This window comes from Erpetoichthys calabaricus, chromosome 3, assembly GCF_900747795.2.
Source record: "Erpetoichthys calabaricus chromosome 3, fErpCal1.3, whole genome shotgun sequence".
Classification (NCBI taxonomy): domain Eukaryota; kingdom Metazoa; phylum Chordata; class Cladistia; order Polypteriformes; family Polypteridae; genus Erpetoichthys; species Erpetoichthys calabaricus.
Window position 1 is genome coordinate 79,303,408 of NC_041396.2, and position 144,179 is coordinate 79,447,586.

General features: G+C 37.5%; 3 protein-coding genes across 13 annotated transcripts in view; all 3 read left to right on the forward strand.

The window, feature by feature from the left end:
- Positions 1 to 8,250: 8,250 nt before the first annotated feature.
- Positions 8,251 to 57,242, forward strand: LOC114648129 (nucleolar RNA helicase 2-like). Of its 5 annotated transcripts, none has more exons than XM_051924593.1 (4): positions 8,251 to 9,133; positions 17,604 to 17,643; positions 50,954 to 51,086; positions 57,092 to 57,242. In XM_051924593.1, exons 1-4 carry the CDS (start codon positions 9,087 to 9,089, stop codon positions 57,208 to 57,210), a joined length of 339 nt encoding a protein of 112 aa, XP_051780553.1. In that variant the 5' UTR covers positions 8,251 to 9,086; the 3' UTR covers positions 57,211 to 57,242. The 5 variants fall into 5 exon arrangements, 4 of the variants coding, with proteins under 4 accessions (XP_051780553.1, XP_051780554.1, XP_051780555.1 ...); XM_051924594.1 differs by having other exon boundaries at positions 8,256 to 9,133; positions 50,957 to 51,086; XM_051924595.1 differs by lacking the exons at positions 8,251 to 9,133; positions 17,604 to 17,643 and adding an exon at positions 29,009 to 29,195.
- Positions 57,243 to 57,522: 280 nt separating this feature from the next.
- tulp1a (TUB like protein 1a) lies at positions 57,523 to 73,878 on the forward strand. The gene is made up of 10 exons (XM_051924691.1): positions 57,523 to 57,642; positions 61,300 to 61,413; positions 61,712 to 61,846; positions 64,629 to 64,724; positions 67,462 to 67,631; positions 67,767 to 67,879; positions 70,749 to 70,857; positions 71,257 to 71,355; positions 72,539 to 72,710; positions 73,603 to 73,878. Exons 2-10 carry the CDS (start codon positions 61,365 to 61,367, stop codon positions 73,734 to 73,736), a joined length of 1,077 nt encoding a protein of 358 aa, XP_051780651.1. The 5' UTR covers positions 57,523 to 57,642; positions 61,300 to 61,364; the 3' UTR covers positions 73,737 to 73,878.
- A 35,968-nt stretch (positions 73,879 to 109,846) lies between these two features.
- tead3a (TEA domain family member 3 a) overlaps positions 109,847 to 144,179 on the forward strand; it is a 176,058-nt gene continuing 141,725 nt past the window's right edge. For 3 of the 7 annotated variants that reach the window (XM_051924590.1, XM_051924588.1, XM_051924589.1), the window contains exon 1: positions 109,850 to 110,298. The gene's annotated coding sequence lies outside the window, so the exon portion shown is untranslated. Of the gene's footprint in view, positions 110,299 to 110,382; positions 110,809 to 144,179 lie in introns of those variants that run through there. The other 4 variants (XM_051924585.1, XM_051924587.1, XM_051924591.1 and 1 more) reach the window with 4 other exon arrangements.

Consider the following 144,179-nt stretch of genomic DNA (forward strand, 5'->3'; position numbering starts at 1 on the left):
TTCATTAAAAAAATGTTCTAACAATTCAGATTTTTTTTCAGCAGTGCAGTTTGTAATTTGCTATATCATTCTAACCATTTGACAACTGTATGCATCTAAAAATTTACCCCGTGCTCCATTGAATTTTGCTGGTCTTCACTTATATCCCAGAATTTTGAGTTTTTGTAGACTTACAGGAGCTTTTAACAGTTATCCTTAATTACAGCTTCCTTCCTTTGCATATGTTGCTGCTTGATTATGTGTAAGTCTAATATATATATATATATATATTTTGTTTTGGGCTTGGCTGTTGTTATGATATAGATCACCAAAACAGAGACTCAGATATCAGATGATGTAAAACTGGAGAGGATATAATGCCTGATAGTGGATGACTAATGAAGCTCAAGGATGTGACTCCTGTGAGGTCTTTGAGCTCAGATATTGTGTTCCATTTACTTAAACCCTTAAAATGAGTATCTTCATTCTTCACATATTTTGTCCTCCTGGATTATATACTTTATTCCCTCTGTGGTGCTCATAGCTGACTATCAGGCATACGTTTGGAAGGTAAGTGAACTGCCCTTTATCTCTCTTAATCTACTTTTATATCCTTCAAGAGGAGATTAACTGGAAGGGTTAGTTCTCATTCTTTTCTCATGGTGTTTTGGACACTCTGCTTCCAGTAGCCCTCCATGTGTATGTCCCGGTATTCATAATTTTGTGGCCTACCTGCGACAAGAGAACAGGTCCGAAGGTATTACCCTTTTCTTAGTGGTCTACCCAGTAAAGGGGAGGGGGGTGTTTATGGGGTTGATGCTTCAAGAACTCTGCTTATCTTGTTGCGTGAACACGTGGTGAAATGTGATAATAAACAAATGCTTTTACAAATAATGATAATCTAGCAAAAATTAAAAGGAGAAAAGTAGATTGGAAGAACAATGTATAAACCACCCTACTTTTTTTGTCTGTGCCTAATCATACTGATTCAAAAGTCACCAGCAGTTTACAAATGTACAAAATATTCAATTTCTAGCCACAAAATGCTAGTGACTACAAAACCATTGTCAACGGGATCGAATGTCAAACTCCATTACCAGTGGCACAGGATAGCTTTACAAACTCCAAGATGTAGTCACTGCTGAAGTTCAGGCAACAGCCCACTCTGAGAATTATTCATTAATTCTTGAACTCTTCACACATGTGATATAAGAGGCTGGGATCCCACTTGCCCAAAAATAAAATGGAGAGGGTCCCAGCACTTCCTGGGTGAATATTTCTACAGAAACCAACTGAGTGCTTGATAAAATCCAGTCAGCTGCACATCAAAATGTTAGCTGCTGAATGCAAGAAGTGTACACTGGAGTTTCATGCCCAATTCCTAGGGGCTGCACTTTACTCTGTCTTTCCCTCATTGTAATAATGGTAAAATCTTCCTGCCTTGAGTTACTCTAACAGTAAAATAAAACAGAGGCTATAGTTAGAATGCTCAACATGCCTACTTGTTTCATGAAGAAAACACCCCATAGCAGTTACAGTCCTAAATCTTCAAGTGAGTAAGACAAAACAAGGAACATCAAATGGCTCGACTGCTACAGCAGTTGTTCAACTTATTCAGAAACAGGTAATGCAATCAGCCACATTAATTATACTTCCTCCAATTGTCTTCAGAGGTGAACTGGATAGATGCCAGTATAGTTCTTCTAGCTCTTGCTGTCCGGATATGACAAGTCTTGTAGTCTGGTGATGAGCTGTTCTTTCTTGTGTTTCTGCATTATCAAACACTTTTGCTTCTCTGTTATTGCTCTATGCTTTTTTTCAAAGCGATAACATTTCCTCTTCCTGCATTCTTTTTCATAAAGCAGTTTGGTTTTAATTATTGCCAGGAAAACACTGTAGTGTCCCGTTCTAAGTCATTCAGCTAACTTATAAGTATTTCTGCTTTTGATTTGTAATTGTCACTCATTCTTGGAATGTGAAAGCAGTGATTTATCTAAAGTAGTGTGTTTTCATGCATGCTGTACAATATATGTCTGTGTTTGTTAAAGTTTGCTCTTAAAGACTAGAAGGTGGCAACCTGTATTATCAGTTGAAAAGAATGAGTTTAGAGTTCAGGTTCAGGTGCAGTTGATGTTATTCCCTTGTAATCAAATGTTCTCTGCCTCAATATGCAAATGTTTGTTCTCTTCAATTGGAAGCAATTCTCAATATATTTTCATGAGCAACTTCTTCCATTACAGGTATAGCAGACCTTTGTTAATTTGATGACTTGAAGTGGACCTGTTCAAGCTATACTTCATATGCTGCCATTTCCTGTCTGGCATTCTCCCATGAAAGTTACAGACCAAGTTGCCAAAATGTAGCATATTTTTTCCAATTATTGTGCAGCTGGGTAGGAGAGGTATTTTAACCCGTGCTCTGCAGTAGCTCATCTTAGCACCTAGTCAATATACAATGGCTGACTCTTGAATTCTTAACTTGACAATTCTCATCCTTAGCCAACATCGTTCCAATTGACAGCACATTTATAATTTCCTACAGTGTTAGTACCTGTTTATAGAGGATTCAGAGTATTCAGACGTCTTCACTTGCGTCACATATTAGTGTGAAAGTACTGTATGTTTTCAGAATGGTTTGCAAATTTATTAAAAATCAAAAACTGAAATTTCTCATTCATGTAAGATTTCAGAACCTTAATTCTGTACTTTGTAGAGGCCCCTTTGGTAGATATTACAGCTTCACATTTTCTTGGCTATGTCTCTACAAGCTTTGCACAATTGTACCCCTCTTTCAAGCTCCATTAGATTGAATGGGAAGCGCCTGTAAAGCGCCTGCCTTCACTGGGTCTCCCCACACATGTTCTAAGGGTTTTAAATCTGGGCTTTGCTTGGCCTGGCCACCCAAGGACAGTCAGAGACTTGTCCCAGAGCCATTCCAGCATTGTCTTGGCTGTAATCTTTGGTTTATTGAGAGGCTGAAAGGTGAACTATCATCCCAGTCTAAGGTTGCATGTACTCTAGAGCAGGCTTTCTTCAAGGACCTATATGTATTTGGCTGCTTTCATCCTTCCCTCAGTTTTGACTAGCCTCTCTGTCCCTGCTGCTAAGAAGCACTTCCATAGTATGTTGCTACCACAAATTTTTTTTTACTATAGGGATGGTATTAGGCAGGTAATGAGCAGTGCCTGGTCTTTGCCAGGCATAGTACTTGAAGTTCTGCCCAAAGAATCCAGTGTTTGTCTCATCAGACCAGAGAATTTTTTTCCTCATGTTGTCAGTATCGTCTTGGGCTGTAATACATCTTTTTACTTATATACTTTTTACTTTTAAATTCCTAATTGAAGGAGTGCTGCTGAGATGTTCCCACATCTCAGCAGAGGACTTCTGAAACTCTTTTAGAATGTCCATCCCCTGACTGCCCATCTAGCACTCACTGCCACTACCAACTCCACAGCTCCTACCAGCTTCCCGATAGCAATCAGACTGTATCTTCTTCTCCCTCTGATGCTTCTACTGCTTTGCAGGTCAACATTACTAATCATAGATTTCCGTCACCTGGTTGTCAAGATTGTCTTTCAGAGATGATCCCACATTTACGGTGCCTGTAATAACTCACTCAAGCACAACAAAACTCTTCCTTGGTCTCTGAACCTTTTATTCATTCTGAGATTATGTTCCACCTCCAAGGCCTTTCAGTACCAGAATTTGCATAGAGCAGCCTGCTATTTCTTGCCTTTACCTGATTGGATGATTTGAGTGACAAAGGCTCCACCTCCTGTAGCTTAGAGCTGCTGTAATTTGTATCCCTTTCAGGCTGTTAGCACAACAGTTGACCATTCTCATCTGAGACTAAAACACTTATATGTAAATTGATTTTACGAGTACTCAGCCAGGTGACTGCCAAGTCATTACAGCATTGTAAATTTGCTTGTTTTACAAAATGGGAAAAGACTGAGTTTGGGACATACAGCAATAATTTAGTCAATAAAACATTCAATGTAGCCACTTGTCTTAGGATTTCCTGGCAGGAGCTAAAAATGTAAGTTTCATAAAATATTAGGAGAAAAGCCAAGCAAAATGACACCTTTTATTGGCTAACTAGAAAGATTACAATATGCAAGCTTTCGAGGCAACTCAGGCCCCTTCTTCAGGCAAGATTCTGCCTGAAGAAGGGGCCTGAGTTGCCTCGAAAGCTTGCATATTGTAATCTTTCTAGTTAGCCAATAAAAGGTGTCATTTTGCTTGGCTTTTCTCTACATTCATAATGGCTAACACGGTACAACACCCTAGTACTATAAAATATTAGGTGAATACAGGAGTATATTGAATTGTGAAAAACAGACATTCACTTTTACAGCCTATTAATACCATTCATTCTCGCAGTTCAATATACAATTGCAGGGAGTCAGAGCTTACAGAGCTTAGGAGAGCAATACTTTTTATCTCATTACTTTTTGGGTGTTTCATTGGATATAATAAGGATGATTATAAAATAAAAGGAGTAGCTTGGAGTGTTTTAATATTAAGTAAAACAGTACAATAAAGGAGAAAGGTACGCTAAATAATTACTATCATTTATACATCAGTAGAGACAGTAGAGACTCTTGCGTGCAATAATGTTTCCTTCTGATATAACATGTCAACTGAAAAAATTTGCATGCCATCCATTTTTTTCTTTATGACTAAATAGCTGCAACTAAACCAACTTAACAAGATACAGACATGCAAACGTAAAGTAATGTATACTATTTTCCTTACCCGTGCTTCATCACTTTTTTGATATTACAGGACATGGTTGATTTCATGACGTAAAAACACTGGTTAGATTTTTGACATTGGGGTATGGATATTTGCAGTTTGTGCAGCAGAATGTACTCAAGAAATGTGTCATTTTTCACATTAAACACTTTTTCACATTAAACACATGTATGTTTTCTATATATAGGGCGTTTTCATACAAATCAAATGTGCAGCTTACAGTTCTTTACAAAAGAAAAAAATACATATATAGTGTCACACACAAGTGCTTAAGGGTCACCTTCAGGACTTTGTCAAGTTAAGTGATTCCACCCCAGGACGAGAGGGAGTGCTGACACTAACTTCTTTTCCATCTACATTTCTGAGGGGCAAAGTCAAGATAACACATGACCTCACTTCTGCCCTGTCTTGGTAGCTTCTCCTTTCCAGAAGAACTTCTATAAATTTCAGCCCCTCACAGTACTGGAAATGGTGTTCATTTAAAAGACCAACAACAGATGGAGACATTGCTCATGTGCTTTAGCCAGTATCAGGTAAATTTATTTTTGTCCTCAAGATGAGGTGCCCCATCACTTTTGAAAAGTTATTCCTCTTTTCATTTACAACAGTACAAAGACAAATAAAAGTCATAAAAATAATATATGGTTAATACAAATAAATTACAATTTAGAAAAACCAAACTATTGAAGTGCAGATTTAATTAAATATATTTTAGAAACAGATGGCACGATGGCGCAGGGGTAGCACTGCTGCATTACAGTTAGGAGACCCAGGTTCGCTTCCTGGGTCATCCCTGCATGGAGTTTGCATGTTCTCTCTGTGTCTGCGTGGGTTTCCTCCGGGTGCTCTGGTTTCTTCCCACAGTCCAAAGACATACAGGTTAGATGCATTGGCGATCTTAAATTGTTCCTGGTGTGTGTGTGTTTGTGTGCCCTGCGGTGGGCTGGCGCTCTGCCCGGGGATTTGTTCCTTTCCCATCCGCACTGTGCTGGCTGGGATTCGCTCCAGCAGACCCCTGTGTTAGGATATAGCGGGTTGGATAATGGATGGATGGATATTTGTTTTTTAGTATTAGGAACATGAATTATTACTATTATTGTTTTCATATTTGCCTAATTTTATTAATATTTAATATATTGCTCTCTCATATTTCCAGGAACCTTGTTTTGATTTCTGTATGCAGATTGCACATTCTATATGTGAGTGTTTCTCTGGATACTTTTGTCTATGTGCATCCAGCAGTTCTACATGCTATGTTAGAGACTTTAAATTCATCTTGAATGGCAATGTGAGGGTGTTTGATGGACTAAGCATAGTCCAGGTTCAGTTCCGGCCTTGTGCCTGATACAACCAGCCACTGTGATCATAAAACTGGATTAAGCAGGTTCAGTAAATGCCAAAATCTATTTTATTACTGATCCAATCCAGAGTTTTCAGGAACTAGAACATCACTGCAGGGTCCACTCATGCACACACCCACTCTTGGTGTCCTATTTAAAGTCCTCATTTAGCCAGTCATGCACATGTTTGAAAGCACTCAGGAGAATTTGGAAACTCCACACAGGTAAGTGCCTTGATTTAAACCCATTACTCTTGACCCTTAAGATAATAAGGGAAATGTTTTGATAAGCACAACTCATGAAGTGATTCTAGTTAACTCACACTGATTGTGCCTTTTAATTGGATTAATTACTTTTGAAAACAAAGGTGGCAATTATTCTTGGCATGATGAGTCTGCTCCGTTATAGAGGCAAAGTTTACTATTGATTTGGTCTTCATATTGTGAGGCAGTCATGGCTGTTTAATGAAGAACATTCAATGTTGTTTGCTTAATGTTATTTTCTTTGTGCCCAGTGCTAGGAGCATTGAGTCACAGTGTTGGCCCTCATGATGATGATTATGTTATGTACATAAAGTAGGTCCAGCAGAATTCTTTTAACTTAATGGTGAATACTCATATACTTCAAGGACACCAGCAGAAATTAAGGGGAAGTTCATGTAATGCTGAAGCCAAGAAGATGTTTTTTGGGAATCTGGATCAAACAACTAAGCTATATGGTTCAAGCAGAAACCTTGACTACCTTTAAAAAGTATCAGGATGAGATATTGGGAAGCTATACTACAGTATAATGTGTCAGTAAATGGTATATAGTGTATGTAGCGTATTTTCAAGGTAGAAAAATACTGCTTTTACAGAACTTGGCTATAAAAAATAATGAAATGTATTGTTTAAGGTATACAGGTAATTTACAGAAGAATATGAGGTAACTCCTTTTTTTCAGAAAAGGTATTTTACTTTCACCATTTAAAGTATTTTTAGTCTTAAAATTACTGACATTTTTTACAGTGTAAACAAACAAGCTTGATATACTGAACAGTCTGCTCTCTTTTGTCAAATTGTGTTTCTATGTTTAATGATGTCAAAAAAGTAAAGCAAAATTGAAGGAGAGGAATACGAAATGGAAAGCTGCTTTGGAAGTGTAAGGTCTCAAGGTAAATGCAAAACAGAACAAGATGATGGCTAGAGGCAAAGGGCTTGGAGGCATGGAAGAAGGTAGCCTTGCAGCATGTGTGGTAAAGGTATTGGGAGAAACTCAGTCCAGTGCACAGGTTGTTGGAAGTGAGTGCATAAATCACATGGTAGAGTGTAAACTGCAGGAGGCAAATGGGATCTCTGTAGAAAGTGTGTGAGAGGCGTTTAGAATGTTGACTTAGTAAGTATAGATTTTGGTATGGGGAGTGGAGCTGCCATGAACCAAGCAAAGAAGTTCCACTACTTGGGTGAGTTGTTGAGGGGAGACAGAGCCAAAGAAGATGCCTGAAATAGTTTCAGACATAAGAAAACAATGGGTCTCACTTCAGAGAGAGTGGATTTGAGAGAAAAAGATTTGAGGGCAACTGGCTAACGTGTAAACCCCAGGAAAATTGCCTTTGAATGGATGATGATGCTCATAGAAGGAGTGCCCACATTATGAGACTGAATTCACAGTTCTTTGGCTAATTTCACATTACCAGGCTGAAGTGTCTCAAATCCTATTTTTTTGCCTTAATATGACACAGATCTGAAGTTTTCAGGGCTGTTTGGACACAGGAATCTGATCTTTTCAAGTCAGATTTGAGTTGCATTCATATGTGTCCTAGATCAGATATGTATCTGATTTATGGCCATACCATGAGTGAGAACAGTCAGATGGGAATTCATGTGGTTTTTTGCCTATACACACAGGTTGAGTGCTGCTGTCATCAGCCAGCATAGGCAGCGCAGAAAAACAACAATTGAGGAGAGCTACATCTGTGACAGCAGACATGGCCCCAGCATTGCAGGCTCCTTTCTTGTACCCACACATCTCTTGGTGCACCAGTGCCAGCAATACCTTTGAAAACAGCAAATGCTCACTGTTTTGACCTAATCATGTACAGCTAACAAACTGTTTGCTACTAGCAAATTCATTTTGTCCATTTTAATACCACGAGCTGTTTCACAAATACAAAGGTTTTTGTTGTTGGTGCCTCAGATGTGCACAGTGTATCAATGTGTGCATATGTGCCTTTTCTGAGGACAAAAGTATTAACATTAGAGTTATATACAGGTCACTTGTACACATGAATGTGTACCGCCAACAAGGCAAGTCTGATCTGAGCAGAAAATTGAAATTGAGGCTTGTAATGTGAATATGGCCTTAATCTCTGTAAGGCAAGGTAAGTGGAACAGGAAAATATAGCTTCCAGGGGCTGAACAGTTTACACCAAGCTCACTCTCTGCTGGTGTTTAGCTCACACAATGGACGAGTCAGAGAGACAGATTGGCACCTTTACTTTTTGACCCTGCTTCCTGAAAGTTTTTCACAAGATGAGAGTGTAAGACAATAGCAGTGAATGAACTCATTTCTGTCTTGCTGCTATAAAGGCGATTATGAAAGATGAGCTGCCCCATCTGTTGTTTCTTTCCAGGGGATGTTTTTTTTTTCATTCACTTTCAGTTCTGCAATGTGTGTGACAGCTAAATGTAATTGCAGTCACTCAGTTAAGAGCTTTGCCTCTCTACTTTAAAAATTGCGGGGCAGTGTGCGCCCGTAGTGCTCTTCTGTAATGTGTGTGCCACATTGTCTCATTCTGCAGCTTAAGTCTGCCCTTCAAGGGTTAACCTCGTCAGGCCTCAAATCCTCTTAGAAAATGGTCTAAGATGTAATACCCAGCAAAGACAGCATTGTAAGAGAGATAAGGGCACTGCTGAGACATACTGTGGAAATTTTGCAGTGAGGCTTCTTGAACACTTTATAATTTTATTTTATTTTTGTTTGGTGGCAGAATTGCACACGATAAGGCAGACTTTCCATCTCCAGGAAAGCCATGCCACTTCAGTCTCATATTTTGAGAGAAGTCTGGACTGCTGACAAGTAAGTACTCATTCTATTTGCAATAGGTAAATGTCGGCACTTTCTTTGAGCTTTCTGTAGCTGTGACTCTTTCTTAGCATGTTTTAGGGCTTAGTTGGTGAGCTCAAGTCAACCAGAATGGCAGCAAGTAGAAGAAAATGGAGACTGGTGAGAGATGCCCTCTGGGCAGCTGGACTCCCCCAAATTTGTACCGCATGTCAAACACATAGACAGTTTCATTGTAACTCACTCCTGTTTTCCCATACACCCAACTTATCTGCTTGTGGGTGTCTATATGAGTTACTGGCCGTGCCCACAAGCAAGCAAAGTAATAGAAATGCAAATCTCCCGTACCCCGATGTATTTCCTTGGTGACATTTAGAAGACTTTATGCTTTTCTCCATGGGGCCTTTGGGTTCACAGGCAGCCAGAACCCCAAATAAACTCTTCCTCAGTCTCTGGAAGGGCACAGTGGGCTCTGCGGCCATTGTAAATTAGCAGAAAAAGCTGTGGTAAACATTTTAAGTGACAAAAGGATGAGGCTGAGAAATTTGAACTTGCAGCTCAGCTTTCATCAGTTAATTAAACAAGCAACGGGCATGTTGGATAGGCAGTAACAATCATGGCAATTTCTCTTCATGCCTACAACGTGTTCTGGTCGCAAAATATTGAGAAGCCCAGGTCAGCGATACACGACATTCATAGGTAATTTACCTGACCGTGGTCTGTCAACTGTGCTGTGGTACTTTATGTTTTATGTGAATTCTTATCTTATTTGTATTTGAGCATTGATCTCACACCAGTGGGACAAAACTGGGTGTTTGTGTAAAGATGGATGGTACAATATGTTTGCATGGTGTTTGTGTATATGAGTGTAGGAGATCGTTTTTTTTACATGCATATGCACATCTGTGCAAATGGGTCTGTTTATGTATGTGTGTGTAGCAGTTAGCAATATGGGGCAAACTGAGCCCATCTGTATAGAGGTAAACATATGTACATTCGGATAGGAGTATGTACAAGTCTGTATATTTGTAGTATGTCCATCTAAATAATTGCATACATATTGTTGTATAAATGTGTGTGTGTGTGTGTGGCACATCAGTGTACTTTTGCTCTTAGACATGCATGTGCAAATATAGGAGTGTTTAGGTGAATGTATATGTTTGCTTATGTGTGTCTGTTTAATATGTGTGTCAGTATCTGTATCTGTAGTTTAAAGCTGAACATATAAACATGTTAAGGGAATATGTGTACATGTATAAGTAAATCTTTATATTACTGTACATATGTCCAAATAAGTGTTTGTATAGAAGAAGAAAAGGCAAAAAACAAGTCCCAGAGAGTTGTTGTGGTTTTAGGTTTCATTTTTTGCAAATGTGAAGATCATAATTTAGATTAGGCATATACATAAAGGTCTTTACACATATAGACCATTTATTTTAATGTATGTTTTGTTTTTGTACAGTATATCTGCATAGGTTTTCTGTCTTCAGATCACCACTCTTTTTTCCAGTCACATTCTCATGAGTTAATCCTTATTTCTGAAATGTTTATATAAAGCAGAGAGACTGTTATAAGCAGTCAACAATGAAAATGATAAAGAATTAATTCTTGTCATACGCACTTCACCAGTGACTAGCCTTTTTAGCAAATATGTGACCTGGAAGAACAGGACAAGGACATTGATGCAATTTTGTAATTTTCTCCCTGTGTACCACCACAATGGATTTGAAATTAAGCAATCAAGCTGTGATTGAAATATAGACTTTCAGCTTTAATTTATGGGAGTTTAACAAAGTCTTTGCATTAAGCTTTCAGAAATTATAGCCATTTTTCAAAGACTCCTTCCATTTTCAGAGGCTCAGAAGTAAAAAGTAATTGGACATACAGTATCCTTGACAAGCAGTTTCATGGCCAGGTGTTCTCCATTCCCTTGTTATTCCATAACAAATTAAATTCATAAAACGTCTGTATGATGGTACAAGTTAGTTTCCTGGTACCGATTGCATCCCGGGAGCTTCTTGAACCTGCTACCGCCAATAGTGTACCCGAGGGATGAGCCAGCAGATGAGGGAACTCACATAAAGCAAGGGTTTGGTGCATAAAAGTGCTTTTATTAAAAACAGGCAAAATCCAAAAGTGCAGTAGAAAAATTTTCAATAAATAAATATTCCAATAAAAAAAACTGATAATGGAGGTTAAAAACAATTCCATAAGTAATCCATTAAAATGAAGTTAAAACACAGGCAGATATCCATCCTTTAAAAATACAGTTCCCGGTGCATCACCTAAAAATGCCCGTCTCCTCAGCTTACCCCAGGCAGGTCTTGCAGCTGAAGGGATGCCCAACAGGCTCATATTCCTATAGCCGTCTCTGGCTGCTGGCAGGGCAACAACCCGAGCCTACAACTCCTGCTGCCAGGCTCATGTCCCTGCGGTCCATTGCACCACCTGGAGCCTTCAGTTACCCCTGCAGCTCCTGCCCCCTTTCCCCCTAACCAGATGCGGAGTCAGTCCAGTCAAGCAATGCATGAGTCACTCCAGCTTCCAGGTCACTTCCTCCCTGCTACCTGCCTTCTCTCGTGCTCTGTCTGCCGTCCACTTGCTCACACGCACCAGCTCCCTTTGCCTCCTGCATTCTTCTCTCCCATCTTTAAACTTTCTTTCTTTCTTTCTGTGCCAGCTCTCTTTTATTTGCCTATTTGGATGCAGCACTTCAATCACACACTGCAGAAAGCTATTGAAGCAACTGAGACAGACTGTACCCTCACATACATGTGCGTCTTGCCCAATTACTCCACCATCCTCCCATAGCTGTGTGAGCACACACACCCATGGAGATCAAGCCGGCCAATTAATTATTTATTTATTAAAACAGGCTGTTGACTTTTAAGCCAAGGGCCTGCCATTCTACCACAGTCTGAAGTTAATTCAAAACACTGCATTTGCATTTGGTATGAGGCCCAAAGAGGTGTTACTGCAAGTGAAGGAGGCTATCATTAGGCTGAAAAAACAAAATAAACACGTCAGAGAGAATGCTAAAACTTTAGAAGTTCCCAAATCAATAATTTGGTACATTATTAAAAAGAAGGAATGCGCTGGTGAGCTCTTCAACACCAAAAGGCCTGGGAGACCATGGAAGACAACTACAGTGGATGATCGCAGAATTCTTTCCTTGGTGAGGAAAAACCCCTTCATAACATCTGGCCAGGTCAAGAGCTCTCTTAAGGAAGTAGGTGTATCTTTCTCAAAGTCTACAATCAAGAGACGCCTTCATGAATATAAATACAGAGGGTTTACCTCTAGATGCAAACCACTGGTAACATTGAAGAACAGAAAGGCCAGTTAGATTTTGGCAGAAAACATCTCAAAAAGCTTACCCAGTCCTGGAATAAGGTTCTTTGTACAGATGAAACCAACATCAACAGAATGATTGGAAGAGAAAAATATGGAGAAAGAAAGGAACAGCTCATGATCCAAAATCATTTGCCAATGGTGGAGTCAGTGTTATGGCATGTATGGCTGTCAATGGAACTGGGCCACTGGAGTTTATTGATTATGTGACTGCTGACATAAGTAGCAGGATGAATTCTGAAATGTATAAGGCTATGTGCTCATATTCAGGCAAATGCTGCAAAACTGATTGGAAGGCACTTTATGGTGCAAATGGATAATGATCAAAACCCAAGAGTTTCTCAAGGTAAAGAAATGTTATATTCTTCAATGGCCAAGTCAATCACCTGATCTCAACACAATAGAGCATGCTTTTCAACAGCAGTAAAGGCATGGCAAAGCATCTCAAGGATGGAAACTCAGCATTTGGTGATGTCCATGTGTTCCAGACTTCAGGCAGTTGTTGACTGCAAAGGATTTTAATCCAAGTATTAAAGCAATACATATATTTTATATTACTTTGTCTAATTACTTTTGAGCTTCTGAAAGTGGAGAGACTTGGTAAAAAAGGTAATTTCTGAAAGCTTAATGCAATACCTTTGTTAAGCCCTTTAAATTAAAGCTGAAAGTCTATACTTCTGTCACATATTGATTGCTTAATTTCAAATCCATTGTGATTATATACAGAGAGAAACTTACAAAAATTGCATCAACATCCCGCAATTCTTGTGGACCTAACTGTGCATATTAGTGGAAGGGCACTTTGTTAATTTGGAATGTAATAATGCCCTTTTCAGGACATGGAACTCCTACGCACATCACATTGTACTTAATGTTCAACTCATTTCTGTTTAGTCTTCTGCTTTTTGAGCAACCAATAGAAACACAGTGATTTATGTGTAGTATTCAATAACAGCTCAAGAGAAGTTTCATGTTATCTCATGTGTCTACATGCTGCACTGCCTCCTGGAGATCCTGATTTTACACTGTCTCACATGTGTAGTATTCTTCACTTTAATGTCCAGATTTCCAGTATTCTCATTCTTGTTGTAATCAAGTACATGTGATAAACAAGCAGTCATCCTAGTGTGCTACACATTAAGTTACCTCCAAAAGACTTAACTTTCTTAGAATTCCTGGCACAGTCAAATCTGGACAACCCAAATTAACTGTTTTGTCATCCATTTTGTCACCCAAAGATACAGATGAGTGAAGCTGTATGCATAATTGATTGCAAGCTACATCATCAAGTAATGTCTTTCATTTTTTTATTTTAAGTAAGTATCATAGTATACAGTAAAGCAGGTAAAATGGTAGAATGATGTGCTAGAGAGTTCACTGGAAAAAGTACACTTTTATCCAAATTGATTTTGAGTGCACATGTCTTTTTAAATTTTGCTAATGCGTTAAGGACTAATGGTAAAGATGTTTATGGGTCTGATGTGTACTATATCAGCTGCGTATGGTGATATTTTCTGTTTAAATCATTCCCCAATAATACCCTTTATCTCTGATGTATTTTGAAAATGAATAGCCAGTGGCTTATGGTAGCATGTCTGAATCGGTATTGCTAATATGAACTGAGGCTTCTGGACTATCATTAAGTAATTTTATTGATGCAGATATATTTGGGCCAAATTCAGATTTGTGCAATGTGGTGAATAGATAATTCAACAAAGGCTTTTTCTGCACAAAAAGATAATAAGATCTCTGGTGTGTTAGATTTTGTGGGTGAGTATATTACATTAAACAGACGGTGAAGGTTTGAAGCTAAGTGTCAGACTTTAATGAATCCAGTTTGGTTTGTGATATTTCAAAAGGAAGCAGAATCTCAATCCTTATAGCTAGAACTTTGGAGAGTATCTTAACATCATTATTCGGAAGTGAAATTGGTCTGTATAAATCCTTATTTATTTATTTTGGAAAACTGTAATGATTGGTAAAAAGTTTGAGGTAAAATATTGTTTTCTGTACTTTCTATGAATAATGACAGAACTAACTTAATTTTTTTTATAATATTCCACTGGGCAGCCATCAGGACCTGCTGGTTTCCAACTTTGGAGTGGTTTGTCAAGTTCTTCTACACTAAGAGTATTGAACTGTGGTATTTATATTATATCAAAATACTCCTTAGATTGGGTTTCATCTTCCTTAAACTGAGTGGAGTATACAGACTTATAGTACTCTTTAAATTTTTAAGTTATATTTTTATGGTCCATGATTTTTATCTGCAGTTGCATTGATAATTTCTGTTCTTGCATTGCGAACGTCCTGCTTGTGAATTTGTTTAACTAAAATCTTATTAGCTTTCTCTTCATTTTCATACTAATGATGTTTCGATTTTAAAATAAGTTATTAAGTTTCTTTTGTTGTCACAGGATTAAATTCTGATTGTAGAAGGTGTCTTTTCCTGTATAGTGCCTCATTTGAAAATATGGCTTCTCATTATCTGTTCTGGAAATCTCACTGAATAACTCTGACATCTTCTTCGTGTCCATTTTATTTGTATGTGACAAATATGAAATAATCTGACCTCTTAAAAAGGCCTTCAAAGTTTCCCAAAGTATTCCTTCGGAAACCTCTGAGGATGTATTAGTCTCTAAAAAATAATTAATTTCAAATGGTATTGACAGGAGGTTAAGACGCCAATTATGAAATGAGAGTGTACGGCATAATGTTCAAGCTCCAGTGTAAGAGGAGGATGATCAGAGATAACAATAGGGTTATATTTACAAGATTTGTAGGAAGTAAATTATTATTGATGAAGAAGTAATCAGTTCTTGAGTAGCTGTGATTTACTGGGGAGAATAAGGAATATAATCTTGAATTTAGATTTAAAAATCTCCATTGGTACAATAAGTTGTAATCCATTTCAAACTGTGCGATTAGGAAGTTACTTTTAAAATAAATAAATTACCCATCACGATGGTATAGTGCCCTTCAGGGTCATATAATATGATTCTACGAATGGGATTGCCTTGTGTATTAAAATCCCCACACGTCTGATTTTTCTTTACATAGGAGGAATGAAAAAATTGGCCAGTCCAATCTCTTTGCAGTCAAAACTGGTCCTTACTTATTAAGTAAGTCTCCTGTAAAAATACTGTCTTAGCTTTTAGGCCTCCGAGAATATGTTTTTCTCTTTAGATCATGATTGAGGCCTTTGACATTCCAGCTTACAAAGTGCAATGTTTGTTCACATAAATACAGCTTCTTAACATTTGGAAACATTTTGTTATCTTGGTTTTAGGTTGGTTTTCAGAAAATTGTTAAATTCTGATGTTGTTCTTTCTATATCTGTCACAAAGTACTTTGCATTCTGATTCTATGGCAGTGTTTTTTTGTTTTGTTTTTTTTTTTTATCAGTGGCGAATGTCAATTGTTCTCCTTCTTTAATGCAAGTTGTAAACATTTACTTAAATTCTTCTAGCTGTGTTGCAAATACTTTGAATTTATTCTCAGTTTTGCTGTTTCCTTTATATTTCTTTTTAAACAAGCTTTTAATCCGTGCTGAATAGTTCCAGTTTGTTTATTTATTGTTTTTATTGGTTTTGTTTTAACTGTTGTATTTGTACTGTATTTGCTGTTCAGCGCTATGTGACCTTTTATCTGTGAAGGGCGCTATATAAATAAACTACTACTACTACTACTACTACTACTACTATTTCCATCCACTTTTGCTAGATTTTCTTTTAACTGCCCACACATACCTCCTGATCATTCATTCATTTCCTGGATCAGCTTATCTATTCTACTGTGTGTTTTATTTTTTTCTATTGTGCGTTCCCTTTATATTCTCCTTTATATACCTTAATATTAAACCCGAAGGCAGTTAGCAATATCTTCAGCTTAGGCAACCTCCATGTTTGGAAGGTAGAGTTGTGTATCCAGAAAGAGTTAATGCTTTTGACTTGCAGGAGATGTTGTTAATTTTTGACAGTGGGGATGAGTTTCTGCCCAATTTGAAACCAGCCTGCCTCAGTCTAGTTTTTGTTCTCACATTCGCTGTTGGCCAGAGCAGATGTTGCATTGTAAGGCTCTGGCTGATCTATTCTTTCTCCTATCTCCTCAAGCTCAGTATGTGGTAGGCCGTATTGTGAATATGAACTTGATACAGGCTATGACTTCAGCAGATCTTTAGCTGCTTTTTCTCTCTTTTTCTCCCTTGAAATGGGGAAATACGGCTTTTTACAGAAGCTCTTTAAATAAACAAATACATAAACAGATAGATGACTACATAAGTAAGCAAGTAAATAAATAAACAAACGCAAACACTTTGGTCTGAATACACACTGGAATGACTATGAAGCCAGAAAATGAAAAAGAAAGAAAAGTTCTGACGTGGCTGTTCCAGTCGCAGTGAGGCATTATGTAGACGTATTGCCGTTTGTATAAAGGAGCCCCAGTAGTGTTTCTTGACACAAATCTGCTGAATAATTCATTGGAAAATTCATTGAAAGTCCTCAGTGTTATTGTGTCAGATAGAGGATGTGCAGCATTGTTAATTATGGCACTCAGTTTTAATTCCCTCCTTTGCTACTACCTCCAGGGGGTCCAGAGTTATTCCTTTAACTGAACATGCCCTTTTAATTAGCCTGTTGATTAGGTGGGCCTCTCTTGAAATGATGTTGCCAGCCCAGCTCACCACAGAGTAGAAAGTCGTACTGGTCATCACAGAGTTATAGAATATATGAAAGATGTCACTTCTCACATTAAAGGAACATAGTCTCCTATGGAAAAAGAACCTGCTCTGCCCCTTCTTATGTAGTTCTTCTGTGTTCCCAGACCGGTCCAACCTGTTATTAATGTAGATCTCCAAGTACTTGTAAGAGTGGACCACCTCCAGATCCACTGCTTGACTAGTTGATGAAATGCAGGAGATATCAAATAGATATAAAAAGGGAGCAAAGTGTACACCACTGCCTACGGACCACCATCTCAAACAACCATCTCTCCCAGTGAATGGAATCTACTCTCAAACAAGACGTGTCTTTCATTGTTGTTTTCAATTTTGTCTTATCTTTATGATTATCATTGTGTTGCTTTTCTTTCCCACATTTATTTTACCTGATTTTCTTCCTTTTTTCTGTTTTAGTCAACAAAATGGGAATGACCTTGTTCCAAAGCTTCTAAAGGTAAGAACTTTCTGAGAATTCTTATAAGGCCACATAACTTGGGCAGAAAAATAGACTTTAAGCTATTGGTTAGACTTTAGTTAACATTTAGTATAGAGCGTCTTCTAAGGCAGTTCTCTCATTTCATGCAATAGAAATCAAAATAGTCAAATACAAGCTGGATGTACTGTTAGATGTAGGGTCACTTCTATTGATACCATTGATTTTGGCTTTCTTTTTAAGTAATGTTACAAAGAGTTGTAAAAGCCATCAAGGGAACTATTCCTGGAATAATGAGTTCAGTAACCGCTGAAGGTAAGAAACTAGGCAAATGTGGGCAGTATAGTAGACTGGCATGACAGAAGATGTAAAAATGATAAGGACAACTGTGGATGAAATTATTTAACAAGCATAGAATAGTGTGAGCAGCAGTCTACCTGTGCAGGTAGCACACCAGCAAGTCAAAAGATCCTTAACCAGAGAGGCAGCAAGAAGTTTATTATGGAGAAACTAATGCAGGTGTACACAGAACAGGGGTGGAAGGTAAATAGGGTGTAGGGTTATGGATGGCAGGGGGTGAAGGGTATGGCTAAGCTACATCTCACACACACACAGAGTCTAGTGCAGCAGAATAAGCGGTGATGTGTGAATCAAGCCTCTTTAAATTTGTGTTCCTAAAAATTTCCATAACACATTGTCAGTCAGATAATATTTCTGCTCCCTATATCCTGGCTCACCATGACACATGAGAGAATTGGTCACTTTTAGTTTTTTCTTCAATAATTAAAGTAAAGGGTCTTCTATCTAATAATATGGTACTATACTTAATTTTAGGAAGTGCATATGAAAATGTTAAAAGAAAAAAAATCTATTCAGACAAAAAAAATTGCTATCAGCAATGATACCTGTCTGTGGCAAGGTGAATTTAGTATTAAAATGCATTGTAAGATAACTGGAAATGTATTTTACATATTTTAAAAAATTACAGATATCCTAAAATACATCTATTTCAAGAGATTCTAAAGGCGTTTCTAAGATATCTAAAACAAATTTTAAGATATCTTGAAATGTTATGCTGATTATTTTCAGATATCTGAAATGCAATTAAGTAAGTTCTTGTACATTTGTAAGATCTTAAATACATTTTGAGATTTTTTTTAAATAAGTGTGTAGGAATTGTGAGATATCTGCAGTGAATTTCAAGATATTTAAAAATGCCTTGCTGTACAATTGCCTATTTTTTATTGGGACCTTTTATTTTGTGATGTCTTTGAAATACATTGGAGATATCTGATATCCGATGATGTATTTGAGATATTGTATCCTAAAAAGCATTTCATATATCTTGAAATGGTCTGAATATTATTTTAAGATATCTAGAATTATAATCACAGTATCTTAAAATATACTTTTAGATATCATGAATTTATTATATCTTAAAGTGTCTGTTAAGAATGATTTGAATTGTATTTCAAGATGTGCAGATGATGCCAAACTAGTTGGAAAGGCAGATAACCTTGAATCCATTGAATCATTACAGAGCGACTTGGCCATCATACAGACTTGGGCAGATGAAATCTGATATATGTAAATGTAAAGTACTGCGTAAATAGACATGTTAAATTTGAATACACAATGGGATGGCCAAAACTTGAAAGTGCCCCTTATGAGAAGAATTTAGGAGTTGTAGAGGACTCATCATTATCTACATCCAGGCAGAAGTGATCAAGAAGGCTAATTGGATGTCAGGTTATATATCACAATATATAGAGTACAAATTGAAGGACATTATTTTTAAGACATATGACACACTCGTGAGGCCTCAGTTGGAGTACTCTGTGCAGTTTTAGTCTCAATATTATAGAAAACATGTAGCAACTTTAGAGGACGTTTAGAGAAGTGTGACTAGGTTCATTCTGGAACTGAGAGGCATGCACTATGAGGAGAGATTAAAGGAGCTGAAACTTTTTAGTTTAAGCAAACAGATTAAGAGGTGACACAATTGAATTGAAGTTTAGAATTATGAAGGGCGTTAGAATAGTAGATCCTAGCTTTTACTTTAAAATAAATTATTTAACAAGAACAGGGGCAGACTTTATACAAATGTTATAAAGTTTTCCTTTAGACAAAGAACTATAAACACATGGAATAAATTACCAAGTAAGGTGGTGCTGTTATTGATTTTGATGTTACTCTGGAGAATCTATGTGATTAGGATAGACAAGCTTGTAGGACTCAATGGCCAGTTCTCTTCACAATTGTTGTAATGTTTTACTTAGAAACATATTCTGAAACATCTGAAAATAAGTTTCAGATATCTTAAACCGCATTATCAGGATTTTAAGATATCTAAAGTTAATTTTGAGAAATCTCTAAATGTTAATTCAGCTTGCCATACCAATCTTCTGGCAGTAAAAGAATTGATACATGCTGCCCCCTTGTGTATAAGATTGGAAACTACATATTGTTTATACTACCTTCATTTACACAGTTGGTTACTTGTCTAACATTTTTATTATATTTACTTTTATTTTTCCATTCACTTTACAGTATATGAATACTATTGGTAATTAAGGGGCATTTCATTTTTCTTATGGAATGAATAACACAATAGACATTTGCAATTATTAAATATGAAACATTATCTCTGTTTGATCTTATTTTTTTGTTCACAGTTAAATTAACCTTACAGTGAGGGAGGATTTTTCTGGGCCACAGCACCATACAGTTGGCCTGTTAGTAAAATCCATGTTTCCCTAAGTTGCAAGCAAGAATTTCTTGTCAGTAAGCCAATGGGGGACATGTACTTTTATATATACAGTAGAGAACAGCACACTTGGTAGGTATGAAATGTCTCTAATTCTACACAGTGTGCACAAATGACTTTCTGGAAAGCACTTACAAGCATGACTGTTTATTGATTAATGATATTCATTCTTCATTCATCTAAGCAGCTTATTTAGTTTATGGATATGGGAACCCGATTTCCTATCCCACCAGCTGTGAGTGCAGAGTGGGAACCACCCCTGAAAAAGGAGCTGGCCCATCACATGGCACTGTTTTATGTTAACTCACTTGTTACTGCAAACAGACTGCTCCCTTAGAATGGGGGGGGGGGGGGGGTAATAAAAACATCCAATGATTGGCACTGCTGGGGACGAAAACAACTTGTTACTGAAAGAAGTAAAATGAAAATGACCAGTCTGAAAAGTTACCAGAACAGTGAAACATTCAGATATCAACTCTGTACAACAATAGTGTACAAAACAGCATCTGAATGCCCACTATGAGGGAACTCTTGGCAGATAACTGACAGCAGAGGAAAACGAGACAGCAGTGGGTATGAAATCACCTAAACTGAATTGTTAAATATTGGAATAAAGTTGTTACATCTGGTGAATGTTGATTCCTGATCCAGTGTGAGGGCTAAAATTTTGACATAAACAGCATAAATCCGTTAATAATTCATCCTGCCTTGTTTCAACAGTACTGACTAGAGGCGATAGTGGGGAAGGTTTTCTAGGCAAATAATTTGGCCTATTAATACGAGATGTTTATGTATTTCCTTTTGTGATCAAATTTATATTAAGACCCAGGAAATTATTTTAGCATCTGTAATAAAAACGGAATGGAACCTTGTGATATCCTCCCCAGAATGCCTCAAACACGGCCCTGTGTTGAAAAGCCCTGTGACTGTGCTATAGCTCTGTGATGTCATGCTGGCCTTGCAAAGCATCATGGGGCACTGGGAAATTTCATCTAAGCCAGCTATACTGCGAAATTCCAGAAAAATATTCAGTGAACAAGGTCATGGGTGTATAGGGGATTTTTGCTGCAAAAAAACACTTTGTGGAATTTCACCGATCAACATTATTACTGTTTGCTCATTTTTAACGGATTTTTGACCATGTGGTTTCTTACCGTTTTTCATCAGACTGGTTTACTCACCTTTTTTTGTTTTGTGTCTCCTTATCTTCTGCTGTTTAGATTCAAACTTTTGAATCCAATCTTGAAAAATATAGCCAGGTACTCCACTTCTCTCCAAAGCCCTACGTGTTCAAGGACATCTGTCCAATGAGCTGTCAGTCATGAGAGCCAGGTAGAGCGTGAAGATCAGTCACTAATTGAGCAAGGGGCAAAGTAATACCATCCAGACAGTGCTGAATGCAAAAACGTGTGAGTCTTTTAAGAGCCTCATGACCCTGTATCCTGGTTTTATTGATCAAGCTGAATTAATATATTGCAGTTAGTTTGGATGCAATGTCATCAAGTATTGCTAGGAAGCAGCATGGACATTTAACAACAGTTTCCATGCCTTGAAAGAAATACTGTGTTTTATCGTGGAGGTCTACACAGAGTTCCTTGGACTTGCTAACACATTTAGGGGTTGCATAAAAAAATAATCATAGAAATTTTTAATGCGTTAATCACGTACATTACCAGCATTTAATCAGCAGCTCTGAAAATATGATTGAACTTTTTAAACAATTCCCAAATGCTCATGAACATTACGACATGCATGCATTTACTAACTTGTTTGAAGTTGTACTGTGTTCACTAAGTTGTATTGTAAAATCAGCAGAAAGGTTCTGTCTTATTTAATCCAAGTCATTGGCACTAGCATCCACCATTGTACATCCATTTGTGTCCTTCTTTCATTATACGGGTCCTTCGGGTTGACAAGGAATCTTTTAACCCTGTCGGGAAGCCAGTCCATCACTGCATTTCTTTTCAATATTTTTATATACTATACAGTGATTACCTATTGACCAGTAACGGCAGTTACAATAACGTGCAATGAATACACTTAACTTACAGTTTTCATACTCTTTCTCTGTACATTAATCATTAGTTTGCTCAGAGGTTGATGCGCTTGTTGCTTCCTGAGCAGCTCTTCTTTTCTCCACCCTAGCAGCCCGCTTCTTCTCTTCTCCTGTCGGCATCTTTTCACATTAAAACTGATTAAGTCAGTTTTTGTATTGCAATTACTTAGTACGTTTTTCTTAATTTTTCATTTAAGCTGGCACTTAACTCTTCAATCTGCCTCAAGAATGATTTAAGATATGAAGAGATAGAGGAAGTGACGGTGAAGGTGGTAGGGATGAGAATGGCGCCCATATGCATGTGTCGCATGGCCACCCTGCTGCCCACTACCGAGAGTTGAATCTACAATAAAAAAATAAAAAGAGTAATAAAAGTCATCACCTTGAAAGCGAACACTAGAGGTCATGTAGTATATGTGTACCAAATTTCTGGTCAATAGTTCAAACGGTTTGCGAGCTACAGGTGATTTAAAATCCTGGACAGACAAATGAACAGCCATGGTAGCATATTATATAAGAAAGATAGTGGTAGCGGGTCACTGGGGTCAGCTTTGCTTTATTGTTTCCTGTGTTGTTTCTTGATAATGTTTAACTCACATAAGAAAAAACACCCCAAAATAAAATGCAATAGCACAACTGTTATCAGACTCTGAAGATGAGACATTGATAGTTCACTTTTCCTCCACAGAATATTGTTAAATGATACAGACTTGAGCAACAAATTGACATTGACTTAGTCCCATTGCAGTGGTGAAAGCTACAGGTGGACAAATGCCTAGTCCTGGCTAAATTTGCTAGAAACCCTGGCCACTACGGTCCTTGGAGTGTTGGGGGATGCCACTTTAAAATTTACATTTACATAGTCAGATTAATTTCTGAAGTAACAAGTAACTTAATGCAATACTTATTTTACTGAAGGAAAAAAAAACATACATGTTACTGTGTTACTACAGAGGCTTATTCCTGCCACTCAATAAAAAAATAACTGCATTATTTTGCAGAAATATTGCCTCTTTTCTCAAAGACATCACCTTCTGGAGTTATAACATTGTGCACTCAGGTGCTCTAGCTGTTTGGTGACAACTAGTAAGGACACCGTTAAAACACGCAGGCTTTGTGCAATATAGTGAAACAAACTAAAGAAAGGTTATATGAATGCATTTAATCCTGCATGTGGTGTTGAGGGGTATATTTAACCCACCCAGTTTTGGCTCACAGGAAGCCAGTGATCATTGCAGCAACACTGGGTAAATGGCAAGAGGCAAATGTGTTGGATTGTATGCCTTTGCAGGGCTCAGTCACACAGCCAATTAGAAAAGAGTATGCCGTTCACTAACACAAAACCTATTAATAAAGAGTCAGTATACTTTTTTTAATTCAGTTATTTTCTATAGATATGTTGAAACAGTGTTATCTGGTGGCGCAGAAGCTAGTGCTTGGGTTGAGGATGGAAAAAGGGGATGGATGTTATTTATTTCACATATTCTTAACTGAGAAGTGGTTGACCACTACAATTAAATTTAAAATGAGCTTTGTTGAAATTTATGTTCCACTGTAACCAATACTAGAAATGACATGCTAGAAAGCAACAAAGTCTTAAATAAGGAGCAGCAAAAGCTGCATAATAAAATGAATAGCATTGATTCCAGCTTTATGTTGTCATTTTGAGCTGAAATGGAGTAGTAGTGAATATTGCAATATTCTTTTTTTCTCTTTTTCAAGCAAATTTATTTTGATTACAAGTATGGGTTTCATATCTCTACTAGAAGGAAAAGTAACAAAGTTAATGTAATGTACGATTTGTAACATATTAAACTTTATAATTAAGTAATTATATAACATATTTACTTTTTTGTAAGTAATGAATAATGCAACTAAGTTAACTTTAAAAGTATCATTTCCCAACACTGCTTCATATTATTCTTCCAATGTGCAATATAGACCTTAAGTCAACAAGTGCAATTTGTATATTCATTACTATTCGGTTTGTTATTATTTTCTCTCTTCTTGTCTCTTTGTCTTTTTAACTCTTATTCCTCACACTGAGTCGATTGCACCTTCAATTTCGTTGTTCCTTTGTAAAAGTGACAATGACAATAAAGATCTATCTATCTATCTATCTATCTATCTATCTATCTATCTATCTATCTATCTATCTATCTATCTATCTATCTATCTATCTATCTATCTATCTATCTATCTATCTATCATAAACATTTCCTTCCTGTACCTGGATATGATGTTAATAAGATAAGGGCATCACTTGAACAACCAGTGTAAATAAACTAATGTTCTTAAGCAACTGATTGAATAAATCCTCAGAACATCAATAATGTCTTATTTATCTTCATATACTGTAAATTTAAACACAAAATTATTGACAGAACTGTCAAAGTGATAGACTGATTTGTTTCATAATGTGGCACAAAAAAACTTATTATTATTCAGTTGTTTCTGTTACAAGAAACTGTTCAATAAACTAGATGGAATAATTGAATAGGCACAGGCAAGTAAATATTAACTGTTTTATATTAGAAATTTATAACCCACAAATTTTAGTACCAGTAGTTGATGCACTAGAAGAAATTCAAAAGACTTATAATTAACTTGAAAAAAAGTGTGCTTTTCCTAGTGAACTCTCTTGCACACAATATTAGACTGGATACCTTTCCATTTATTTTAGCAGATCAGTTTAAAAATGAGGGGCAAACATCACAAGTAAATATAATGATCTTTTTCAAAACAATTTTGCTATCAGCATAAAAAAATTAAATAAGATGTGAACAGATGGTCTGCCCTCCATCTCACATGAGCAGAGAGAATCAGTACTGCCAAGATGCACAACCTTTCCAAGCTTCTTTTTCTATTTTAGAGCATCCCTATATACATTAAGAAATCATTCTCTGAGAAATTATTCAATTATAATTTAATTTATTTGGAATTCGAAACATCCACGTATACATAGAGTGGCTCTATAATGGCCTAAAGCAGAAGGGGACATGGCACTACCTAACTTTCAATTTTATTACTGGGCAGCAAATATACAAGCTATAAAGACCTGGAAATTGACACAAATTGATGAATACACAAGTCTGGTCTGCAACAGAAATACAGTTTTGCTGTACTTCTTTATATGCCCTGCTTTGTGCCCCAGTAAATACAAATTATTGTCAGTATACTAATAATCCAACTGTGCATCAGTCACTCAGAATATGGAACCAATGCACTTTAAGACAGAGAAGCTTTATTCTGTTACACCTTTACATGATAATCAACTTTTTCTACCCTTTCAAATCTACACAGTATTTAATGTTTGGAAATCATCCGGGATTAAAACACTTAAGAGATTTGTATATAGATAGTGTCTTTGCATTGTATGAACAATTATGCTTCAAATTTAACTTCCAATCAACACAATTTTCTCCTACTTTCAAATCAGAAACCCACCCACCTATTTCTATTCCAGAATAAATACTGATCAGTCATGAAGACTCAGACAGCATCTCAATAATATATAAAAACATTTTAAAGTATCTTCCTTTCAAAGATGCCAGAGTACAATGGGGAAATGACCTTAAATCTAATATATCAGTTAAGGAGTGGAAATCAGCCATACATAGAATACACTCTACAAAGCATTCAATCGTTCAGCTCAAAATCTTTCAACCATCACATTTATCTCACTTAAAATTGTCCAAAATGTTTCCAGGGAAAGATTCAACCTATGAATGTTGCAATTTAGCTCCAGGCTCACTAGCCACATGTTTTGAGTGTGCACCAAATTAACATCATATCTTTAAATGCCTATCAGGCAGTGTTGGTGTCACAATCACTCCTAGCCCATTAATATCTGTGTTTGGTGTACTCCCAGATGGGCTTAAAGTGGAGACGGACAAATTGATTGTAATTGCCTTAACTTCACTACTAGCACGAAGACTTATCTTGCTCAACTGGAAGAATCCCAGCTCACCTGTTATAAGTCAGTGGGTAACTGATGTCCTATACTGATTGAAATTGGAAAAAAAAATCTCAAATAAAGTATCTGTTCAAAACTTTTTTTAAAATATGGCAAGATCTAATTACTGGTAATACAAATTTTGAATAAGCATTTATATTGGAGAAAAGGACATTCTCCCTTCTTTGTTGTTTTAAAGATTTCCTCTTGCAGGGAATTTTTTTAATACATTTTTATATTATATTTACATTTTTATATTATCTATATATACATATATATATACTGTATACATTTGAAATATGTGTATGTGTGTGTTTGTGTATGGTCCAGTTCACTCACTTTATATTAATGTTATGGAGTTACTGTATCATCATTACCATCTAACACTGCCAAAATGTGTTACAAGTTCTTCGTATATTGAAAAAAGCTGGCTGATGATCCATTTTGAATGTACCTTACCATCCAGTTTAACAAAGTACAGTATGATATAACCCTGATCCAGACTTAGGGAACAGGGGCTGTGGAATGGTTCCACCTTGTTAAAAAGGTAAGAAAGGACACAAAATATGCCTTCTCTTTGGATTATTATACATCATCTGGTAAAACTGCAAAACAAACAATGAAGGGATTTTACTCAATATAGATGTGAAAGATATGGAAACAAGTTTCAAAAATTGCCATCCAAAATTGTAATATTTTATCCCAAGATCAGAGCATGTGTTCCAATGAGCCTGGGGTGTTTCTACACTGGTCACATAAATAGTCTACTTTTACCAATGTAGGCTTGCACATACTGTATGCAGGTGATGCACTTCTTTAATCTAAATCACTGAGTATCATGAGAAAATACAGGACTTGTGCATTTTAAATACAGGCATTTTATTGTATCTTTGAATTAGAGATTTTTGAACATTTTCCTTGATGGTTAATTGAATGTCAGTTTAGTATGTCTGTAAATGGCCAAATTAACTGAAAATTGACTTGCTCCTATTATTTTGTCCTCCACCTTCAACTTTATTCTATTGATTCCAGTGCATCGTCCAGTTTTATGAAATAATAACTTAGAAATATTGTTTTTTTTATATACAGTTCAGAAGGTGATATATGGGTGCCAGGTCTTCTGCTTCTTTTTTACATTCAGAAAGGAATCAGTTTCTCAAAACAGTCCATGCCAAAATGGAAACACACACACACACCTTGACCACAAAGTTAAACATAAGAAAACAAATTTAAATTCTCTAAATTTCAAAAGTACAAAATTCAAAAAACAAAATAAAAAAGCAAAACAAATATGCAAACAAATTTTAAAGTTAAAAAAATATAAAAATAAAATAAAATAAATTTAGGAAATGCTCCTGCGGATGGCTAGCGCCCTGCCTGGGGTTTGTTTCATGCCTTGCACCCTGTCTTGGCTGTTAGGATATAGCGGGTTGGATAATGGATGAATGGATGGATGGAAATACTCAGTACTAGAAAATAAATGACAAAACCAAAAATCCAATAACAAAATCCAAAGAACAAACTGAAATTAAAAAACAAACAAACAAAAGCCTTAATTCAGTGGTCAAAAAAGAGACCAGCTTAAAGATGGAGCAGAAGAACACAAGGTTAATGTTACAGCAAAATGCTGTGGCAGCAGGTGCTTCTCACGGTTGTTAGGTATTGCTGAAAACCCTAAGAGAAACATCTGAAGGCAGTTGCCTAATTTGGGCTCTCAGCCCACAATTTAATTATTAACAAATTATTTAAATTAAAGCACAGAAAAGAGGGCATAAAAATATTGGAAGGAATAGCATACGCATAATAGGAAATTAAGAAGAAATTAGCAGAAATCAAGTTAAACATAACTATTTAACAAAAACAAGAAAACCTCAATTAAAACAAGTCAAAACCAAAGCATCAGAGCGAGACCTGCGACGGACCAAAACAGTCTACATTTAATAATGCAATAATGAAGTCAATTTGTTTGAGTGGAGTTGCATTTCCAGTCTTTCAGTCACATATGGCTGCTCTGCTGTATAATTGTGCCGAAAGAGCACAGATAATGACACTGAAGGGCAACTGAAGAAGTTGCTTAAACTATATTAATTGTTTTGTCATTAATTACCTTTGTACTCTGTCTTATGCACAGCACATTCTTTATTTTACTTGCTATGTAGCTGGGCTGTGCACCTCTGAGGCGGCCATATAAGTTTGAAGTGAAGCTTAATTATTACAGGATTTTGGATTGTTAAACCAAGGGCTGCATTTTTAATAAGTTTTGTTGGGCACATACATATTTTTTTCTCTTAGCTGGTTAATGGAAAATGCCATATACAAATTTGACTTTCTTAAAGTATAAAATGCATGATGTAATCATCCACTTAGACCTGGTGCTTTAAGCACTACTTTAGGTCACCTCATGTACACGTAATAAAATAATTTTTATTTGCATTTGTTTAAAATCTTTTCATCCATATTACAAAGTACACAGACAATCTTAACAGACCCCGGCTGCAGACTGCCAGCCCCTTTAGTAAATTTGCTGGATTAGGACTCTGAGAATGACCACAAGTGGTATGGCTAAAGCAGCAGACCATCCTGTAGGAGAATGGTTTCTTCCAAGTACTGGCGTGCTATTCCACTGACAGATGGATCTCCCGGAAATCCTATTACATCTAACTTTCTGCCAAGGGCCTTCTTCTTCTATAGCTTAACTATCGACGTCTTTTCCATTCTTTGCCTTCATTTTTCTTTTTTTGTGTTGTAATGGATGCTTGATGGCAGGAGGTGAAGAGAAGATGTCAGCTGAAAAGGTAATTATTATTTCTCCTTGCTCTGTATAAGTTGTGCTACAGCAGATCATTTCATGTAAACCACACAGGCTGCTGCACACTTAATATCAATGCCCTTAATCTCATCTGTCGAGCTGACAGTAGGTGCTTACTATCCAGCCAGGCTTTTTTCTAGATTCTGGGGACACATTTGGCATATTCGGTCCTGTTGTATCTGATAAAGAGATGACCTTGGACTTTGTTTTCCTGTGGAACAGGCATCTAGGGATCTGCCTTACCAAGAGAAAAAACTCCCAACTACTTGTCATCAGTAAGACGGGAACTTGTGGCATTGTTTCTCCTTTAGCCTGAAGGAGAATCTCAGTGTATTCTTAGTGCATCTTGAAAGGCACACCTGGGGGCATCATAATAATGTTGAGCCTTAACATGTGATTGTGGTGTTGTCAGTAGAAGGCACCTTTATCTGCCACCTCAGTTTGACATGAAGAGGAAGACAAATGGGAAACAGAAATACTGTGAGACAAGTTATCTGGCTGTTAGTGCTGTTTGAACTGACACTTTTTCACTTGTTTGGCTCCTTGGCCTCTACAATGAGGTCAAATGCACTGGACTAAGATTTGATTAGTGAGAGTCTGAGTGAATAGTTATGCAATAAGCAGCATAATGCAGATTATCTGACTGAGTCAACAAACAAAACAATCACCTGACTGCCAAAGACATCCCTCAACCAGAGTACCAACTGAGTGTCAGTGAAAACAAGGCTGGTCCAGAGCTTTGGGAGTCCTTGGCAGAGAAGGCCACTTTATGGCACCCTTGCACAAGCTTTAAAGAATTGTGAAGTCTTTTGTCAAGCCTTGTGAGGCAGTGGAGGCCAATTACGCAAGAGCTCTCTGTAGATCAAAAGGCCGTCAGTTGTTAAGTGTTTCATATTGTTTAGTCATCCAGTTAAATAAAGACTGCATTATCAGCAGATTCAATGCAAAGCAGGTTACGCTGGCTGTTCAAATGACAAATTCAGTCAGTGCTTTGCTTCATAACTACAAAGTGTCACGAAACTCCACCTTTCATTTTTGTTCCTCTTTCCTTATTGTGCCTGTGGAGCCCATCCTCCTCTTTAAGTTGTGTCATTATCAGGAGAGTTTGACTGTGAGCTGAAGTAAGCGAAGATGTTTCAGATAAAGTTGTCCTTCATTTGAGTGGTATACCGGTTAGCACTGCTCACTGACAGCCCCTGGGTCCTTGCTTCTTTGCCTGGCCTGGCCTGTTTTGGAGGCCATACGTTCTTGCTGTTCCTGAGCATGTTGCCTTCATTTACAGATATTAAATGTGGTCATTTAAGTTAATCAGCAATTCAGCTTTGTTTATAAGAAAATGTTATTTATTTCAAGAGGTATGCATTATAGAATTTACAGTAATTGCAGATTCTAGTTTAGCCCAGTGTGTGTACATGTGAATACAAGAGCATTTATGAGAGTGTTAAATGATTCATGTTCACCTACATTTTTGTTAACATTTAACTTGCATTACGTGCAAATGCATTAATTTACAATTATTATTTTGTAAGATTGTCTTCCGAGAGTTTTATGGGGAACAGGATTTGCTTCTGTTTTGTATAACAGTTTAAAAGCCCCAATAATGTGCAATTTCACTGAAAAAAAATTGAAAACGTCCAAATATGTTAAGTTATAGATATTTATATCTTACTAGGGGGGCCAAGCCCCAGTTGCGACCAGAATATTAGTAAAATCTGTAAATGTACAAAAGAAAAATTATTATTTATTGGAGTCAAAATCACGAAATTCTATACATATGTAAAAGAAAAATTTATTATTTAGCAGAGTAAAAATCATGAAATGAGAATAAAATATTTACTCTCTTACTGATTGGAGTATTCCCATTAAACTGAGGTCCACTATGCTCAATGAGTATTTATATGAGACTAAATAAATAATCCATTCATTTTAACTGACATTTTTATAGATAACAAAACTCTTTTTAAGAAAAATACAGGAAAAAATCAAGTGGTTTGCAATGGGTCATCGTAACTCGACCTTCAGCTAACTAAATCACCTAAATAGAAACATTGGCTTTATGAATAGATCTTTTTTTTTTAATAGTGTGTTCCTGTGAAAGAAAGTTTACTTGATCAAAAATAAAAAGCATGACTTTCTTGATATTAAAAGCCACGACTTTCTTGATGTTTTAGTTTATAATTTAAAAACGGAATAAGAATCTGAAAATCTTAACAACATCACATTAAAGTTCGATAAATTCTGAAAAGAATGATGCCAAACATATATATGTAGGTTTTAAAATAAGCCCGATTTAAAGTGTGACAAAAACGTCACATAAAAATTGTTGCACAAAACTGTTGCACTTTTAGGCTTAGGATTTTATATATAGAGAGTAGATTTTAGTTTGTAGTATGCCATCCAGTGCAAATGCACAATCCTCATAGCAGAGTGCACTGAACACAGAGAAATGATAGTATGGCAGCTTAATTACTCTGAATTATACTTTCTGATTGGAAGCAATGAAGGTACTTCATGTGTATAATGAATAAACTGAGAGATTTTTATAATGTTAAAATAATTTTATAACTTTTTTTGTGAAAAAGTGAAAAATTCTATTCCGTTTAAATATTATTTAGTTGCTTGATTGCCTTATTGTCACAACAACAATGTAAATTGTTTTTGCACCTGTCCTCAATACAGCAAGCAATCATATATACAATATATACAGTGGTGTGAAAAACTATTTGCCCCCTTCCTGATTTCTTATTCTTTTGCATGTTTGTCACACATAATGTTTCTGATCATCAAACACATTTAACCATTAGTCAAATATAACACAAGTAAACACAAAATGCAGTTTTTAAATGATGGTTTTTATTATTTAGGGAGAAAAAAAATCCAAACCTACATGGCCTTGTGTGAAAAAGTAATTGCCCCCTTGTTAAAAAATAACCTAACTGTGGTGTATCACACCTGAGTTCAATTTCCGTAGCCACCCCCATGCCTGATTACTGCCACACCTGTTTCAATCAAGAAATCACTTAAATAGGAGCTGCCTGACACAGAGAAGTAGACCAAAAGCACCTCAAAAGCTAGACATCATGCCAAGATCCAAAGAAATTCAGGAACAAATGAGAACAGAAGTAATTGAGATTTATCAGTCTGGTAAAGGTTATAAAGCCATTTCTAAAGCTTTGGGACTCCAGCGAACCACAGTGAGAGCCATTATCCACAAATGGCAAAAACATGGAACAGTGGTGAACCTTCCCAGGAGTGGCCGGCCGACCAAAATTACCCCAAGAACGCAGAGACGACTCATCCGAGAGGTCACAAAAGACCCCAGGACAACGTCTAAAGAACTGCAGGCCTCACTTGCCTCAATTAAGGTCAGTGTTCATGACTCCACCATAAGAAAGAGACTGGGCAAAAACGGCCTGCATGGCAGATTTCCAAGACGCAAACCACTGTTAAGCAAAAAGAACATTAGGGCTCGTCTCAATTTTGCTAAGAAACATCTCAATGATTGCCAAGACTTTTGGGAAAATACCTTGTGGACTGATGAGACAAAAGTTGAACTTTTTGGAAGGCAAATGTCCCGTTACATCTGGCGTAAAAGGAACACAACATTTCAGAAAAAGAACATCATACCAACAGTAAAATATGGTGGTGGTAGTGTGATGGTCTGGGGTTGTTTTGCTGCTTCAGGACCTGGAAGGCTTGCTGTGATAGATGGAACCATGAATTCTACTGTCTACCAAAAAATCCTGAAGGAGAATGTCCGGCCATCTGTTCGTCAACTCAAGCTGAAGCGATCTTGGGTGCTGCAACAGGACAATGACCCAAAACACACCAGCAAATCCACCTCTGAATGGCTGAAGAAAAACAAAATGAAGACTTTGGAGTGGCCTAGTCAAAGTCCTGACCTGAATCCAATTGAGATGCTATGGCATGACCTTAAAAAGGCGGTTCATGCTAGAAAACCCTCAAATAAAGCTGAATTACAACAATTTTGCAAAGATGAGTGGGCCAAAATTCCTCCAGAGTGCTGTAAAAGACTCATTGCAAGTTATCGCAAACGCTTGATTGCAGTTATTGCTGCTAAGGGTGGCCCAACCAGTTATTAGGTTCAGGGGGCAATTACTTTTTCACACAGGGCCATGTAGGTTTGGATTTTTTTTTCTCTCTAAATAATAAAAACCATCATTTACAAACTGCATTTTGTGTTTACTTGTGTTATATTTGACTAATGGTTAAATGTGTTTGATGATCAGAAACATTTTGTGTGACAAACATGCAAAAGAATAAGAAATCAGGAAGGGGGCAAATAGTTTTTCACACCACTGTATAATACTTCTAAAATATATAATACTGTATATATATATATATATATATATATATATATATATATATATATATATATATATATATATATATATATATATATATATATAAAACTTTCCACAATATACATTAAAAAACAAAGGTGTAAATTACTCAAAGCAGTAATGAATAAATTGCATGTTATTTGGATGAGCGGGCACGCCACTTTCCTAATGTTCTTAATGTATGGTGCAAGTCTTAATCTCTATATTGCAGGACTGAGCATTTAAATTTTTTCGAAGTATATACACACACCTGAAAACCATAAGTGTAGCCATTTTTATATTACAAATTTGTTTTTTCCTAAGATATTTGCTGTGCATGTCCCCCTACCAGAATGTGCCTGCTTGCTTTCTGTCTGTTAATGGATAACTTGGAGCATTAATGATCTGCTCTGAGTGACATGAAGTCAGTGGACCAATAAGGGCTTGTTACTGGTAAAGACTGATGTCCAAGCTACTAGCATTGTGCTGTTTTACTGGCTCAACTCCTAAAGTATATCCTAATAAATGGCCTGTGGATATTTGCCACCTTCAGTATGTCAATCTTATCCTAGCAGAAAACCAGAAAGTGCTTGTTAGCCTAGTGGACTGAATTTTAAGGAAGGGAAAACATCTCCGGCATGGAATCACTGCTTACGGATGCTGCCCAGAATTTTCTAAATGGAAGGCAAAAGGAGTGTCTGAGGTGACTCTACAAATAGATTCCTGGTAATGAGATTAGAAGCTGAGACACTAAGTCCTTTCCTCAACATTAGGCTGGCCTAATTTCTCTGCAGTCTGAATGCAAAGTTTATTGTGGGAAGATCTTGCATTCAAATTTAGCACACTTACAAAAACTGGAATCCCGTTTTAAGTAGTTTTGTTTTGTCTTTGTTTTTATTATGTAACACCTGTTATGGTATTTCAGGTGTCTCTGTGAACGTTTTCTCTTCCTGTCTGTCAAAAAGACTTTATCCATTGTCTTTTTCTCCATTGCCTTTAACAAATGATGCAACATTTAAGACTATGTTTTGGAATGGACCTGTGGTGGACTAACACTGTGGTGAGGACTGATTCCTGCCTTGCACCAGGTTCTGCTGGGACAGACTCTGCCCCCTTGTATCCATGAATTAGATTAAGCAGCTGTGATGATGTTATGTATTACATGTAAATCTCTGCAGCCTCCTGCATGTATCTCTTAATGCTGTCTTATTTCCATTTATTTAATCTTTTGCTTAGTGATTGAACTTCCTGTGAATGTCTTGTTGTTAACATCATTTTGTTTACCCTTCCCATTTGGACTCATGTAAGACTGTAAAATTTGTTTTTAAGAGCTTTGAAATATTTTTCATTAGTCTGGAAACACCATTTTCTTTCTTACGGTTAGTTCCCTTTTGTGTTAGCTTTACATTGCCTTGGCCAAGTTACTATATTGATGGTCATATGTTGCAGAAGTCATTTCTTTTTTGTCCTGCCTATATAAAGTGGATGCATAGAGATTCTTCCATTAGTGATGGCCATTTTGATTCACTGTACTGATTTGATTCTATTGAACTACCTGTTTAAGTGAATCAGTTCTTTTGATTAACTTTCAGTCTGGCATATAAGGGGAGTCCAGGGAATAGGGGGAAGAATTTAGATTTGAGTGGGCCCACTCGTATTGCATCACAGTTTGTGGATAACCATTTTTTCTTAATTTATATATAACTAATTATATATAATTATACATAACTTGTAAATTTAACATGATAATTCATTTGTTATTGGCCTGTTTCCATATGTAAAGCATAACACATTTAATTAAAATAAGTTGTTTTATTACATAATCACAAGTGAATGGGAATTGTAAATTCATAATGATTCATTCATGAATCATATGAACAAGAATCATTAAACCTATTTTCGGGTATTAACTCAGTTGCAAATCAGATGAATCAGGAGTTTTGATTCAGGCTTTTCATTCACATGTGCTTTAAACATCTACAAGCAAAATGAAAGACACTGACAACATCACGCAGGAAGGACACACATGTGCTTTAGCTCTTTTGGTGACCTGCACTGAATCACTCCGTTTGTGTTCACTGAAAAGAGATGTTCAAAAAGTACAAACCATTGGTGAATCAACCATTTAAATCTTGTATACCTTGATGTGACATCTAGACTGGCTACAGCTGGAGTACACCTTGAACCTGGATCCTTTGACAATCATGAACCAAGATGCACTAGGGCAAAGGAGGGCACTTGACAATAGGTACGATGCACAAAGGATTTTATTCCAAACAAAGTGCAAATTGCACAGTGCTCCATCCATTGTAATAATTAAAAATTCTAGCTTAAAAACAATGTCATTGATGGAAGTTAAAATGTCCAATGAATAACAATAAATATATCCCTAAAAACGAGGTTAAAATCTCAGGGAGAATCCTGTTCTTTAGAACCATCCCGAGCCACAGTGCTTCCTTCTAAAAACTGATGTACCTTTTTGGACTCCTCAGCACAAGGAGATGACAACCGATAGATAGATAGATAGATAGATAGATAGATAGATAGATAGATAGATAGATAGATAGATAGATAGATAGATAGATAGATAGATAGATACTTTATTAATCCCAAGGGGAAATTCACATACTCCAGCAGCAGCATACTGATACAAAAAAAAAAAACAATATTAATTTAAAGATTGATATCAATGCAGGTAAAAACAGAGAATAACTTTGTATAATGTTAACGTTTACCCCCCCGGGTGGAACTGAAGAGTCGCATAGTTTGGGGGAGGAACGGTCTCCTCAGTCTGCTAGTGGAGCAGGACATTGACAGCAGTCTGTTGCTGAAGCTGCTCTTCTGTCTGGAGATGACACTGTTTAGTGGATGCAGTGGATTCTCCATAATTGATAGGAGCCTGCTGAGCGCCCGTCACTCTGCCACAGATGTCAAACTGTCTAGCTCTGTGCCTACAATACAGCCTACCTTCCTCACCAGTTTGTCCAGGCATGAGGCATCCTTCTTCTTTATGCACATCACCGCGTAGAAGAGGGCACTCACCACAACCGTCTGATAGAACATCTGCAGCATCTTATTGCAGATGTTGAAGGACACCAGCCTTCTAAGGAAGTATAACCGGCTCTGTCCTTTCTTACACAGAGCATCAGTATTGGCAGTCCAGTCTAATTTATCATCCAGCTGCACTCCCAGGTATTTATAGGTCTGCACCATCTGCACACAGTCACCTCTGATGATCACGGGGTCCATGAGGGGTCTGGGCCTCCTAAAATCCACCACCAGCTCCTTGGTTTGCAATCTACCATTAATTCTGGTCCATTAACCCCCCCACCATACCAGGCATCCAGCGGGCTGCCATGCTGAGCCTTGCTCCTTTGTCCCGCCACGAATCTTTGGCCTTCAGCCTACAGATGTCCAGAGCAGTTGTACTTCAGCCCCTTCTAGCACAGCCTACATGCTTCCCTAAGTTCATTTCTTTCAACAGCTTCCTGTCCACTAATAATAATATTAATACATTTTATTTATATAGTACCTTTCCAATGCCCAAGGCACTTCACATAGTCTCAGAAAGTACAGCAGTGTATATGTAACATTGGATACAAATATTTCCTGCACAGAAAACAATAAAAGACAAAAACAGTCTAAATAGACTAAATTCAATACTAGAAGAAAATCCAGAAACAAATAACATCATTTGTGATATAAGATACACACACACAAATTATCCTGAGCATCTGGTCAGAGTTGTAAACTGAAAGAAGGGGCAGAATGTTAGAGCTTTCCAGATGAATTATAAGTTGTATTTTAAAAGAATGAATGTAGTCACCTTATCTAATTAATTATAGGGAGATCATTCCAAAGTCTGGCTGCTATACAGCTAACTATTGTGGGGCACAACAAAATTGCCAGAATTAGAAGACCTTAGTGAGTAAGCAGGAGCAGAGTGATGGAGAAGGTCTCTGGTGTAATTCTGTGCAAGGCCATTTAAAGCTCTGTAGGTTATTAATATAATTTTAAATGCAATCCTGTAAGACACAGGGGGCCAGTGGAGCTGAAGCAGGATGGGTGTGATGTGCTTGCTGTTGTTGGTTTGTGTAAGGACTCTTACAGCAGAGTTTTGAATCAACTGGAGCTGTGATATAAGATTAGAAGGGGCACCTACCAGCAGCGAGTTACAATAATCAATGCTGGATGGGATAAAAGCATGGGCAACTTACTCAGCATTTGAAAAGGAGAGGAATGAGTGAACGTGGGATATGTTACAGAGGTGAAAGTAAGAAGGTTTCTTAATGTGGTTTGTGTGGGTGGAATAAGAAAGGGAGCAATCAAAAAAATCAGCAACAGCACCATCACAATTATCTTGTCTCCCTTATTTCACCCATTTTACCTCCCGTCTCTGTTTTTTCTCTTTTATGCTGTTCATCTCACATGCTTTGGCTCTCATACCTCTGCGGGTGCAGTGTCCTAATAACAACCCACAGAGAGTAAATGAAGGAATTGGAACCAACAGCACCCTCATATACAAGTGTGATCAGCCCCAATCCCCCCATTAAACATCTCAGGGCTGCACAAACACACACACCCACAGAGCCCACGTTTCGCTGTTCTTTTTTAAAAACCTGCCTACAGCCCTGGAGCCTAACGTGCATCACCACACTTAGTCTTATTCATTTTCAGACCTATTGGAGATGTCTAATAACCTAAGAATAACATGGTATCTTTGTGAAACTTGCACTTTTCAAGCTGTGTGTAGAGTGTACTTCGTCCGAGAATCATGCTTCTTCGTGTAATTTGAAAATATCATAAAACCATAATTCCCAATAAGTCACAAAGAATTATTTTGACAAAGCTTTGAAAACCAAGGATGTCTTGGCCAGCCCATTATTGCATTACTTTGAACTCGCAACGGCCAGAAGTGGTGTTAAACATCGTCTTCCACTCATCCCCCTCTCACATTCTGACTGAATTGTAAGCACTGCAAAGGTCCAGTTTCATGGAACATGTGACTTGATTCAGTGCAAAAATGATGAGCTGCAGAGAGCTGCTTTAACATCGATCTTGTTATAGTCAATACATGAACAAGACCTCCATTTTTCTTTTCAATGGATAAGACTTCTAACCCCAAAGGACTATGAGATATCCATCACATGCCCCTCAGGTCTGGACAGTGTGTAAGTGATCCTCTTAGGCAAAGGATAACCTGGCAACAATTCTAAAGAATAGTAATGGGGCAATAGAGGGTAAGCTCTACTGTGAACTGCTTATTAAAGACACCTTCATAATCCTCATAAACTCTGGGTAAGAGATTGATTGAATATCAGATTAGTGGTGGGGGACCACCCTTTTCAGTACCAGGAATTTGACACTTAAGAGTCCATTTAGTAATTTATTTCAGCTACCAATCAATAATTCTAACCAGGGAAATTCCAATATGACATATAGGCAAAGATTTGGCACAACAAAACAAGTGGGCTGCAAGTTGCAAATTCCGAGTGTATAATGTTTTCTATGATGTTAATAGCAGCAGACCAGGAGATGTGTATTTCATTCAAGAATGAAATCAGAAACAGCAAGAAAAATGCTGCAAGAGTTAAACCACAATCATAGTCGGACAAGGATTTTAACAGATCACTTACCAGACTCCTATTATTTAACCAGAGCCAACTTTAAGACAAAAAACAAGTTGAGACAGAAAAGCTATGAGTCATAATCTAGAGTGCCAGAATCACGATTATCAAGTTTTACTCAAAGTAGTCAAATCTGGATTTCAGTCAAAGAGCTTCTGTCGCTATGCTGGAATTTTCTGACAAGTCTTCATGACGTAGGCCATAGAGGCGGTCCATAGTAACCAGGTAATGTCCTCTAGCAAGCCATTACCCACTCAAAAGGTCTTCTAAAATGGTGATGTGATGCACGTAACAAATTAAATGAAGGAGAGAAGTAATTTTTAATTGTGATCGTTATTTCAAAAGAAGCACAAAGGACTATTTCTTCCAAGAAAAAGTTAGGGCAAAAGGGGATTTCCAGTGCCGTGCTATGACCAGTCTAGATGCAAATAATGTTTGTAAGATTAGAAGTGTGTCATTTTGGTTGAGATTTGTCCAAAATCTCTAGGTCAAACAAAGCCAACTGAGCAGTTAATTTAACATTCAGTTTTAAAGAGAATGAGAGAAGTTTTTAAATCACCAACCAATAATGATAAAGTAACTTACAGGACCACTACATAAGTAAGAGAGTACCATTTCTGCCACGTTGCCTGCAGCATATAGGAAAGCGATTTGCGTAAGCTTCAACTGTTTTCAAAGGACTGAGATGCCATCTATAGATCAGCTTTAATCTAAGCTCTATGTGTTTAATATTGTGTGTAGATGTGTATTATGTAGCCAAAGCCAAAAGCCATTCTCAAGGGAAAAGAACCCTTTCCCAACTTAAGAGAGGTGCAAACTTGAAAAAATTAGTTCTGTTATTTACTAATGAGTAAAATATTTTAATTCTTTTAATATTAGAAGAAAGATCTATAAACCATCATGCAAAACATATAGAGCTTTCAGTAGGAATAAAATGGCGTAACATAATGCAGTTGTGTATGGCAATTGTCAGAATCAAATTCACTGACTCAAAAACGGTGTCAGATTAGCAGAGCTGATACAGAAAAAGCTTTTTAAAAATCAGAAAAAAGAAAAATAATCCTAACAGAGGCCAGGTCAAAAAAAAACAAAAAAGTGTTTTATTAATGAAGAAAAAATACAAGCCTGACTCTCTGTTAAGCTCTCTTGTTTAACAAATGGAGTGTCTGACACACTCAGCCACCACAGCACTGACAGGAAGGACTCCCTTCTCACCTGCTATACCTTTGCTGTACAAACTCTGGCTTCTTCTCATCCTTGTCAGCACCAATTCTCCCGACTCCATGCTCACTGACCTTATGACAAGAAGAGGCCTTTTAAACCCCTGTCTGGAACCACTTCTGGGATCATTTTCAGGTACATTCTGGTCACAGTCTGGTCTCCATTTGGATTAGGGACACCAGGTTAGAATTTGACTTAATAGCTCCTGGTGTCCCTGCAACCCCCATACTTCATATTACCAGAATGAGGAACATCTAGGCAGCCTCTTATCTGACTTCCTTTAAGGTACATCATGGTCTCACTTGAACACATTTAGAATCATGTGTTCCCTAGCATCTAAAAGGTACATAGAATGTTTCCTCCAATACTCAGTAGAGCTTGAAGATGTGCCGTATGAGAAGGACCTACTGTAGGAGTCATAGTGGACTCATCTCTTATCTACAGCAAGACAGTGTACAGGAGAAACGATCAAGACTGCTACCAGAGATTTAGGTTATATATCACAATGCACAGAATAAAAGTTACGAGAGGTTATGCTTAAGCTTTATAATGCACTAGTAAGGCCTCACCTGGAGTACTGTGTTCAGTTTTGGTCTCCATATTCCAAACATAAAGTCACAGCAATGACAGAGTAGGTTCACAGAGGAGTAACTCGCCCGATTCCAGGACTAAGAGGTAAGAGCTATGAGGAAAGATTGAAGGACTTGAACCTTTTCATCTTGCGTAAACAGAAATGAAATTGGATTGCACATCTACACTCTTCAAAATACTGGTTCTTTAATGGTACTGTATGGTTCTTAATGGGTTATGTGGTTTTTCATAGAACTATTGCTTGATAAGGCACCATTTTTTTCTGGGAGGGTTTTTTCTATGTGAATCTGGTTCTTCGTGCCTTGAAAAGCTTCCTTATATAAAAAAAAAAGTCTTCGTTGTATGGTAGGCTACTTATCAGGACACTAACAGATTAAAAAAACCTGAACTTAGCTCATGTTATAGTATGCAGCAGGAGTCCTTTGACAATCATGAACCATAGGTATTTCACAAATCTGTTACTGTATGTTTCTGGTTATTTACTGTTATTGATCTAAATAAATTAAAGTTCTTTCTGGAACCTTCATGTGGATGGGTCTTTTGGGAGGCAAAAATGGTCCCCTATGTCATTGGTCTGAATGTATTTTTAAGAGTGTAGTTTGTTTGGTGTTTTTTTTTCAAATTCTGGTGGGTTTCCCCTGAACGTCTGGTTCATTTAAGTAGACGTGAACATGCCATTCGCACTCGTGAGTGGACCAAAAGGACCGAACCAAGACCCTTTAGAAAGGATGGTCTCAGTACGTTACCAACAAACCCAGGAGTGGTTCTCATGAGATATGAATGTGATCTGACAAGGGACAGATCTAACTACAAGAAATAAGGTGCGTTATAGGTGAAAATGCATGCCGTAGTAGTTATGCTAAGTGTATGCTGTTGGTAATTATCAAATTGCACTCACAACACAGTAGAGGCTTAACATGGAGCATTACAAAAAACTAGGAGGTAAAAATAAATACATACAAAGGTACAAATGTGACACAATTTGCATAAAACAACTCGCACAATTACCAGTCAATTGGAGCAGGCCGAGCACCTAATACATGCCCTTCAAATGCGCAAAAAAAATAAAAAGGTGTAAATTCACTTGTGATCAGGTCAATCGACACACATACAGAGGTGGTGAGAAACTAACAGCAGTGTCCTGTGAGCCAAACCCCATAATCTTACACCAAAAAGGTAGGGCGTCCTCTCAATTTTATTTGAGATGGCCTATCTTGAGGTCAGGTTTACAGTCATATGAAAAAGTTTGGGAACCCCTCTCAGCCTGCATAATAATTTACTTTCAACAAAAAAGATAACAGTGGTATGTCTTTCATTTCCTACGAACATCTGAGTACTGGGGTGTTTTCCGAACTAAGGTTTTTAGTGAAGCAGTATTTAGTTGTATGAAATTAAATCAAATGTGAAAAACTGGCTGTGCAAAAATTTGGGTCCCCTTATAATTTTGCTGATTTGAATGCATGTAACTGCTCAGTACTGATTACTGGCAACACCAAATTGGTTGGATGAGCTCGTTAAGCCTTGAACTTCATAGACAGGTGTGTCCAATCATGAGAAAAGGTATTTAAGGTGGTCAATTGCAAGTTGTGCTTCCCTTTGACTCTCCTCTGAAGAGTGACAGCATGGGACCTTCAAAGCAACTCTCAAAAGATCTGAAAACAAAGATTGTTCAGTATCATAGTTTAGGGGAAGGCTACAAAAAGCTATCTCAGAGGTTTAAACTGTCAGTTTCAACTGTATGGAATATAATCAGGAAATGGAAGGCCACAGGCACAGTTGCTGTTAAACCCAGCAGGTCTGGCAGGCCAAGAAAAATACAGGAGCAGTATATGCGCAGGATTGTGAGAATGGTTACAGACAACCCACAGATCACCTCCAAAGACCTGCAAGAACATCTTGCTGCAGATGGTGTATCTGTACATCGTTCTACAATTCGGCACAGTTTGCACAAAGAACATCTATATGGCAGGGTGATGAGAAAAAAGCCCTTTCTGCACTCACACCACAAACAGAGTCGCTTGTTATATGCAAATGCTCATTTAGACAAGCCAGATTCATTCTGGAACCAAGTGCTTTGGGCTGATGAGACAGTAATTGAGTTATTTGGTCATAACAAAAAGCACTTTGCATGGCAGATGAAGAACACCACATTCCACGAAAAACACCTGCTACCTACTGTCAAATTTGGTGGAGGTTCCATCATGCTGTGGGGCTGTGTGGCTATTTCAGGGACTGGGGCCCTTGTTAAAGTCGAGGGTCGGATGAATTAAACCCAGTATCAACAAATTCTTCAGAATAATGTTCAAGCATCAGTCACAAAGTTGAAGTTACGCAGGGGTTGGACATTCCAACAAGACAATGACCCAAAACACAGTTTAAAATCTACAAAGCCATTCATGCAGAGGGAGAAGTACAATGTTCTGGAATGACCGTCACAGTCCCCTGACTTGAATATCATCGAAAATCTATGGGATGATTTGAAGCAGGCTGTCCATGCTCGGCAGCCATGAAATTTAACTGAACTGGAAAGATTTTGTATGGAAGAATGGTCAAAAATACCTCCATCCAGAATCCAGACACTCATCAAAGGCTATAGGAGGTGTCTATAGGCTGTTAGATTTGTAAAAGGAACTAAGCATTGATGTAATATCTCTGTTGGGGTGCCCAAATGTATGCACCTGTCTAATTTTGTTATAATGCATATTTTGTGTTAATCCAATAAATTTAATGTCACTGCTGAAATACTACTGTTTCCATAAGGCATGTCATATATTAAAAGGAAGTTGCTACTTTGAAAGGTCAGCCAATGACAAACAAAAATCCAAAGAATTAAGAGGGGTTCCCAAACTTGTTCATATGACTGTATATGGTGGCTACTAAGCAGTATATACCTAACATTATACAGTTACGTGTGTGACACTCATCTGACATGTCTGCTGTCATAAAGTGAAGCACCTCTGTGAGCACCCTCAGCAGAACTTGCCTTCTTTTGTACACTCCGCTCTTTGAAACATGGCCTTCTATAGTGTGGACAAGATTTTAGAGGCCTTCAGATCTTGACTCGATGTTATTTTTGACAATCTAGACCAGGGGTTCTTAACCTTTTGATGACTCCAGACCCCCAATGGATTGTCCAGTATGGTCCCATACCCCGTTTACTTGACTGTCGAAATAATCATCACCATTCCTCATATTAGTTGCCAGTATGATTTCCAAATATGTCAACAGCTTGAATTTACTGTACTATAGATATGGATAGCTAGGAAAAGAACATGAAATAAAATCATAAGCAACTTTGTCATATTTATTTACAAAAAGCAAAATTAAAAAATGACAAATATACAAACAGCTACAACTATTTTACAATATAACTTTAATTCACCTGTTTCAGATTATAAACCAATAATTTTACTTCTTACAGTTGAGTATAACACAAAAGAAGAAAACAAACTTAAATGTGCACGTTTTTTCAATATCTCGACCACATAACACAGACTTTCACTAATCTAGTGAGATATTTGCTGTTGTTTTTGTGCAATTAAAGCATGGAATCAGGGTACAGTTACAGACAAAGCTACTCGCATGTCATCTGACACATCAAGTTGATTTCTCCACTTTGATTTCAGATTTAATAATGCAGAGAATCCTGTTACACAGAGATACGCAGTTGTGAAGGGAACCAAAACATTCATTGCCCTCATTGCCAAGCTTGGGTAAGCTGGGATTTTACACACGTGTAAAATTTAATAGAAGCATTTGCAGGAAATGTCGAATGTTCTTGAAGATTCTATCGCGTTCCATTCACGTACTACCCAAGTATAAATTAACACATTAAATAAATACCAGTACCCAGAGATCGAGTCCCATACCCCCAGCATTTGGTTTCCATACCCCGGTGCGATGGCCTGTTCTCATGACAGCTTTTCTAATGTTCTAATGTTGCTCCTCAATCTCAAGGAGTTGATTATGTTGAATTTTGATTATTTTGTTGTTCTGCAGCACCCCTTAAGCTGGTTGCCCATTTATACTTAATTTTTGCTTTGAATGCATTAGAGGTGTCAAAACATGACCCTGGGCCCTGTCTGTAGCTCCTGGAATTTTGCACCATTCAGTGTCTTTATTAGAATTTGTCATTTTCTGAGCTGCTCTGTCTCTGTTTCATTTTGCAATTCTAACATTTTCTAATCGTAAGTACTGAACTTTTCTATAAAGTTTATAACTGCCTTGCCTATTATTACATACTGTAAAAAGCTATTCATTGAATTTTCTTTGTATTTGATAAGTTTGCTTGTTAACCCTTAATTTTTTAACTCTGTTATCTGTACTTACTTTAAAAAGCTCATTCAGTGTCACTTGCCCCAGTGCCAGCTCACTATAAAGTGGCCACTTTGATAATAATTTGAAAACACAATTTGAATGATAAAAAGTTAAAAGCACAGAAGAGGTTCTGATCTACTGCTGTCTACACTTTTTAGATAAGTAAAGCAAACATTTCTAGGACATACTTATACTGTGAAATGAGAGAAATTACCTAATTAGTAAAAACAAATTCCTTGTTTTCTCATTGAGAAATCACTTAAAACAAAAAATAGCAGCTACAAAGAGGCTCCCCAGACCAAGGTTGAAGTACAAAAACAGCACTTTGGTTATCACGAAGGGTATGGAACTGGGTTGCCTGATATGTTGTGTTATAAATACTCCAATCTGTTTAACAAAAAAAGTGGAGTCCATGGAAAACACATCGACACAGAATAAACACACACAAACTGCACACACTGACCAAGTTAGAAACTGCCACAGAGTTTTCTCCCGAGGGCTGTTATTATTATTATTATTATTATTATTATTATATATTTGGTTGATATATCTACCCAGAATGACTTGCAAGAATTTTTAACAGAAGGAGCAGAGGTAGGAAATTAACAAGCAACTTTGTGGTTTAAAGTCCAGTGCCATAGCTCTTATTGTTGATTGCTTTCATTTTGCTCATTAAACAGGTAACTTAAGTAGTGACAGGACCATCTGTTATTTCTCTGTTAGTGGCCGATGCTCAGTTATATATTGTGGGAACCAGCCCGGACACAGATAGGTAGACATTTTGTTTATCACCACACACACGTTTATTTACACTAATTATTTACAATAATGAGCACACCCCAGTGCCTCAGCACCAATCACCCCTTCAAGTCCTGGCCAACACGCACAATGCCTTCACTCTTCAGACCGCCTCCACTCCTCTCCTCCGAGCTCCGTCCACTTCCATCCGACTCCAGCCATGAATGGAGGGAGGCGACCCCTTTTATTCACCCCCAGATGGGCTCCAAGTGCTTCCTGATAAGCCTCCGCCGACACACCCCGTGTGGTGGAAGCACCGGCTGTGTACCTGGAAGCCCTCATGGTGTCCCTGATTCTCTTCCCCCCAGCACTTCCGGGTGTGGCGGAAGTGCTGAGGTCCAGGGCTCCCAAGACATCGGGGCGCCCCCTGGCGGTGACAGCTCCCAGCTCTGTACCTGTGGCCCCCAACACAACCAGGGCGGTCGCCCCCTCGTGGTCTGGAGGAGGCACAAGCCCTCCTCCGGTCCTCCTGGACTTCCCGGCTGGGTACCACCCCCAGCCGCATGCCACAATATATATATCACTCAAAAATGATTCGACAACAAAGGCATCCTCATTGGATGATTCACATGTCTGTACTCCTGTATTCATTCATTCATTTTCTTGCCCCATAATTCCTAAACAGGATTTTATCTAGGCAGCATTTTGCTCAAAACAAGCATTAAGACTGGTTATGGCATAAATCCATTATAGGGCAAAGACTCTCACATGCTCATACAGGAGGACAAAACAACCCAAAATGTATGTCTTTGGTTTGAAGAAGGAAAAAAGTACCAAGGAAAACACACACTAATACTAATATGTAGACTCAAAGACATAAAATTTTGTTTTTTATTCAAGTCTGTAACCCAAAGAAATGCTGAGAAAAAGGCAGATGGCTTGTAAACAAATACATAAACAGGAGAAGGCAAAAGTATGGAAAGACATGAGAAGTTCATAATTCAGTAACCGAGCAAAAGATCAAAAACACAACGAGACCTTGTCTTGAGGCTTTTTAAAGGCACTTACTGTAAGTACAATCCCAAAGCACAGAGCCTCTCCCACACACCCTCTTTGATTTCTTTGACCCTCCTCTCACATGACTGCCACCTGGTTAATGTTACACAACAACAAACCTTGACAGGGGTGGAGCTGCAGCTCTGGAGATGTGTATGGCCCAACATAAGAAGACAATACCAGCTAATCTAGACATGAATCATTAAACACATGGAATTTGTTTTGGCTACCTTTAGTCCAGGGGTCCTCAATCTCTGTCCTGGAGGGCCGCAGTAGCTGCAGGTTTTTGTTCTAACCCAGTTGCTTTATTAGAAAGCAATTCTTGCCAATAATTGAATTTCATGGCTTGTCAGTGCTTTAACTCTGCTACGTCAGGTCATTCTCATATCCTAGTTTATTTTCCCCTTTCTAAAGATATCATCCAAATGATTTGAAGGGTAAAATGGAGGAGTAATTCTCAGTCCTTCACTTTTTTCTCCTCACTTTCCTTCCAAGTATTTAAATAGACCCAATAGTACACAATAAATACACACAGATGTAAATGGTAGCAAGCTAAATGGAGAACTGCTGGTCTCTTTTGTCATTAGCATGTTATTGCTAATTAGGAGCAATTAAAAACCAAAAAAAAGCTGTTTAAGATTAAAATAAGCAATAAGGGTTCAAAATCTTAACAAGTGAGACAACTAAAGTGAAGCAGAAGTGTTACTTGAGCAATAAGTGCTTCTTATTAAGAAATTGGGTTGGAGCAAAAACCTGCAGCCACTGCGGCCCTCCAGGACTGCCTCTACTGTAAAAAATCTTGGTGTCATTTTTGATTCCTCCCTCACTTATTCCGCCCATATAAATCACATTAAGAAACTTTCTTACTTTCACCTCCGTAACATATCCCGTGTTCGCTCCTTCCTCTCCTTCTCTAATGCTGAGAAACTTGTCCATGCTTTTATCACATCCCGCATCGATTATTGTAATTCCCTACTGGCAGGTGCCCCTTCTAATCTTATATCACAGCTCCAGCTTATTCAAAACTCAGCTGCAAGAGTCCTTACTCGAACCAGCAGCAGCGAGCACATCACACCCATCCTGCTCCGTCTTCACTGGCTCCCTATGTCCTACAGAATCGAATATAAAATCCTACTAATAACCTACAAAGCTTTAAATAACCTCGCACCAAACTACATCAGTGACCTTCTCCATCACTATGTGCCTGCCCGCCCACTAAGGTCCTCTGATTCTGGTAATCTTGTTGTGCCCCTCACTAATCTACACTCCATGGGTGACAGGGCCTTCAGCTGTATAGCGCCCAGACTCTGGAATGACCTACCAAAATTAATCAGGTCAGCTGACTCCACGAATTCTTTTAAAAAACAACTCAAAACTCATCTGTTCAGGAAGGCTTTTAGCTCTACTTGACTTTATTACCTTTCTCTCAGTTTACTTCTCTGTCAAGTTGCTAATGTAACCTGTATGTGTGTGCTAGACCATCAATTATGTTGTCTGTTTTTTTCTCAGAATTTACTGTCTTAATCTTCTTTATTTATTTATCTGGTTTGTACAATGCTATATACTGTATATTCTGCCGTTCTTTATTTATTCTGTAAGTGCCTTGAGCATGGGAAAGGCGCTATATAAATAAAATGTATTATTATTATTATTATTATTGAGGACCTCTGCTTTAGTCTGATAGAAACCCTCTGAAATCCTATTTGACATAAGAGTTATATGGGACAAACGAATTGCGAGCAACTTAATTTTAATAAAATATTTTTAATTGTTTCAATCTGGTGAAGAAAATGCCTCAAGAGAAAGCTACAGCAGTTTCTTGCTTACTCATAGTGAAGTCCAAGGTGGGCATCTGACACTATTGTTGGGATGCTTTTCACTGCATGTGTATGACACACTGAACTGTGGGGATCCTTAGTCAATGGCATCCTGTTAGTGACAGCAGACAAGTAATAACATTAATCTGAAACTTTCATCTCTCTTTGTAACTGTGTCCATTTTCTTACATTCCTGTTGCTGCCTGATGATCATCAACACGGTAAGCCACTTATTCTACCTCCTCTCTGACTAATGGGATTCTCTTGAGATTGTAGCTGTACATATGTCAATAGCCACAGAGGGATCTTAAATTATATAAAACAATTTGTAGATTATTGACAGAGGTATATTGCAAGGACCAAGGATCTATAAATAAGTAACTTTTTTAGGCAGCAGGGTGAAATTACATAGCAATGCCCAGCCATGTCCCTTCCAATTTAGAAAAAGGTAGTTCAAAATGGTAACAACTCAAGTCAGAAAATGGTCATATATTTCCATTTGGACAGCAAACTGCCAATAATCAAGTAGTTAAATAAAATATTGTGTCTGCTCAGAGTACTCCCTGAGACAGCAGCAAGGGGATGTGAACTTGGGATCTTAGATTATACAGCAACCTCCGCGCCAGCAAGAGGTCTCCTTTTATTGAAGCTGGATAATCATTAACAAGGGTTTGTGGCCTGCTTTTCGATGTGAGAATGTAGTACTAGGGTGTTGTACCGTGTTAGCCATTATGAATGTAGAGAAAAGCCAAGCAAAATGACACCTTTTATTGGCTAACTAAAAAGATTACAATATGCAAGCTTTCGAGGCAACTTAGGCCCCTTCTTCAGGCAAGATGTGAGAATGTGAAATGGAGAGGCGCAAGACTCTGAGTGGTTCCTTGCCGACTTTTGGAGATCTTGTCAGGCAGCATTCAGGAAAGGGGCAGTGCAGCTGAGAGACTTCTACACTGTGTAGAAGTCAAAAGGCATGTTTGCTCAGCTGTGTAAGGAAGGTTCTTTTAGCTCAATTGGATGACCTGAGTTGAAGATGCTGTGTTCATGGTCAGTCTCCCAGTGTGAATGAAATGGAGAGAGGCAGGAACCCGAGCGATTCCTTGCTGGTGACGATTAGATAGATAGATAGATAGATAGATAGATAGATAGATAGATAGATAGATAGATAGATAGATAGATAGATAGATAGATAGATAGATAGATAGATAGATAGATAGATACTAGTGCTTTCACTTAGAAGCAGCCATACCACCTGCACCTCAGAACAGGTCTTCCACCTGAAGCGAAGCATGTTTGGACCTGAAAAGTACCAAAGAGACCATCTAGGAAAAGCTTGGGTTGCTGCTGGAAGAGGTGTTTGTGAGGCCGTCAGGGGGGACTAACCCTGAGGCCTGTGTGTGCAGTTACACTGTGCTGTAAAAATTGACATAATACAGAGGTCCTGACATTCTGTAGTCATAAAAGATCCCTGAGCATCTTTTGAAAGTAATCGGGTCTTTCTTGAAGTCCTGGATAAACTGCCCATTCTGCCCCCCTGATCATCCCCCGTTCCTTATTGGCTAACTATCTCTCTCTCTCTCCCCTTCCCCACTTAACAGTTAACGTGTAGTGAGCATACTGGTGCATAAGTAGCTACTGCCACATCCTCCAGGTGGATGCTACATACTGTATTTGTGGTTGTTGAAGTGGATCCCCACCTGTTTATGCAAAGTACTTTCAGTAGTGCTATAAAAATGTGCTATATAAATATAATTAATTAGAGTAATTCATCAAAATCATACACATGCTTGTCCCGGAATTAAAGACAAAAGAGACCATGTTCATTTGCTTTCACCATCTTAAATTTGGGTGGAGAAGTAAAATCTATGGAAACTTAAAACTTACATGACAGGTAAATAGCAGTGATGCCATCATTTATATTGCTTATTTAAACAGTATGTTTAGGTGTCGCAGCCTCTGTGGTCTTTTATATGCGTTTACTGTAGCATCTGATATAATTGCAGTAATAATGTCTGTATCTTCAGGGATGTGATGAAGCAGAAGCCAAAGAAAAAGAGACAGGAGGCCAGTGAAGGGCAGAGCAATGGAGCTGAGGCCAAACCCAAAAAAACCAAAGCTAAGAAGAGTGATGAGCAGCTCCCAGAAGACCAACAAGGTTCATCTGTAGAGAGTAAGAGCTGCACTGTGTAGAGCAGGAGTGTTATTAGAGGGTAGGGGGACGTGGGACAAAATTCACCTTGGTCTCTTTTCATCCATCCATCCATCTTCCAACCTGCTGAATCCAAACACAGGGTCACGGGGGTCTGCTGGAGCCAATCCCAGCCAACACAGGGCACAAGGCAGGAACCAATCCCAGGCAGGGCGCCAACCCACCGCAGGACACACACACCAAGCACACACTAGGGCCAATTTATAATCGCCAATCCATCTAACCTGCATGTCTTTGGACTGTGGGAGGAAACCGGAGCACCCGGAAGAAACCCATGCAGACACGGGGAGAACATGCAAATCTCCACTGTGCCACCCATGGTCTCTTTTCACTTTTGAAGAATAAATGTGTATTTTCTCAATTAAAGGACTAGTTAAAGAGTATTCCATGTGAAGAACAGATGAAAAGTAATAAAGTACCTAATCTATTACATTTTGAACTAATACTACAAGCATTTGGATATGGCTTTCACTCTTCCAGTTCACTTTCATTATAGACTAAAAAAAGCATCATGCATAAAATAGCAACATTAGAAATTTCGTGTTATTAATAATAAACTTAAATATGTGTTGTCCAGAAATCCTTGGTGGAACCCAAAATATTTAAATATGTTTTAGATCAAACTTGGGGAGAGTGATTGAGGCACAAACCATTACATTAATTCAGAATATTTTTGAAGGTTGAATGTTTTTGTTTTTCAGTTTTCATAAGTCAATTTTGTAATCTAGTGCTTTGTAACATTATATTCTGATTCATACAAAAACTTTGCAATTAATTTTTATTTTGAACATATGAAATAAACCTTTTGTTTGGTCACTATTTTGGAAGTTATGAAAGACACCATTTTGTTTTGTCATAGTTACCCACTTTTTTTTTTTTCAATGTGATCAATTTGCTGCAGTGCATGATGTCATCAGAGCATAAAATGGCAGTGCCTGGCGTTAGTAGACATCCCACGGGCTTCAGCGGGTTCAGAAAAAGGAAATTCAGTTAACGTTTGCTCATTTTCAGCACTAAATCCTTGCTTTTTGTTCAAACTAAAAGCTTTGTCTTGCCCCTTAGAAATACTGATGTTCCTTGCTACAATTTTGTCTGTTCCTTTTGCTGCTTCATCTCCTGGTTATTTTTCTTCCTCATAATAACAGATGGGCTCTTTTCTCATGCACCCATGACAGTTAAAGGATAAGTTCTGTATTTTTCAAGTCAAAGTTATTTCTTCATAATCATGATATATAATGTTTTGCCACATAAAATTGTGTTATGTGAATGAAAAAGCCTTAAAACTTACCAAACATCTCAATTTCTCAAGCCAAAAATGTTATTGAGTATTGATCCATGCCTTGAGGTTGCACACATATTGCAAAAACAGCGTATCCCTGTTGTTATAAGAAGGAAAAAAAGCAAAAAGCAGGACATGTTTGTGACTTTCAGCCATTTTAAAAGGTGAATAGACTTTATACCGTCAACCGTTTTCTTCTACCGCATGTTTTAGGGCCAGGATTGCAAAATTCACCAAGTGCTGTTATTGACGCTGGATGTTGATGCCTAGATTTGAATTGCTGTCTGTGCCCTATAGACAACTAGGCAATAATAACTGAAAAAGGCACACTTAGCGATTGTTAATATTCTTTCAATATACAGAAGCTTGTTTCATTATTTCAGTGGCCTCTTCCACCATGCAGTGACACCTGCTACTACCTCACCCTGCTCACCCCTTCATATGCTGCTCTTTCCCAAAGGCTCCTCGTCAGTGGCAGCGCATCACAAGCATAATCATAATCGGCATTTTTATACCAAACATGCAAACTGTAGTAGCAATCTGTCATGCAAGGTACGGGTCATAGAGCCTCCAAAGAAGGTGATGTTTCACATGCTCAGAACGTTCACTGTCTGTGGTCTGCGCCCTCAACCTGCAGCCTTCGGTGCTGCCACTGCTCACAGAGCTCCTTTTATACCGGCTTGTTTAGGTGGCACAGAACTGTCATTCCTAACTCGCAGCACCTGAGTCTGCATGAGTTTTACATGTTCTCCCCGTGTATTTTTGGACTGATTGTTATTTGTACAAAGTCCATTGAAACTCTTATGTGCTGTTTTCACTATGCTGCCACTCATTGTGAATCTCACACTGTAGGCTACAGTATGTAAAAGAACAACACAGAATCAGAATGTAATGGGTGAAAAGTAAGTGCTGTTTAGTAAAAAATAGTTATATGATGTGTGCATGCATCTGTTTGTTATTACTAGTCATGGCAGAACAGAACTGTTGAAAAAATACAATTACAAAACAGAAGAAGGATAATAAGCAGAATATCGCTTAGCAAAGGGGGGCATGTCAGGCTGCCATATCTCCACCCACGATGGATGCTGTGAGTGGACAAGCAAACAGGAAATGTATTCTTACCTCAAGAATATTAGGACCAGGCATCTGTGATAAAATAACTATTTCTAGTTTCTTTTGTTATCACAAAGATTCCTCATAAATGCAGATGGCATATTTTCTTAAAACTTTCTGCTTCAAAGTGGACAGATTTTGCAAGTTTTGAGGCATTTTCATTCACCTATGGTCTCATGTATCCATTAGTCTCGTTGTAAGCTGCAAGAACAGACAAGGTATTTTAAAATTTATAAAAAATGTTTCACTTTAAAACATATTGGCAAATTAGCATGTACCATGCTTGTGAAGAAATACCCTTAACTTGAAAAATAGTGAACTTTAAGCATTTGACTTCTGTTTGAAAATATATCAGTATATTTTAAAACAGCATCATTTAAGAAATGGGCTGAGTTTTAGAAATGTGCTCATCAAAGAGCTCTTCTAATGGATACAATAACTATTTGGGCAGCTTGTTTGTCTCAAAGTTGTCTCATATAATAATCTCTAAGAAGCAACTACTTATGGCCTACATTATTAGACAAACAGAAATGCATATCTTGACACAGAATCACATCTTATAAAGCAGAACAATGACTTTCCCTACAGCAAGTATCTTATAAAGATGTCCAGTATGGCAAAAATACTGAAAATTCTGCCATAGAATGAAGAAAATTATCACAATGTGTCTGCATATGAGGACTGACAGAATATTCTGTATCAAGGGTTTTTAAGTTTTATTCTAGAGACCAGTATGGCTGCTGATTTTAGTTAAAACCTCTTTCTTGTTTAGTTGTCAATTCCTCTCATTAATTCATGGCTTTATCTAGTTAAAAACCTAATTTATGCTACCATTCTGTAGCATCAGAAATTCACAAAATTTAGAACTCTGAACCTTGCTGTCATTCCACTTTATTTTTGCATTTCCTTTTTATTTCTTATTAGAAGTTTGATCCCTTAAGTACTTTAGTATTTAACAAATATTGCTCAGATAACATTGTGAATTAAATTTAAGCTCTCATTCTGTTTCATTTACATTTACAGTATATGCCTTCTTTATTAGTATTGCTTTTTTGGGTCAGTCTATCGCCACGTGTACAGAGTACAGTGAAATTCTTATTTACATGTGCTAATCAACATGCAACACATCATTTCTCCCCAGTGTCATGACTAGTGAGTATAACGTCTTTATCTCAAAAGTTTTGTCTTCTTTATTTAAATAAATACTACACCTCGAAACTTCTGTCTTCCTTACCTGAAAAATCTCTGAGAAGTAATGTCATGACATAAATAAAAATTGAAATGGGTTTTCTTTTTAAATGTTACAAGGGGGTTACTCCCTGCTCGCTTCGCTCGCCAACCCCCCTGGCCTATGCTACCCGCCAGCCACTTGTGAGGAGGGGGGCTGAACGCACCCCAAGGAGACGCGGTCGCTCCTCCGAAACCCCCTCTTAAACGGTGATACAATGGGAAACAAATGCAGTTTTTTTTACCTCCTCTTTGCTCGATCAGCTGCTGGCTTGCTGCTGTGTTGCATGATCTCCATCTCGCGTGCCGCTTTGGACATTTAAAAGCCTGTACAGCAGCTGTCCTACTCTTTGTCTTTTATTTCTGGCCCCGAGCGTGGTTAAATCCTTTGGCACAAAGTCTTGTCTCGCGGGATGTGAGTTCGTGATATTTTTTAGTTTATAATTTAAAAACGGAATAAGAATCTGAAAATCTAACAGCATCACATTAAAGTTCAATAAATACTGAAAAGAATGATACCAAACATATGTAGGTTTTAAAATAAGACTGATTTAAAGCATGACAAAAAACGTCACATAAAATCGTTGCACAAAATCGTCGCACTTTTAGGCTTAGGATTTTATATATAGAGAGTAGATTTGTGCTGGTTGTTTAAAAGTTCTACAGATTACGCCAGCCACTTCATAGTTAATTTTTGAGCCCATCAGCAGACTTCCATTTACATGGAAGTAAAAACCCACTTCAATAAGATTTTCAAGAAAAGGAGCACTCCATAGTTGATCCTAAAAGATTTTGAAGTGTGACACCTCATCTTGTACATTACATTACTATGAACATCTCTATTCTAGTTAGTGTGTGATTTTTACTTGATTGATACAATTATAGAAATGCAAGTTTAACAAGATCTGGAAAACATATTTTTTACTGTGAATAAAACATGGAGCTTTATGTTATCTTTAAGAAAAGTAAAACAAACTCTTTTTAGAAGTTTCTAGATTTAGCCAACATCTCAAACTGCACAAGTTCTACCCTTCCAGAATTTTCCGTGCATTTAGTTGATCTCTGGGTTTTTACTTCCATGTAAATGGAAGTCTGCTGATGGGCTCAAAAATTAACTATGAAGTTAAGTTCTGTTTCAGACTCTGTTCAAAATGTCAAGAAAAGTTGACTGTAGCATGATATGTACAAGTATATGTGTGCGTGTCTGTGGAAAATCAAAACTGATTTTCTTTCTTAAAATTAAATCTTCTTCAGAAGAGTGTGCAATCTTTTGTGTTGTATAGAACTCCTGGATAATTGCATCCTATATAAAGATACAACATTTTTTGAATGAGCAGTGTCCAAGATATCTGCCCTGAACACAGAGACCAATGTATAGTGATAATCTATAGTGATAAATGGCCCTGTCCTCTTCAGACAAGTGGCATCATGTTTGTCTTGTTACAGTCTTCAGGCCTACTGATTTTTTTTCCCAGTTTGCTTCAGTACTTCTCTCCATATCCTTCAGAAACTGTCCAATGACAACTTCCATAGAAATTGATTTATTATGCCAGGAGTTTTGGAGACTGCTCTGTTTAGTCATGGGACCAGGCCTATTGAATTACAAAATTTTACACAAGTAGTTTTTTGATAAAGTATAATTTACACAGAAGTACTGTATGGACCATTCACAGCAATTCTTTTTTTCTTGCAGTCCCATTTAACCTCTCCCTCCAGTGCAGACTGTTTCTTTTATTGAAATTGGATAAAGAGTCAACACTGAATAACAGTTTTGTTGCCAGAGAGGCCTTGCTATATGGGCCTACATTTATAAAATGTTACTAAATTTATCATGGACAAAACAAAGATAACTCTGTGGTGAACAATAGTTCATGGTTTTAAAAAAAATAAGATGCCAAAACTGAACTTGAAACGTTACCAGCAATTGTTTATCGTGATCTTTATTAAATATAATTGGCAATCAAGAGAGGGCATTGAACAGATAGACATGTGTCTGTTTGCTGTCAGTGCTGAACATTGGACCACCAGACAATGATAGCCCGAGTTAGGATTTCTAATAAAAATCAGTAGCCATAGTGGCACTGAGTCTGTAAACTCCTGCTTTAACTCCCAGGATCAGGTGGGAGAATTCTACCAGTAAACAGAAAGCCTGTGGTCTCCGCTGAAGTCTCATCCAGCATATTAAAAACAGTCCAGCTATGCAGGACATGGTGACAGTATCTATGAAGAAGCCTGCCTGTGCAGTTCCATTTTGTTAATAAGTTATATTAATGTAAGCATAAATAAGGAGCTCCATGTCTGTAAACTGATTTGCCTTTTTTAAAATTCTTGTACAAACAACACACAGATGTCAAGAAAGTAAAGAAAAAGAAAACTGACAAAGAAAAGGAAGAAACAACAGAGAAAGAACACAAGAAGAAGTTGAAACTGACGTCAAGGAAGAAGAAAGGCAAGTACTGCATGTGAAAGAAAAACCTTCCTTCAGAGAGTGCAATGGTGTCAGATATCTAACTGGAACACCTCTGATGAAGAAGACATCATATTAGTAGGCCATGCACATATTCTTTGTAAAGATTATTTTTTTTTATCTCATTTGCTAAATATATGCCCATGTCTGACATCTGTCTATGTCCATTTGATTGTGCTGACTTTAACTGATCTGCTATACAGTATCTTGTTTAGTGTTGTTAGCAAACTTAACCAGCTTGTTATATTTTTATTTACATAGTTCAATATCATTCATTTTAATTTTTTTATGATATTCTTTACATTCAGATTCTGAAGAGGATGAAGAAGAGCATGAAGACAACACCCCAACAAAGAAAACAAAGAAGAAAATAGCCAAAGATGCAAGTGGTACATCGGGAGAAGCCAAAGAAAAAAAGTCAAAGCTAAAAGGTGGCGTATTCCATGCAAAACCCACAAGGCACAAGATCACCAATACATAGCACAACATAATAATATTCTCTCACCTGTTTAAACTATTAGAATTAGAAAAGCTGTTTGTAAATGTACGTTATCCAATTATGATATGTGGAGACTTCAATTCTCATAATGTACTGTGGGGTAGTAAAAATACAGATAAAAATGGAGAGAGTCTACAACAGCTGCTAGATGATGTAAATCTTGTATGCCTAAATGATAGTAGAGGGACCTGATATGATAGCCATAGAAATGTGTATAGTTGTTTGGATTTGATGTTTGTGTCTAGTAGGTGGTCTGTGTGGTGTGCTTGGGAGATAGATTAGGGCAACAATGGGGAGTGATCACTTCCTGATAATAATTAAAATAGATAAAATAAGTAAAACTCATAATATGGATAGGATAACAAGGTTTAATTTTAATAAAGCTAAGTGGAAAACATTAAGAAATTTTGTGATGAATTAGCTGAACAATCGATCATTTCAGATAATATCAATGAATTTTAATGTTCAGTTAGTTTGTATAATAAATGAGGCGACTGTTAAATGTATTCCAAGTAACAAAATAAAGCATGTATGGTCAAAAATGGTGGACTCGTGAGTGTAATAAGATAATTCACAAAAGAAATAGAGCACTCAGAAGGTTAAGGAAAGCTAGTTTAATACATTATAAACGGCAAGTAGCAAAGAGCAGGAAAACCACTAAATAAACAAAAAAAGAGTATTGTAGAAATTATTGTTCAACACTAAACAAAGTTACTCTAATTAAAGAGGTACAGGACAAAATAAAAAGAATGAATGGTAAATACCCATGTAAGAAAGCAAATTGCCTAAAAACTGAATTTGGGTATATAGATAGGGATTTGAATAAAGCAAATATACTAGCAGAAACTTTTAGAAAAGCTGCTGGAGATGAAAATTTGAATGATCAGTTTAAAGAGGTTAGAAATCAGTAGACTATGAAGTTTAATTGGATTTTGAAGGATTAGTCTGAAGATGATAATTATGTGAAAGACAAGTATACTTTAGTAGAATTAAAATTGGCAATTTCTAAAGGAAAAAATTACAGCTTCTGGATTAGATAATACTGTACTTATAACATATATTTCAAAATTTTAAGTGCCAAGGTAGTTGAAATAGTGTTAGATTTGTTTAATATGATTTGGATAAGAGGTCAGATACCAAAAATCAGTAGTATTACCGATACAGAAACCAGGGAAGGATCCAAATTCTCCTGATTCATATAGAGCTATAGCACTTCTGTCATATTTTAGTAAACTGACAGAAAGAATGATTAATAAGAGATTACAGTATTTTTTTTTTGGAGAAACAGGCATTGATTACAGTGGATTGAAAGAAGGCAACAGTACAACTGATCATGTTTTAAGACTGGAAACTGAAATAGAGAAGGCCTTAAGTAATAAAGAGACAGTTGTTGAAGTATTTTCAAATATAGAAAAGGCATATGACATGTTATGGAGAGATGAGTTATTAATTAAAATATACAAATTATGATCGAAGGGGAGAATATACTGGTAGTTAAGGGACTTTTTATCTTAATGGAGCTTTCAAGTAAGGGTAGGCAATGAAACATCAGTCGAAATGAGAATAGAAAATGGCACACCACAAGGTAATGTTGTTAGTCCAATTTTATTTAATTTAATGATAAATAATCTACCTAGTATGATATCAGATGTAAATATATCTCTGTTTGCAGATGATGGGGCTATTTGAAAGAGAGGAAGAAACTTTGAATACCTCCTTCAGAACGTACAAAGTGCAGTCTCAAATGCTGAATTACGGGCCAATTATTGGGTTTTAAATTTTCAGTTGCAAAAACAGTGGAAGTTTGTTTCTCATTAAGAAAAATTAATAAAAGTAAATCCTTGCTTCTGTATAACTTTCCAATAGAACGGAAGAATGAATTTAGACTTTTGGGAATGATATTTGATAATAAATTTAATTGGAAAATACATATTCAAGAGATTATAAGCAAATGTAGCATTAAACTTAATCTTATGAGATGTGTGTCTGGACAGTTATGGGGGGCTGATAGACCAGTACTATTTAAAATGTGTACTTCCATAACTAGACCTATATTGGATTATGGAGGTCAAGCAGCCTCAGATTTGTTGTCACAATCAGGGCACTTAGAATCTGTTTAGCCGCATTTCCATCTACTGCTACTAATACACTGCTGGTAGAGGTAGGAGAAATGCCATTAAACCTTTGAAGATGTTTTTTATGACCTGAACTATTGGGTTTATTTAAAGCAAAACAGTAATCATCTAATTGCTGAAATTTTGAAATACTGCTGGGAATATCAGTATGGGAAAACAAAGCATGAGTCTTGTAATAAAAGGGTGATATCATTAGTACTACAGGAATACTCGCTAACAAATAACACAATTTCAGTGTGGCCACCATGGTATTTAGTTATGCCAGATATTAAATTTAATTTAACTCAAGAAGTAAAACATACAAATTGAATAATAAGTCAAAAATATATCATACTTGAATATTTAGACAGGCACCATAAGGAGTACTGTACATTCAAATATATACAGATGGTTCTAGGAACCTGGAAAAAATCGAGTAGCATCGGCATTTTAGATGAAACATTTTAAGAAATTAATATCAGGGTATCAGATAAATTATTTTTTTCAGCTGAAATGACAGAAATGTATTTGGCTCTTGATTGAATAATTGAAATAAAATTTCAGAAAAGTAGCTATTTTAACTGATTCGTTACATCCTTGTTTGCTTTAGAGTCTGGGAAATTAGCTAAAAGAGATAACTCGATACTAGAAGTACAATATAAATTGAGTGAATTATTATTATTTATTTGAATAAGGTGTAAGTATAATTAATATGGGTTTCAGGGCATAAAGGGATACAGGGAAATTAAATTACTGATAATTTGGCACAAAGGGTGCTGAATAAAGCTAAAGTAGATTTAGAATTACCTTTAGGAAAAAAGAAATTAAATATGTGTTTAAAAAAACTAATTTTAAATGAGTGGTAAGTAATATGACAATACAGTAATAAGGGAAAATACATATCAATTCAAACCAGCAGTTAAGACCACAATTAAGCTTAATAGCCAGTCAAGAAGAGAAAAGGAGATAATTAATAGACTTACAAATCATATGGGGATAAAGAAGCATTACAGCACTTTACAAGATGATAAAGATAAAGAAGAAGAAGAAGATTGCATGAAATATTTTAAAATGTATATAACTGAAATATGTTTGGGGTTATGTTAAATATAGTGATTATAGAAATGTCTATTTACTTATCAGTGCTGTATAGAATATAAGGAAAGGTTAAGTTTAAGCAATGTAGAATTTTTTTGTAAAGGTAAAAGGTCAAGGACGAGATATAAGTGGAAATTGCAGGAGACTGCATCAGACAAGTTTTAGATTAAATGAGATGAGATTGAGACCAATAACCAGGAGCTGTGGGGTTTCTTTTGTTTGTGGAATGTCCAATTCTTGTTCATGTTATATTGAATAAAAGAAGATGACACCTGCTTTTAACCATCTGAATTTGTGCAAAGACACAACACCGAAGAGTATCATTGTAAGTAGCTGCGGTGCCACTCATGGTTTTCTTACTTTGCTTTCTCTTATAGGTGACTCAAATGACACAGAGGCAAAAACAAAGGCACCAAAGGGCAAAAAGAAAGAACCTGCTTCCATGTTTCAGGTCAATGGAAATAAAGCTGATGGGAAAGTGAAAAAAAAAGGTGAGTTTGAAAGAAAAAGTGGTACATTCCACTTGAAAGAAGACTATTGCAGTCACAAGACAAAGAGCCTTTGGAGCAAAGCTAGTGAGAGGGCATCGCAAACAGAAAAAAAATGGTCTTTTTATAGGGGAACTGTGATTTGTAGCTTGCTAGATGAACACAGTAAATTGTACAATGTTGTCCCATATTCCTCCTCCTCTCCTATTCTTCCCACTGCTTGCAGGCTTCTTGACAATTCCTTGTATTTTCACTGACTAACACAAGTTGAAACTGACTCATATATACTCCACATCTCTAGAAGAACGCCAGACCGATGAGGAGGACAGTGAAAGTGAATCCAAAAAGGACAAATCCAAAAAGAAATGCACAGCCAAATCAGCATCCATGTTCCAGACGGCAGGTGAAAGCAAGGAAAAGAAAGGCAAAAAGAAAGGTTTGTCATCTCATACTGCTATTGTGAAACTAGGTAGATGATCCCTGGTGGGGTGTGGATTAGAATCCAGCTAAACCTGACATTTAAAAGCAAGTGCGTGCATCATTACTGAATTCTTATTTTCCTTCTTAATCCTAAAGACATGTGTAATTTGAAATTGAGTTGGTTGATGCCTAGAGCTAACAGAATAAGCTCCACTTCCCTGCAACGCTGAACTGGATTTAATGGATTGAAAATGTCATGTTATGTTACATTATGTTAAATTTGGTATTTTTCAAGTCAAAGTTATTTCTTCATAAATATGGTGTATATGCATTTGTCAGGCGAAATTGGTGCTTTACAATGAAGAGTATTGGGTACAGAGCAAAAGCTTAAAAACGTAGCAAATACGTTAGTTTTTCAAGCCAGGACAGTTGTTGAGTATTGATCTGCACTTTCCAGGTCTCCAGTGCATGTTTGTGACAACAAAAGGGGTCCAGAAATAATCGTTTTATCGCATATCCCTGGTACTATTTTTCTCATGGTAAGGAGTACTAGGGTGTTGTACCGTGTTAGCCATTATGGATGTAGTGAGAAGTCAAGCAAAATGACACCTTTTATTTGCTAACTAAAAAGATTACAATATGCAAGCTTTCGAGGCAACTCAGGGCCCTTCTTCAGGCAAGATTGTATATTGCATATTGTGATCTTTTTCCAACTTCTCACTACATCTCATGGTAAAGATAATTTTTGTACTTGCTTGTGTGAGTTCTCACGTAAATATAGAAGTGAATCAAAATAAAATAAACCACGTGGTACAAAGGGTTTACTGTGACTTGGTCTATCAAGATGAAACCATTCCCCAAGGTTGTTGAAAAGTTTTTGCAGAAGACTTAAGTGCTGAGCTATTGAACACAGCTGCTCTTCTTTCATAATATTGGTGTTTTGTTGTTAAAAATAACAGTCTATTATGCAATGTGTTTGTAGTCACAAGACAACTATCTTGGCTTGAAAAATGGACGTATTTGGTAATTTTTTAAGCTTTTACACCGTGCCACTTAGCCTACAATATAATGCGCCAGTGTGGGCAAGATATTTAATTTTATCACAGATTCTTTGCACTTTAAAGATAAAGGTAAGTTTCTTGCACGCCTCTTTGCTTGCCACCTGCATGGCACTTTCATCAGTGTGTTGTGCACACATACAATAAAAAAAATATATATATATATATATAGTGTGGTCCAGATCTAACTATGCAACTTTTAATGCAATGCAATAATTGCATTGTTAGATCTGGACCACCCTGTATATGGAAATGAATGGGGCAAAGTGTGAGAACAGATCGAAGCACTACATACCAATTACCAATTTTTTTCATGCATGATGAATTGCTGTGGATACAGTAATAAAAGGACAACATTTTTGAGTGAGTAAATTCACTGAAACTAACTGATAACCAATCTACCTGGAAATACATGAGGAGACCATGCAAACTCAATGCAGATCCTGATGCTGTGAGGAAAGAATAACCTGCATTACCGCTCTGCCTAAGTTAAAACATTGGTACTAAACATATTGATCTTCAACCTAATGAAACTTATGTGAATTTGCATTGCTAATTTTGTGTGTGTATGTGGAACTGGCAGTCTAAACAGCCTTGTACCCGATGCTCGCTGCCCTGTGACCCTGCCCTGGATAAGCGGGTTAGGAAGACAGATGGATGGATGAATGGATGGATTCCTGTAACCTCTGTTCAGTTCAATCACTTCACTTGATTGCATGGTACGCACATGCTCAATATACCTCTTACTGATGCACACACACGCATTATCAGTCCTGTGGCAGCAGGCAATATCTTTGTGAAATAATTAAATAAGCTTCCGCTCAAAGAAAGAATATAAGTGATCAAAAGTATTGCTTTTTTGGTTGTTATTGTCTAGTTGTTTATGGAACAGGTACAACAAATCACATCTGGTTATCAATATTCAGTGTCAATAACGACATCTGACAGTGACTTTCAAAGGTGAATCTACACTTCTGGCCCAGAAGGGTGCTGCAGAAGAAGATGAGCAGTGAAGTGAAGTGCACAGCCAGTCTCCTTTGAAAATGGCTGAATCTCACAACAATGTTTTGCCTTTTCATTTTTCTGAAAACAACATAGACCTAACACTCTGTCCATCTATTAGTGTATAGACATACACTGTTTTGCAATATGTGTGTAACTTCAAGACACAGATCAATACACAACAACATTTTTGGCTTGAAAAATGGATGTAAGTGGTAAAATATGTTTCACTTTAGAATGCATGTTCATTTGGCAAATTATTATATACCATGCTTGTGAAGAAATAACTTTGACTTGAAAAATACCACTTATCAGTTAAGTCTCTAAGGAAGAATCATAAGAAATCTCCAAAAATTATATTATTGTTGGTGTTACTAATATAATGTTGCTAATAATATATTATGTCTCTTTTTGGTTTAATAGCTAAGAGAATGCACAAGATTTTCTAAACAGTTTGAAAGTATAGTTCAAATTTGGTCTCTTTCAGGACATTAATAGTTCAGGACATTAATAACTTGTCACTGCAGAATACACTTGACTATAAGAGAATTATTTCAGTCCACTTCGAGGTATGAGTTAACTACCATTCCAGAAAATATTCAGGTTGACTATGAACCTGTGTGTCTGTTTTCCCAAAAAGCTGCTCTTAATCTTTGTGTCTAGAGACTGTTTCTTTTCACTTTGGGTGCACACGGTCACATCAGATCATTCATTTTCCACTTTTTTTAATTGCAACAGGTTCTGCCAAAGCTGAAGAGGAGAAAAGTGATGATGAGAATTCTGAAGCTACCCACAAAACTGCAAAGAAAAAAGGCAAAGGAAAAAAAAGGAAAAAAAGTAATTTGTGTTCATATTTCTTGGAAGACATGAGCTTTACCAGACATGAGCTAGGGAAATGCAGTGGAGTTCAATGTATCTACCCATTGTGATAGACAGATGAAAAGAAAGAAAGAAAGAAGAAAGAAAGAAAGAAAGAAAGAGAAGAAAGAAAGAAAGAAAGAAAGAAGAAGAAAGAAAGAAAGAAAAGAAAGAAAGAAACTTTATTTGTCCCAGGGGGAAAATTTGACTTTTCACAGAAGCTCTTTAAAGAAATAAATACATAAATAGATAGATAGATAGACAGATAAATAAATATATACGTATACACACACCATTGTCTGAACACACCAAAATGACTAAAAAGGATGACAATTTAGAAAAGAAAGAAATGAATACTTCTGACCAGTTTGTAAAGAATGTTAGTACCCACATTAAAAGAACACAGTCTCCTAAGGAAAAAGAGAAGGTCTGCCCATTGTTATATAGTTCCTCTGTGTTCCGAGACTAGTCCAACTTGACGTTGATGTGAACCAATCTACATCCACTCCTTGAAAAGTGACCGAACATAGAGGCTGTTTGGTATGGCGAAAGTCTATAACTAGTTTCTTGGTTTTGCCGATGTTAACAGACAATTCTCTTTGCACCAAGAAACAGAGTAATAGTAGTAATACATGGAGTTTATTCACAAAATCAGTTATTCATTCGCAGCACATGATCTTTAAAGGCCTGCTGCCTAGATTTCTACTCTCACTTACCACATGTATGCACACTCTACACCTGGCTGACTGATACTACGTGATTACCCAAATATTCCCATCTGACTGGTAGAACTACAAATGAATGTTCATGTTCCATTGAAGAGAAAAAGATAAAATAAAGATTTATTGAAGTGCTGAGAAAACATTTTCAGCGACACTTTCGCTTCACTAAGACCAGAAGGGGCAACTGAACAAGCTAGATGTTCACTTGGGAATTTTGTTTACTCTTGCCAATAAACTAAGTGTGCTGTTGGCATTCAAATGCTGTGGGTCAGCGCTGTTACAAGGTTAGAATGTCTTGTCTCAGTATCTGTAATTAAAGTTAACCCATCACTTTGCACATACGTACACCACAGAAACATACAGATACAAGGTATAATTAATGATGTGAGCTAGCAATAACAATAAAACATGCATATTTCCGCCCAACTTCTACTAAGATATCAAACAATTATTAGTTTAATAGATTATCTCATCTGTTTGTCTCACCTGAAACTAAAATTCTGCACACACCCAAATAGTAGACTTTGTTGTTCTCCAGCCTATAGAATCCATTGGATCTGGGCAACATTCATGTAGGGTTCTATTATCTCCCGCAGAAAGTCACTGTCCGCTGCCTTGCCACCTTTCAGCTACTAAAACACCCTGAAGAGTCCAATTTCTACAGGATCCCTTCTTGCCTCTTGATGTAACGCAGCACATGAATGATAAGCAGCAGGAATGTCAGTCTCAGTTGCAGCCTGCCCAAAGGGTAGATATCTGAGGGGTACAGAGACCATTCAACTACTTTCATACAGAAAGGAACATATTAGTGTGTATGTCAGAATTGAATATCTGTCCTGACTTTATATTGAACTTCTGACCCCATGACTGTTTTGAAACCCCTTGTGTGCTAAAAGAGACTTCCTTTCCTGGATGGTTGGATGTGTCACATGTGATACTTCTTCCGGGCTTGCATCACAACTTGAAGGAGATTCATATTCTCTGGTAGGCAGTGTTCTGGGCTGTAAGTGTATTGGAATAAACAATACTGATGTCTTTTGGTTAGATTTCCTCTACAGCAGGGGTGTTAAACTCAATTTTATTGAGGGCCAAAAAACACAATATATACCCAATGCAGGCAGGGATCAGTGGCATACCTTTATTTAGAGATCATTGTGCTCTATGTCTCAGACCCTACTATTTTACCAAAAAATAGATCTGGTTTTAACAGACTCAAAAAAGGACACTGTAAGCTAACAATGTTACTTTAGATTTCAAATGCAGTTCTCGATTTACATTTTGTAGTCCAGTGGTTCTCAAACTCAGTCTTAGGGAGGTCCTGTGGCTGCAGGTTTTTGTTTCAGACAAGTTCTGTTTTTTAATTGAACTCCAAGCCTAATGAAGCAAGCGGTTATTTCCCAGTTTTTTATCTTCTGGAGTCAATGTGGAAATAATTAAGCTAAATTTGGTCATTTTTAAATTAGAATGTACCAAGCATTTATGTATGATATTTATGTATGTTGCATGGGAATCCTTTAATGTTCTTTTACAGTTTTCTTTTTCCATTAATTACTAAGGAGCACGTTAGTGTGGCTGACACAGTGCCATTTTCGATCTCTGTGGCACCTCCATGTTTTGAATATTTTGTTAGCAGCTGCCGTGATAGATGATTAAAAGTGCATAATTTGAGATATCACGTGTGTGACAGTATAAACTTTAGAGTTATAAACTTCAAAATTATGGATACATCCAAAACAAAGTGTAAATGCATTATACTGTATGGATCATTGGTGGTAGATTTAGGTTGGAATTCTTGATTTGGAATTTCAATTTCTATGTTGGGTTTTGATGCTAGGTTTTTTGCTTTTTGGGTAATACCTTTGGACTAATTTTTTGACAAATGCTTATCTCCTGATTCCTTCTGAAATTGCCTTTGTTGTCTGCCTATTTTCTATTTGCTGACAGATGATAACAGTAAAGAATAAAATATAAACAAATGTTTTTCTCATAACAGGAGGAACGTCCTCCTTCTCCTGTTATTGAAGTGGAGAACCTGGAAGAGTTTGTGCTGCAGCCTGCACCCCAGGGAGTTACCATCAAGTGCCGAGTCACCCGTGATAAGAAAGGCATGGACAGAGGGCTTTATCCTACATACTATCTGCACCTTGACAATGACAAAAAGGTAGTGATCAGAATTTAATAGGGAAAGCCTCTGTGTGATCTAAGAATGAGGCTCATGTTTTGGATACAAAGTGACCCCAAGAGGCTAAGTCAAGAATAAATCACCCATTCAGAATTCCTCTTTTATACTTGCAAGGTGTTTCTACTGGCTGGGAGAAAACGGAAAAAGAGTACAACATCCAATTACCTGATTTCAATTGATCCAACTGACTTATCCAGGGATGGGCATAATTTTATTGGCAAGTTAAGGTAAGTCTGTGACCTGCCAGTGTAGATGCAGTAAAGGGAAAGAGAGTACAGGACATAAGGAGTGAAATGTTTCACCTTAGTATTTCAATATCAGCATTAAATGTTTTGTAATGAACAGTAGTCACTAGGACCATGTTTATACATTGTGTGAAAAAAATGTAAAACATTGTATTCAGTTTGCATGAACAGTAGCATACAGAACTACTCAAAGAACCAATGATGCAGCATAACATTCTGAAACCTCCTTAATCAAAGGAAACAAGGTTACCATGCCTCTTGACCACTGACAAGTGACATGTTAGTCCAAAGCTGTTGAAAGTTTCAGAACAGGGTCAGACGTCAGGTTTCAATAACAAGTAAAACAACAGCATCTGCATTATTTGTTGTTTCATTCAGACAAACAAAATGCTGAGTTATGTCCTGTGGCCCATACAGATCACACACATTCTCTTCAAGGTAGTGGTGACTATATCTAGCTTCTCAGACATATCCAAGCATTCTCTGTTGGAGACCGTTCCCAAGATACCACTGAGCAGTTGAACATTATCTGTCCTTTAGGAAAATTGAACCAGATAACCCTGTTCTGAAAGGCTGTGCATGGAACAAAAGGATATACTCGATGTAACATCACATGATCTTGTCCCTTTACTGTGTACGTAGTACTAAGGACACAACTCCTCATTCTGCAAGGTAGAAGCCTTGTGCAGTTATGCACTTTCCTGTTGGAAACATCAGAAAGAAGGCAGAAATGGTACCAAATTTTGAATAATACTTGTTAAGATCTTCTTTAAATGTTGTTGCATGGTCAAACTGCCTGAAGGTTTCGGACAGATGCAGAATGGCTTCTTGTGCAACAGCAACCTCGCTCTCTGTTTCTCCTTCTCTCAGCACATACCCTCTAATTAAAGGTGATGTTGTATGTCTTGGACTTACAAAGCCTTTTTGCAACTATCACCAATAGTGAGTCCCAAATATCAAATCATTATCACAGCTGTATGCCAAGATATGTCTGTTAGTGTTCATGTGTTTCAGAATTTTTTCACACTATTATAAGTAAAATAACATTCTCAATGCTACTTAAGCCAATTCATGGTCATCCATCCATCCATCCATTTTCCAACCCGCTGAATCCGAACACAGGGTCACGGGGGTCTGCTGGAGCTAATCCCAGCCAACACAGGGCACAAGGCAGGAACCAATCCCGGGCGGAGTGCCAACCCACCGCAGGACACACACAAACACACAGCACACACTAGGGCCAATTTAGAATCGCCAATCCACCTAACCTGCATGGCTTTGGACTGTGGGAGGAAACCGGAGTGCCCGGAGGAAACCCACTCAGACACGGGGAGAACATGCAAACTCCACGCAGGGAGGACCCGGGAAGCGAACCCAGGTCCCCAGGTCTCCCAACTGCGAGGCAGCAGTGCTACCCACTGCTCCACCGTGCCGCCCCAATTCATGGTCACTTACTGCTAAAGCCTATCACAACAGCATTGTTAATAAGGCAAGAACTCATTCTGGATAGAGTGCCAGTCTGTTTTAGGTCCTGTTCTCACTCACACAGGGCTAGTTTGCTATCCACAATCAAACTAACATGTGTCTTTGGGAATAGTGGAGGAAAAGTAGAGCAACTAGAAGAAACTTAGACCAACTCTGAGAAAATGTTAAAACTCCACAAAGAGGGACCTGGCGTGAAATATAAATCCAGGACACTGGACTTGTGATGAAGAACCACTAACCCATTGCCGCTCTTATAATTCTGTTCATTATTTGTTTAATATATGTACCACTCCTATTCTAATTATTTTTATTAATTGCATCATCAAAAGTATAATTTTGCTCTTTTTTTACATTTTTCAGCATTGTTATATACTAGCATGATGATCAAATCCACACAACTAGTTGCTGTTTTTACTATGTTGGGATTATTAATGGGAGATCTGTGCACACATGTAGAGTTAGGACGTCACAGCAGCCATTTTATATAAGAGCATCTCACCCACTCAAATCCCATGCCTAAATTTTGTCTTACATAAGAAATATGAAATATCTACATGAGAATTCGTATTCAAAAAATAAAGATTTCTTTCCCTCTTGATCAAGAATGCTCAGTTTGAAAATATTAATATTTGATATTGATTGTATAAATGATTTCCATCTATCCCACTCAATTTGAGAATTGTTTAATTGATGGATAGACTGTTAGGTCACAAGCTCATGAGGCTGACCACTCAGTCACACAAAGGCCAATGATTCAAATGCAATTATTAGGTAACTTTGTTGTGCTGTAGCAACAGTACAAGTGCCCCAAGGTTATCATGACCTGACTCACACAGCTTTTGTCATTCCATGGCAAATTTGATTTATAGCTTTCCATTTGTAACATTCAAAATAATGACCATAAATTTAATAAATCAGTAATCTGATGCTGTGCCTTTTGCAAACAATACAACAATTTACACATGTCAGTGTTTAATCTCCTATATTTCATGTTGTCGAAAGTACATTTTTGAATGCTGTAATTTTTAAAAAGAAAAAAATACAGCTGCGTACCTTAACTCAGGGATGATCAACTGTCTTGAATAAATGATTACAAATGCATTGCACAGTCCCTGTGCTTTCTAAGTAGGGTCTTGACTGTTCACTTACAGTGTATTTGAATGATGTCCATCCAGTCTGTGCAATTCTGCGCACCATAGATGAATGCTAAGTGTCAAATACTTTATACTGCAACCATTTTTTGTGGGGTGTGACTTTGAATACCTGGTGACTCAGACCTAAAGCCAAGAGGATCTGGAGCTACCTACTATTTGACAAAATGTAGGAAAACCCTGACTAGAAAAAAATTGCATGGCTTCTTTTTCAGATCAAATTTAATGGGAACAAAGTTCACTGTGTTTGATAATGGAGTGAATCCCGACAGAGCCAACTCAGAGTGGACAAATGTGCGTCAGGAACTAGCAGCTGTTATTTACGTATGTATAAATCAGTCAAGTAAATGGATTCTACAAATTCAACAATGCTAAGCCCTTATATTGGTATGGTAGAAATCTGCTTCTTTCTTTCCCACCACTTCTAAGACCTTTTATCAAGTCTTCTCTTTATAGAAGACCAAAGACCTTGCCTTAGGCTTGCATATCTGATTGACATCTTCAGTGGCTTCTTAGAAACCTTTTGCCTAATAAATCCCATTCCTCAAGCTCTAAATCTGAGATGTTGCTTTTTTCCCTCACTAGTGTGTCTTGTGGTTCAACCAATAACTGGTGATTTTTAGGCCTTCATCTGCTGACCACAGTCTTACCATCCCACTTATCATAGACACTGACATTTTGACTGTTTTGTTTAATTTTACTTTTTTTAATCAATTCTTTAAGGAAACAAATGTACTGGGATTCAAAGGGCCACGTAGAATGACAGTGCTTATTCCAGGCATGAATGAAGAAAGTGAACGTGTTCCTGTTCGGCCCAGAAATGTATGTAACTCCTTCTTGACAATTTATGTGGATTCTTTTTGTGTGATTTCAGACAATTTCCGTAACATTCCTCAGAGACTGTATCAAGATGTTAAGAATGCTAAACTAAGTAACAAATGAAGGAAAATACTGTTTTTGTCTGTTTGATAGTGAAGGGGATTGATAAATATTTACTGCAAGGATTTAATTTCTGTTCCACCAGACTTGTCCACCATGAAGCAGCTATATTTCACTGAGACTTAAGAGGTATCAGTATAAAAGTGTAATTATTGTTATGCCGTTTAGGAATTTTTATCTGATGTGAGTTGTAGTATTGCAGAGTGCTTTTAATTTTTGAAGATCCAATTTTTCTAAGATTCCATTATTCTGTATATTTTTTTATTCAACTCATGGTGTATCTCAGCCTAACACCATTACCATGGAGTAGTGCAACCCTACCCACAGAATAGGAGACATCCTATGAGATCGCTTAATTTGAAGACATAAACCATGTGCTCCTTCAGTGAGCAAGTAAATGAAGGAAAGGGAATGGCTTAGTAGCTTCTTCTTCAAGAAAACAACAGCTCTGTCAAAATCACTTGCGTCCATACGGTGTTTGGCTAGAGTTTTCATTCTGACAACAAAATCCCATTGCCACAGCCAGTTTGTAGACCTGCTAATGGGTTTAAATTTGGATGTTGTAATCATTTAATACCACATACTACATAAAGAACAACAAAAACATTCTCAATGCATCGCAAAATGTAATCATTAGGAACCTGGCAAAATTTGTTGTGTGAGACACATTTAACAGGGGCAGAAAGTAGGAAAGACAATGGATCAGTGTCTAATGCTATTTGCTGTCCTGTTTTTAGAGGAATAAATGAAAACTGACATTGTTATTACCTATAAAATGGCTACAGACACTTAAGGAAGATTTACTGTCCAATCATTCATTCTGTAACCTGATTATCTTGTTCAGGATCACACAGAGCCATTGTGTATCTCTACAGCATTGGGCAAAAGTTTGGAACCAAACCTAGACAGGGCATTATTGAATTTCAGGGCTCACTCTCTTACAGCAAGCCAATTTGGAATTGCCAGTTAACCCAAAACATTAATTGTTATGATGGCACATTGTATGAGCCACTCAGTTACTTCAGAACAATAATCTAAAACTACCTGTCACTATTCCCTCCACTAGGATAACGATGGCCTTCTAATTCGATACCAGAACAGAAACATGGACAACATGATTGAGCTGCACAACAAGACTCCTGTATGGAATAATGAGACTCAGTCCTACGTGCTTAACTTTTCAGGCAGAGTGACTCACGCATCAGTGAAGAATTTTCAGATTGTCCATAGCAAAGATGGTAAGTGTCATAAAAACTGTTGATAGGGTCTGTGATCACCATTTTGCACACTAACACCAAGTCGGCTGAAGACAGTTTCCATGACCAGAAGTTTACATTTTTCTTTTTTTATTATTAATATAATATTTTATTGAATTTATTAAAAGAAAGTAACACTCCATAGAAACAAGTCAAACTTACCAAAACTAATGTCAATTCAACCCCCACCCAAGAGAAAGAGAGGAAGGCCAAAAGCCACTTTAACAGAAGAAAAGAAGGAAGAGAATACTTTTCCCCAATATAAAAGCTTTTTCTAAAATGTTATTGATTAGATCCTGCCAGGTTTAAAAACAGTTTTGAACAGATCCACTAAGTAAGAATTTGAGTTTTTCCAATTTCAAATAATATATAACATCAGTTACCCACTGACTTGAAAGAGGTGGGCTAGGATTCTTCCAGTTTAGCAAGATAAGTCTACATGCCATAAGTTTACATTTTTCTAATTATAACAAAGGATCTTAACAACTTCAGGTTTTTTAATGTTTCTCATATTTGTTTTGTGTATTCTGAAGCAACTTAAGAATATCTGCTATGCTACAAGTTATTTGTAAAGCAAAAGAATTTGAACATCTAGAAAATAATACAACACCTCAATTGTAACAATTTAAAAAGAATAGAATGAAAGCATTCAGCTTGGTTTGAAAAACAAGATGACGAAGAACGCAGAAATCCTCCCACAAGTACATTAGTTTGCATTCTCATTCATCTGACTACACTGACTGTCATTACAAGCTAAAAAATATCAGTGCCCTCCAGATAGAAGAACCTTCAAGTAAAGTGTGAAGCTGCCCTCTGCTGGTAAACATTGGAATACATGACTCACTTTCTGCTCGTGTGTCTCTGTCTCTCGCAGTGGATTACATCGTCATGCAGTTTGGCCGAGTAGCAGAGGACACCTTCACTTTGGACTACAGCTATCCAATGTGTGCTGTGCAAGCCTTCGCTATTGCTCTTTCTAGTTTTGATGGCAAGCTTGCCTGTGAATAAGCATCACAGGAGCCTGAGGTGAGGAAGAATAAAGGATTTTACAGCAAGATGAAGTTATAAAACCATTGTTTCATTCCCGTTCTCTTTTAGTTCTTTATGTTTGTGATATTGAGTCAATTTAATAAAAATCTTTTTAAACTTATATGGTAAAAAACATTTCCATATTGAATTCCTTCTATATTCTTTTTGCTTTATATGCTCTATCAGAACTAACAATTATTTGTTTTCAGTCATTAATGCAATCAAGGTGTAGCTTATCAAAAAAAGAACAAACGCCATTATCTTACTGTGTCGTCAAAAGGGTGGGGTATTTATGGTGAAATAATTATAATAAGGTAAAATCTTTGCATTCTATTTTTTGGTCAATTATTTATTGGAATATATAAAAAATAAATGACTCATATTAATATTTCAACAGAAATGTGTAAGAAGAAAAATCATAAAAAGAACCCCATTTCTACAATGACCACCCACCCCAGAAAGGTGCCAGGAATTCCACTATAGGGAGTAGCCATATAAACCCAAAGAAAGCAGAAAAAAGCAGAGCTAGGGAGGGCTAGATTTTCTGTACCACAGTGATGATGTCCCCTACCAGGTGAGTGGCCGATGTCTACTTGTTTTTAGGGTAATTGGAAGACCTGTTACTAAAGGGTGCAGAAAGGTCTAACAAAAAATATTATAAAAAGTGAGTTAGGGAGTTTAAGGGTCCTTCCATTGGGACACTAAACAAATCGTGAAACTGTCGTGCTTAATGAGAAGAGTCTATGTTGAAAAGAAGTCGGAGACAGTGCAAGATGTGCGGTACAGGTGGGTCTTACAGAGAGAGTTAATGATAAAAGACCAGTAGGAGACAACGGAGGTAACTCCCAAAACCTATGGAACATAAAGCTTTGGATGCAAGTCCCAAGTCGAAAAGCCTTTGTGGGGTAACATATAAACAGTGAATACATTTAAGCTGTATGTGTTGATGGCTGGTGTTTCTAGGGGCCAAAGCATTTCTTAAAGATAGTATATTAAGGCAATGGAGGAGGAGAGGTAAGGCTAGCAGGGGCACATAGAGGAAATGGGGACGGTTGAATAAATGCTTTACTTAGTATGGTATAAAGAATGGAGACTGACTTTTTGACAGAAATTAAGGAGCTGAACAAAGCATACAGGGGGGGGGGGGGGGGAGGAAAAGGGAAGGACAGTGAAACTAAACATGTCTTTAGGACATGAAAAGAAGAAAAAGGTCGAGGGAATGTAAAATTTTGAGTATAAAGACTGGAATGTTAAGAGCTTACAGTTGTTAAAAATATCTCCCAGCAGCTATGTGTTTTGATGTGTCCACAAGGGAAAGCACAAGCAATACTGAAGTGCTTATTGTAAAAAATAGGGGTCTAGGTGTAGACCCAAGGTGTCCGTCCACTTTGCACCATGTTCTGAGAATGTAAGAAATTAGGTTGTCAAGCTTACAAAACCAAAGAGGGAAAAAGTGAGGGGCTAGGACACACAAGATTAGATTTGACAAGTGCCCAAGACTAGGAGTCCGAGGGCAAAGAGAAGCAGCAGTATAATGGATAAAGAGTAAATGTCCAGTGGTAACGCTCCAGGTCCGGAAGTGACATCCCTGCTTCTGTCTTGTTTGAAGCACAGTAGATGTTTTTAATGATGTGTTTTGAATTCCAAATACAATGGGAAAGTAAAGCCCACACTTTGCTCAAAAATTTAAGGGGAATGTGAAAGGAGAGAAATCGCACTAACAAAATTAAAGCGGGAAGATTATTTGTTTGAATAATTTCTAAACACAAGTGGAGTTCCCGGATTAAACAATTCTTATGACCCTTCAAAACACAGTGGTAATTAAATATAGAAATGTTATCAACCTAATCAAAAATCTGAATGATCAGATATTTAAACTAGGTCACTAAAGTATAGATGAGAGGAGAGTGGTCTGTCATCATAGACAGGAATACCAGGGCAGATTTGGACAAATTATTCTATATTCAGTTCAATATCCTAAAAGAAATAAAAGAGATTTAGAATATGTGGCAGGTCTGATGGGATATCACCAAAGGAAAGTAAAATGTCATCAACAACAGGGAGATCTTGTGAATGATGCTGTATGCGATTATAGGGGAGTCTACTAAAGAGTAAAAATTACATTTATCGGCATTCAATGTACCTGCCTGTTAAATTGTAAAGGCAGCACATAACAATGTCATCCGCACTGAGTTCCAGACATTCATCTTGATCTTGTTCGGTTAGGCACCTTATGTATCACCTTTGTGATCTGCCTTAGAACACAAGCACCAGGTGGTAGATGAACGCTAGAAGGTGAAAAGGTGAACTTATTCTCATCTGTAATGTACTTTGCCATGATAAAATAAAATTGGAGGAATTTTCTGCTCAAATGTTATGCACATTTTATCCATTCTGAATGAGTTTACAATACCAGCAGTCAGTAAAGTTTGTTTCTTAAACAGGCAGCTGAGGTCCTTTCACTCTAATACTCCATAAAGGTGTTTTAACCCAAGTCTGGGAGTTCAAGGGAGCCCCATAGGTTATTTATTTTGGGGTTTGATGAGAAAATGCATATTAAGGTGACATTACACCTATAGCAACCATTTGTTGTATGCATTTTCTGTAGTGTATTTATTCAGAATATGTTAATTTGTGACTTTTCATTTAAAATGAGAGAATCAAAAATTCTGAAGTTTTTTCTGAAAAGTAGACAGGGATAAGTTGCATTAAATGTTTTGTTTAGTAATCTACTTCATGGTCAGGATGACTGGCCAGCAGAGGGTGACAAGCCAAAAACTGTGCTTGGGACCTAAAGTTATAAATGTATTTTGTGTTTCACAGAAAATAATAAAAATGATAAAAAGTTTTAAATAAGAAAGCAGCATGCGTGACCTAAAGAGTTTTCAGCAGACTAGAATATTTACATGTGTGGAATGAATAAAGATTTTATTTTATATAAATCTGTCAAACCTTTATTTGTTAAATGAACTTCACAGTGGTTTCCTCCAGTTTAGGGACAAGCTAGAATTTCTTATTTCATTATTTTACAAGTTAGCAGCAACTATTTCTGCATTTCTTTGCAGTTTTTGTATTTGGTTTTCAGTATGGATAAAGTACTGGGGCCTCATGCATAACGGCGTGTGTAGAATTTGCACTATAACATGACGTAAGCACAAAAGCCGAAATGTGCTTACACTCAGAAAAATTCAGATGCAGGAATCTGTGTGTTCGCCAACTTCCGCGTTCTTCAGCTACATAAATCCCGCTCAGCGTGGAAATAAACGCACGTGCACGCGCTTGCTGTCCCTCCCCAACTCCTCCCAAAATTACTCCTCTTTGAATATGCAAATCAATATAAATAGCCCTTAAGCCCAGCGTTCTGTGAAAAGGCAATGGCAAAAGTATGAGGAAAAATAGAAGAATTTCAGCTAATACTAAATGGAGGCAAAGAAAAACGTACTATTTGTTGGTTTAAACAGTTATTTAAGCAACAAAAGGAAGTTGATCGAGTGACATAGCGTGTCGGAGAAACTCGAAAGCTCAAGTTCACAAAGTCGCACAGTGCCTGAAATAAAAAAGAAGTTATCACATATCAAAGTCAGAATGAAAAGGTGACTCGTAGCCCAACGTCTGAGTGTCATATGAAAGCTTATTAGGGTACAGTGAAAAAAAAGGCACACAGTGTGAAAAAAGCACGAAATGTCAACTTTAATCTCGAAATTTCCACTTTAATCACGTAGTTTATTTTGTCATTAAAGTAGAACATCATAAACTTCATCTTAAAATCATTTAATTTACTAGTTTCTCAAATCCCATCGTAACTAAAATAGAACATTAAATGCTTTGTTGTGTATTTGATCTTATATGTGCTCTATGTGCCTGAATCACTACGTGCTCTTCCTCTGACAGGACACAGAATCCATTACATTCGTAATATTACAGCTTTCTGAATAATTAAAATACTGAGAAGTATACGTGATATCATTTTCATGATGATATAAGTTAAAGCATGTTATTAAACTTGGGAACACGGTGGCGAGTGATTGTTCATGTCTTACAGCAAGATGCTTGCTGCGCCATGCGCAACCCTTAATGAAAAGCTTTATTACAGAAGTCTTTTTCAAACGTACTAACCCCCAATTCCTGTCCTTACTTTTCTTTCTCCAAATACCCAATCGCCACACAGTCAGCTCTGTAATAGACGTTAAGCTATCTGTAAGCTTAGAACGCCGATTCTTCAAAACTTTTAAGGAACATCGAAATATCTTCATAATGTTTAGTTATTCTATCCATCTATCCTTCCAGTGGCATGAATACAGCGTGAGGCAGGAACAAACCGTGAACGAAGCTGAAGCTCGCTAGCGCTGCGGCACCGTGTAGTTAAAGTTAAAGTTTTATCTGTATAATATAATCAACATATTTTGCTGCATTTCATCTTAAAAATGATATCGTCATCATATGTAAATACGCGCTTTATAAAGTGGGCTCAGGTTGTGCAATATTATAACTGTATCATAAGTACAATTACCTCACAGTAACTTGCAAGTACAAACAGTTCTACAAGGAGCACTTGATGGACTGATTGAGTGTGTTTAGAGCTCTTGGGATGAAACTGTTTGTGAACCACGAGGTCAGTACAGGAAAGGCTGTGAAGCGTTGGTCGGATGAGAGCAGTTCAAATAGCGAATGGCTGAGGCACCAAGTGCTTGATGCTGTATACCGATAATTCTCTTTCCGATCGCTGTAGATCTGTGATTCACACTCAGATACAGTGATATAAATACTCAGAGTGGTGCAGTGCGAGTAATATAGAAAAAGATGATCCGCTGTGGCAACCCCTAACGGGAGCAGCTGACAGAAGAAGAAAAAGGTGCAGTGAGAGTAACAACGCTAAAGCAGTTATGGTATTTAGAATAGTTTGACCATTCTGTGGACCATTATATTGTTACAGGTTAATTACAATCAGATGCATTAAATTTATGAACGATATGCGGTTAATTTCAGTGTATTTGATAAAGCCGCCGTCGTGGATATGGATCTAAGAAAGGGTAACCACACAGGAACAGTAGCACTGCTTTGACGATGGGTGCCGCCAGTCTGCAAAACCGAGCTGAGAACTTGCGCATGACAGGGTATGAGGTACTGTGGAAAAGTGTGTGACTTTATGCCAAGTGCAGGTTTTATACATCGCGATTTGAACGTGGAAACGTTCTTAAGCAACATTTATGTGCATATGCACTGTTTATATATGAGGCCCCTGGACCTTAAATACCAAGGTTGCTGGTTCAATTACCACCTTTGACTCGCTGTATGACCCCAACTGTGTCACTTAACCTCCAACTGTATACAATACCTGGTGTAAAACAAGATGAGGGACAAGATAAAGATTTGGGGGCTCTCCATGACTATCCCATTTAAAAACTAAAAGAAAAGGGATCAAACTGGTTGAATCCAAAGTTGGTAAGGTGGGCCGACAGTGTCCATCAATTCTAAGGGTTGCTTCTACCAAGGAGTAATGTCTCATACAGAAATGTGTTCTCAGCTGAACTCTGACTTCTAGGATCATCTGCTGTAATATGGTGGCAAGAGACGAAGGGGCAGGCATTGCAGAGGAAACAACGCCACTACTCTACTGACTTGTTCTGGTCAAGTCTATGGATAGAAATGGAAGGAGTCAGTAATTGTGCCCCCTCTCGAGTGAAAGTATGCATAACAGTCTCGGCATAACCCTGAAAATATCCCCTAGTAGCACGTGTCTGACACTGTAAATACAGTCATTGTGATCTGTCCGTGTTGTGTATGTTTCTTTGAAAAAAGGTGTCAACCAAATATCTACTTCAATATAAGTTTATTGTAATGTGTACTTAGCACAATGAAACTGTTAGTTTCATACCTCCACGAAACAGTGACAGTAATAATTAAGCTTTATTTTATATACTGCTATTTGTTATTGGTAATTTTGCAAGTTTGCCTCCTTAGCAAATATCACAATTTCAATCTAAGGAGAAATACACACTTCATGAACATAACAGTAGATAGTGACAAATGCAAGCACATCAAGGTTACAGGAGACATAGATTTAGATTAGTAACTGAAGTCCACAGATCTCCATTCGACATTTAGAAAGACTGTCATAAAGTGTTGCAGAATGGATCTGCACGGAGCTTTACAAATTCTTCCTCATAGTTTTATTAAGGAATGATTTACAGTATCTATGGGAGGTGATCAGAATACAAGAAGTGAACTTTCAGCCTGCAGCACAGACACAAATGGCCAGATCCCAAGTAACTGACCAGAGTACCAGGGTGCCTCAAGAGGATGTTCTTCAAAGGAGATACTCATTATGTGACCTGATGGGGATGCTGATGGAAGCTACAGTTCCATGTATACTCTTGTCCTCAGTGTTTGGGCCAGTGACCAGTTGGAGGTGTGTGAAGCTTCCAGGGAGGCTCAACCATGTCTGCAAAACTGATAGGAGGATGCAGAAGGTTGTCAGAGGAAGCTACTGGCAGTACAGAATTGGACTTGGGTGACATGCCTTTTAAAAATACTCATTCCCTTAAGTACATGGCCACCACAATGCATTTTTGCATAATGAAGTTTAATGTAGACAAGGTGAGATTATGGTTGTTATGGGGAGAAAAGGATCTCTAGCAAAAAGAAATAAACATTGATTTTCACATCTATCTATCTATCTATCTATCTATCTATCTATCTATCTATCTATCTATCTATCTATCTATCTATCTATCTATCTATCTATAATGGGAGTTTTTAATAGGGGTTTTCAGAAACAGAACCTACAACAGGATTAAGGAATACATCATCAGGTAGGAGGTTTTGTGTTTTCTATTGAATAAAATGCAGTTATGTATTTTAATACATTTTTGTTTTTCATGATGCATGCTAGCCAGACCATAGTCATTTCATGGTTAAAATAAAACAAGTGTATTTATTGAGCCCTGCGGTGGGCTGGCGCCCTGCCCGTGGTTTATTTCCTGCCTTGCGCTCTGTGCTGGCTGGGATTGGCTCCAGCAGACCCCTGTGACCCTGTGTTAGGATCAGGGCCGGATTAAGACCCTTAGATGCCCTAAGCACTAAGTAATTTTGGTGCCCCCTTATACTAGTAATTCAAAATAGTAAAACAATAGCAAACTAGAAAATAAAATTTTATTTTATTATCGAAAATTCGAAATTAAACAAAACATACTTATAGTAAGAAGGAAAATAATATTTATTTTTGTATGCATTTTATTTTTATCTTAATAATTTTCTCCTACTATTTTTCCTTGCAAACTCTTTGATTAGATCTTCATAATCAATCTTATGTAACACATCTGCTTCTATACATAACAGAGATAAGGCATCCAGCCTGCCTTGATGCATAGTTGTTCTGAGGGGATTTTTAATATACAGTGGTGTGAAAAACTATTTGCCCCCTTCCTGATTTCTTATTCTTTTGCATGTTTGTCACACAAAATGTTTCTGATCATCAAACACATTTAACCATTAGTCAAATATAACACAAGTAAACACAAAATGCAGTTTTTAAATGAAGGTGTTTATTATTTAGGGAGAAAAAAAATCCAAACCTACATGGCCCTGTGTGAAAAAGTAATTGCCCCCTTGTTAAAAAATAACCTAACTGTGGTGTATCACACCTGAGTTCAATTTCCGTAGCCACCCCCAGGCCTGATTACTGCCACACCTGTTTCAATCAAGAAATCACTTAAATAGGAGCTGCCTGACACAGAGAAGTAGACCAAAAGCACCTCAAAAGCTAGACATCATGCCAAGATCCAAAGAAATTCAGGAACAAATGAGAACAGAAGTAATTGAGATCTATCAGTCTGGTAAAGGTTATAAAGCCATTTCTAAAGCTTTGGGACTCCAGCAAACCACAGTGAGAGCCATTATCCACAAATGGCAAAAACATGGAACAGTGGTGAACCTTCCCAGGAGTGGCCGGCCGACCAAAATTACCCCAAGAGCGCAGAGATGACTCATCCGAGAGGTCACAAAAGACCCCAGGACAACGTCTAAAGAACTGCAGGCCTCACTTGCCTCAATTAAGGTCAGTGTTCACGACTCCACCATAAGAAAGAGACTGGGCAAAAACGGCCCGCATGGCAGATTTCCAAGATGCAAACCACTGTTAAGCAAAAAGAACATTAGGGCTCGTCTCAATTTTGCTAAGAAACATCTCAATGATTGCCAAGACTTTTGGGAAAATACCTTGTGGACTGATGAGTCAAAAGTTGAACTTTTTGGAAGGCAAATGTCCCGTTACATCTGGTGTAAAAGGAACACAGCATTTCAGAAAAAGAACATCATACCAACAGTAAAATATGGTGGTGGTAGTGTGATGGTCTGGGGTTGTTTTGCTGCTTCAGGACCTGGAAGGCTTGCTGTGATAGATGGAACCATGAATTCTACTGTCTACCAAAAAATCCTGAAGGAGAATGTCCGGCCATCTGTTCGTCAACTCAAGCTGAAGCGATCTTGGGTGCTGCAACAGGACAATGACCCAAAACACACCAGCAAATCCACCTCTGAATGGCTGAAGAAAAACAAAATGAAGACTTTGGAGTGGCCTAGTCAAAGTCCTGACCTGAATCCAATTGAGATGCTATGGCATGACCTTAAAAAGGCGGTTCATGCTAGAAAACCCTCAAATAAAGCTGAATTACAACAATTTTGCAAAGATGAGTGGGCCAAAATTCCTCCAGAGCGCTGTAAAAGACTCATTGCAAGTTATCGCAAACGCTTGATTGCAGTTATTGCTGCTAAGGGTGGCCCAACCAGTTATTAGGTTCAGGGGGCAATTACTTTTTCACACAGGGCCATGTAGGTTTGGATTTTTTTTTCTCCCTAAATAATAAAAACCACCATTTACAAACTGCATTTTGTGTTTACTTGTGTTATATTTGACTAATGGTTAAATGTGTTTGATGATCAGAAACATTTTGTGTGACAAACATGCAAAAGAATAAGAAATCAGGAAGGGGGCAAATAGTTTTTCACACCACTGTATTTCAACCGAGAAAATGAGCGCTCAGCTGAGCAGTTTGTGACCATTAATGTTAAAAATATATGAAAGGCAATGTCTACATTTGGAAAAGCACACTCAATATTGTCTTCTAAAATTATTTTATAAAGTTCTGCATGACTGAGTCTTATTTTTACATTTTCTGTTGCACTGAACTATGGCGCACATATAAATGAAACTGCTGAAGTTCAGCTGAGAAATTACTGTTGAAGAGAAAATGGCATCCGAAATTTTACAAATTTTAACGTTTGGGGTCGATTTTAAAGGTTTTTTTTAAATGTACGGTTTTCATGAAAACCGTAGATTTACCATTTTGATTATTTCATTTATTTATGGCTTTTGTGTCAATTTAGCAAATCTATTTACACATATTCTTAGTACAAGATTTGAAGAATATTTTGTGAAAATTTTGTTAATAAATCTTTATTAGTAAAAAAAAGTTATAAAACAATTTTATCCAATAGTAATCAGCTGTACGATTTTCACTTTTACATAATGTAAATGAATTTAAAAATATCCAAGAATAGAATTAAATAGACTTACCAGAATATCTTTTCCTCAAACTGGGACAATTTTTTGTTTTTGCTTAAAACAGAAAATAATGCTTTCTACGCACTAGAAATTTATTTTAAGTTAAATAACAGATAATTCATGAAACACAACAATTACGTGATAATAATTTTTAATCAACTATTAACTATTATTTAAAAATATAAAAACATATTGTTTTGAATCGAATTATTTTCACAATATTTTGACATAACATGGCGTTTAAGGGAATCACCATGAAACGGGAATTCCCCATCGTAGATGGCAACAGTATGCAGAACGCACTGTAAGGCGCCATCTACGAACAGTGACGGCATAGGGAGGTACAGGGAGGCATTATTCATTTTTCATTCAATTTTGAAAATGGCTATAAATTTAATTAATTTAATAACTTATGTGATAAATTCGGCCATGAAAAATTTTTGTGGTGCCCCCTTTACCCTTGATGCCCTAAGCATGTGCTTACTTTGCTTATATGGTTAATCCAGCACTGGTTAGGATATAGCGGGTTGGACAATGACTTACTGTATTTATTGAACAGGACAAGAAGAGAGCTTACAAGAACCTCACAGGACCTTATCATTACATCAGCTTCTGGTTTCCCCCTTTATCTCTTGTCTAAAAGGTCACCAAAAAGGGTTGGTTGTGTCATTTCTGCTGTGGACCTTACTGGGCATGTCTTGTGTCGCTGCTCTCACTTGTCCTTGTTGAACATGGCCAGTATTTATGAGTTTTAGGTCCCCACCTGAGAACAAAGGGCAACAAACTTTGGGGTATCAACAACTTACCACCCTCTTGTCTGGGATTTCTCAGTGCTCCCAGTCTGGGCATCATGATTGTTACAATTATTTAGGGTTATTTAAAGGTGCATAACATGGTTCTGTACTAACTTTGACCATGCATCCATCCATTTTCCAACCCGCTGAATCCGAACACAGTGTCACAGGGGTCTGCTGGAGCCAATCCCAGCCAACACAGGGCTTAAGGCAGGAACCAATCCTGGGCAGGGTGCCAACCCACTGCAGACTAACTTTGACCTTTTGATTTAATTATGAAACTGTTAAATATTTTAATGTTATATTTTTGTTCTGCCATTTTAGGTAATGCATGTGCTGTCATTTTGTGGTTAGAGAAGATTGATGTTTTTAGCAACAACCCACAATTACTACTATGTGATGACTGTAAGTTGCGACACTTGAAGTCATCACCAGGACATTATAAAGTTAAGCTTCTAAGACTTCCTGACATTCAAGATTTTAGATATTGTGGAGAATCTTTTGCAGTGTTGGTTAGTGGTGTTGGGTTATTTCAACAGAGATTTTTGGGTTACGTATTAGATTCTGACATTTTGTTTTTTCAGTTTCTGTCAATAACCTAAGCATTTCTTAACAACGATTTTTCTCATTTCATTTCTTGGTCCATTTTTTTTAACCATTTTTTTCAGGAATGGCAGAACAGTGAGGAGTTGGATTGATCTGTGGAAATGACTATGTCTCTAGTTATGGGCTAAGACTGTGCCATCCCCAGAAGCTCTATGATCAGTCAATACTATGTGTCTCACCTAACATCCGAAATCTGAAGAATAATTCAGGCAAAAGAAGACAATCCATAGGGTTGTGGACACCCGATATTAGCAATACAGGGAGATTTTAACAAATCATGACACAGAAGCATTCACTTTAAATTGAAGTGAGCTTATGATTTCGCAGAGGTGGAGCAACCTGCCCCTGATACCGGTCTAGCAAGAAACGATTCTTTTGGAGATTTGTTTATAGCCTTGAATGTTTTCTTCTCTTTGTGCTGCTGGTGGATCCGGTTATGAGGAGTACTCTAAGCCTGTTTTTATTCCTGCGGCTATTAAGCCTGTTTATGACACACTGGGCACTATTTGTGCTTCTCCAGAGGTTAGTATTGCTACTCCTTTAGCTCCTGCAGGCGTTAAGTGCACTCATTTTACCATAGAGACTGAGGTAGCTACTCCTTTAGTATCTGAAGCCAACATTCATACTCCATTCAACATTCAACCTTCATTCTTTTGGTCATTTAATGGTGGAGTTTTCTAGCTTTTTAAATCAGTTGCTTAAATCACTGTTCTAGTCCTTGACCTAATTTGGTTTTAGATGAATGATGTGGTTCTGACATTAAATATTTAAACATATTTGAAGGAGTAAAAGACTTTGACTTTCTAGATTCCTATTGGTGTCAATTATTTGAAAGTGTGTTTGGAGAAGGCCATATGCAGCCAACCACCTCCTCCTCCACAATGTCAGCAGTCAGATTTGACATTAACCAGTGAATATCTATAAACATTGTGGCGAGTGGCTGGGGGCAGTATCCAGCAGGGACGCCCGGAAGAGGGATTGCGCCTCCTCCGGACCACAAGGCGGCAGCTGCCCTGGTTGGTATGGGGACCATGGGAACATAGCATGGAAGCTCAATCCTATAGGGGCCCGTGGTCACCACCAGGGGGCGCCCGGATGCCTAAAGAGCCCTGGATGTCAGCACTTCCGTCACACCCAGAGGTGCTGGCGGAAGGACTACCAGGGATTTTCTATACAGAAGACACTTCAAAATATAAATGATCTTGAAAATGAGCCCTTTTCATACTTCTGTGTTTTTTCTTCCAAGAGGTATCATAAACAGATAAAACCCTCGTCCAGTAATCCTAAACAACAGCAGAATCTGAAATGAAGAATTCCCATACTGTCCCTCTGAATTCAAATTCTAAACAAAAACATCTTTACCCAAGTTTCAACAACTTTCCCGCCATGAAATAGAGAGAAAGAAATGGATCTAAGCAATTAAAAAAGATAAAGGACCACATTTATTATATGCCATGGCCAAATTTCTTTGCAGCCAGCACTATAAATCTCACACATACATTAAGTTTACACACTGCCTTCAGATTGATGCTGTGCCTTTATAACTGAAACAGCTTGGGTGTCATTCTGACATGGGAATCAGCTTCTGAAAGGGCAAGTGTCTGAGAGGCTGCACTAATGGGAAACAGCACAGCAAGTCCCTTCTCGAGGAAGCACAACTTTGCAATGGCACCTGCTCCTGGCCAGTATATACAACTTAACATAACTGCAATGTGATTACATTAATTATTATCTGACTAACAATATGAACTATAAGATTAAATGCTGTATGTCTATACGTTTCATGCCAGGAACCTGTTAGCTCATGTAAAACAAAAATGAAAGATAAATTGTTGCTAGGTAAACATAAGGTTATTCAATCAGATTACAGCTAATTGTTTATTCTATATGACAATATACTGACATCTGTCAAAAGGGAGTGAGCTGACATTATAGATAAAAAAACAGGTTAGCCGAAACTTTTTTCATACTGGCATAAGAAATTTTGCAAACTTACCCTGGTAATTACAAAGGAATGACTTCACCTAATTTTATAGCTTTTGTCCAGTTTTGATGCTTTTGTTGTGTAGTGCTTTTCAACAATACTTCTTACATTTACATAAATCAGTTCTTAATAGTGAAAATAGTGAAGTGGAATAAACACAATGCATTGCCAGCTAATCAACAAGATTTGTGAAGGTGGGTAAAAGGTAAGTAACATCAGGATCTGGAAGAGCACTGTTGTGATGCTATCCCCTGGCCCTTTTTTGTTACTTTTATGCTTTAAACATTCTTAGTAGCTTTGGATACATGTTTTTGCTCCTTTTGGCCATTTGTGTTAAAATTTTATGGTTTTGTCATATTATTTGATCATATTTATTCTTATTTTTACTTTTGGTTTCGTTTTGGTTTCCTCCCAGGCTTTGGCTTCTTTATTTTATTGTCTTTTGAAAAAATTTTTGTGATTTATGTTAATAAACATGTTTTTATTTTCCTTCTTTTGTGTATTATTTTTAATGAATATTGTTGTATTATTATTTTGTGGTGTTCCTTGTCTTTTATTGATGAACCTAAGAGAGCAATTCCCCCAGATGTTGAGGTTGTGGGACTGCCCTCAGTTCTATATTAGATTCCCCAGTACTATTGCTGAGGCTTTATATTTCTGTTCTTGTTGTTCAGCTCATTTTGGGGTTTTTATCCAAATGTTTTGTGGCCCTTCCCTTCTCTCTTATTTATTTCAAAACATTTTATTAACGCAGATACTTCATGATGCATGTACAGAGGTTGAAATGGAAGCATGTTAGCTGGAGAGCTGTTGGTTTCTTTGTTATCTGCACCTCATTATTAACTGACAGCTGGTTAAGAAAACAGGCACCAATTAAAACCTAAGTGCAGCTGTTAAAACTAAAATATGCAATTAAACATTCTGAAATCTAACAAGAAGTTAACTAAAACTAGTACCCCAAAAAACACTTCTTTATAAGTTTATAAATGGGCTAAAGTGAAAACCTGCAGCCACTGCGGCCCTCCAGGACAGGAGCTGGGTACACTGATCATATTGAATCCAAACTCAAAGTCAATTAACATATGATCCATATATTCATAAACATACAAGTTTGATTTTTTGCATATACATAATGATATTGTTATTTGGGAATTATATGTTTTGACTATGTTTATCACAGAGGCAATAAAAAGAATGTCAAAATGTATAGTTTGACTGGGCTAGTTGAGACATTTCTACCCTTTCGGCACCTGCTGCTGATAAGCTCTCTGTCCTCCCAGAACAGGGCCTCTTAAATGTGCTCATTACTGTATTTTTGATGATTCCCACCATCTGTCTAGGAATCATGCTCATTAACAACGTCTCCACTGTGTGCACATAGTGGGCAGTGTGCAGTTGTTCGGGAATCCAGAACAGCAGGCTGAAGAGTAACAGTAGGAGTCAAACTGAAGATACAGCCACCCAGCTGGGGAAAATAAATGTAAGTAAAAGGCACTGGGCACTTTTTCTAAAAACAATATCCTGATCTAGGAACTTGTATAATGTCAGAATAGAGTGATACAGATTTCTCTTAAATCTCCTACACATGCACAAATATCATGAATGCTGTTTTATCAGGCTCTTAATCACCCATCTAAAGTGGTACTATTATCTTAAGCTTTTTCTCCTTAAAGAAACTCGCTTACATTACTTTTGAGTTGTGGATCCCAGTATTTGACATGAGGGGTCTTCCCTGGGGCAATTGGGCATAATTATGTCATTTCACTTTGCAGCCCGTTTTCAATGCCCTGGGTTACAAGCTGTGGCTGGATATTCTTCCTTGACCTCACACCACCCTTTGATAATGAAGGATGGCTTCAAATATTTTATCAAAAATGTCAGTGGGTGGCATAACCATGCTTGTTTTTAAATACTTTCTAGGGACCTCCCTACCTGTTAATCACTGTGTTAGAACATTAAAATCAGTACTCAGATTTGTGCTGGAAGGATATCTCCAGTATGGGCAATTTGAGCAGTATATTGCATGTAGCTTAAATGACACTGAAGAAGAATTTTTAAAGCCATTCTTATACTGAGAAAGAATGGTAAGTAGAAGCAACCTAAGACATAACAAAAAATGTAAAGGTTATCTATGAAGAAGTGAACATATCACAACAGTGGTTAGTAGCAGGGCCAGTGCCTAGAATAATGTCACCTGAGGCAAATTGCATTTTTGCTGCCCTTTAACTACTAACCCTTGCATCTGAGATGTGTCCATACTAGGCATGAGACAATACTTTCAATTCACATGTATTATGTATATACAGGCATCACAATACAGTGCATTCTCTGAACAACTGGAAAAAAATAGTTCTGTAAAAAATATAAAACAATAAAAGGCGATTAGCTTTAAAACAATAAAATGCAAAATAGGCATTAAAAACAATTCAGATATTTATTGTGAAACTCGTCCCACATACTTGTCTAAACAAACACCAATAAACATGTGCACTGACCTGTCCTAAATATTGAGGGGATTAATTATAGCTTAAAAATATGTAGATAAATATCCAGCAATAATAAAATAATAATCCTCAAACTGGCATTGAATAGGAGACACAGACATGACAAAGTCAAATTAAACAGAACTGCAACTCTAGACATTAAATACATTGCTAAAGTTGGCTTTAATTCAAAGTATAAATATCTCTCAAATGGGCTTACATTAAAATTTGCGTTACAGCTCCGCAAATCATGTTCTTTTCTTTAGCACCATCAATGTTTTGATCATTGTACTCTTCACATTCACTGCCGCGCCTAACATCCATCCATCCATCCATCCATCCATTGTCTCCCGCTTATCCGAGGTCTGCTACAAAATTTCTCCATAAGTAGAAAAATGAACATTGTGCATTCATTGGATAATAACATTGCATGATTTGCATGCATTAGCAACAACAGGATAAGTGTAAGAAATAGTCATTATACTTCAATACCATTGAATTTTTGATGATATTAGCTGGTTAGTTTTAGTTTATAATGGTTCTGTTACCATTATTGTAAAACACCTTGCTGGCAGTTTAAATATTGAGCTGCCCACTGCTATTAATGTCTGAATTATTATATCGGTTGGTTAGGATACGGATTTTACTCATGACATAAACTTAATAGGTTTTACAAAAATATGAAATACTTAAAAACAGACCCTACAAGTTTTTAAAAATGGCACACCTCAAACACGCAATTTTCTGAGAAACACATTTCACAGAAATGATTCTGTTGAAAGCATCTTTGTGCACTAGCGATTGTGTGCTGACCAGTTAGCAGATGTCCTGGGCTGTAAAGATTTCAATCCAGTATGTAGCTGTTTTACATGTTTATAAGATCATATCTCTCTGATTAATTATTTTGTATGGCAGGCAGTGTGGCGTAGTGGTTAAGGCTTTGGACCTCAAACCCTGAGGTTGTGGGTTTGAATCCAACTACTGGCACTATGTGACCCTGACCAAGTCACTTCACCTGCCTGTGCTCCAATTGGAAAACCAAAAGAAATGTAACCAATTGTACCATAAATGTAGCAAGTCACCTTGGATAAAGGCATCAGCCAAATAAGTAAATGTAAATTAATTTTGCAGATTCAGGACAGATATCAGAAAATAATGCCTAAATAATGGACTGGCACGTGGCTTTGAAATGAGCATGTGCTGTTTTGAGTTTCAGTCACTTGCAAGGTGCTATGTTATGCCCAATTTTAAACTTAAAATTTAAATATTTACACTTTTTTAAAGGGTCTGTATAAATAAGGCACTGAAGGTGTGAGTAATTCTTACACTTCATACTGAACTTTTTGTATATTTTTATTTCATAATGTTAAAAAAAAGGTTACATGAAAATGTTGTCCTGATTAAAATGGTGCCTCAGGCAAACGCCTCATTGCCTCAGTTCAGGTGTCGGCCTTGACTGTTAAAAGTCAATACTTTTTGAAACTCCTAAAGAAAAGTAAAAGAAACAATATGTTAAGGCCAAAGTACAGAAAGCTGAATGAAGAGAGTGTGAGAAGAATTTTTGCTGAGATTTTGGGAGCAAGAAAGCTGACTGGCATCTAGTGTGAGATGTAGCATGGTGCTATAATCAGAGGAGATAACGTGGTACTACAAAGTGACATATTATGCTAACTTTATTAAATTTCTTAGTAACAAAGTAGTGTAACATGTTAAAATTATAATCTACAGTTATTGATTTAGGATCTCACTGTGTTACATACTGTATTCGTCTCTAAGCAATTAACAGAGAAGCCATTCCAGTTCACATATTATTCACGGAGGCAAGTGTGGCCTTCTGGTCTGTGTCAACTGCACAATTTGTACTGCACATGAACACTTCTTTCATGCAAACTTACAGTGCACTGAGTTTTATTATGCTGTCATATCTGTACCGAGATGTGTGCCATTTTATGACATCATATGATGGTTTGTGTTCGTTCAGGATTATAGCGAGGTTGATTTTGTCTTTATTAACACATCAAAACTTTTTGTTTTACTTTGAAAGATAACGCACGTTGAATGAATGTGATTAAGGATAGAATTTATTTAAGGGACACATATAGAAGCAAACCATGGCATGTGTCCAGGAACTTTTATAACTAAACATTTAATGGCTACATTAATATTTGGGTTCGTTGTGATGTACAGCATCTTATTTATAAGAAGGGATAAAAAAGTCTGAATTAGCATAAACCACAGTAATTCGGGATTTTCATAAGAAATGTAATGATTTACTTCATGAGTTACAAATACTTAATAAACAAGAAATAGTTGTGTCAAATACAGTATTTAAAAATATTAAAATGTGTGCTTCAATTTAAATGTATAAAGTCTAAATATTCTCAAAGGTAATAGAAATTTGTAATTTTTTACCTTCTGGTAGAGGTACACAGAGGGCTAGATTCCCAGTAAAGGATCAAAAATAACATTATATTCGTAATCACTGACTTTGAAATAGACTAAAATGATACCCTTACATGCTTATATTTGAAATGTGTCTGTTTTAACCTTCTGGGAGTGCTAAGATCACTGGTAAAGAATCAAAAATATTATCATATTCGTGATTAGTAACCTCAAAAGAACACTGAGTGACACTCCACATGCCTGTAATACTGGTCTCCATTTTTTCATTTTGTGAATATGGGTAACTTTGACCCCTTTTAACCTATTAGGGGGTGAACTCCTGATTATTTCCATGTCCTTCTGATTATTTTCAATGAAGACATATATTGCTGGGCGGCACGGTGGCGCAGTGGTAGCGCTGCTGCCTCGCAGTTAGGAGACCTGGGTTCGCTTCCTGGGTCCTCCCTGCGTGGAGTTTGCATGTTCTCCCCGTGTCTGCCTGGGTTTCCTCCGGGTGCTCCGGTTTCCTCCCACAGTCCAAAGACATGCAGATTAGGTGGATTGGCGATTCTAAATTGGCCCTAGTGTGTGCTTGGTGTGTGTATGTGCGTGTGTGCGTGTGTGTGTGTGTGTGTCCTGCGGTGGGTTGGCACCCTGCCCGGGATTGGTTCCTGCCTTGTGCCCTGTGTTGGCTGGGACTGTGTTCGGATTCAGTGGGTTGGAAAATGGATGGATGGTGAGTTGTGCCGACCCGTCATTGGACGGTTGGACTCGAAACCTCTCGGGCCCGCTTCCCTGCCCTCTCTCTGGAGAGGCGGAAGGGGCGTCCTCCCCCTCTCCCCCCGTTCCGCCCTCCGCGCCTGACCGCTGTCTGCCCCGTCCCCCGTGGGTGGCCTGGCGGCGGTCTTCCCCGGGGCGCGGCCCGGACGTGCGTGGCCTTGGAGAGGCCAGGGTGGTAGGCGCTACCCTCCCAGGCGCCCGCCCGGACCTCTCGTCACCAGGCACGGCTGGGACACGGTCACCCAGTTGACCAGGCGGAGAGAAAACCCGGGCACCTACTTCTCTGCTTCGGCGACACGGTTCAATGACTCTTTATCATAAGGGTGTAATTTCCTTCACAAAATATGGTTGAAAATGGCTTGAAAATTAGTGTTTTTCGGGTCAAATTCATTGCCAGTGAATGTAAGATAGTTAATTCCAGAAGGTAAATGCTTTCTTTTATTCGCCACCTGCCTTTTTGATCATGTAAAGAACACCAGGACTTCGAGAGACATGGGCATATGTGTTATGTTATATAATAACTACTGCAGGTAGCTGGCACCAACTGGTCAATAAGTGCTCTTGTCTGCTGGCCTAGAAATTATTTTACTTTTAACTGATTCTCTTTAGGCAAGTGTTTGGGTGGCATCGCAATACAACGAGCAGGAAATTGATGTGTTTATAGTTTGTTTATTTTGAAGTGTTTGAATATATAAATTTAAGTGATTTCACTTCATGTTATTATGAGATTGTTCTGCATTTGCATCAGGGTTGCAGTGTATATCCATCCATCCATCCATTTTCCAACCCGCTGAATCCGAACACAGGGTCACGGGGGTCTGCTGGAGCCAATCCCAGCCAACACAGGGCACAAGGCAGGAACCAATCCCGGGCAGGGTGCCAAACCACTGCAGGACACACACAAACACACCCACACACCAAGCACACACTAGTGCCAATTTAGAATCGCCAATCCACCTAACCTGCTTGTCTTTGGACTGTGGGAGGAAACCCACGCAGACACGGGGAGAACATGCAAACTCCACACAGGGAGAACCCGGGAAGCGAACCCAGGTCTCCTAACTGCAAGGCAGCAGCGCTACCACTGCGCCACCATGCCGCCCCTGCAGTGTATACTTAAGGTTAAATTTGTTGTATGAAGAACCACTGAAAGCTGCTTGTGTGTTGATGCTAAGACAGATAGATATCTAAAAAGAGCAGAATGATAGGAGAGTAAGGAGTAGGTACAGAAAACATAGAAGAGAGAAAGAGTAATAGAGGCCCAGAGAACTGCAGTAGTGAGAAATTTCCAGAATGTGTGAAAAAATGTGGCCACAGCATTAAGGAAACTCTATTGACAGATTGGGTCAGGGGCTAAACCCATCAGGAAACTCTTTCTAGGATAGTGACAAACTCTTTGTATAACTTTAGATAGATAGATAACAGCATTTTATTCAATAGAAAATACAAAACTCCCTACCTGATGATGTATTCCTTAATCCTGTTGTCATATCTCTTGTTCAGTTATAGGTTCTGTTTCTGAAAACCCCTATGAAAAACTCCCATTATTGATAATAGATAGATAGATAGATAGATAGATAGATAGATAGATAGATAGATAGATAGATAGATAGATAGATAGATAGATAGATAGATAGATAGATAGATAGATTGATCTATCTATCTATCTATCTATCTATCTAATCTGACTGGTCATCATCTTTCATTCCTTTCTGCTGAAGACCATTTTTCCCCCTGTGGGAGATGGCCGGCTGTTCATCCCGGCCAATACCCCCAGCCCGCTAGATGGAGCCCTCCCTGTAGCATGGATGGGCCCCGAAGACCAGCAGGGAATTATGGACAATGGAGTTTTTATTCCCAACCCTGCTGGACACCGTGGGGCCCACCAGAGGACGCTGCAGGGAGGCTCAAGGACTTATACGTGCCCTATAACCCGGAAGCACGTCATGATCATATGACCAGAAGGAACGACGTGTTTCCGGGTTGAAGAGAAGGACTTTTTATCTGACCCGGAAGTGATAAGAAATCACATGGACTGTAGGATGGGAAACACTTCCGGGTCAGGGAATATAAAAGGATTGTGGGAAAGCCCAGACGCTGAGCTGAGCTGGGAGGTAGGGTGGCGAAGTGTCTGGGAGTGGAGGATTGGTTATTGTTAGTGATTAATAATAATAATTCATTACATTTATATAGCGCTTTTCTCAGTACTCAAAGCGCTATCCACACAGGGAGGAACCGGGAAGCGAACCCACAATCTTCCACATTCTCCTTACTGCAAAGCAACAGCACTACCACTGCGCCACCTGTGAGGATTAGTGTACTTGTATGTGTAGTGTGGAGTTGAGGGTGCTTTATGCACTTTATTATTATAAAATAAATAATAATTATATTATTACCAGGTGTTTGGACTGGTATCTCTGGGTTCAAGGGAGCTCTAGCGCCCCCTACTGCTACACTGGCGTAGTTGGCAGGATTCTCTGGCCGTCGTTTGGCAGAGGACCTGAATTTAAAACAAAAATTGTGGTAGCAGAATACCCTAAAACAGTACCGCTCTCGAGCACGGAGGTAGAAACTCCCTTTATTACAAGCAGTACGCCGGTGAGGAGCTTCGTCTCATATTGGTTCAGAATGGGATGAAAATCAAGGAAGAAGAGTGGGCTTTCTAAAAGGAAACAGACCCTCGGACAGGAGTGGCCACCAGAGGATCCAGCAACGTTATGGTCTTACCTGACGGGTCCTGCGGAAATCAGAGCCGAGATCATGGCCGAGAGAGAGAGGTGGTTACGGCGACAAAAGAGCGGTCAGGGGACTACTTTCATGGAGCCTGAAACAAGCCATCGCAAGTCGGAGGTATGTGTCGCAACAATGCCCGAGGCGCAGGGAATTGTATTTTCTTCTTTTGCAGAAGCTGAGCGGTTCGGAATAATATATGAGAAAGACACATATCACATACCTTGGCAAGATGGCCACGAAGACGAGGCGTCTATAGATTTACAGCTGGAGAGCCTATTCGTGGAGGATGATCACGTGGACCATCCTGGTGCAGGCTGGGAAAAACGTCAGCAAAATAAGGAGTCACCTGACCAGGAAGGGACCTGCTTATTCGAGGACACACGTCTCGTGATTTCGCCCGAAGGATGTCGGGAAGGAGGTCAGAAGCGGTCCGTCAGTGAGGTTGTCTTGTCCCTGACTAAAACGAACTCCCTGAAGGGGAAGGGGGAGGCGAGCAAAGCAGCGCCAAATAATAATAATAAGAAAGAGGAGCGGGATGTGACTGAATGGGCTGCCGTTAAAGTAGAAAAGGCAGATCACAGTCAGTCAGTAGCGGCCTGGGGGTATTAGCCGGGATGAACAGCCGGCCATCTCCCACACCCCATAACAACCAAGTGTGATAGATAGAACTTTATTTGTCCCCCTGGGGAAAATTTCACTCTTTACAGAAGATATTTAAATACATAAATAAATACGTAAATAGATAGGTAAATAAGTTCAGAGAAAAAAAAAATTTGGATATTTTTGAAAATTGCGCTCCAACACAACAGGGTTGACAGGGATAGGTAAATGAGTCAGCATAGATATAATAATTGAATCTCAAAGCTGGGCATACAAAGAGGTCATTTGTTTGGTGGAGAGAGAAGAAAAAGAAAAATAATCATATAATAGATGGTTGGGAACAGAGACAGAGAACCATCTTCGAAATTAGAGTTCCAAAGCCAAAAAGTCCCAAAAAATACTTCCAATAATGCTTATTTGTTTCAAAATCCCCAGCTAAATACAAACGGCCTGCAGGATCTTTATAAAATATTAGACATTAAGCCCGTTACAATAATGGGCGTTAGAACAGTAGTGCATAAACATTAGTAGGAACAGTCTATATTAAATGGCAAGGGACCGTCTATTTTCTGTTTCAGTAATCCTGGCTTGTATTTGGCTGTAATTTGCGTCACTGTATTGTGTTCCTTTAATTTTCTCTCACAGTAATACGTCTCTCCAGCAAGTACTGTGCAGTTCCCCAGCAAATATTTTAATCTGTGCTGGCGTGCAGCTGATTATTGTATGTGTCGCGTCTCCCCAGCAATGGATTTTATGTTTTTAAAAGTCATCCTATTGTAATATCATGAAAATTCGTATATTTAGGAAAACCCCTTCAATGACTGACACTTTACCGGGCCAAGTTTGTTAATCGCAAATCTAACATCCTCAGAGTGAACACTTGCACAACAACAAACACTAATCCCACCTCTTTGGGGAAGCTGGTCTCCGTGTCTCAGTACCTGATTGGATTTTTTGTGCGTTATGGTTTAGGTGTTACCTCATTTACCGAAATCCGATTGGATCGGCCGCGCGATATTTTATAGGTCCTGCCCTCTCTGTCTTGTGTGTCACGTCAGGCGGCCTTTGAAGCATCGCACCTGGCCCCGCGCATGCGCACTTCACCTGAAGACACACGCACACGGACACATGGACGCACACTGGGGTTTTATTAAAGAGGATAAGATGTACTCTTGACAAATGCTCTTCAATACAGTGAAGCTCAGTGAAGCCCAAGAAGCAAAAGAATTGCCAAAAAACACTGCAAGCAATCCAATGCACACAAGGTCCTAATACAATAATCCAGAAATGCAGTAAAACAACAGAGTAAGAAACCAAAATAGCAATAAATACCAAAGCATATAATACAAAAAGCACAAGAACTCAACAAACCCCCTGAGTACATTCAAAATGAACCACCAGGAACTATAGGAGATCCTCCAGATTTGTAGGAATGAGGGAAGTTTCTCGCACCGATAGGTATGTGGTCCTGCCTTTTGGAGACCACCCACAAAACACATGGAACATAACTAAGGCATCGTACACAATGCATATAATAAACAATGGAAAATTAACATAATTGAGTGAGTTAAACTTTAACAAATAGGGCATAAAACAAGGATTTGAACCCCAGCCAGGGAAAGAACCCTTGCTGAAATATAATGCTCAAGTCCTGAGAGCAGATCTAATCTGTAAATAGAAAAACAAAGAGGAAGAAAGGATTGTAAATTTGTCTTTAAGAAGCTGGAAAGAGGTGAGCCAGGTTCCATCAAACAATTTGCAGTGTGTGCTGATACTTTGTGAAGCCCAAATTGGATAAGAGATAGGTTGTCCACCAATGTTTAGCATGCTCTGTGAAATAGTGTTGTAAGGGAATCCTAACATGGAATGGAGCTAAGGTGCTTCACCACCTTGTACCAGACACACAAAACATAATTTATAAGAGGACTATATTCATCTAGTCCAGGGGTGCCCACACTTTTTCGTCTTGCGAGCTACTTTTAAAATGACCAGGTCGAAATGATCTACCTACATTAAAAATGATTGATATATATATATATATATATATATATATATATATATATATATATATATATATATATATACTGAGTATACTTTATACATAAAATATATGTTGCCGTACCTTGCATAACTGAATAACCCTTATGGCACAATAACAATTCAATACATTTATGGTCACTGCAGTATTTAGATTTAATAATCTTCATGTGGGAATGTGGGAAAAGGCTGACTCGCATAAATAAGTAGAGCTGAATAATGCAGTCAAGGAGGCAGCACATTTCCTGATGTTTGGGTACTTTTCCTCTGTGAGTAAGTTCCAAAACTGTCCAAGAGCCCCAGACTTCAGCTGAATGTCACCGTCAACATCTTCCCTAAATGGATGGCACTTAAATGTAGCGATTGGCTCAAGTAAAGCTGAGTCTTGAAACCGTCTGTCAAAATCTGACAGACAATCTGCTCTGTGTAGCGTATGCTGTCAAATTGTGCACACGCCTTCGATTGTGTCTCCAGCTCTGACGCCAGGTTTTGGATGTTCTCCAAATCAAGGCACTGCAGCTTTGAGGACAGATGTTGCATTTTTTGATTGAAAGCATTAACTGAGCTAATTATATTGACCATGGTTTTGTCTTTTCCTTGCAGCTGTAAATTAAGCTCATTCAACATGTTGGTCAGATAGGAAAAAAATACCAAGTCTAGCAGCCATTGATCGTTATTAAGTTGCTTGTATTCTGCATGTTTAATGACAAGGAGAAACTCCTTTTTCTCCGACTAGTGGTCTTGAAATCTCAGCAGGAAGTTCTCCCTAGCCATCTGTCTCAACGAAGGCCTCTTTTATCATCTCTCCATCTTGGAAGGACTTCTTATGCTTAATGATCGAGTGACTCACCTGGAACGATGCTTCGGTGACTGTGTCTGCCTTTGCTTTTGAATTCAGACGAGTGAAAAATGACGGCTATCCGATTAACTGCGATTTTAGTTCCCTCTCCTTTCTCTTTCTCAGATCGCTTTTTGGAAGGAAGTCAGTTTTGTAGTTTTTATGAACAGTTCGAAAGTGCCTTTCCACATTTTCCTTCTTTGGAATAGCAATAATAGATTGACAGATCAGACAAACGCAGTGTGATTGTGACATTGTGAGAAAAAAAATCCTCTTCCAATTCCACATCCAGCCCATACCCTCCCCAAACAATTTTTTTTTTAAATCCTTTCTTTAGTCGATATAAATTGGAAGGCTAACTAGATCACTTAGATAGCCGGAGTTTTGCAGTAGCTTGCGTGTTTGATCGTGCGTGCGGGATGACCAGTGTGTTTGAAGAAAAGAGATCTCAGACTGGCTGCCCTGTATGTCAATCAAGTGGCAAATGCCATAGGGAGGATATATAGACTAAAGTTTAAAAAAAATTTTTTTGAATGCAATGCGATCTACCTGCACTACCTTTCCGATCTATCGGTACATTGCGATGAACGTATTGGGCACCCCTGATCTACTCTCTTTTTTTGTTTTTAACCCAAGAAATGGTAACTGCTGCAAAGTACATGAGAAGACACAGTAGGGCATATGCCCAATGGTACGGTTTAAAATCAGGAAGTTAATGTTTAGTTATTCGGATTTATTTAAGAATTGTTTTTCTGAACAAAAGGCCTCTACTTGCTGGATCATATATTTGAGAAGACACAGTCCAAATGTAAGTCACAATGTTTACTTGTTTACATTCACTGGTAATTGTCTTTTTCTCCTAATTAAGATACTGAAAGGACATTTGGGTGTTATCCTCGTATTTTCGAATTGGTACATATTTGCCTAGGTATAGAGAGTAACATAAAAGTAAGGTAATTACTAATGAGATTAATATTTCCAGGACGTTATTAGTAAAGTAATCCTGTTACAATTTGAGAGAAGTAATAAGTAATTTGTAACGGATTACTATCTTTGGAAAACATCCTCAGCTCTGGCTTTAATGCTGTTATAGCAAGTGCAGTTGAGAAGAAGTGAAAGTTCTGTAATTATTGGCAAAAATTAAAGTGAAGAATACAAGTTAACCAGCAAAATGCAATGGCAACTGAAGTAGATGCTAGGAGCTGTTTTTCTACAGAGCTGCAGAACAAAAATTAATAGTGGATGGTGCTTAGGGTTGTAAACCAGTTGGTAAAAGAAAGAGAGGAAATGCTTGAACATGAACAGAAGTACAATGAGTTTCTGAATGATGATTATGAATATGACTATGTAGTTTCTTTGAAGCTGGAAGGTTCTAGAAAAACAAAGAAGGAACACAACAGGCCTACTTGGAATCCTGCCAAAAATGTTGAAGGCAACTGAACACTGGTAGTTGAAAGGCTGGCATACCTGTTAAACCTGATTATGAAGGAAGATACCAACAGTGATGTGTGCTCATCTTTAAAAAATTATCTTCCATTCTTTGCCATGGAACCTTTCCCACCAGTCTTGACTCAACTTCTGTATCCACGGACACTGCAAAAACGGCAAATGCAACCTTGTTAATGACATCATTTCACAAAACGTGACACATGATGATGTATTTCCTAGTCTAAAGATGCTGCAGACAATTTCCTTCTTTTTTAATAAAGTTTTAGATGCATTTCTGCTACTTCTGCCTACCACTGCCATGTGTATCAGGGTCCCCATCAAGCCCTACAAAGATATGGAAGTAGTTGGACAACTATGTCTATGGACAGTCGGTGCCTCCTGCTTAGCTATCAGTTCCACATTGAACAAATTGTCTGTACCCCTCTGTACTGGAGTCTCTTCTAGTGCAATTTTTGGGTCTCATATTATTTCCCTATTGAACATTTAGGTGAATTTCTTCAGTTCTCTTTTGTACTGCAGGCTAACAATTTCCTCTTTCTCAAGTGAACATTGAGGTGCTGGAGAAGCTGACACCACTCACACATTTGGTCTCCTTGAATGTCTATAATAACTGACATTGCACTGGCCTCTAATGCATTGTTTTTCTTTTCTAATAAAACCCATTGATATCTTCCTGTAGGCAGGTTTTTCTACAAAAGATTAAACTTTACCACACCTCAGGCTTTGGAAACGTATTGCCTCTCTTTACTATACTTTACTAATATGAGAACATGTAGCAGCCTCCATAGTTGTATGGACTTATGTCTATCTATTATATAGCGAGTAGGGGGCAAAGCCCCCTAGTTTATAGCAAATTAAAATTTTATTTCATGTTCTCTAGACACTCTATTGTGATGCTGTCTATTGATTAAAAAATAAATAGAAAAAAAAATTCTAGACTGTAGCCAAGAAGAATGATCCTCCATGCAGCAATCAACCTTTTCCCTACTCTATCAACTTTTACGTTCAACTATTCTTTGCCTTTGACCTTCTTACTGATATAAATGAAACTTGCACCAACTTGCACAAAGTTCTCACAGACTGCCAGTTACACTCTTTTCTAAATATCAGTCACTCAACACACATTCCCAAACAAACGCAATCAGTCTTGTCCCTACATTGTCCTTATGCTCTATTTCCACGATTACATTTAAGTCTCAAAATGTGTATTATTTACCTTTCATATTCCACATTATGCAGATTTTACCTACAGAATGCTGACTTCAGCTATATACCTAATTTTTTACACTTTACATTTTTTACAGATGGTCATTTTATCTATGTAGTAAATGTTTACCTACAGCTAGACAAAATGATTGATATAAGTTTTAGACAAAACATAATTCGTAATTGCTATTCTATCCATAATGTTCTTTAAAAAGAAAATAATTAATAGATGAAAAGGGCATACATAATAAAAATCATTATACCACAACAAGGACTGTAAAACGTGGGATAAATTGCATTCATAAATTTGTTGAGTTTTCATGGATGCAGTTACTTTCTATCTGCTTGCCTTGGCTTGGCCACTGTGGCATCATGGTGCACCTTTTTGGGAGCTACCCAAATTGCAATTGAGTCTACTACATCTGAATCTCTCACACATACAGTATCTGTAATTTCACTGGCATTGCCTTTATGACCAATAAAAAACACTCACACCACACCTTTTGCAATGAGGGGGCTGAATCCAACCAGGCTCTTTAATTCTGTAGTTCACCCAGTCACTAACCGCCCATTGCTTAACAAAACTACCAAGCATGTCTCCAGGAATTCATCCCAGTTACCCAATTCTGGATGATTCTCAATTGAATACATTGAGAACCAACATGTATATTTTTAACTTCTGAATGCCTGGCCACAGGTAGTTCTACCAGGAACACAAAAGTCACAGCAACATAGGAGTGATTGAAGGACACAAGCATTTTCCTCATACTAAAGTCACAGTTCTACACTTACAGTTTAAATGTGACATTAAATGAAACACCAAACTGGAACACAACTGTATTATACCATAAAAAACAACCCTGTTAGTTTTCCCAAAAAAAAAAACTTCCTGGAAAGACTCATTTTCCCTCACTGTTTTGATAACAGATTTTCATATACTATCACCAAGTATTTGATGTACGACAATCACAACTGTGAAGTCAGATGATGTCTCCTGCATATTGCATTTACATTTATTTGCTTGTTAGATGCTTTTATCCAAAGTGATTTAGAAAAGTGGTCAACATAATCAAGTAAACGTCAGTCTTGGGGAGTGTTTTTGAACAAGTGTTAGAGGACAAGGTTACAAAGTTGATCATCACAACAGAAGAGCTCAGAACAAAATGTGAGCTGGTTACACTCTTTAGTTACAATAACCCATCAAAGCCATAATAATTAAGACAGAAACTCACCAAGCACAAGAGTCTTCAAGCATTTCTTAAATACATCTAGGAGTCAGGATTTCAAATTGAGATAGGCAGCTTGTTCCACCAGCTTGGAGCTACACATGAAAAGAATCTTGATTGAGATTTAATGCCATGTAGAGGTGACATCTCCAGACGCCATTCCATTGCATACACGAGTAGTCGCCTAGGAACTTAGGTCCTGACTGTAATACAGTATGTGCTGTTACAGGGAGGCAAAGTAGTGATCTTACATTAGGAGTAACACGTGTCTGCCTCAGATGGTTGAACATCTTCTGCAGTGACATATGCTGGTACTCCTGCCAGCACAGAGTTGCAGTAGTATAGATGTGACAAGACCAAACCTGGACCAGGGGTTGTTCTGCATACTTTGTCAGATATGGAATGATCTTGCAGATGTTTTATAGAGTTAATCTGCAAGACCAAGAAATTGTTGCAACTTGATCAGTGAATGGCACAAGGTCAACGGTCACTACCCCAGGGTTGCATACAAAGTTGGCTGGCTTTGGCAATAATGAGCTGAGCTGATCAAAGATGGTGTTCTGAATAGACAAACAAGCAGGGATAACAAAAAGGTCTGTCTCTGTCAGGTTAATTTGGAAATGGTGTGCATTGATCTAAGTTGCAATATCTAGCTGATATCATCGGGTCTTGTAGAGGGATTGACAGGTACAGCTGTGTATCATCAGAATAGCACTGATGAGGTGTATACAGGAAAGAGGAGGAGACCAAGCACTGAACTGTGGGGCACCACTGTATTTGCCTTGTGCACCCTGGATATATCACACCAGGACACACTGTAGGATCTGCCAACAGGTAGGACTCAAAGCACCTGAGGGCAGTCCCGGCAATGGCAAGGTCATAGAGGATGGCCATGTCAATGGCAGAGGAACTATCAGTATGAGAACAGATGATGTTCGTAGATCTATTCAGCCGTAACATGCCAACAACAGTAAGTACATGTCCATTAGCATCTTTATTTGGCTGGTCAAGGAATAAAACATTACTGTTTCTGATCTTTTTATACCCTAGTCAAGGAAGGGCACCCTGACATTATTACAGTGTAATGAAGAAGTGCTTTCCAATAAATGCTATGGTAAGAAAAATACACCACAGAGCAACAATACCTAAAATGCATGCTGTATGAAACCAAATGCACTCAGAAAAAGCGAACCATGGGAGATCAAATGTTAACAGATATAGAAAAAATAAATATAGGTGTAAAAAAACACAGCTTTACTGGGTCTGACATCATGATTTTGCTCAAACTATAAAGTGTAGAATCTTCCCCATAGTTCCATGCCCAAAAACATTTTTATGTTCTACCTTCCATTTGTTTTCTCTCTTTTTTTCTTTTCTGTTTCTCTGTCAGCTGCCATTTGCCCCAGAGTCTCCTCATGCTTCCAGACTCAATTATACACTAGAAGAGATAAGCCTTTTATAACAAAATGTCACATCAGCCCAGAACAGCCAGCCCACTGTCTTCTCCAGGAGTCCCCAGAGTACATTTCTCTCTCTCAAGCTTTTGTGCCCAGAGATTTCCCTTCGGCAATGCCCTCTAACATCACTTGACCTAACACTCCCTCTCTATCCATGTAGGCATGTATAATGGCTCTCAGATCACCTTTGTGGTCCCCCTCTCTTTGCATGACTCGGCACCCTGCAATTCATGGCCCTCGTCAACAAATCTAGCTCCTTACATGTGACACTTGCTGCTTCTGCTTTCTCTTCTTCATCTTGAAACTGCACTTTAGCTTGAATTTCACATCTGTGGTGTTCCCAACATTGCTGCTATCTGTGGAGGAAGTGTAAGATGGTACTGGTGAAAAGACCACGCCAAATTAATGTGAAAAACTAACAAACACCAGTGTCTCCCCAAGTACAAACCTTAGTGACCAAAAGAGGATTCATGCAATTCTGTTTTCTTAACATATTACTCCAGGACCTACTGCCTGTTCACCTGTTTATTGTAATCTATGTGCGTTACAAGTGTGCGTCACACACTTGGCTCATCTTAGTATTTTGTTCCTGGTTGATAGATACGGCTTGAACCTAACTACCACTGGGTACTATTTGTTATGTCGGTTTAACACAGTAAGCAATACTGGGAAGCACAGTGGCACAATTGTAAGAACTTTTGTCTCATTACCTATCATCCTGAGTTTGAATTTCACATTCTCCCATGTGTCCATGCAGGCCTTCCTCCCACATTTCCAAATATTGACCCATTGTTCCTACACTATATGGCCAATGGTTTGTGGACATCCGAGCATCACACTTATACAGTATAAAACTTGTTGGACTTTCCATTCCAAAAGCATGGGATATGGAGTTGGCACCGGTTTTGCGCCCATAACATACTGCACTCTTCAGGAAAGACTGCTACAAGATTTTGGAGTTGCCTCAAAAGCTTGCATATTGTAATATTTTTAGTTAGCCAATAAAATGTGTCATTTTGCTTGACTTCTCACTACATTAATAATGGCTAACACGGTACAACACCCTAGTACCCCAAACTCTATAAAAAGCAGCTCCAGACCATTATCGTCTTCCATCAAACTTGCCAGCAGACAATATGCAGTTCAGAAAGTAGCATTCTCTTGATATCCGCCAAACCCAGATTTTTCAGTCATACTGCCAGATAGTGAAGCGTGATTCATCACTCCAGAGAAACCATTTCCACTGCTCCAGACTCTAATCTCAGCATGCTTTACACCACTCCAGCCAACACCTGGCATTGTAGATAGTTATCTTAACCTTGTGTGCAGCTGCTTGGCCATGGAAACCCATTTCATGAAGCTCCAGATGCACAGTTATTGTGCTGATGTTGCTTCCAGAAGCATGTGATCGATGCAATAGAGGACAGACAACTTTTACGCTATGCACTTCAGCACTTACTGGCCTCGCTCTGGGTTTGCATGATCTACCACGTCATCACTGAGCTGTTGTTGCTCCTAGATGCTTCCACTTCACAATGAAATCACTTATAGTTGAGCGGGGCAGATCTAGCAAAAAAGAAATTTCATGTACTGACTTGTGGCAAAGCTGGAATCCTATGACAGTGCCACATTTAAAGTCACTGAGCCCTTCAGTACGACCCATTCTACTGTCAATCTTTGTCGATGGCGATTGCATGCTATGTGCTTGACTTTATGCACCTGTTAACAATGGGTGTTGGTGAAACACCTGAACACATTAATTTGGAGGGGTGCCCACATACTTTTGGACATATACAGTATTGTTTGTGTGTGGGAGTGGGCCCTTCAATAAACTGGTGCCCTGTCTGGGGCTGCTGATAATGGCATCCCGCAATCATAAATTGATAAAGCAGGTTTGAGAATGTTATGTTACATTACAGTAATAATTCCCATGCTTAATTAGTATTATATACTGATTTTAGGTTGAATTAAAAAGTGTCTACTTTGCATGTCTGTGTCACAATACTACTACTCCTGTTCCTACCATTATTAGATACTTTCTTCTTGTTTGGATTTAGCTACCCTTCAATATTAAGTACAGTTTCTTGGTGGAATAACAAACTGTTTTTTTTTTTACTGATTTTGCTTATGAAAGGACTTGCACTCAAAGGTTGCTCCTGTATTTGATTTGCATTAGATGCTAGAATAGGTCTGGACAACTCTGATCCTATAGTAATACACAAGCATAGTTTTCATTACAAACAAGTTCTTAATTAGATAGCAATACTTTTAGTTAATGGAATGTTACATTTAATGAGATATTCTGCTACCTTCTACTCGTTATTGCTCTGCTGGTGTTATGAGATTTTTTCCAGCCTATATTTTACTTTTCTGGTAAAAACAACAAAATCGCCTCAGGAGGATTACAAACCCTTGATCGTTGAACTATTTTTTCTCTCATAATTTTTACTTCACTAAAAACAGCTTTTTAATGATGAACACACATATGGGTGAAAATGGAGCAATTTACTGATTGGCGGTCTTCTACATCCTTATTTGCAACTCATGCTTCAGTGTGTTGTGGATTCTAAAAAAAATTATAAAAAAAACACATTTCTGACAAGCAAGGTAATTATAATGAAGCAAAAAACATTAAAAATGCACAGAATCATAGAATTTAATTACCATCAAGACTGAAATTAAACAAAAACAAAAGCTTGCAGCTACTGTCTCCTTCCAGGACCAAGCATGCCCATCTCTTTATATTAGCACCACAGCTTTTACAGGTACAGGTACTTGGATGTGCCAGTAGTCAATGAATTTCATTTTACTGGTTTCTGTTCCTAGCTGATATTAGATACTGGTTTCTGAATATATTGCTCACTATTTCACATGATTGTCTACCTTCTCCTACTTATTTCATGGTAAATTATTTTTATTTAACACTTTCAAAAATGTATAACTGGCTTGCTCAGGACAAGACAGATAAGAGGAGAATTCTACATGTGAAGTGAGGTCATTAATGGAGTCCCTCAGGTATCTATCCTTGGACTGTTACTTGTTCTGATTTATATTAATGACATAGATTTTGATATAGTTTGTAAGCTTGTGTGTTTTGCAGATGACACTAAAATTGGGACAATGGCAGACACTGTGAAGGAGGCAAAAACAAATCAAGAAGACTTGGATAAGCTTTAGAACTGGGAAAATGCAGTTTAATATAGAAAGTGCTACATGTGGGCAAAAGAAATGACAATTATAATTGAAAGATGGGTGACACTGTACTACAGGAAGCAATCTCTGAAAAAGATTTACAGGTTTTATGTTGACAACATTTATTAACATCTAAGCAACGGCCAGAAGCTATTAAAAAGCAAATAAAATGTTAGGTTATATTGTAAAAACTGTTAAAATATAATTCAAGGGATGTTATGCTCAGATGACATAATGCACTAGTGAGTCCTCTCTGGAGTATTGTATGCAGTGCTAATCAGCCTGCTTCGAGAAAGACATAGCAGCACTTGAGGCTGGGCAGAAAACAACAATCAGGAGCATCCCAGAACTTCATGAAATGTCCAACTCTGCCAGACTCAGAAAATTAAACCTATTTAGTCTCAAGAAGAGGACACTGTGTGTGGACTTAATCTGGGTCTTCAAAATTCTCAAAGGCATCGATAAAGTGAATCCAGCAGATCTTGAGGACACCAGTGGAATTTAAAGGGAAGTGCATTTTAGACTGAAGCCAGGATTCACCTCTTTATGCAAAGTGTTGTGGGATTCTGCAACAAACTACCAAGATATATAGATGAAGCAGAAATCTTGACAACCTATTGAACGTATCTGTATGAGATCTTGGGACAGCTTAGCTAATAGCTAAGGAAACAAGTCTGATGGACACAATGGTCTACTCACATTTATCTAACTTTTATGTTCTTAAGACACTTTGCAGTTTTAAGTCCATTGCCGGGATCAATACACTGCAATAGCATACCAGGCACTGGATTGTGCCCAGGTTGGCATTAGTTACTACTGCCCAGGTACACTTACTCATATTCACTTGGCAAAGTGCCTATTTGTCTTAGAATTAAACACTGGTTTCCAGTTCACAATTGATACTAGAATTTGTTCCTTGACAGCATTAGATACCTGAGTTACACTGGTGCAGCATTCCTTACTATTTCTATTCTTGTGCCAATTTTGACATTAGCATACAGTTAACTATGTTTTCAAGCTGCAAATTCTGTGCCATTATATTATTTTATATATTATATGTTATATGGGTTGGAGACGGTTGTACTGACCAGAAAGCAGGAGACAGACCTGGAGGTGGCAGAGTTAAAGAAGCTAAGATTTGGGCTGGGTGTGATGAGGATGGACAGGATTAGAAATGAGTACATTAGAGGGTCAGCTCAAGTTGGACGGTTGGGAGACAAAGTCAGAGAAGCGAGATTGCTTTGGTTTGGACATGTTGGTTTGGAGATGCTGAGTATATTGGGAGAAGGATGCTAAAGATAGAGCTGCCAGTCAAGAGAAAAATTAGAAGGCCTAAGAGAAGGTTTATGTATGTGGTGAGAGAGGACATGCAGGTGATGGGTGTAACAGAACAAAATGCAGAGGACAGAAAAGTATGGAAGAAGATGATCCACTGTGGCAACCCTTAACGGGAGCAGCCGAAAGAAGAAGAAGATTCTGTGCCATTATAAACTGTTTCCTATGTATAGTTAGTGCTGGTTATAATTTTTTGTGCCTGGTTGACACTGGGTGTAGGTTGTATGTTAGTGCAGCACAACTCTGAGATTCCTGTCCTTTGTTAATTTTAGATATTTCCTGCTTACCAATTCCAGTACCTGCATGGCATAAATCTGTGTTTTGTTTTTTTTTTAATCTATGATGATATTATTTACTACTACCAACAACTTGGATTTGTCAGATAAAGGGGTCCTGTACCTGGTTTTCATGAAGCTGCTGATATTCTGGAACCTTACATTCTGCTTCTGGAGACATCGTATGATATTTAGTTACTGACATTTTTTAAACAGTTCAATTCTTTTTGAATCAACCAGTATATCTGGCTGACATCTTCATACAATGCAACTTAACAGGGCAGGATGCAGCACAACGTTTAACATACATTTTGTACAGATGGCACACAGGCCAGGCTTGCTGAGAATGTAATACCTTACGATTTTTAGTCCAGTGCCTGAGCCAATACACCACACTAGTTAAGATACCGGTTACTGGATTGTGTCCCAGGTTGGCATTAGTTACTTCTGCCCGGGTACAGTTACTTTTGTCCAATAGGCCTAGTGCCCATTTGTCTTGGAATTAAACACTGGTTTCCAGTTGACAATTGATACTAGCTTTTGTGCCAGGGCAGCATTAGACATGTGCGATACATTGGTGCAGTGTTCTTTACTATTTCTATTCCTGTACCAGATAGCTGGAACACAACCCCACAACTTTGTTTTTAAGCTGCAGATTCAGTGCCATTATGAAGAGTTTCCTAACTACAGTTAGCTCTGCATACTGTTTTATCGGCCTGGTTGACACTAGGTGAGGCCATGCATTAGTGCAACTCTACTTATAAGTTCATGACCTTTGCTAACTTTATAGATATTTACTTCTTACTAATGGCATAGTACCTGAATGGCACAAATCCCTGTTTTTTCAGAACTGGGATGACATTATTTATTGCTGGCAACATTTGGTTTCAATATATAAAGGGGTCCTGTACCTGATTCGTATCAAGCTCTCCATTTTCTGAAACTTTACATTTACTTATGGCTTCCTGAGCCGGGCTGCCATTAACAACTGGTTTCACCGGTTAGCATTTATCTCAAGAACAAAACCACGGGGGGCTGGGGGTGGCTGTCTGATCCATTCTCCAAGTGACAGACGTCCTGAAACAGATGTACCATTTGACAACTGCCTTCAGCTTCTGCGTCTGCTTTCTTCCCCCCTCGATTAACTAATGCCAAAGTGAGGCGATCCTTGTTGTGCGCCGTTTTCAGCTGCCTTCAGCCCAGCGGGCACCTTCGTGGCCCACCCAAGTTAGGCCCGGAGAGGCCAGGGCTCCTTCTCCGAAGCTTTCGTGCGCCCTTCCCTTCAATCGAATTCCCCGGCCGTGTAACCCGAGTCGCGGGCCGGCGCGGCTCAGCGCAGCGGGGGCGGGCTTTGGCGGCCACTTTCTTCGTGATTGACGCCCGCGGGCTCGCTCCTCCTCCCCAAACTTTTTTTCCTCCCTGCCTTCGGTTTTCAGTGTGTTGCGTTGATTTCATACCAAAGTCATACTTTACATTCCACCTTTACTGTCAAAACTCTCCAAAATATTCAGTGAAAATAAGATAAATAAAGCGGCCGAAGTATTCAAAAGTGTGCAAATTTGGAAGTGACTGCGGCCTCGGCAAAAGCGTAGCTTCTGAAAGGTAAGTGAATTTAATCCCCTTTTCTTTGTCTTGTGGGTTCTTTCTCGGAGAGAGAGGGAGACAGAGAGAGAGAAAAGAATCTTTTCACTCTGCAGTTCCTGCTCGCCGTGTGGAAGTTTTCGGATCTTTGTCATTTTTGGCATTTTTTAGTGGAACTCCCCGAACTTGGGAGGGAAGGCACACAACCCAGCTGCTGGAAAATCACTTAGATCTTCTTGATGCTAAAATAAACGAAACAGATTTGAAGGGAGGCTGATCAGCGGAGATAGGACTTGCTTGTGCCTTTAAACTTTCCCGAGCGGACGGGATGGCGTGTCTGTGCGGGACGCAATTGTTTGTGCGCGCAGCTGTCGCGACTTGCGCCCTTCGAGCAAACCTCCCACAAGTTGATGGGGACCTGGATTTTCCCTGTACACGCGGACCTTGGCTGAAGAGTAGAAGAGGTGAAGAAAATTACACTTAGGAGAAGTGTCCACCTTCGATTTTTAACGAACCTTCACTTCTTTAAGGGTACGTTCACAATTTTATTGATCGCAGGCTTTTGAAATACATGACTTTGTTCTCTCTGGACGCGGATTTTTTTTTTGACTGCGCCTTTGTGTTTTGTCTTTAAAAGTGTGTTTCCACACGCGAAAACAGAAATAACCGCGGGCGTCGAAACTGAAAACCTAACCGGCTGGTTAAATAAGCGGGCAGATTCGATTTCTGTAATAAATAATTGGAACTTCAGGTTAAGCCGAATGTTTTCTTCTGTTGTTGTATAGTCCTCCTCTTTAAAGTTGTTTCCTTGTAAATCGAACACTTTGACAAGCGTCGGGTGATATTCTACACCGAGATTCGCGCGTGCGCTCACAACAGGCAGCGAGACCACCTTCACCCGACCCACTTTATTAACTTGACTAAGGTGTGGATACAAACGCCACACGTGTCAGCGACTCGAGCCGATACACTCAAGAAATGTTACCGAGTTCGCCGAGATTTGACAAACGATGGCTGCCTTTGTTTGATGAGCAGAGCAGTGATTTCTATTTTTTTTTTTTTTTTGGTAGGGGGGTGGGGGGATTTCAGCGAGGAACGAAACGCGACGGGTGCCACTGCGATTACTCTTATTACGCATGTTGGGTTTTTCTGGGCCGCGTATCCTCGCGCGAGAATCGCACTCCTGTTGTCCCGCGCGCCAGCGTCTGTGGACTTACATTTGAGTGCGCCTGCGCTCCGCCCCAGGTTCGGTCGTAAATGTAGACTTCTTTTTGTTTAACTCAACGAGGGCGGTTATTTAAAATGTTTAATTATCGGCCATTCGCTGAAGATTTTCTAACGTATTTGATTTGGATCACTTTTATGCAAGGGTATGAATGATTTTGGTAATGGTTGATTAGGATTTTTGTGGATAGTAATTTTTATTTTAATTTTATTATCACTATATTTCTAGTACTGTTCCGTTAGTTTGTGCAGAGTTCACGTTACTAGATTATTATGTATTTTTCCAATGCATGATGCAAACTTACTACCTCGGTGTTTTATTCAGTTGAGGGCAACCGTTAGACAGGGCCCTAACATTCTCCATAAGTAGTCGCTTTTATACAGTCATAGCTAACGTGTGAATTGAATGCAACGTGAACCTGGGAGAACATGCTGACTCCACACTGACTTGAGACTTATGGCTTAAAGTGGGCCAGTGCATACATGTATGGAGTACAATTAATTCCAAATTTTGGCAGTTGGGTATTGGCAGTGTTTTTGAGCCTATCAGCGTATATCTTGCACATCCAAACACCAAAAACACACGTAACACAAACATATCAGCGGGTGGATCATCCCGCTCGAAACTCTTTGTGGACACCCACAGATAATTCAAGAGTCAACTAGAGCTACTTTGGACTCCATGAGGGAGCCCCCACTTTGATCCACCATTATTGTGTCACTCTGCCCAAAACTCTAGGGGGGCACTTATTACAGAATCAAATCCAGGTGTAGTCACCATGGTTCTGACTGGTTAAAAACAATATGCAATATAAGTGGACACTGCAACTGTCAAGACTCTGCATTAAATTTCCTAGGAAGAAGACTGAAAAGAAAACAGAACTTGGTGCTGGGCGGTATGACCAAAATTCTGTATCACAGTATTTTTCAAAATTATACCGGTTTCACGGTATTGGATGGTATTTTTTTCCCATGCATGAGTGGATGGGAAACCACATTTTCCACTGCAATTACTGGCTAAGAATAACCTATTCCACTGTCATGAGAATTGTACGTTGTACAAAAAAACATTTTAATGTGCACACAAGTATTAGTACAGGTTTGCATGGCCCCATAAAGTGATAGTTTTAAAGGGGGTGGCACTAATGAAGAGAAGGAATCACGTTGCATGACAGTTGCAGTCAAAATATAGAACCTTTTTATTAAACAAATTTTGCAAACAGCTTAAAACTAAAATTTTGACAACATATTTTCAACCATCCAAAGAGGCATTTAGACTTAGTAAAATATCCAGAGGTGCTTGTCAAAAGTTGTACTGCACTGAACACGTCTTAGAAAAGGAATAAATAGTAAATATTTTTTTGTAAACCAACTACACTTTCTGTTAATGTTAACAATCTCTGTCCACTGACATGTTAAAGTGACATTTTAAACAACTTTAGCATCACTAAACTGCGTAATATTTAAACTAATAAATAATAACAATAAAATAAATAATAGTGCAACTTCCAGTAATAATACTATTACTTCAAGACTTCAAACACAGGTGCATTACACAGTACAGTATTCACCAAATAAAAATAAAATAGAACAATTGCAAGTTGGTGATGACATCTTTACCAACTGAACCATCATTAAGGCAAACTGCATTAATATGGACCTTGCTTCCAGCTAAGCTATATACATAACTACAACTTGCATTTATAATGCTATTTGTGGTATAGCCCTACGGAAGCATATTAGGGCCACGGCGAAGAAAAAAAAAATACAGACACAGGGAAGAAAAAAAAAACTATATGTCGAGAATAAAGTCGACATGTTGACTTTATTCTTGACATTTCCACTTTATTCTCATAGTTTATTTTGTAATTAAAGTAGAATGAAGTAAACTAAACTTCATCCAAAAATCAATGTTTAATTTACTAGATTTTCTCAAACCCTGTCATAACTATTGTAGCACATTAAATGTTTTGTGTTGTGTTCCCCGACCCAGTTGTTAATCGCTGTATGCGCTTCTTAAACTGACTTCCTCCGCACTAAGAGGTGGCGCAAGCAGCAATCGCAGCACAGAATACATTCACTTCATGATATTCCTGCTCTCTGAACATTTAGTATGCTAAGATAAATACTTGATATCATTTTCAGGATGAACTGCATTAAAGCAGGTATTAAACATGCACGGTAGTGTGGCGGTAGTGCTGCTCCATCACAGTAAGGGGTCCCCAGGTGTACGTTCAGTGTAGAGATCTTTATGTCAGGTGTGACGAGGCTCCAAAAAACTGGATATATGAATGGATATCGCACAGGTTTAACTGAAATATTGTGTAAATGTTGGGTTTGTGATCTGGTGGTCGGTGACACGAATACAGAATTCAATGGATGTTCTTCTGAGCGGGCTTTCTTTATTGTATGCATGCTGTCTGTCTGACGTACCAAACCCCCAGTTCCTATCCTTCCTTTTTCTTTCTCCACATAACCAGTCACCACACGATAAACATCTTTGTGAAATTAAACTAGTTATAAAAATCTTCGTTACACATGTTTAATTATGCCGGTCCGTTCAGGGTTGCGCCCATCCCGGTAAGCATTGTGTGCGAGGCAGGAGCAAATCCTGAACGAGGCACCAGCACATCGCATGGTGACTACGAGCAATACATACACTAGCAGGGTCAATATAACGTAACAAAACGTCACATCCTACATGACTTTGAAAGGAAACTGAAGCACGCAGAGTAAACCCACCAGAAAAACATGCAAATTCAAAGCAAGGAACACCCGGGACCCCATTGCTGCGAGGCAGCAGTGCAACCTCCAAGCCACCGTGCCCCCACATGATTAATACATGATATAATTTTCATGATGAAATGCATTAAAGCAAGTATTTATCTTAGCATTCTAAATGTTCAGGGAGCAGGGATATCATGAAATTAATGTATTCTGTGTGCTGCCTGAGCCTCCTCTTAGTGCAAGAGGAAGTCAATTTAAGAAGCAGTAGCGATTAACATGGCTCTGGAAACACTTAACACAAAGCATTTAATGTGCTACAGAACTTATGACGGAGTTTGAGAAAATCTAGTAAATTAAATATTCACTTTAAGATGAAGTTTAGTTTACGATGTTCTACTTTAATAACAAATTACGAGAATAAAGTCGACATGTCGACTTTAACTAATCTCGAAAAACGGTGAGAGTAAAGTAGAAATGTCTGAGAATAAAGTCAACATGTCGTCACACTATTACACAGTACCCAGGTACATTACACAATACTGTATTGAAAAAAATAAAACAAGTACAACTTGGCTTGCAGTATTATTAAGTATATAGAAACAGTATTCACACATTTGAACATAATGGTCCACATCTGACCTTTTAAATCCAAAGTATCTCCAGATAACAGACACAGCTCCTTTTTCCAGCAAAAGTTCTTCTGCGTCATCATGTTCAACTTTATCGTCTGCTACAGCTTCAGTTTCGGAATGTTCTCTGTCCATTTTCACCACACAATACCTCCACAACAACATGTACTTCATTGCATGTGTTTAAAGGTGTAGCAGTGAAAAAGATCCCCCGCGCAACACCTCCACTAACACATGTACTCTGTTGCATGTGTTTAGCGGTGTAGCAGTGAAGAAGGTCCCCCTTAAACACTTTCCCGCTGCGCCATATTCTGAACGTTGTTTAGGTAATTTAAAACGGTGTTGCAGTATAAGAAAAATCAATATCATAACAAAAATAAAAAACGTTTTTTGGTATGAACCGGTATACCGCCCAGCACTAACAGAACTTCTTAAGTACATTTATGTTTGGTAGAATGCCCTGTGGCAGGTAGAAGGTCTTTTGGCGTTGGCACCCCTACAAAGGTTGGTTTTTGTCCAGCATCTCAACCTTAGAGTTTTTTTTTTTGTTTTCTTTTTTCTGTTCTCCCTTCCATCCAACATATCATTGGACTTGTCTTTAGGGACTTGAAAACAAATCTGTGTGTATGGACTCTACTTTTTCTATTAAATGACTGTGTGTTATGTAATTGTTTTTTAATTTATTCCTGTTTTTCTTTGATCATTTATTCATTCTTAGTTTTATCTATTTCTGATTTGTTTTTCATTTCTTATAACATTTTCTTTGTCATCTTGTAATGCACTTTGAGCTACATCCTTTGTATGAAAATGTGCTGTAGAAATTAATGTTGTTGTTGAGTAATACATTAACATGTCTAATATTTTGTAAATTGTACTTGCAAATGATAGATGCCCTGATTGTATTTTATAGATTTTATTTTTTATAAATTGGAAATGTTCTTAAATTTCAGGTAAATTTAAGAAATATTTGGCACAATTAGCGCAGTGTCTGTGGTGATGTTTGTGATAAAGGACTTCAACAGTGTTTATGGCGTTAATTTGTAGACGTGTGTAACACAGAGAATCGCAGTGTAGACCAGAAGAGAGCAAACCAGAAATCTGGAGGGAAGTGGCCACAGTGGTGGCAGATACTCATTTCAGCAAATTTTGTAAATGAGAGCTTGTAAAGATACCACTTTGTAATTAGCACACACTTGTTCAAATCATGGGTCTCTTTTACACATTTTGCTTTGATTCAGAACAAACCTTTCTCATAAAGCACTATGGGTACTTGTGCACTAAATGGATGGCACGGACGGCTAGTACCCTTTTCTATTATCGTGACGCAAATCGGATTTTCGGATGCTCCACCCCCACTAACTTTAAGATTAGTATTTGTGGTTGGGGTAGGTCAGTCTAATAATTTAAACTCCAGAAGTTAAGTAACCTGGGCGCCTTCCCCATGGAGCCCAACACCAGAATGGGTAGGAACTGCCGTCCGTTTAGTACACAAGTACCGCGCTGTGTTTCATATAAGCTGACCTTGATGTGAATAAGAAAGTATTATTTGATACCTGTCATTCAGACTGAGCACAGTAAAAACAATCCTGTGATTTCAGAAAAAATTCATATCAGGAGGTTTTTTGAAATAGCATTATTAGATAAAAGATTCTGTCAACTGGTCCCTGGTACTCCGAAGAGCTGTAACCAAAACCTGTAGGCACCGTGGCCCAGGAGAATCATGGATATCCTTGCCATAGACTGTTATCAGTGAGCAGGACAATGTAAACCAGGCAGTGCAGGTGATGGAATGGATTTGATACACTATCTGAAAGTAATGCTAAGCTCTCTGAAGATGAACTGTGTGTGTATACCTGGTTATACCTGGTACAGTGCAGTAAGACAAAAATGTGAATGAATGGTGAAAGAGAATATTTTCTTGTTAATTTTTATTTTCACAGATTCATATTTATTTGTTAAACATTTCATTTTTTTGCCCTGCACTACTGTTTCCATAGACTGAAACAATTTAAATGCCGGGTGGCACGATGGTGTACTGTTAAGTAATGTTGCTTCACAGCTCCAGAATATTAGGTTTATATCTTTTGAAGAAGTTAAGTTAGTCCAATGTGAGCAGTCAAGACCTTTGTTGAACTCCTTGTTTTTTTCTGTCATGTAACCACCACTGCCTGGAGGGCCACAGTCCCCTGCAAGCATGAATTGGAATTAGCAGGTTTGGAAAATGAATGAATTTCAGTCCCTAGCATTTTGGGTTTCTCATTTCCTCTAATTAGAAGTCAGACTGTAAAACTGCTTTCGAACATGATTACATAACTGATAACATCTATTCTCTTGGCCACAAATTGTTTTGTACTATTTTAAATTCTGCACAATGACATGGAAAAACATTGGTGAAACCATAACAACATAGGAATAAATAGAATAATGTGTTAATTACATTAGTTATTTTGAAGTTGATATTCTAATTTCTTAGAAACGTACGAACTTTAATTTTTCAAATCAGTTTTCCAAAGTGAGCACAATCTCTGTTCAATGGTTGTGTTTATATATTTCTGGAAACGAAACCTGGGCATTTGAAATTACTTGAAGAGAGTCAGTGATGGGACTAAACTTGCTCTCTTATACTTCTACACTCTTGATTCTGTGCAGTGCTACTTCCTATTTGAATCCAATATCGCCAGCAGTTTGTCTGCATAATATTTTAATTATGTTCAGTATTTGAGGCTTTTGTGGTGCGTTGTTGGCTCACAGCTTTGATTCCAACTGCAAGGGCTAAACACATTTTCCTTCTTGACCTCAGCTGGTTAGATTACTTGTATGACTAACCTTGATGAAGCAAGTTCAAGTTCCATTCCTATCTTAGAGAATGAGTCATTTGATCCGATAAAGGCGAATCTAGGTTTATTGTATTTAAAGTAACTCTGCAAATTAACCTTGTTTCTTGTTAAGTGTTTTATCACCTACAGAAAGGGTCAACACCTCGATATTTAGGTAAGCCACTTTAACAAGAGAACAGTTTTTGTGTCTCTTAGAAAAGCAAAACATGGAAAGGGCATCACCTTGTTTATTAATCACTTAATGTTTGTATGTATAATTATATCAGTCGATTATAGAATGTGATCATTTTTAGGCAGCAAAGAGCTCAAATTATTTACATGTTGCATGTTTGACACCTAGACTGGCTTTCTACATAGTGGATTACTATTATGATCTTGTCTTGTGAATTTCCCCTTGGGATTAATAAAGTATCTATCTATCTATCCATCCATCCATCCATCCAATAACTTAGTGTTGCAGATTTTATCCAGGCATCTGTATGCAAGTCCAGTGTTCTGCGTGTTATTAGGAGTATGGAAATATTAAACTTACGTACATACACATTTGCTGTTTTAATTCAGTGTTAACTCCAATTAGGTTTTAAGAAGATTTCAGTAATACAATTCCTCACAATAGACCTATGCCCTTCTACAAACATGAGCTTGGCTAAGCAGTTTCAGTAATAAATGAATGAGAATTCTTTATAAGCCCAAATAACACTTTAAAAGAGAAAAGTAAAATTCTGATTTCAGGTTGCAGTTATCTAGGATCATTCAGCTTCCACTGTTTATTGTGGACACACTACATTACAAAGTAAAGCAGGCAAGCATCACAAAGTCTGGCAAAATGCAGAGTCCATCTTTAGTAATGGGAGATGCACTTTAAAGTCTCATTCCAAAACCAGGGGCACTACTATGATCAAAACAAAATTTTTATCAACTGCCCCTGCAGGACACCAAAAGGAAAAGGAGTAGCAAAGAGTTACAGTTACTCAAAACAGTAACTACAATCATTAAAAATCAATACGAGCATTCTCTGCATGATCTCTAGCAAATGGTAAACTCTTCTAAAATGATGAGACTTCAGCCTTGATTAAAGAGTGCACTGGTTCACATCTCATATACATTAGGCAGGTATCTAAATTCAGAGTTTATACTCCATACAGCTGAAGTCTCTGCTTCTGAGTCTACTTTTATATGTCCTGGGAATTGAAATTTGCATCTTGTGATCATAGTCTTCACACTTAATAATGGGCATTGTTAGGTTCAGTAAGTTAAAGGGTCTACTCTAAATTTATCTTGAAACCAATGTACTGATTAAAGAATTGATATTATATGGCCATAGTGCCTAGCTGTGGTTATGATCTGTGTTGTTATGTTTTGAATTGTAGAGTAGAAATAAACAATTTCAACAGTCTGTCAGTAAAGCATAACCACCATCATTTCTGTATAATTCAAATGAATAAAAACTTGATTTTTAATATCCAGCATTTAAAAAAATCAATTTTAAACAGTAAGTTTTTACTGTATTTTTAATAGCATAACATAAATAGCTATTTATATCGTGCCTTTTCTGTGCTTAACGCACATACAGTATACTTGTTTTCCTTCTCACATCTTTGCTTCAGTCTCTTCTCTAACTCACCGTTCCAGATTGTTGCCTTTTGCCATACAACTTTTTATGTAGGGTCCTCTGTGAATGCAGACAATTACTTTAAAATTTGTTTGCTTATCCACTGATTCAGTCTATAAATATTTTAAGGAGTAAATTTGTCATAAAAAGAAGAATTCTTGTTGTTTTAATTCTTTTTAGACCTCAACTTTACAGCCAATTTGTGTAAACATTTACTTGTGTCTTTAGAGTTATGCAAATGTCAATTTAAAAATTAAAATTCTTCCTTAGACATTTTTCATAATAAAGAAAATTGAGACCCTTTTTTTGTCAATGTGCCATGTTTTTTTGCGAGATGGTGAATTATGAGAGAGTCTACAGTACATTAAAAAGACTCAAAGAAAATATAAATAGACCATAGCTATTCCATCATGCATTTATTTCTGACGTTGTGTGTTTTATGGGTTATCTAATGATGCACACACAAAACACTGTGCAGTTGGAATTCAAAGTATATTCACTCACCATTGTCACTACAAGGGTGCTACTTAAAAAAAAATATGTGCACTTTCATTCCATAAAATTCAAGTGTGACCTTTTAACTTAATCCTCTTTCCAACTTGGTTCATACCCCCTGCCTCATCCTGGTATGCAGCAGCATGCTAACAAGTGTAGGATATTTAGCTTCACCCAGCTTCAGTGTGTACAGCAGCAGTTTGCAAGATTGTAATGATGGTTATGGGTTGTGTTCATCCAACAGCTTCTCACCTGGACAGCTAATCCTAGGATGTGTGTTCATCGCTTGTGCTCCAGTGGTTTTTGTGGTGTTAGCTGTTCTGATGGGCTCTCTGTTAAAGCCCCCTTTATTTCCATTGTTCTTTCATTTCTTGACAGGGCATTTTCTGCTGCATCTTTCATTCATTCAGTGTAGTTTATTTATCACTCAGGCTATTACAACACTTTCCACATAGCAAATTTGTTAACAATATGTTAACTTTAGGTTAGCAATGTGATCCAATATTAAAGAGTGGAGGATAAACTGTACTGGGAGAAAGTATTGAAAAACTTGGAACAAACTGCATAGGTCTTTTCACTGCCTTTAAAATAACATTCTCAAACGTACTTTATCCTATCTCACAGCTCTGAGCACAGAGACAGGAAATATTCCTGGGCAGGGTGCCAGTGCAATACAGGGCCCACTTCACTCTCACACAGGGTCATTTTGGCTTAATCTGGTCGCCTTTGAGAGGAAAACCCATGGAGACACAAGGAGACCATGCAAACTCTGCATGTACAGTGACCAGGTGCAGGATTTCAACCCATTTCTAACATTTCATTCCAGTTGTGAACTTGCCTATCTCTGTGGGATTTGAATCAGTGAAAATAGTTTATGAATCTTGGGAGAGTTGTTTTGTCAAAATGAGGAAATGCTTGGTATTAGTAGTAAACCAGCACTTCTTTCCTCTCTTTAGTGGTGGATTTTTTCGAAGGAGTTAAAGTATAAATCACATTATAGATGAACAGTGCCTCGCCCTTCTAAGATGTAAATGAAAGGACAACCCTCTGGTTATTTGAAGGTTCCAAGATGTATGCCATTATGTTTGTGGCATATTGTGCCATAAATAGCTGGGATATAATTACCTGACGTGACCTGCTCATGTCAATAGTCCAGATCCACTTTCAAGCTATTTGCAAATGCTTGGCATGGATTGCTGAATCAAAGCAGGATTCCTCAAATAAAAACATCAGTGGAAGAAAGCATATATCTGTATTATTGTAGTTTTATTCTGTTTCTTTGTCTTTAATAATCAGTTTTAAATGAATTGATCTTCCTGTGCTATTTGCTGGATATGGATGGTGGTATAATGAGAAAAGACAATGGCCAAAAAATAAAGCAATGAGAAAGTTCCTGGGTCACTTGCAGTACTGATTTTTCATTTTTTTTTTTTTGTCTTGTAAAGTTAACCCACCTGCTGCTTTCACATTTTGCAGAATGCATGTTCATCATCAACTGGTGGTTTGCTTAAGAAATGTTTATTTCTGTAACAAGCTGTTAATCCTCCCTGACATTGGGCCATTCAGGTTGCATTGTTTTACTGAAAGACTTTAGCAATATTCATTGTAATATTTTTGCAGACCTTAATATTTAAGTAAGGAATCAAATGTTTATGTTTGTGTTAAAGTGTAACCAAAGCCTAGCATTCTGTAAACGCAGTATTATGTTAAAAAAAAACACTTCCATTCCTGATGTTGATAAAACTCAAATGCACAAACCAGGGACATTTAGCTGTAGCAAGTCCAAGGACATCTGCTTGTGAAGGGTGTGGATGATAAAGTCATAGGCATAGGCAGCACTGTGGCTCACTTTTCACCTTTGCATTGCACTCCAGTTACTTGTTTGAGCCATTGTTCAGTAGTTGTGTGTGAATTATATTGCTCTCATTTGCTTATGAAGTCCCCATTTTATTAACTAATCTCTAAGAATATTTAGCTACAGAAGCAGTGAGTGTGCTTTTGGGATTTTCAAGGCTTATTCCAAAATCAGCAGATTTGCATTCTCTTGCTTATTTCAGGACACTTCCCAATTGTGAATATGGAGAAATTGGGCACAGACTGTAAAGCTTTAAAACAAATTTTTTTATAAAAATGTAATATTTTGAGCAATGACAGAAGCAGATTTGGAATGCCAAAATACTTTCAAAAATGTCAATTAACATTATAATAAGTTGCAGCAAGATGCATATTTTGTATCCTTGATGTTTACTGACTGATATTATTCATCTAGACAACTATTACATAAGTGTAATTTCAATCATTACAGAGTTAGACTGTTATGATTTGTTGAATTTGCCTCTTGCTTTGTGGCTGGGAAATTTTATTTCAGGGTCTTCTATGCTCAGTGGGTCATAGAGAATATACAGCACTGTTTAGCTGAAAGGGTTGAGCATAATTATTTAAAATTTATATTAATTTCAATGAACTAAAATAAGGTCTCCAACAAAAGGTAATTTATTTTGCTGCACCTGTGAACTGAGGAAGAACTGAAAATATCCTGGATTCAAGATTATCAATCAAGAGAAACCTGGTTATCAGTGGATTGAACTTTGCATGCTAAGCACATGCCAAAATTGATGTATAACATAATATTACAGAAAATGTAACTGGGCAAGTAATTATTCTCTTAAAAATTCGAAAGAAAGGCCGTTTTCATCCTCCTGAAAAAAACAAATTGTGAAAAAATGTAAAGAGTTGCCAACAGTCAAATGTATGTTTATTAGTTGCCTCTCAATGACATGATTCCCTACCTTTGTGTGACAGGCTAAAAGGTAATGCCTAATATTACCATACTTACAATGAGTTGGTAAATACTGATACAAATCCATTTCCTTACCAGATTGTTCTCTTTTGTTGTCCTTAATATTTATAATTGACTTAATGCGTTTCTTAAGAGAAAGGGCCTAGGTTATAGTGCCGTCAATGGCTTAGATATTTCAGAAGTACTATGTATCCAAGTACTTTTCTATATACGATATTTGTAGTTAATTTTTTCACCAAAGGTCAGATATTACTGGAGGGCAGTATGGTGTAGTGGTTAAGTATTTGGAGTTCAGACTTCAAACCCCGAGATTGTGGGTTCATATCCCGCTGCTGACATTTTGTTGAAAATGTTGTAAGTTTTCTTGGATGAAGATGTCAGTCATGTATTGTTAGGTCACTGGAAGTTATGATTATGATATATTCAACTGTGCATGAGTATTAGATAATTTTTTGCCTTTTTAGTGGCTTTGCTTTTGTTAATGGTCTTTGCAAACACAGATTTCAGGAAACTGTATATTTTTCAATTTTAATGTGTAAACAGCAAGACTAATGTGAAAGTTGAGTATTATTATTAGATGTGCACTATTTGTATTTTTTTATTTTTTTTTCATCTTTTATGCAAGTATTTGTTATGGTGTTATCAGTTGTATGTGGTCCCAATTTTAAGAGGCAAATGTGTGTGTGTGTATATGTATGTGTGTGTGTGTATATATATATATATATATATATATATATATATACACACACAGTTGAACCTTGGGTCACGAATGTCTCGGACCACGTACAAATCGGGTTACGACCAAAAAGTTCGCCAAACTTTTGCATCTGCTCAAGACCACACACTCAGGTGACAAACAATCCAGTTTCCCTTCCGGTTTGTACGTGCCAATGATTTCTGCACATGTTCAGCCTCTCCCTGTGCATTCCCTGTGCAGCGAGAGAGCAAGAGCATGAGCGAAAGAGAGAGAGAGCCCAAACAGGGGTGTTTTGGCCGACACTCGGTGGGGGAGAAGGATGCGGTCGCTCCAGTTGAGCGATCAAGGAGCTGGAGTGACCAGAAGTAGTAAGTAAACATTTAGTTTACTATTACACTGTGCATTCTATGGTATAATTAACTATTTTTGTGCTTAAAAAATCTTTAAAAATATATATGTATATTTACATACATTCATACAGTCCGGAATGGATTAATTGTATTTACATACAATCCTATGGGGGAAATTACTTCGGGTCACGACCAAATCGGGATGCGATCAGAGTTTTGGAACGAATTACGGTCGTGACCCGAGGTTCCACTGTATATATAATATATATTCAGTTTAAGCAGAAGCGCATGTAAATATAAACCACTTGAAACCCTTTTGCAATTCTGTAAATACAGTAATCCCTCGCTATATCGCGCTTCGCCTTTCGCGGCTTCACTCCATCGCGGATTTTATATGTAAGCATATTTAAATATATATCACGGATTTTTTGCTGGTTCGCGGATTTCTGCGGACAATGGGTCTTTTAATTTCTGGTACATGCTTCCTCAGTTGGTTTGCCCAGTTGATTTCATACAAGGGACGCTATTGGCAGATGGCTGAGAAGCTACCCAGCTTACTTTTCTCTCTCTCTTGCGCTGACTTTCTCTGATCCTGATGTAGGGGGATTGAGCAGGGGGGCTTTTCGCACACCTAGACGATACGGACGCTCGTCTAAAAATGCTGAAAGATTATCTTCACGTTGCTACCTTCTGTGCAGCTGCTTCCTGAAGCGACATGCTGCACGGTGCTTCGCATACTTAAAAGCTCGAAGGGCACGTATTGATTTTTGATTGAAAAACAAACTCTGTCTCTCTCTTTCTCTGCTCCTGATGGAGGGGGTGTGAGCTGCCGCCTTCAACAGTTTTGTGCCGCGGTGCTTCGCATACTTAAAAGCCAAACAACCCTATTGATTTGTTTGCTTTTCTCTATCTCTCTGACATCTGCTCCTGACGCACACTCCTTTGAAGAGGAAGATATGTTTGCATTCTTTTAATTGTGAGACGGAACTGTCATCTCTGTCTTGTCATGGAGCACAGTTTAAACTTTTGAAAAAGAGACAAATGTTTGTTTGCAGTGTTTGAATAACGTTCCTGTCTCTCTACAACCTCCTGTGTTTCTGCGCAAATCTGTGACCCAAGCATGACAATATAAAAATAACCATATAAACATATGGTTTCTACTTTTTCTTATTTCGCGGGTGGCTCTGGAACGCAACCCCCGCGATGGACGAGGGATTACTGTACATTTGATTGCTTTTTTTTTTTATAATAAAATAATTCAGTTAACGACAACACTACAAATCAATATCTTTGTAATCCACAGATGCAGTTGGTCATTTCTCTTATATGTGCCTGTCAATTATTTATCACAACCATCTATGCATGGCTATAATGTGTGTATGTACGGTACTTACTACATGCATTATAAGTATTGCAGTCAAAGAATGCTAGCATAGGTACAGTTTTTACCCTGAAATATTGCAATGTCGGGTCAGAAATTTGGGTTGGCGCATATTCTGCAGTTTTCCATGGATGAAATGAGGGAGCTGCGCAAAGAGATTGGCCCAATGGTGTGGATTTGTATACTGGACTTGTATACACAAATACAGAGATTTTAAGCTGTATACATTAGATAATAGGACTGAGGAATGTATATAGTAATTGTCTTCAAAAACATATCCATTTGTCAAAATTGCATATTAACCATAACACCATTTAATGTAATATTGGGTAGTATATATATTTGATTAGCTATTTCCAGATTTAAAAAAGTCCCTGTAAAACAAGCTCTCATTGTAAAAAGGAAGAGGTAGACATTAGTGGCTTATGTAATATATACCCATAACAGTAAGGAAGCAAAGTTAATTACATCCAATTTTGAAGTGAGGTATCTGCTGCATAAAAATGCATAATTATATTATAAACACTACTTTTTGTAAATATAATGTAACCTCCATTTATAAAGCTATCCCCTTTGTCTGCTATGGAGAAAAGCTGCTGGAAATGGTCTGAGTCCATAGTAGCCAGTGGGTGTTATATGCTGCAGTCTTCTGGGAAAGCAACCTGAGCAGAAAAGAAGCACAATGCCTGATCAAACTTATTAGAAAAGCCTGCTCTATCACAGGGTCAACCCTGGACACACTGGACGCTGTTGTGGAAAACAGAATGATGGCAAAATTGTTTGCCATCATGAAAAATCCCCTTCATCCACTCCAGGAGATGCCACCTTAGCGATTTTAGCCACAGGCTCATTCTACCATGATGTGCTGATAACTACCTCAGTGTTTTCAGTCTTTTCTGCCCATTGCTATCAGGTAATTCAATGCTTCCACCCAATGCAATTGTTAGGTTTGTTTGTTTATTTTATTGATTGATTGATTGGTAGTATTATCTGTCCTGTGAGTCTGTACCCTTATATGTGTTTTTTTTTTCTTTTTCTTTAATGATTCTGCTGCAGTATGCATTTGAATTTCCGCATGGGATTAATAAAGTTTATCTAATTTAATCTTGTAACAGAACTCTTTTAAAAGAATAATCTTGACTTAATACCAGTGCTTGCAATGCATCTTGCCCATAAATATTTGGAGAGGGATTTTGAATTTACCTTCACATTTGATTAATATGCACTATATATTAATTAATTTTTAAAATCAAATGTTTTTTTTTTCCTAATGATAAGATATTTTTGGAATATCTAAGATAAACCCATGGGTACTATAGACTGTACCATAATGATAGATGCAACCAAATACCAGCCTACTCTAGTCACATTCTTTTTTACAATTCATATGCTAATCTGTTTACTTTTTGTTTTGCCCTTGATGTCTCAGATTTTCTTCCGTTTATTACTATGTTAGGGTTTATCTTGGATGGCACTCCCTCCTTCAACAATGAATCTAATTTTACTCAACTGTTAAAATACTAAATATTTTAAAATTTGGGGAAATACAGTACCTGATTGGGTTCTTTTGGATTTTCAGATTTTGGATTTTGTTCACTGCATTCTGACTTTTTATGTAATAAAGTGGAGGGACAAATATGATTACTGGTTGAGAAGAGTATCTTAAAGGCAAAAAAGACTCTTAATTTAGTGGTACAACTTTATAATTTTTTTAACACAAAATGAAAACAAAATCAGCAATTAAAATCTTCTTTTGTGTTAATCATTGTTCTCTGCAAAGTGTTTCTCCAAAGTGAGAATTCAGTAGCTGGTGTAGATTACAGATTTGCTGTGAATGTAGTGATTTGCCAGCAAGTTTTGTGCTTTTATGGTAGTTTGTGGTACTGTTTACACCAAAAAAAACTTTTCTTTATTTTACCCTCAACTTGTACTTGTATGTAGTCCTTTAAATAAGGAAACCTATACTTCAGGATAGTATAGTATAGAAAATGCTTACCTGCATTTAGGGTACAGATAAGAGCATTGAGAGTTTTGGTGAGAGTTTGCTATTATGGTTGCAAGTTTGCCATTGAGATTCTTTAGAAGAGCTTGATTTGCTTAATATCATTTGACACATCATATATCATTACTTTTGAAAAATATGCTTATAGCTGAATGCATTTTAAGTATTAAAGTAATAGAATATAACTAAAATATGAATTAAATGCATTTGAAATGCATTTATGCCACTTCTTGTTCAAGGTCACTTTTATGTGTGTTTTATTTTCTATACTGGTAATAGTGAAACATAAACTGGCACAAGATTGTCCTGTCAGGTCACATTCTTTGTGTAGGCATGTAATTACCAGGAGGAAATACAGTTTTATGTTTGAGTTGTACTGCATATTATCTGCGTAGACTGGGGAACATTTGTCAGTCAGATTTTTAAACCTAATCTGTTCTTTTTTTATTTTCTAGAAAATGTTAGGAAATTATCAGAGTGGAGGGAGACTGATTATGTACTGTATTATTTTTTTTCTAGACAGATGTACTGTAGGACCTGAATTTCACTTTGGAGGAGTACTAGACCTCTCAACTATGAAATGAAACAGCAAATGGACAAGATTTTAGAGACAATTAGGGTATTACAGTGATGAGTTTGCAATAGTATGTTGTCATAATACCTTGCTGAATTTATTTTAACATGTGCACATAGTAGATTTAAATAATGGCTAATAAACAATGCCAATGTCTCACGAACTAGTAAGCACTGAGAATATTGAGGATATTCTCTTTTACAACTCTATAAAGCCGCTTTTATTACATGACCAGGGGATGTTTTTTTCAGCTATCTCTTGTTATGATTAAGCAATTTAAAATTCTATTGATGATATGTTTCATTTAAGTTTGCTTTACAGATCTCAATTGGCTTGATACATTGCATTGATATCTAATATAGAATGATGGTTGTATTAAAGCCAAACATCAGATAAGACTATGTTCAGAATAGAAGCAGAATAGACATCTTCTACAAAATGAAAATGATACATAATACATAGTTATTTTCTGTGTCATTAAATAAGGCATCTCTTTTCAATTAATGTTTATTTAATAGTCCAAGGGAGTTGAACATTGATTAGGGATGGGTATTGTAGCTGCTGGTGTGTAAGGCAGAATCAAGCACAAGTCAAACGTGTGCCAAAAGAAATCTCTCAATCCAAAAGTTTGTTTTAAAAATTTAGTGAAAATTCAAAGCAAATAGTCCACACAAGCATAAAAAAAGGTAGTTACACACGTAGATTAAAAGGCAAAAAATATTGGAAAAAATGTATCTTCTCTAAACTTAGCTTTTCTTGTCAAACTTTAGTTGTTTCTATACTTAACGATGCTTTACTTCATCTTCAGTACACTCTAAATGTACGGCACTGCACATTCAATAAAGCACGTTGTCTTTCATGCTACTGGGCACATAAGGCATGGTTTAAAACCATGTGCCCTCCATGCCTTACACTCGGCAAGGCAGGTCACTAACTGAGACTAATCTATAATCAGAGAGGCAAGAAATAGTTAGAATATACCAATTCAATTCAGCTTGTGGGAGTTGTAAGAACCTCCCATAGACTATGCACTAATAACTAGCAAATGGCTCTTATAGGTATGATTAGGATTTTATCGATACTGATACTTATTGATACTCCTATCAAGAATACTCCCCATAATGTGGTGCAAAAAATAAAGACATGAAATGATGTGAAGAGATTCACCTCAGTGGTTATGGCTACTTTTAACACACTGGCAAGCTCACTGATGATGTTTTCACTTCTCAACCTCATACCAAGTGGGTATGAGGGTGTTTGAGAATGTATCTCTTAAAGGGGCATGGGAACTGAGGTTAAGGGCTGTCATCATCTCCCTACAGTTGAAAAAAATTAAAACTTTTTACAATTGAGATAATTAATTATGTCCATTTTTTTGGCATTGCTTATTATGGTTGTAAATTAACTTATCCCTGGTTGTCAGGAGAGTTCAGTTCAAACTTAAGGTAACTACCTAGCAGTTAATGACTTATTCTATGCCAGTGGTTCCCAGACTTGGTCCTGGAGGCCCCAAGTGGCTGCAGGTTTTTTTTTTTTTCCCAACCAGATTCACAATAAGTGATGATAATTCATAATAAATTATCTCATTTAGTTAGGTGGTTGTTTTTTTCCCCTCTTATTATGCATTTCAGAAAAGCACAGCAGTATGATTTTTACATTATAAGATATTTAGGTATTTATGTATTTTTTGCTATAGCTTTAAATGTGTAATTTTTTCCCCCAATTAGTTTTCCTCTTATTCCGCATATTCTCCTTTATTTTATCCTAATAGTGACAATTAAAAACAAGCAAAACAGACACCTGGGCAAACAACACTAAATGATGAAAGTCTGCAACTGCTTCATCGTCTGACCCACTAATTAGTCAATAGTGGAAAGGCAGAATGGAAATCAGAATGAACATAAAGAAAAAAAAATCCATATATAACTGCTTAATTTTTATGTATTAACACACTTTTTTAATTTCTTCATTGACCCCAAAACATGGAAACTGGGAAATAACAGCTCACCTAATTAGGCTAGGAGTCCAATTAAAATCAGAAGTTGGTTGAAGCAGAAACCAGCATCCTCAGGAGATCTGCAGGACTGCATTTGGGAACCACTGTGCTATGCTAAGCATACCTAAACCAACTCGACTCTGCTGTGATGAAGGGCTGTATATCGATGACCATAAACTTTGCAACAGCCCTGTGACATTCTACTATTTTTCCTTCGTCATTTTTCCTCCTCGAGCGATGGAAAACGGGGTGGACTTGTGTGTCTGAATTCTGATATTCACTAATGAGGCTGCAGCTGCTGCATGACTGACATTGTCTGAGCACAAATTAAAATTGATGCTTACTTTGTATGTCCTGAGTGAATAACTACAGACTTCCTTTTATAACGATAATGAATGTTACCTTGACTTGACGATGACAAGACAGTTGCATTTTCAGTTTGGCTGAATTCAGCAGCATTGGAGCTAAGAGGCTGAACAGAGTATGTTTCAGCATCTGCTTTCTTGAAGCAGTCAAACATGCTGCACTGCTTCACATTTATGTAATCTTGTACTTGTAGGCGTTTTATGAGGTTGCCAGTGTTACTCCCTTTGCATGCATCTATCTTTTAACACAGTGGTCCCCAACCTTTTTGACAGCAAGGACCACTTTATTAGATGCAAATTTTTCCACGGACCGGTCGCGGGGGGGTTCAGTTTTATACACAATTTACATAACATTTCTATTATTATTAAAGTTATTAAGCAGTTCGCATACGTTTGCAATCTGAGATTTTTCTTCTTTTTTTGCATATAACAAAGACATATGCTTTACATTTGCCAATCCAACAGATTGCACATCACAAACATTAACACTGCAATCTTTTTTTCGTGTCTGCTGTTTCTATAGGAGGGTGACAATGAGTTAAATTCCAATGGATGTTTTTCAAATGTTGACAAGCAATAAGCAAAAGGAATCACTGAAAACAACAGAAAACAAAAACAGCAAAAAAAAAAAAAAAAACCAGTACGAGGAAAGTTCGAAGAAAGAGATTTTTTTACAATGTTTCTGTTTGGGGATCGATGTGCAAACGTTCACAACTGAGCTGCGACCACAGATCTAACTGCTCTGTGGATGATTCGTTCAAGCACTTCAAGGTCACTTCATTGTAATGAAAGCATCTGTTGAATGTACTTCGTAGCAACGTGACTTCTATAGACTCATGTCATATGGGGAAACTGTCGGGACCATAAAAATACTTTGTTGTAATACTCTCTCACCTCGGTCTCTCTCCTCTCCCTGCACCGCTGCAAAGCCCCGCCCGCCAAGCGTTCTGAAAAGTCTGAGTGAGTTGCCGTTGCCGGCAGTTCTCTCGCAGCCCGGCTGTCAGACGGCTGCGGACCTGTAGTGGGCCGCGGACCGGGGGTTGGGGACCCCTGTTTTAACACATGCATTTAGTTGCATTATCATTACATATACTAAAATGAGCCCACACTATTGAACATGATTGGGCAGGACAGAATGTAAACACTCAGTTACTCGAATAAAATGTGATCGCCTGATGCATGTTGTCATCATTAGGGGACAGTTAGGAATTTAAAAATGCTGCTAATGTTAGAATGAATAAACATTACAAAAATATCATTAGCAGCACCATTTTTCCATCTTATTGATATTTTGGTACAACCAGTCCGTAACTGGTACCAAATTAACGCAGATTTTTCGATACCCATCGCTACCATTGGTTATGAAATATTATCCAGTTTGCAATAAGAGTCTTTATATCAGCTTCACCCTTAAGCCATGTTGTCAGGTGATTGTTGTTGTGAGAAATGTGCACTTATTCATTAAAGAAACATTAGCTGATTGATAACACTTAGAGATCATTGATTTCCTATCCATTATATCAGAATTTCTCTAAAAAAATGTTGGTCTGTTTTTAATGTATCCCACTTAATTGATCAGATGTTCTCTATCACTTATATCTATGGACTTGATGTGTAGTGATGGATAATACATTATTTTTTAAAAATCATGCAAGCAACATATAGTGTATAATAATTATTGGTAAGAATAAAGTTGACTATTTGGAACAGGTTGACCAAATTCCCTTAGGCTGAGCTACTGCTAAACATAAGATAAGGTATTGTGTCGGCTTAACTGGATGAGTACATAACTTGCCATCTTGTGTTCATTTTCTGAGTCGCGCGGATACCTCTAAACTAAGCAATAGAATTTAAGTTCATATTTGTTCAGCCCGTTTCTCAATTCTTCTCCTAGCTTTATTCCTTCATTGTCTTTTCTCATTTCGTTTTCCTCCTAAAACCTTTGTCATTTTTGTGCTTGTGCATTGTATTTAACCCACATTCCTGTAGCTCAATTGTCTAGGGAGATCCCTAAATTCCACTTCTTATGTTTTTGTTGTTCTGTTTGTAAACAGTATCATGAGCTGAGACAGACAGCTTTCTGGACAGTGAGGAAGTTTTGAGGCACTGACTTGCAGATTTTTATTTTTTTAAATGAACTTTGCATCTTCTTTCATTACCATTGTAAGTTATACATAGATAAAAACACAACCTTTTGGCTGGAAATATGTCTCAATTTTTCACTTGCCAGAATGATTATAATCACTGCATTTAGTGGCTGATCATAAAAATCTATTTCCTTATGTGATCTCTTTATAGTGTTTCCCAGCCAGTGATTGAGCTTGACATCTCAAATTTCTAAAGCATGATTAAGGAGAAAGTTAAAATGGTTACCATTTGCATCTGATTGTTGGTTATATGAACGTTCTGTTAAACAACATGTGAAATGTGTGTTTGTACCTTTTCATCTAGTATTATCACATGGGTATAATTCTTACATTAGCCATTCATCAAGTGTTTTTTTTTTCTTGTAAGAACAGCAGGGTTGACCCAGTTTACGTTAAGTGAAATGTGTTCTTCTGTGATTCCCCAACTGAAATACAGTATAAGCCGAGTACCTATTAGATAGACCTTTTTTAAAAGAGACCCTGTGGCTCACAGTGATTTAAAATAACTGATATTAACCATCTGTTTAAACAATTGTATTAGTGGGTAAAAACTGTAGGGACACATTTGCTTTCATGATGAGGTACAGATCATGTTTTTGCTTAAATTCAGTGTCAGAGTTATGTCTTGAAACAACTCGCAATGAGTTTTAGATGGAAGGCATGTTATATGTAAGGGCTGTAGTTGCTGAAATCTCCTCACTGCAGTGTTGCTGGGGCTATTACTTTAAATAAGCTGTTTTCAAATTTTCATGTTGATTCCATGCCTCATATTGCACTGCTTGTGTGCTGCAAGGTTAGGGCCGTTTTGGCAAAGAGTTGATGTGAAGAATGTCAAAATAAAAACATTGGTATTGTGTGAAAGTAAATAAAAACCATACACTGCTCTGTTACAGTGTGCCCCCTTAGAAAATTCACAGTCAAATTTATTCAGATCACATTCAGGATTGGATGTCACAATGTCTTTAACCCTTTACAATGTTTTGCCATACAGATATGAAAAGTGCTCCAATTTTATTGAAAATGAGGTGTTTGTATAAATGCAACAATGATTTGTGAATATTGCATATTCGTATTCAGTATAATCCATAAATAAAATTATTTTCTGAGTTTATCCTATCCAATACAGTGTTTATGTAATCAATGAGGCAGTAATAAAAAGATTAGAGGTGTTCATGTATCTGGCAAGACTGACACCTGGTGTAAACACATTGTATATATTAAACAAATAAAGCATAAATGTATCCAATATAATTAATTTTCAAATGTTGTTAAATGTAGCTCTGTTTTGCTGAGTGATATAGGTTATTTAATAATTATCAGTAATCACAACATCAATGAATACATTGCATCTCAAATTAAGGCTGAATTTTAGTCTGACTAAAAATGTTTATTACAGCATATTTAGGGTTCACATTTCTGTAACATTCCATTACTGTGCAGAAGTTTGTGAAAATGAAATGGGATTAAGTGAAGATAGACTTCTATTTTACTGAGTTACAAAGGTAGTTGCAGCAGCACAGCAAGATCCAGACTGAGGAAATTAGCTTACAATATAAGTATTCATTGCTTTTATATAATATTGAGGTTGTTGGTGCATTGGTAGTGTATTAAATAATTTTCAGCATCTCTCTGTTATATTTTGGCTATGTGGTGAAAAGAAACCAAGTTTTTCAATGGTTATTTCTCTAAAACATGATCAAAAATCCATCCATCCATCCTCTTCCGCTTATCCGAGGTCGGGTCGCGGGGGCAGCAGCTTGAGCAGAGATGCCCAGACTTCCCTTTCCCCGGCCACTTCTTCTAGCTCTTCCGGGGGAATTCCAAGGCATTCCCAGGCCAGCCGGGAGACATAGTCATATGATAGTCATATGATCAAAAATAAAAATCTAAATTTTTGTGCTTTAAATGGAAATGAATTTTCAGATGGTCTCTAGTTATTAGCCATTGCATATTAAAGGAATACTCCACCAAAAATGTGTGTGTATAATATATATATATAATATAATCTTCATTTGGATTTTGATATTTGTTTGTCCGCGAATTCATTGCCTTGTGTGGTGTTCCTGCTGTGTTCAGGGCAGTAGTGATGGAGGAGGAGGAGAGGAAGTGAGGGGGAGGATCGTTGGATGAGGTTGGAGTGTGGTGATTAAATAGGATTGAACTAAAGGAGACTACGTGCTGTTTGTACTGGCTGAATACACAACACCTTGGTTGTTACTTTTGTTTACAAACACTGTCGATACCACTTTGTGTTTAGATTTAGCGTCGACACCGTGCTTTGTGTTTAGATCTAGCGTCGACACTGTGCTTTGTGTTTAGATCTGGCGTCGACACCTGCTTCGTTGTCGAGACTGTGGTTTTTTGTGTTTCTATCAACCATCGTTGGCAGCACTTCGTCCAAATCGAATGTTCACGCACTTCTTGGACTCGGCAGTCCGAGTATATAAGTCGGACACACTTCTGTGATTTTCCATCAGTCGGCGTTTGGAGTTCAAGAAAGAAGCATTGGTTCTTCCTTACTCTTTGGATTGCCACAAAGCAACCTGCGAGATTGGAGAAAGGTTGAGAAGAGATCGTGAGAGGAAACGACAGCGTCATGAAAACGAGACGGACTGTGAACAGAGAGAAGCAGAAATGCTCCTCCACCACCACCTAATTACTATTCGGACAGTGATTCTGAGTAGGCCGTTCCTATCGAATCAATGTCCAAGGGTTTTGTTTTGTAATTTTGTTTCCCTTATAAAAAATCATAATGCTGTGCGACGAAGGACCCAATTCACAACTGGCAGCCGCATTTAAACTGGGAGCCCTTCACAGACAACTTTAACACACGCACATGGCTAGTATGTGTATATATTTAAAATATTATTAATCCCATGTATTTGTAGTAGTGGCAGGGAAACAATTTAATTTCATGTTTTCATAGAAAATATAAAATAGAAGATTCTAATATAATGAAACCCAATAGTGACCTACCCTGGACAATGGCAAGCAAAGTGAAAAACGTCCATGGTCAAAACAAGAAAAATCCTCGTGTTATTCTTTTGTATGCTCACAGCATGCAAAATATATGCTTTTTTTTTGTAAAATATTAACACTTTCAGAAAACCCTTGGAGTATTATTGCCTTTGCATTATTTAAGATATAATAATTTATAGAAATAGCCAGAATCTAACACAACATTTAAAAACCAAAACTTGTTTTAATGAAAATCACCATTTGTTTTATTATAATTAATCTATTAATAAACTTTTTTGATTAAGCATGAAAATTTGTTTATTTTTGCTGTGATTATTTACAGAATATATTGTATGTTAAATTGATGATTAATATTAATATTGTACAACAGAATGAGCAGGCTGAGGCAAGTCCTTTCTATATTCATTGGTATACTTTTGATGCAAAATGAGTATAAAGTAATGATGCTAAGTTCAAATATATAGCTCTTTCGTGCTTACTTCAGCTGTGTTTTTTAGTGGAATTTTCTTGATGGCTCACCCATTATTTAAAAAAAACCCACAACCCCCCCCCCCCCCCCACCCGTCTCTTTCAGTTAAATCTGTGTGGGAGAACCTGCTTGGGCAGAATAGCTACTTCCCTCCTTTTGTTTGTTCTGAAGTACTTTAACTGCTGTATGACTCAGTACAGGTGTATTTTTTTAATGAATAAAAGTGAATTGCCTGTAGTGCTGGATTCCTAGTTCACACAACACACACATCACTTTTTTCCTCTCTTTTTATTGTCTTTATTAAGTATATTTGTAATATTGTTATTTAATTTGCAGTTTGTTTGGCAATTATACTCATTTTTGGTAGAGGCTGAATAGAATACGGATTCAGTTATATTCAGCATATGTGTTTCTGATATGTACAGTCATAGCTTCAATACTGTAGATACTTTACATGTTTTGAATAGCCAGGAAGTTTTAATCAATTCACATAATATTCTTTATCTGCAAAACAGGTGGAGAGTGACTCCTGTGTTGCAAATTTAGGCTTAGGGACAAAAAAAGCTAAAGTTGTTTGTGTCAGTTTTCTGACTGGATTATGTTTATGATGTCCACAAGTAACCTTTTCAGATTTTGAAAGCACCCAACAGCCATCTGTCACTATCTTAATTCTAGGGTAAGCCTCACCCCAATTTGCCTGAACCCCAAACGCCACAGGTAAGTTTCAGTCTAGGAATACTTCACCCAAAAATGATTTTTTTTAATATGTTCCTTACCCTAGGAACTTTGTAGTGGTAGCTGAGGAAAAAAAATTAATCTTGTGTTTTCTTCGAGAAAGTACATGGGAGATACTCATAGAATAGGATTAATAGGTGGTGACCAACACTAAACAGTGGCAAACACTGTGAAAGACGGCCATGTATAAAACAAATAATAATAATCATGTTGCATAATCTTATACAGTTGAATAATTTTACACAGATGCTAGTTCAAAACTAATGATTTTTGCTAAAATGTTACTAAATAGGTACTTCATGAATTCTTAATACATATGTAAACCATAAAGTCAACGACTTTGAAGACCGCAGTATTGACTAATTAATGATGGAAGAGGAGGGTCTTCAAATTAAAACGTCACTCCTGTAAAGACGTGGATTGTGCAACACAAGTAATATGAGACCTTTTGTTTTTTTGCATGGATGTTTTTCATAATGTTTGCCACTGTCCAACGCTGGTCACCTATCAAGCTCATTCTTCCTTTACATTTCACAGAAAGGAGAGGAACCTTAAAAACCTCTGGCTTGACAGACAAGTTCAAATAAGAATATTTATAAATGCTGAAATTTGTTTGAAATAGACAAAAAGGAGGCAAAAGGGATTTGCCTGAAAAATGCAATCCAGAGCAAACATGTCCCAGTGCTACAGTAAATCCAAGAACAGAAGCAAAAAAAACTACAATAAATCAGAAAAACAAACAAAAATACTTTTAACATCAAACTCTTCCAAGTTCAGTGATATTCTTAGGGAATCCGTTGCCTCCAAAATAATATGAAAATGAACAGTGGTCCCTCAAAGTGTTTTCATGGTGTCCCCATCTCTTGGGGTTCCACCCACAGAATGTAACAAACATAGACACACTTGAAGTGAAATGCACAATCCATAATTCAGTAATATTTAAATAACCCAATATTAACAACAATTGAATAAAAACATTACAAGTAGGTTACAAACAACACAAATATCAAACAAATTAAAAGTAAACTTTAGCCAGGGCAGTGTACCTGGCTGAGCCATAAATAAATGATTTTGATTGGAAACATTTAAAATTAAACTTAAAAACTGAAATACAGCCCTGGTTGACCAACCATTGTTCCTGATTTTTCATGTAAAATATAAGCAAATTACTTTTTTAATATCATGTTGTTGTTTATTTACTGTAATACTGTGAAAACCAAAAGGAACCCAAATATACAGCATAAACTTTGATTGAGCATTTTGTTTCAGAATCTCTGCACCTATTCCAGGTAATGAAAAAAATGTTCATAGACTACTTTAATTCATAAAAAGGTGACAGAAAAAAATTCAGTGCATTATCCAAGATAGTTTAAAAGTAATACATTTTGTTATGCAAGTAAAAAAAATGCAAATAAATAAACAATTTTAATTCACTTTCTCATTTTGTCAACAATGACAAAATGAAAATATTGTAATGCTGTACTATGTAATTTTTTTCTTTCTCAACACCTATAGTTCAGGGTGAATAAAGTCAGTGCAAATAGTTTTGCACTTACGGTCCCTGGAAATGGAGCTTCTGGGCCATTTTCGCTGTAAAGATTAAAAAAAAAAAACTTACCTTGCACTACTATGACGGATGAAAGTGAATTCAGTACTGCTACTAATTTCTGAAAAACATTCCAGTGGTTGACAATTTAGGATTAATTTATCAGATCATTTTGTCAAAAAGCCTGCAGCAGTGCACCATATCCGTTTAACACTAGAATCCCTGGAGCCTACGAAAAAAGTTGTAATGCCGGGCCACCTTAAATTCCTTCACACCTCCTCATCAGCGTCTTTGTTTTGCAAATGTGTCAATCAGTGCAAGCAGCCTGCTTTCCCATCCCTCTCACTGACGCTGCTGAAGTTCTCCCAGCTTGTCTGTTTATCTGGGTGTGAGATACCTGGAATTGTAGCAGGTCAGGTTGGGGAACAACAGTGTAAATAATACTGTATATAGTTTTTTGGAATACATACATTGACTTGCAAAATATCAGTTATCTTTTAATCAGGTTAATCGTTGTACTTTATTGACAAGCATCTTTAAGAACATTTTATTTTATTACAATTGTCTGTTGCAATTAATACAAACATTTATTTTTATTTTCTTTTATGCTATATATATAATGAATAAATGTTTTGTATACATGTTTTATTAATTAAATGTAGGGATGCTCAGATCAATCGGCCACTGATTGACATCGGTCGATTTTCGTGTTTAAAACAAAGAAAAGGCTTGATTGGTGTGAGAGAGTGTGTGTGTGTGTGTGTATGTGTATATATATATATATATATATATTAATAATAATAATGCATTTTATTTATTTTTTTGTGAGAGAAATGGTGAAAACTACCTTTTTTTAAATTAAACTTTGTTTCAGATAGGTACATTACAGAAAACAAGCAATATAACAGCTTGTAATCTGGAGAAGTGTTTTATTTTCTTGTAGGCCCTATATGTTATTGATACATATTTTATTAAGGGCGACACGGTGGAGCAGTGGTAGCACTGCTGCCTCGCAGTAAGGAGACCCGGGTTCGCTTCCCGGGTCCTCCCTGCGTGGAGTTTGCATGTTCTCCCCGTGTCTACGTGGGTTTCTTCCGGGTACTCCAGCTTCCTCCCACAGTCCAAAGACATGCAGGTTAGGTGCATTGGCGATCCTAAATTGTCCTTCGTGTGTGCTTGATGTGTGTGTGTGTGTGTGTGTGTGTGTGTGTCCTGTGGTGAACTTGCGCCCCTTATTGGCTGGGATTGGCTCCGGCAGACCCCCGTGACCCTGTAGTTAGGATATAGCGGGTTGGATAATGGATGGATGGATGGATATTTTATTAAAGTATGTAATTTAGGCAGATTTTATTTCAGTATTTTTATGGTCACTGAACAATAAGCCTACAGAATTTCATTTTCTTAATAAAAATGACCGTTAACACCTGTGGTTTATAGTTTAATTATAAAATACACTTAAATATAGGACATAAGGATTCTACACATATGGTTATGCAGGAGCTTAGTATAAAAATTTTTAAAGGGGATAAAAGGGAAAAAAAATCAGAATTGGTATTGGAATTGGCCGATCAAATAACATGAAATCAGTGATTGTTATTTGCCTCAAAAAAATGGATTGGAGCATCTCTATTGGGGAAAAAAATCGGGAGTGGTCTCCCCTAGACTTTCTCGTATACTCGGATATGGGGATAGATATTTCAGGAGTAAACTGCAAGACAATGATTATATTTTTATATTATGTACATTCAAGAACCATCAACAAAAATCAAATCAAATTAATAATGTATTGAACAATTACTATAAAAGTAAAGTTGAATAAATCAGACTCTGCAGCTGTATGAATAAAAAGTAAAGTACCACTTCCAGTTAACGGAAATAGCCAAAAAGTTGGCAAAAATCTACGTTTTATACCTAATACTTGTAGCAAAATTTGGTTGACCTAAGTGAAAGCGTACTCAGGTTATTGTGTTTACATACATACATACACACGCACAAACACAGACAGACAGACATTAAAATAGTATTTTCAGACTCGATTCATCAAAATCTTGAAATTGAATTTTTGGACGATTGCAATACTTTCCCCATACTTCGTATATGAGAAAGTAAAAATCTGACAATTTAAAGAAAGGCACTTAACTCGCAGTAATAAAATTGTTGCAATATCTTAGGTAACTTAGGTAAGTTTCCTCAATTTCAGATATGCTATGCCACAATGCATAAACTTTTAAAACCAATGGCGCTGAGACTCTAGTGCACCTTTCATGCTTAAACCCCTTCCATTTACTGTATTCGCAATTTTTTCCATTTACTTATCTGCTTTTTAATTTAAGCAAAGAAGATTACAAAGTAGAATAAAATATGCCAATTGTTTCATGGATTTTTTTTTATTATATTGATCAAAGGCAAAACGACCAAATACTGAAATGGTCAATGATGCCAGGAGAACATTTTAACAACAAGGTTTTTTTTAACTAAAGCTGTAAAAATCAAATATGGCGTGTACCAAAAAAGTTAATGTCAAAAAAGGCAGATGAACTTACAATAAAGAATACATTTATTTATATTGAAAATAGCATTCAAGATCAACAGTGCAATATGACTACTATTACAATAAGGTGGAATAAAGTGAAGCTTTCCACATAAACAGAAATGTACAAATCTAGTAAATGTAGGTGGGGTGGTAAAGCTGAAAATTGCAAATGTTGAGCTTTACAGACAGTGCAGCAAGATTTCACAATAGCTACAAGTCTGGCTTCTGTTGTTGCCAGATGAGTTTTTTAAACTGAAAGTTGTTACTGGCTTGTTTTTAAGAATATGTTGATATTCAAGCTTGGCAGCATATATGTAAGATGCGTTTATTTTGATGATTTAAAAAAATGCAGACACTGAGTCAAGCTAAAAAGAAGTTCAAGTTAAGCTTATTCTGAAAGACCACAAGAGCATTACAATTTTTCACTGCAAGGTCCATTGAAAAGAAAATAACCACATTAATAGCATTTCATCTGGGAAATTATTGCTAAGATATTCAATAACCTTTTGAAAAGAGAGGGCAAAAATTATATCTAGCTTTTCACTTGAAGTTAAAAAAGATAAATAATTGATAGAAAAATTCCTCTTATGTCAGTTGGCCACATCGATGCAGTGGAACTTATTTATGATGTGTTGATTATCATAATACAACAAAACAACATTTTTATGTTATGCATTCTGTTATGAGCCCCATCCCAAATAATTTAAAATGTTTAGTATTGTGTAGAAATATATATTTTTGTAGTGTAATCATAAGGAAACAAGTGGAGCAACTTTTAAAAGATGATAAAATGAATTTGGATGGAAAGTTGAGCCTTCCATCTTTCAAGGTCTACGAGCCTTAGCAATTTTAGCTGCATGCTTCGACTGTGTTTGAATGTACCTCAAACTGTTTCTGCTATTGGCTATGTTAAATAGTCTGCATTGGTGCTCACCATGAAAGGCAGCTACAAATATACAATGTGTATTGGTTGTTTTTTCTAACTAACAGCTGGTCACAAAGCTATGTTATTTTAAGTTGGGAAGCTGGCCAATCACAAGGCAATTAAATAGAGAACATATCATCAGTGGACTTGAAGACAAAAGAAAGGCATTTTCTGGACAGACTTTATAATTTTCTCAGCAGTGGGGATCGGGCTCCCCCTAGAATGTTTCATGTTAAATCCAAACAGTAGTCTCTAATTAAGCACATCAAAAAAAAGAGAGAGAAAAAAACAAAGGAGGTTTATGTGCTGTTAAGTCAAGTTTGACTTTCCTGGAGGAAAGCAGTAGCATTAAGTAATAAAAAAAGAAAATATTTGAAGTGTGATGGGAGTGAGGATCAGATTATAATATGGGGTAATGCTTTTTTGTGGTACATGACTGAATTTCACATAGTTATTTATTTAAATTTTACCACATAGTAAAATTGTTTCACAAACGTCGTTAAACTGGAAAAATCACTTTTTCATCTCCTTAATTTAACACTATTAGATGTGATAGAGAGATTCTTCAAGTTGACAGAGCTGATCATGCTCATTCTAGAGTAGATATTCTGAGTGTATGGTTGCAACTGATTATTTGGTAAAACTGAATTATAATAATGAAAGTGCACCAGTGACCTGATTTAGGGTGTCTGTCTTGTACATTTGATTTTTTAAGTATGAGCAGTAAACAGGGTGCTGCCCTATGCCTGATCACATTCTAAGATACAGTATTTAGGTGCAGTATTCTGAACACCAGTATCTGTTTTTATCTACTGAAGAGATTCTTATTTAACATTTCAAATACACTTTATGGTAATAATTTATATTAGTGTTTCATATTGAAAATATGTGCTCATTTAAATGCATTTTAATATAGAGTGATAATTCCAATGTCTGAATTTATGCTTCTTTTTAAGATAAGTGACACTTGTGATTACAGATGTAGTTTTTCCATATTTCACATATACTGACATTATTTTTGAGACTGTTCCCCTTGACACAGAAAATTTTTTTGTTGTGAACAGTGCACCAGTAGTAAGGCACTGACTATTCTGTCAGTTTCCTTGTGTACATTTGAAAACTTTCATAGCAAATTGCAGACTGCTAGATCTCTTTTATAGCTACCATATACTGTTACTTGATAATAAGCCTGATGTGACTGGGGTTTGCACCTTCATTTGCAATTGTGCTTTTGTTGCTTCATAAGGGAACTTCATTTTTCTGTGGAGTTTCTTTTATTCTGTCCGTCCCATGTAATTCTGGGATAACATAAAATTACAGAAGACCGGAATATGCATCTGTAAAAACGCAATGAACAATAAGCAAATCAACCCAACGTAAAATCTGGGTGGCCTGAATGTCTTTCTCTATTTCTTTTATACACAGTAAAAAGGTCTCAGTCTTTTTTTTTTTTTTTTGAGTCAGTGCTGTTGTATACTTTCAGATAGAGGCAGTTCAAAATGCTGTATGGCACCATCCATTGTAATTAAAGGAGAAGTTTTAATTTTAAAATATGGGGAATAAAAATTGAAAAACTACCTGACACATGTAGGTTACTGCTTTAACCTTAAGTAACAGAAATTTCTAGAAAAAAAACATGTTAACTCATTTGGTTGCTTTTATTCTAAATATGCAGCTAAAGTCAGCATTAGACTTGGAACCTGTAGTACAAAGCTAAATGATGGCTTGTCTTCGTCGTCTTCCATCATTTCAAGTACTACAGGTGATACTTTGTCCTGAACAGGTCCCAAAGAGGAATTTCACTGATAGACTTTGAAGAAAGTGCACATTTTGTTCAGTTGTTCAACTCCGTATTTAATGTTACAACGTGCAGTATTCATCTGTGCTTCAGTTACAGTCTCTTGATGTTTCACACAGTGACCCTCCTTTACATAAATTAAAATACATATGAAAAGGGTTATTGATAAGGTAAGCCTCAATTCCAGCTAGAGAGCAAAGAAACTGGGGATGGGGTAGTTGGGATTGTAGTCCTTTATAAACAGAGGACATAACATTTCTTATTTAGTTGTTGTATGCACAGATGATAACTGGCACACAGGTGTGACCATTAGGACTTGAAAGGTGAGGTTATGCCTATTATTACTCATGGCAACGATAGGAACAGCTGACCAAGAGTTTGTGGGATCCAAGAAAGAGTGTCAGCTTATCTTGGTACTTTCTCATTCCTGATAAAGCAACAGTAGGTGTTGGCATCTTTTCATATAAAACAAGAGGTCAATTTTCCTGGCTGTCCATAAAGAAATATTTTTCCTTCTTTAAGGAAAGGGGTTAGTGGTACGTGCAAAGCACAAATTTCAATCTTTACCTGAAACGAAACCCTGGCTTTGCCAGGTAAAAGAAATGAGGGAAATGCTTAAATTATTGTACAGTGTTAAACAAGTAAAATGTGCAAATTATCTTTAAGAGAACATTCCTTCCTACCTTCTCCCATTTTTACAACTTTATTTTTTAACCTTTTTTGGGTTGTAGACCTCTCTTTCACCTGAGACTAAATAGTCTGGGCACTGCTGACCACTATACTCATGAAGTGTGAAATGCTTGTGGTTTGCGTGACATTGCTTGAAAGAATTGTGTGAACAGGACAGCTCACAGACAACTGTTTCTAGTGCATCTTGCAAACACTTCTTCACCAAATACCTTATGGTTTCCATGGTGGTTCTCCACTTTTATATTTATTAGCCCACTAGTTTTACAACCTTTGATTTGACCAATTAGACTGGTCACTTGTAAATCAGGCACACTTTTTTTATAGTCTTGCCCAAAAAAGAAAATTATAAACCTATGAAAAAAAAATTCCAAAACTGAAGTGTCAGCTTATC

Bases quoted from the DNA above. Each gene is read 5' to 3' on its own strand.
- tulp1a (XM_051924691.1), top strand. From the start codon at position 61,365: ATGTTTCAGGTCAATGGAAATAAAGCTGATGGGAAAGTGAAAAAAAAA. The intron at 64,725-67,461 runs AAAGTAATTTGT...TTTTCTCATAAC, and splicing joins CAAAGGAAAAAAAAGGAAAA to AGGAGGAACGTCCTCCTTCT. The intron at 71,356-72,538 runs GTATGTAACTCC...TCCCTCCACTAG, and splicing joins TTCCTGTTCGGCCCAGAAAT to GATAACGATGGCCTTCTAAT.
- LOC114648129 (XM_051924593.1), top strand. From the start codon at position 9,087: ATGCCACTTCAGTCTCATATTTTGAGAGAAGTCTGGACTGCTGACAA. The intron at 9,134-17,603 runs GTAAGTACTCAT...TTTCTGTTTTAG, and splicing joins GAAGTCTGGACTGCTGACAA to TCAACAAAATGGGAATGACC. The intron at 17,644-50,953 runs GTAAGAACTTTC...GATGTGATGAAG, and splicing joins TTGTTCCAAAGCTTCTAAAG to CAGAAGCCAAAGAAAAAGAG.